At 41.8% G+C, this 144179-nt stretch overlaps 1 protein-coding gene across 2 annotated transcripts; it reads right to left on the bottom strand.

The window, feature by feature from the left end:
* Nucleotides 1-27586: 27586 nt before the first annotated feature.
* On the bottom strand, nt 27587-103407 carry LOC126236000 (uncharacterized). 2 transcript variants are annotated; one of them, XM_049945009.1, is made up of 4 exons: nt 103197-103407; nt 86081-86245; nt 30314-31795; nt 27587-30265 (listed from the first exon to the last, which is right to left on the bottom strand). In XM_049945009.1, exons 1-4 carry the CDS (start codon nt 103329-103331, stop codon nt 28322-28324), a joined length of 3726 nt encoding a protein of 1241 aa, XP_049800966.1. In that variant the 5' UTR covers nt 103332-103407; the 3' UTR covers nt 27587-28321. The 2 variants fall into 2 exon arrangements, with proteins under 2 accessions (XP_049800966.1, XP_049800965.1); XM_049945008.1 differs by having other exon boundaries at nt 27587-31795.
* Nucleotides 103408-144179: the final 40772 nt, after the last annotated feature.

The raw sequence follows: 144179 nt of genomic DNA, 5'->3' as shown, positions 1-144179 counted from the left end.
AAATCCTACAGACGACGCCGATGTCCACCTGGAGAGCATTATGAAACTCTGTATCGTTTCAACGAAGAAAATGTTAAGTGGATTGCAAAGCATTTTCTGACAGAGACAGGGGAAAGAAGAGGTGGAGCACTGTCGTCGGAACAGAAGATGAAGATGTTCCTTCGGTATGTAGCTGATCCAGGATTTCAGTCTAGAATAGCAGAAGAAATGGGAATTCATCAAACTATAGTGAGTAGTGTTTCTAAAAAGATAATGGAAGAAGCTGATTTGTGGATCAAGTTTCCGTTATCAACACATGATATTACTGTGGCTAAAAATGAGTGGCTACAAAAATGTAAATTTCCAAGTCCTATTGGTGTAATTGACTGTACACATGTGCGAATTCGAAAATCTGTGCAATTTGGCGACGAATATATCAACAGAAAGGGTTTTGCTAGTATAAATGTGCAGGCTACATGCAATGTGAAAAAAATGGTTCAAATGGCTCTGAGCACTACGGGACTTAACTTCTGAGGTCATCAGTCCCCTAGAACTTAGAACTACTTAAACCTAACTAACCTAAGGACATCACACACACCCATGTCCGAGGCAGGATTCGAACCCGCGACCATAGCGGTCGCGCAGTTCCAGACTGTAGCCCCTAGACCGCTCGGTCATCCCGGCCGGCTGCAATGTGAAGGACCAGTTCACTAGTGTTGATGCTAGCTGGCCCAGGTCAGTACATGACAATCGAATATGGAGCAATTCAAGTGTCTGGAAAGTGCTGAGTGAATGTAAGAACACTGTTCTTTTGGGTGATGAAGGGTATGGCCTAGAGCCCTGGCTGATGACCCCCTTTCGTAATCCAATTGAGGACAGTCACAAGTTATTCAATAACCTTTTAAAAAAAAGAAAGAGCTGTGATAGAGCGTTGCTTAGGTCAGCTGAAGAGGCGTTTTCCCGTTTTGCAGTATATGTCTAGAGTTGCCTTACCAAATGTTCCAACAATAATAGCTTGCTGCTTTATACTGCATAATGTTGCGAAACATCTACAAGATGAAGATTTTGAAGACACGGCACAGGATTTACATGAAGACGGTGATAATGAGCAGGAGGAGCCTTTAACTGAAGCGGATATTTTTCGGAGAGAACGTCAAAGAAAACAAGAAATTGCAGCTCTAATACAAAATGAAGGATTTGGAATTTTTTATTTATGAAAAGATACAAAACTACTGATCGTCTACAACAAAAGGAATAACACAGTCTACAGAACGGTATATACATTAAAACTATTTTCATTTTCTTCCTGTTGCAAATTGTTTACATTATTCATCTTTATATTAAGAAAGTTCATTAACATAGCTTCTTTTTCCATTTGCAGTCGAGTGAGCTTCAGTTGCTCCAGCAGCACCAGCCTATGTAATTCTGTGGTACTGAGCATCTTTGTCTCATCTGTTTTTGGTAATGCTCCTTTCTTCAAGGGTGGTGGCCTGGCATAAGGACTTGCTCTACACGAAGAGGACAGTGGGCCAGCACAAGGTGTAACATCTGTTCCTAGAAATACATATGTATGCCAGAGATGTAAACAACGGTAGAACTTCCAAGTTAACTCTAGCCATGGCACTTAATGAAACTGAATAGCAAACATGGGTCTTACATATCATATTACTGCTAGCACCACTAATAATAATAACAGTAGTAGTAGTACTTACGATACAGTATTAAGAACATTTCGCTACTCTCGCGAAAAACAAATTTCCGTTAGTATCTTTATAAGTAGCAGTAATTAATTTTGTTTGACAAACAAAAACTAGAACTGAATCTTACCAGATGACTTCGAGTGCTCTACTGGCTCTACTGGCGATAGTGTAGATATGGACGGTGCAACCCCTAGTGTCACTGCCAATGAAAGTTAACGATTTGAAAAAAAAAAAAACTCATTTTAACATTTACAGACTGTGTGTAATTTGTAATTTTATCAACCGAATGAAAATAAATAAATATTAATATAACACGAGCTTATAATTTATCTTACCTGATAGCTGGTTCATTGTAGGATTCCCGTCTCCTTGTAGCAAGCCGTAAAACATTTTCTCCCAAACATATAAAACAATCGGTTTATTTCCCGTTCTGTACATATCCGTATTCCTTTTTAGTCTCGTTTTCATGTTACTAACTTTCTTTAGCAATTGTTTCCTGTCAATTTTAATGCCGATATTAGTTTCAAATGAATGTATAACATTTAAGATTGCTTCTTCTTTCTTTCTTTTTGCTTCTGGAAGTTGTGACTTCTCTAATAACTCAGGATGATTTTCTAAAGCCGTAACTAAAAACAACATCGTACTTTCTGCACATACCGAGCTTTCATCTGAATCGGACGAGGCCATCTTCCGGACGAGTCCATCTTCAGTCAATAAGTGACAGTACTCACTGAAAATAAATGAAGCGCAATGCAGTCGCATGGCAAAGGAAACAGTGATGAAGCCTGCTCTTGCTCAATAGTGGTTTGCTGACAATGCGTACCAAGCAGGCAGCTGGGAGCTTTTCAAATGGTTCAAATGGCTCTGAGCACTATGGGACTCAACTGCTGAGGTCATAAGTCCCCTAGAACTTAGAACTACTTAAACCTAACTAACCTAAGGACAACACACACATCCATGCCCGAGGCAGGATTCGAACCTGCGACCGTAGCGGTTGCGCGGTTCCAGACTGTAGCGCCAGAACCGCTCGGCCACCAGCGGCCGGCTGGGAGCTTTTGCTACTGTGTTAGAAGTAAACGGTAGAGAAGAAAAGCAAAAGGTTATTCTTACATTCAGAAGCTAATGCTTCTGCTTTTACCTTTTGCTTCCAAGTGAATGCTCTTACGTCTACCTTTTGCTCCAAGCTTGTGCTTCAGTTTTATTCATATGACCCAATATCAACTTATTATGTGTATTATTCTTTGTTCTATGTTAAAAATGTTAATGGATATGAAACAGTCGATTGATTTTATGTAATTAACCACTCGGGTCTTGAGCTTGGATGAGGACAGACATGAGAGCCATTATAAGTGTACCTACGTTGCATTTTGGTTAAATATTTTTGCGTTTATAAGCTCTTAAAACCTTTGTTTATGTATCTTTAGCAGCCCTACGTGTTAGGATACTAATGACTTATTTTTCAGAGTATCAGAACGCGCAATACAACGCGAGCCTATGGATGATTAATGTCGGCCGTTTGCACGGCCGCAACGTCTTATTCCAATACTGCTAATGTTAAATGGCACAGAGCCGAGGCAATAACATACAAAGTTTGCATTTTAAATATATTGTTTAAGTTTAGTGGCATTTTTATTTATTACGAAAGATTAATACTAGTTTTCATTACACTATCGTGGTTGCCACATAACGGCTATCCTTTATCTCAGCTACGTAAATTCACATAAATTAACTTACTCCGAAATGATCAGTGATAAATATGCCACACAATAATATTCGTCTACGCGAACCCGTGACATCAAAGCAGTATTCGTTTCAATGAAACTGCAATGCAAAAAGAACCTGAAATATTTTGTCAACATACGAGCTAGTACGGTGCTTCACACTGGTCTTTAAGTTTTTCCCATTGCGGGCATTAATACTTCGAATAATATTTCGGTAAAAACAGGGACTGTGTAATTCGCCCGTGATAAGTTGTGTTGTCACTTTAGTGTGTGTGGCGTCATTTGATGTATAACTATCCGTATATGTGCCTACAAATCATACAGTTTAATGAACTGCACATGAATACACAATTAAAGCACACCACTTGACGTGCAGAACAGCACACAACAACATACATACTAAAAACAACACAACGTTCACTCACCAAACTTTAGAAGTATGAAATAACGAAACAGCACCGTTTGGAATTTTGTGCGACCTATTTATGGCATTTGACAGTGTGAACCACAATATTCTTCTATATAAATTGACGTTCTTTGGAGTTTATGTTATAGCCAACCAATGGATGTCATATCTAACCAAAAGACTGAAGAAAGTTGTACCTAATAATTCAACCGATATAGTCAGGGGAGATTCTGCACAATGGGGAGAAATCACGTATGAGGTCCGCCATGGCTCAATTTTAGGTCTGCTATTATTACTCATTACCGCTCCCTGGCAAGAACAGTGACACAACTAAAACATGCAGTAGTTCAGGAAACTCGACTTCGAGAATTAATTCTTAGAACTTGTACTGAAACTGTATAAGCTTCCTTCAAATTTTAAGTAAGCACTGTTGCCAGTAAATTCCATTGTATTTTTCGTGCACGTGGCGCCACTTCACACCAGTTTTTCAGCGACAAACTGAAAATGGCATTTTTCGGTTTGTATAACTTTTCTTGCCGGGGTGCGATTATGTAAACTAGCAGTCGTCAAACGGTTTTGCTCAGGAACCAGTACTGACATTATGGGACAGCGCCGCGGGCCGCATGTTTACCGATTTTATTATTAATTGGAAACCTACGTAAGTTAATTGATGAATAGAGAAAATATAAAAATGCAGTAAATGAAGCAGGCAAAAAGGAACACAAACGTCTCAAAAATGAGATTGACAGGAAGTGCAAAATGGCTAAGCAGGGATGGCTAGAGGACAAATGTAAGGATGTAGAGGCTTATTTCACTAGGGGTAAGATAGATACTGCCTACAGGAAAATTAAAGAGACCTTTGGAGAGAAGAGAACCACTTGTATGAATATCAAGAGCTCAGATGGAAACCCAGTTCTAAGCAAAGAAGGGAAGGCAGAAAGGTGGAAAGAGTATATAGAGGGTTTATACAAGGGCGATGTACTTGAGGACAATATTATGGAAATGAAAGAGGATGTAGATGAAGACGAAATGGGAAATAAGATACTGCGTGAAGAGTTTGACAGAGCACTGAAAGACCTGAGTCGAAACAAGGCCCTGGGAGTAGACAACATTCCATTAGAACTACTGATGGCCTAGGGAGAGCCAGTCCTGACAAAACTCTACCATCTGGTGAGCAAGATGTATGAGACAGGCGAAATACCCTCAGACTTCAAGAAGAATATAATAATTCCAATCCCAAAGAAAGCAGGTGTTGACAGATGAGAAATTACCGAACTATCAGTTTAATAAGTCACAGCTGCAAAATACTAACGCGAATTCTTTACAGACGAATGGAAAAACTGGTAGAAGCGGACCTCGGGGAAGATCAGTTTGGATTCCGTAGAAATGTTGGAACACGTGAGGCAATACTAACCTTACGACTTATCTTAGAAGAAAGATTAAGAAAAGGCAAACCTACGTTTCTAGCATTTGTAGACTTAGAGAAAGCTTTTGACAATGTTAACTGGAATACTCTCTTTCAAATTCTGAAGGTGGCAGGGGTAAAATACAGGGAGCGAAAGGCTATTTACAATTTGTACAGAAACCAGGTGGCAGTTATAAGAGTCGAGGAGCATGAAAGGGAAGCAGTGGTTGGGAAAGGAGTGAGACAGGGTTGTAGCCTCTCCCCGATGTTATTCAATCTGCATATTGAGCAAGCAGTAAAGCAAACAAAAGAAAAATTCGGAGTAGGTATTAAAATTCATGGAGAAGAAATAAAAACTTTGAGGTTCGCCGATGACATTGTAATTCTGTCAGAGACAGCAAAGGACTTGGAGGAGCAGTTGAACGGAATGGACAGTGTCTTGAAAGGAGGATATAAGATGAACATCAACAAAAGCAAAACGAGGATAATGGAATGTAGTCAAATTAAATCGGGTGATGCTGAGGGAATTAAGTTAGGAAATGAGACACTTAAAGTAGTAAAGGAGTTTTGCTATTTAGGGAGTAAAATAACTGATGAGGGTCGAAGTAGAGAGGATATAAAATGTAGACTGGCAATGGCAAGGAAATCGTTTCTGAAGAAGAGAAATTTGTTAACGTCGAGTATAGATTTAAGTGTCAGGAAGTCGTTTCTGAAAGTATTTGTATGGAGTGTAGCCATGTATGGAAGTGAAACATGGACGATAACTAGTTTGGACAAGAAGAGAATAGAAGCTTTCGAAATGTGGTGCTACAGAAGAATGCTGAAGATAAGGTGGGTAGATCACGTAACTAATGAGGAGGTATTGAATAGGATTGGGGAGAAGAGAAGTTTGTGGCACAACTTGACTGGAAGAAGGGATCGGTTGGTAGGACATGTTTTGAGGCATCAAGGGATCACAAATTTAGCATTGGAGGGCAGCGTGGAGGGTAAAAATCGTAGAGGGAGACCAAGAGATGTATACACTAAGCAGATTCAGAAGGATGTAGGTTGCAGTAGGTACTGGGAGATGAAGAAGCTTGCACAGGATAGAGTAGCATGGAGAGCTGCATCAAACCAGTCTCAGGACTGAAGACCACAACAACAACAACGTAAGTTGGTATGTTATGAGCCCCCAGTGTACTTAAGGGCACGGTAATTTGGCCGTAGGCCCCGATCGTTAAAAGTCGGCAATATTTGGAAGACTTCGTATCGACTGTTCTCTGTTTCGTACTGCTGCCAACACCAGTGACACTGTGGATGCCTGATGAATAGTAGTTGTGTTTTCTGTGTGAGCAAATGACTAACAGATTAATAACAGTAATTCTATTTATATTTAAATGATTATGCTGAGACAAGAAAAAAAATTTTTCGAATTCAATTTTTCTTCTACTCACTGTATTGTATTACAACAGGTTACTGAATTTCACATGCCTTGCTACAAGGATGTACCGACTTGAGGTGACAGTCCCTAATACGCGCATTCATGAACACATGTTACTTCCGCTTTAAATTTATACCACATTAGTTGATCAGTGCTATGCACGCAAGCCCGCGAGTTGTCAACACTGGAAGACAAACAAGAAAGCATCCCCACCCTGCAACGACGAACCTCTCCGCCCCTGCACCCAGCTTGGCATCGGAGGTGACAGGCCAATTTTATTCGCACCCTATCACATACATAATTCCTCCAGTATATTTATGATTCGACGAAAGAGCCAGGTACAGCCAACAGTTGCTAATGCTAAGCATTTATTCTTTATCGGTTATCGAACATCCATAAGCTGCTACTAAACATTAACACCTATTTCAAATGGAAATGTATATTCGAAACTGTAAAACAATAAATACTTACCATTCGAAACTATTGGCGGTACCTGAATACTTCCCGCATAAAATTACTGTGTAGTTTCTAACAAGCATCAGCCATGTTTATGATATTAAAATCCTCCAATATATGGGATAGCACTTTCAAATTGCCATGCGCCATTTTGACTACAATTAGATTTCGAGGGATGTACTCACAGGAGCCTAGTGTCGACGTGCGCCGGTTTGACAACATTTAGATTTTTAGTGATGTGTAGATTCCAAAATCTTCTTCAGAAGTTAATGTGAAAATAATATTAGTATGTCTGTATTCTTTTATGCCTGAGAAGGTTGTTGTCAAAAGTAGGATCAAGTTAAATGTGGGACTGGATTAAGAACTTTCCGGTGGAAAGGAGCAGCATGTTATCTTGCATAGTGTGTCATCATTAGATGTAGGAGGAGATTCAGGAGTGCCCCAGGGACGCTTACTGTTCATGTTCTATATTAGTGACCTCCAGACAATATTAATAGTAACACAAGGCTTTTTGCAGATGAAGCAGTTATCTGTAATGAAATACTATCTGAAAGAGGCTGCATAAATATTCAGTCAGATCTTGAGAAAATTCAAAGTGCTGCCAAGATCGGCAACTTGCTCTCAGTATTCAGAAATGTAAAATTGTGCATGTCACAAAACGGAAAAAAACATAGTACCCTAAGACTATAATATCAGCGCGTCACTGTTGGAATCAGCCAACTCATACAAATACCTGATGAAATGTCAATGGACGCCTCAGGATAAAGGAGCAACTAAACCGGCATGGGAAGGTGCAGGTCATTCATCACAAGCCATTTGTTACTTCACAAAAGTTCAACAGTATTTTATTGCACAGACATATCACATAATTCAACTGGCTGACAATACACATTCCCATTGAATCTTACCACTATAAATATAGGGCATTGTTCAAATATACATTAAAAAGGCAACTCTTCAGTTCAGATCTACAGATAAACAGGAGAATTGATTCAATATCAATAAATGAAAAAAATATTTGTAACACTGGCCAAAGCTAAGTCACAATTCTGAAAACATTTGATCAATCAGAGAAGGCTTCCTGGCAAAACACGTTCCTTCTGAATTTTTTTACTCCATCTTACCACCATAAATATAGAGCATTTCTGAAACATACATTAAAAATGGAAACTGCTCAATTCAGATTTACAGATAAACACACAATGTGTTCAATATAAATAAATAAAAAACATAAATTTCTTACAACCCTGGCCAAAATGAATCACTTAATTTGAAAACATTCAGTGAATCAGGGAAGGCTCCTTGGAATATTCAAGGTACTGGCGTGGAATAATAATAAAATAACATTTAACAACTGAGCATAACATCAACATTAAAACTATTACTTTAAAAGAACAAACTTCAGACAGGGAAATCACGGAAGGGGCAGGTGCGGCAGGCCAGTTCTGAACGAGGAAAAAAAAAAAATAAAAAAAAATAACGGGCACAGCTGGGCAAATTAACGCCCGATTGCTACAATACAGAAGCTCAACTTATGAAGGATGCCGTAGCAAAACCAGGAGGCCGCAACGTCTCAAGAGGCTACGGTGAGACGTGAAGCGGCGCGCCGCCCGCGCGCACGCGCACAACCGACGCGGACAGGCTACGCCCGGTGGACGGGCGGGGAATAAACACCCCGGAGCAACGCGGAACGCCTCCAAACGCTAAGGACAGCTCAGAAGGCTGAAGAAAACATGCAGACATGTAAATCATACATAATAATCGAAGAACATATGAAAATGCACAGAATAAGACTTCAAAAATGGCTCTGAGCACTATGGGACTTAACTTCCGAGGTCATGAGTCCCCTAGAACTTAGAACTACTTAAACCTAACTAACATAAGGACACCACACACGTCCATGCCCGAGGCAGGATTCGAACCTGCGACCGTAGCGGTCGCGCGGTTCCAGACTGTAGAGTCTAGAACCGCTCGGCCACTCAGGCCAGCACAGCTTAAGACCAAAGCTCAACGCGAGCGTGGCTCCAAGCCCCGGACGAACCTTACGTGTAACAACTAGAATTTTACAAAAGAGTTATTAATGACTTACCCTTTTATCTCGCAATAAAATATAACATCTTAAAGTAATAATCACACATAACCCTCAGACAAATTAACTGAACTGGTTTAGAAGGCAACAGGCAAATCTTGAGGACTAACACTCAAACAACTACAATCGTAATCATATTTGAAACAAATATTAATTTTCCTGAAAGGTCGAATCTCACCAGAGAAAAGGAAACCAATTACGCAAAGAACCCAGATTCACCGGCCGCTAGCGTTTGCTTACCACAGCTATAGGAAATTTTGTACTCGCTACATCAGTCAGGGGAGCAATAATTTCCATTAAAAATCGGAATCCATTTCGACCTCAGTGGTCACTAACACACGTGGCGGCCTAAAACGTATGACACTTTCAGACACAGATGACCAATAAGCATACATTGAGCAAATTGTAATTAAAGGAAATTTTAAAAAATACAAATGTGGCACTCAAATAAAGTCAAACAGAGGAATCAAAAGGTAAATTCAGACGTTGAAACAGGGTGGTGGAGAAACACCGGCAATCCAGTGTAGCGGGAGCAACTTCAACACGGGAGCTCTCGCGGCAACCAGGTCATGAGTACCTTACCGCAAGGGCAGACCAGACGGCATTAGAAAATGAACAGCACTCCAACGCCTGTATCAGCAACTACGCCTGCTTAATGCAGGGTAGATCGGCTGCGTCGACATTAGGCCCAAGTATTACCGACCAGCAGACTTCGGTGAAGACCGGCCGCTTAGACAACCGTGCGCCCGTCTCTCTCTCTCTCAGTCTCTCCCCTGACAACTATCGACTGACCGCCAAGGTGATCAAAAAGCTGCCCAAGACGCTACTAAGGGGCCACCAGACACAGGCGGACCGCGCCAGTAGGTAAGGATGTAAAACACAGAACGAGCCAACACGGCTCAGGTGAGTGTAACACTTTGTACGGTATGAATTGGAATGATCACATAGGCTCAGTCGTGGGTAAAGCAGATGGTAGACTTCGCTTTATTGGTAGAAAACCGACGAAGTAAAATCAGTCTACAAAAGAGATTGCTTACAAATCACTGGTGCGACCCATCCTACAATATCGCTCAAGTGTGTGGGACCCGTACCATATCGGACTAACAGAGAGTATTGAAAGTCTACAGAGTAGGGCACCACGAATGGTCACAGGTTTGTTTAATCCATGGGAGAGTGTTACAGAGGTACTGAACTGGCAGACTCTTGAAGACAGACTTAAACTATCCCGAGAAAGTCTATTAACAAAGTTTCAAAAACCGGCTTTAAATGTTGATTCTAGGAATATACATACATAAAAAAAAGTTTTGCATCACGTAGTCTCCGGGAGTTCCGGAAACGATACAGTAAATTGGAATAGTGATCAACATAAACATCATTTCCGCCCTTCTTATTACTCATGAAAAGCACACACTGCACGTTGTACCACCGTACAGCGAGACCTTCAGAGGTGATGGTCCAGAATGCTGTACACACCGGTACCTCTAATACCCAGTAGCACGTCCTCTTGCACTGATGAATGCCTGTATTCGTCGTGGCATACTATCCACAATTTTATAAAGGCACTGTTGTTCCAGTTTGTCCCACTCCTCAAGGGCGATTATGCTTAGATCCCTCAGAGTGGTTGGTGGGTCACATCGTTCATAAACAGACCCTTTCAATCAATGGTCCAAATGGCTCTAAGCACTATGGAACTTAACATCTGAGGTCATCAGTCCCCTAGACTTAGAACTACTTAAACCTAACTAACCTAAGGGCATCACACACATCCATGCCCGAGGCACGATTCGAGCCTGCGACCGTAGCAGCAGCGCGGTTCCGCACTGAAACGCCTAGAACCGCTCGATCACAACGGCCGGCTGCCCTTTTCAATCTATCTCAGGCGTGTTCGATAGGGTTCATGTCTAGAGAACATGCTGGCCCCTCTAGTCGAGCCATTACGGCGCCTTCCATAACCACCAGCGGCGTACGTCGGCCTCATACACATAGGTCTAATGCCAACCCAAAACAGCAAGGAACCTCCACCTTGCTGCACTCGCTGGACAGTGTGTCTAAGCCGTTCAGCCTGACCGGGTTGCCTCCAAAATAGGTTCCGCCGATTGTCTGGTTGAAGGCATATGCGACACTCATCGGTGAAGGGAACGTGATACAAATCCCGAGCGGTCCATTCGACATGTTGTTGGGCCCATCTGTACCGCGCTGCATGGTGTCGTGGTTGCAAAGATGGAACCCGCCATGAACGTCAGGAGTGAAGTTGCGCGTCATGCACCCTATTGCGCACAGTTGGAGTCGTAACACGACGTCCTGTGGCTGCACGAAAAGCATTATTCAACATGGTGGCGTTGCTGTCAGAGTTCCTCCGAGCCATAATCGGCAGTTACCGGTCATCCACTGCAGTAGTAGCCCTTGGGCGGCCTGAGCGAGGCATGTCATCGACAGTTCCTGTCTCTCTGTATTTCCTCCATGTCCGAACAACATCGCTTTGGTTCACTCTGAGACGCCTGGACACTTCCCTTGTAGAGAGCACTTCCTGGCACAAAGTAACAATTCAGACGCGATCGAACCGCGGTATTGACCGTCTTGAACTGCAGACAACGCGATCAGTGTACCTACTTCCCAGTGGAATGACGGGAACTGATCGGCTGTTGGACCCTTCCGTCTAATAGGCGCTGCTCATTCATGGTTGTTTACGTCTTTGGGCGGGTTTAGTGACATCTCTGAAGAGTCAAAGGGACTGTGTCTGTGATAGAATATCCACAGTCAACGTCTATCTTCAGGAGTTCTGGGAACTGGAGTGATTCAAAACTTTTTTCGATGTGTGTACAATAATCCCCCTACGTATTGCTCACATAAGGCTCGTGAGGATGAGATTAGAGTAATTATTGCACGCACAGAGGCATTCAAACAATCATTCTTCCCGCGCTCCATACGTGAATGGAACAGGAAGAAACCCTAACGAGTGGTACAATGGGACGTACCCTCTGCCATGCACCTCACAGTAGTTTGCAAATGGTTCAAATGGCTCTGAGCACTATGGGACTTAACTGCTGTGGTCATCAGTCCCCTAGAACTTAGAACCACTTAAACCTAACTAACCTAAGGACATCACACACATCCATACCCGAGGCAGGATTCGAACCTGCGACCGTAGCGGTCGCGCGGTTCCAGACCGTAGCGCCTAGAACCGCTCGGCCACTCCGGCCGGCAGTAGTTTGCAGAGTATAGACATAAGAATATAGTTTTAAGAAGCTTTAAAAGTTGGTTGACGTTTTTCGATTCGGCTGTTAATCGGTAGATGCATATTACTATAAAACACGGCACAGAACTGTGGGTCGCACTAATAGTTACTTCGTGTTTCAGTTTGACGACCACTGGATTGTAAACGATCTTCCGTTTAATATACAACAAGCAGCGTTAACTCCTTTTGCAGATGACACTCGCAGTGTAATCATTCCAAGCATACATACAGAAGCAGCACAAATGGTAAACAATGTCCTTAGTCTCACTGACCGGTTTCCAGCGAATGGTCACACACTCAATTTATAACATATTTACCTCTGTACAGCCAGAGGTACTACACCAAAGATAGGTGTAACACATGGCGATGAAATAAAAGATAGACTGAATACTTCAAAATTCTTAGCTATCTATATTGATGAGAATGTCAACTGCAAAGGCACATTTTAGATCTCCGAAAACAACTTAGTTCAGCCCGATTTGCACTTAACAATCATTGCAAATCTAGGGCAGATATAAATCAGTAAGTTGACATAGTTTGCATGTTTTCATTCAATAATGTCTTATGAAATAATGTTCTAAGGTAACTCATCTTAAAGAAAGTAAGTCTTCATCGCTCAAAACGTGCTGTAAGAGTAATATAATATGTGGTGCTCACCCACGATCATGTTTTAGACATTTTTATTAAAGAGTTGGGCATTCTGTCTACCATTTCAGAGTATATTCATTCCCCCAAGAAGCTCGTTGTAAATAATCCACTGCAGTTCAAAAGGAATAATGATGTAAATAATTACAATACAGAAATAAAAAAAGACATTCATCACGCCACACTAAGGTTGTGTTTAGCAGGAAAATACACTGCACAATGCTGTAACCAAAAACTTTGAACACTTATTCAGTGACATAAAATGTCTGACACAGAGCAAAGTAAAAACTGAAAACAAACTGAAAACGTTTCTCCTCAACAACTCCTTCTACTCCATAGAAAAATTTCTGCTTTTGCAATGTGTAAAAGGTGGTGGGTAGGTATTACTAAATATAGGAGCGACACGTAGCCATAGGGACAAAATAATTTGTCATGTTAACATAAAACCACTCGTTCCACGTAACTATCATGCCAATGATAAAATTAAATAATTAACCAACAAACTAGCTGCCTATTAAGATACTGGATGTTGTTTTTAAATGAAAATATACAATGTTTTTCATTGTTTCGACTACTCCAAATAACTTTCTGTCCAGAGGCAAAGTAAGTTATATTCAAGCAAAGTTGTTTAGCGAACAGGGAAAATAAACCAGCATGACTGCCTTCCTTGTAACTTTGTTCGTTATGAAGACAAGAAGAACAGTGCTTCTTATAAACTGAATCTTATGATGTTTCATCGAATGGTTCGCACGCTGACACTTGTTGATAGCCCAGCACTGATATCTGCAGCAATTTGCGGAAGGGCTGCACTTCTGTCACGTTAAACGATTCTCTTCAGTCGTCGTTGGTCCCATTCGTGCAGGATCTTTTTCCGGCTGTAGCGATGTCGGAGACTCGATGTTTTATCGGATTCCTGATATTCAGGGTGCACTCGTGAAATGGTCGTACGGGAAAATCCCCACTCTATCGCTACCTCGGAGATGCTGTGTCCTACGCTCGTGCGCCGACTCTAACACCACGATCAAACTCTCACATCTTGATAACCTGCAGTAGCCGATCTAACAACCGCGCCAGACAGTTGTCTTATGTAGTGGTTGCCGACCGCAGCGCCATATTCTGCCTGTTTACTTATCTCTGTATTTGAATACAAATGCCTATACCAGTTTCCAATGGTTCTAATGGCTCTGAGCACTATGGGACTTAACAGCTGAGGTCATTAGTCCCCTAGAACTTAGAACTACTTAAACCTAACAAACCTAAGGACATCACACACATCCATGCCCGAGGCAGGATTCGAACCTGCGGCCGTAGCGGTCACGCGGTTCCAACTGAAGTGCCTAGAACCGCACAGCCACACTAGCCGGCTATACCAGTTTCCTTGGCGGTTGAGTGTAGTAGGTACGCATATAGCTTCAGCATCATTTTTCAGGGAAACTAGGGGCAGTCGCGAGATACTCGGGACAGCTCCCACTACAACGTACCAAAGATACATCGAAATCCATGATTAACAGGTCTGATGGTCACTTCATAAATATTACTCTGCAACTGTCAGTTGACGGTGTTCGACCCAATTTCCCGTTTCGTGTTTGTGCCGGCAGTGTCCCTGTGTACGCTGGGCCTTTGGCCGGCGCCACATCGCTCTTCCTACCCGCCACGGCTATGGTGACCACTCCTAGCAACTACTGCACAGTTGTGAGAAGTTGCACCGCTGGAATTTGGTACTGGGAGACCACAACATCAATTCATACAACCGTTTATACGAAATAGAGAATCGGGAAAGATGGAAAAGGTATGGAGTGTGCGGTAATTCGTGACTGCCAGTCGCACAGCGCATTGTGGTAATGCAATGGTGGAAGTTGAAAATCTGTGCCGGAGTGTTACTGTAACCTGGATTTAGCGCTCCTCGTGGGCGACTGTCTTGGCCGCTTCTGCCATCCGGACACGGTCCCAGGCCGCCGACTCAAATTTCCAACGTATCGCACGCTGCAATGCAGCGTCCCTCGTCCACTAACCCTCTACTCGGAAATTACTGATTCCCCTTGGAGTTAGGACGAAGTTAGCGCGTTCGCACTTAAACAATCGGCAAAGACCCCTAGCACTCTTAACAGACATGTGTATATTTGAGTGGTGTCCTGTCGGACATTGCATGGTGCGATAAGTTGGAAATTTTAGTCGGTCAGGGACTGCGTTCGGATGGACGAAGCAGTTTAAGGCAAACACTCACGACAAGCGGTAAATCCGGGTTCCAGTCCCGTTCTGGCACAAATTTTCCACTTTCGTCATTGCATTACCACAATTACCGGTGGGACTGGAAGTCACGAATTCCCACCCATCCCTTTCTTTCCCTTTCTCTATTTCCACACACACACACACACACACACACACACACATACAAGGGCGTACCCCGGATCTGAACCGGGCGGGGGGGGGGGGGGGGGCAGTTCATACTAGTCTCAGGAAACAAGGACTTGAGACAACATACAGCACTTCTTATTAAATAAAACAGTAAACCAGTGAAAAACTGCTTTTAATAAACATTTTAAATACAAGAATGCACCTCTACAATCCGAGCAAACGTGCAGCATTTCTTATTAAATAAAACAGTAAACTAGTGAAAAACTGCGAATATCTTCCCCTCGCTGGGCACGCCCATGCATGCATACATACATACATAAATTTCATACCACCGTGTCATGCTGTGGCTTACCCTATTCTGGCACTTAAAATTAATACAGGGCTATTCACAAAGAAGGAACAGATTTCAAACATTCATTGCTTCCAAACTATAAAAGACAGAAACAAAATTCCAACGTTCCTGGAAAGACAAAGGCTCAAATTTTTAGACATTCAATGTGACCACCATGTGTTACACAACAAATATCAAAACTGTGACCCATTTCCTGCCACACACGAAGCAGCTAGTCTTTCATTATCGAATGCACAGCTTCAACAATGCATAGTGGAGATAAAAACGTGGTATTTTGCGCTACCCCACAGACAAAGGTCACAAAATGTCAGATCTGGGGCGTTGGTTTGGAAAAGGAGAAGCAGAAAATTAACTTCGTCGCCGGTGGCCTCCCAGGTCTCCAGACCTCACACCTTATGACTTTCATCTGTGAGGTTACATAAAAGACCGCGTTTTATCCCCACTATGCATTGTTGAAGCTGTGGATTCGATAACTAAAGACTAGCTGCTTCGTGTGTGGCAGGATTGTCGTGTAACACATGGTGCTCACATTGAATGAATAAAAATTTGAACTTTTGCCTTTCTGGGAACGTTGGAATTGTGTTTATCTTCTGTATTTTGGAAGCAATGAGTGTTTGAAATCTGTTCGTTCTCTTTGAATATCTCTGTGCTTGGGTTCTAACCTTGGTAACACTTAAACTGCCGTCATCAGTTAACAGAAGTTATGTCAAAATACTGGGTGATCAAAAAAGTCAGTATAAATTTGAAAACTTAATAAATCACGTTAGAATGTAGATAGAGAGGTAAAAATTGACACACATGCTTGGAATGACACGGGGTTTTATTAAAAAAAAATAAAAAAAATAAAGTTCACAAAATGTCAGACAGCTGGCGCTGGACAGTAAAACGTCAGTGACTGCGCATGGCAATCGCGTGTAAAAGGAGCTGTAATGAGAGAGAGAATCAGAAGCGCTAGCAGTCGCAGCATGTTGACGTTACCTGAAAAGGTGCTTTTAGTGAAGCTGTATTATCAGAATGGGGAATGTACTAGTTCAGCGTTACGATCCTATCGCCATAGGAAGGGGGATTCGAACGGGTGAAGGTCCGTTGACAAATGCAGCTGTGGCGAGAATGATTTCGAAGTTCGAAGCCACGGGTCGTTCAAACGGGTTGGCACTTACGCGTACCCTCCGATGCTATCAATACAAAATCCATCGGCATCATGAACTGTTACTGGCGATTTAGTGAAGCAGAGGGCATTTGCGGTGTGGGCGTTTCAAAAGATGGCGGAAGATGACGATTGGTTGAGTAACGTGTTCTGGACCGACAAAGCTCATTTCACGCTCCGAGAATCTGTCAACGCCAACAACTGCATTATTTGGGCTACCGAAAATCCTAGAACTGTCGTGGAAACTCCATTGCACGACGAGAAAGTCACAGTATGGGTTGGACTTACCACATCTACCGTTATCGGGCCTTTTTTCTTCGAGGAATGCGTGATTCTGGTTTTGTAACTGCTACTGTGACGGGTGAGAGGTACGCCGATATGTTACTGAATCACATCATCCCCAGCCTGGCTAATAAACACCTGCTGGAACGTACGATGTTTATGCAGGTTGGCGCTCCACTCCATATTGCTAGACGCGTGAAAGATCTCTTGCGCGCGTCGTTTGGTGATGATCGTGTGCTCAGTCGCCACTTTCGTCATGCTTGGCCTCCCAGGTCCCCAGACCTCAGTCCATGCGATTATTGGCTTAGGGGTTACCTGAAGCCGCAAGTGTATCGTGATCGACCGACATCTCTAGGGATGCTGAAAGACAACATCCGACGCCAATGCCTCACCGTAACTCCGGACATACTTTACAGTGCTGTTCACAACATTATTCCTGGACTACAGCTATTGTTGAGGAATGATGGTGGACATATTGAGCATTTCCTGTAAAGAACATCATCTTTGCTTTGTCTTACTTTGTTATGTTAATTATTGCTATTCTGATCAGATGAAGCGCCATCTGTCGGATATTTTTTGAACTTTTGTATTTTTTTGGGTCTAATAAAACCCCATGTCATTCCAAGCATGTGTGTCAATTTGTATCTCTCTATCTACATTATTCCGTGATTTATTCAGTTTTCAAATTTATACTGACTTTTTGATCATCCCGTATATCTTGCGCATCTGCGATTTACGTCATTAAGTCAACGGCATTTAAATCAACTTCTTATGGCCCCTATCGTCTAAAAATCAATTTTACGTCAATCATTTAAAACATTCGATGCTATTTTTATTCTTTAGACATTTTTTTATAGAGTGACTTTAAGAAGAAAAACAAACTGTGTACACAGGGGGCACTAGATCACTACTGGCCGCAATTTGTGTGTATTTTAAGTTTGTGCACCGATGTTTACTCTTCGTATCTGACGTATCTTCTTGGGAAGCAACCGTGACTGGGTGCGAGTGGTATATTTTAAGGTTGCACTCTGTACCATGCGTTGGCTGCTATAAATACGAAATATTTTGTTAATGTTTCTTAAATTGCTATATTAACAGTGTATAGTGATTTTTTTTTATCAGAAGATGGCGTGAGGACAGTACTATGTACCGAAATCGGCAGCCAATATGTAATATAAAAAGTTGACTATAGACTGAAAGAAATTTTTTTTTCATGCAGTGAAGTTTAACTACTTTTGGTCTTCGAAATAAACGAAAAACCTTTTGACATATATTTCCAGTCAATAATGTCTAACACAACAATTTTCTGGGGTACATCACTTAGAAAGAAAGTACCGATTGCCAACAGGAGAGCAGTAAGAACAATATGTGGTGTTCGCCCGCAGTCGTCAATTATGTACCTCTTCAAGCATTATGCATTTTAACTGCCCCATCACAATACATATATTCACTAATGTAATTGGCCATAAATAATCCATTACAATTTGCCAAGAATAGTGATGTCCACAGCTACAACAGTAGAGGGAAAAATGACCATTATTATCTATTACTGAAGCTGTCGAAGGCTCACAAAGGAGCAACAAAATTTTTGGATCATATGCCCAAAAGATGGAAAAGCAAGTTTTAAATCTAACCTAAAATCATTTCTTCTCGACAAATGTGTTTCCAAGAACTAATTTTTAGTTGACGTTGTGGCCCTGATGGGCCAAATGGGACCGATTGACTGCCGTGTCATCCTCTGCCCTGTTTCGTTTGGTTGCGATGAGGAGGGATGTAGGGTCAGCACACCGCTCTCCCGGGCGTTGTCGACTTTCTTGATGTGGGAGCCACTGCTTCTCACTAAGGAAGAATCCCCAGCAGTTCCAGGAATCGAACACAGGCCGCCGCTTACTAGCCAAACACACAGACCATTGAACTACGGAGGCGGACAGTCACGTGACCAACCATCCAACCAACTCCTCAAGACCTGTTCAAAAACAAGAGTACCGTTCACCTAAACATGAGATTATTAACTTAACATAAAATTGCCTATCCTGTACTAATACACAGTGGGCTAACCTGAAAGTGTCAGTAAACAATTAGAAACACAGGGAGAATTCACACTACTCATTTAGTCAGCAACTGATATGTGTAGTAAGCAAGAATTTTACTTCATGTGCACTTATCCTGGCTGTCTCATAATGGTGGTGTATGTAACTGAGGTAGACACGAGCACTGAGGCTTCACATAATTTTACTGATGACTACTGTTGTATTTACAGCGTCTGTTACCCACCTGAAAATGACCAAAAGTTTGAAATTGCAATAAATGTAGAGTCAAGGGTGAAAATGAAGTATTTCAAAGTTTATGATACACTGAAGGCATAAAACATTTCTTCAAACTCGGGACAACACACCGTACAATAATTAATCATTCCTGACGAAAAGTTTATGATACACTGAAGGCATAAAACATTTCTTCAAACTCGGGACAACACACCGTACAATAATTAATCATTCCTGACGAAATTTTTTTGTGTGCCCTATATTACTTCATGATTCATTAATCCATGCTCCATCTTTACTTCGAACAGACAAAACTCAGGCTACAATAGGCGCAGAATACAGCCTATCAGTGTATGAAATGGGTAACATACCATGTTACTGTAGAAATCTGGCTTATTTTTTGATCAAAAGTGGGGTCTTATATGCATTACGTGACAGCTATATCACTATAAACACTGTGGGCTTCGACTCTGCCCCTGCTTACTAAATGGCTTACCATACTGTGGATTATGAAGATACTGAACACGAGCACACTTGCCGGGTCACCTAAGGATGTCCTGTTCAATCCACACCAGTGAAACATATTTAGACTGAAACCACGTTACAGCTGTATGCATATGGCATTCCTTTTAGTGACTTATATACCTATCATCATCATCATCATCATCATCATCAATAATAATTATTATTATTATTATCAACATTCTCTTGATTACAGCAACAGTACACAGGGCGAAAACAATTTTTCGATAACTGTAAATAAACACTTCAAATTACAATGAGAGTAACTGGTATATTTTTCCTTATGCCATCAGTAATTAACAAAGAATAAAAAAACATGACGTCATTCCATAGCACTGATTGTCGACGAAGTCTAAGCATAATATTGTATGGATGGCCATCTTCTGCAGCAGCTGCTATAATTAATTTGTTATTGGTGTTTCTGTCTTAAGCTTCTTGCAAATAAAAGAATGTTTTGATATCAGACACGTTTCGCTTCTTATTTATAATGCAACTTCTGTGGTCATTTTGGAAATACAGATACATAATATGTCTTATCATTTTCGTATTAATACTGTATACCTGTATGAAATTTGTATTCAATTTATTCACAGTGTTTTTATCTTTTATTTATATATTCCGCCAACCACTGCTTTTTCCTTCGCGTTAAGAGGAGATTAACGTCGATAGCAACTTTGTTTCACATTAAATTTTGTCAGTTTTTCGCAGTTTTTCTTTAAATCACCTTTCGCTATAGTGGTGGTTTTACTACTTCACCTGACTTTTGAAAACCACACAAGAGAAAAGTGCGCCAAACTGACAAAATTTAATAGGACATCAACTTGCTTTAGACTTCAACCTCCGCTAACAAGAAAGGAAATACAATTGTTTGCAGAATATATAAACATAAGGTAAAAACATCGCGAGTAAATTTTACATCCATTTCATAAAGAAATACTAATTTTAAAGTATTAATACGAAAATCTGAAGACATTATACATCCATATTTACAGAATGACCACAGAATATGCTTCATAAATAAAAGCGAAAAGCTTCTGGTGAAAAATACTATTTTCCGAGAGCTTCAGACGGAAAACGACAATAATAATTAATCTAATGGTTGCGACCAGACAATCACGTTACTACCATAAAAATTATGCCTACTTCATTAGCTTCCCATTGTGAAGCCCTCGATAAATACCCTCGTATAACAATTGTCTGTCATAATTGCAATACAAAATCTCACTTCTGTATGCCAACTGCTCCCATCCTTAAAACAACACTCTTGAACTCCTCGAGTTCTGAACAAGTTACCCTGCAGGCTCCTCTCTACACAAAATTCAATTTCCTGTTGCATTTTATCTTAAAGTAAAGCACTTCCTCTTGTTATCTTTTCTTCTAAAACATTTGAGATATCAAAATTTTTCTTTTTCTGGCAGGAAAGCAAACGTTCGCGTCATCCCCGTGGTTTTCTGTTTCAGTCACTCGATTCACATAGTATTTCTTCTCGTTTATTCGTAACTTATTACACCCCTTCACCAAGTTTAATTATTCCTCTACCTACATATATCTGCCTGTGAAGAGCTTAGCTCTACTTTTCTACGCTTTATACACTGTACGCTTACAAATGTGAATGTTGTTCTTTTCTCCATAATCTTTTTACTCTTTCGCTCATCACTGTTTCTAAATTTTAGATTATATATGTGTCATAATGAACGTAATGGTAAAATATGAAGAATACATAGGAAGATATCACACACAGCCCTAAACTTGAAAGGAGAAGTAAATAATCTTACTTTATGATACATGAGGGTTAAACTAGCAGTACCGAACAGCAAATAGGTTTTATGTGATAGGACCGATATGTCACTTAACTAGAAAACCTTGCTAGTACACTTGTATGAACTACTGACGATAAATGCTAACAGAACTTCCTCGAACGTGTTTCCTTAACTCCGTATACCACTTTCACAAGTACATTTTCATAAACTTTTCGGTTTTCCATCTTATCTACGGTAAAACCACTGAAAATAAGCTAACAAATTATGAAAGAAGAAACAGCGCACTAGATGGGATTAAGCACGAGTGTCAGAACAATCAGGAGGACCCATGTCATTCGAATTCGTTTAAGGGGAGGTTTACTATTTTTTGGTTCAAAAAATCGATTTTAAAATTGCATTTTTGGATCCATAAAAATGTTTAGAATCCACCCCTGAAACGGTTTTTCCGAATACGGAACGGAAATGTTTGTTATTCGCTGTTGAACAAAAAAATGCACTTGCCTGAAATCGGCCTTTTTTCACGCACCAGTTTTTTCGGGAATTTCGACTTTGCAGCCGCGAAAAATTATTCTATGTGCTTGCCCATGACTAAAACTGATAAAGTGATCAAGGAGCTTACGACGTACTACGGCTTAGCAATCCGACGGCATTCCAATTCGGTGGAACAGATGAAGAAGGCAATTTGGGCAACGTATTTCCACAAGTGTTCGACGGATGACCACTCACAACACCAAAATTGTCCGGCTGGGGAAACAAGTTGGTGGAAATGGAGCATTACAGAGGCTACCGGACATCTGGATGAATATCAACATGACCAGCCGCTCTCCAAAGAAGTTCAAAAGTGATTCATCCTATCTACGAGGCCCTTTCGGGGGACGAGTTATTGTACCGGTGCTTGGGAAGGAAACACACAAAATTCAAAAGCATTCTGGTGCGAAGACTGTGGAGATTGCGACTTTAGTGAACAGCTTCAAAGAAGAGTATTCAGCAATACTGAAGACCATGAAAACGACGGACGTCACCCTGGGACTCTATTCCACGCCGTTCGCCAAGCATTCGGACGACCACCGGATTCAAGCGGCCGAAATCCGCTTGTCATCGGCCGTACGATCGGTTCTGGAGCAGCGCGGGATGGCCCTGAACGAGCAGAACGAACTCTATGAGGAAGTACTAGTTTATGGACACCCGGAACAGCAGATAGAACGTAAGTTGCATAATATCGCATTTATATGCAGTCAAAACTTCAAACGAGTTTTTCTCGAAATGACTTTTTATCGCACGGTATGGTAACTTCAAATCTACTGAACCGATTCGCATGATTCTTTGTTTCCGACGAAGCTAACTAAACTGTCTAGGAGTTGTACCACTTTTATTCCGATCCATCAACTATAAATACTTTTACTTGGACGATGAAGTCGAAAAATCGATGAAAAAACCCTATTTTGTTTAAAATGGCCGCCATTTTGTTTCCTATAGTCCAAATAACTTAAGCGACGAACAACTCCTAAAGATTCTTATATACTTCGCTAACGCGCGTGGAGGTCTACATCGAAATTTTGATCCGTTCCGACGTTACTTCCGCCTTTGCTCTTCGACATCTCCGGTCGAAAAATTCCAGTTTGTAGAGGAAATATCAAACCTCTTGAGCAAATTTGACATTGATTTCTATAACACATCCCGAGAAAAAAAATTCTCAAAGAACATGCTTTATTAGAAGAGCATAAGATGTACATGACTTAGTGGTTATATATTTCATTGTTGTATTTTTTATTGAGTGTCATAAAATGTACAGATGAAACTGTTTATTTGTTTAAGGAGCCTTGCTGACCACAACTTAAAAGCAGGGGCTATGACAAAAGTTCATGCCGTCTGTGCTGCTCAAATTCATCAAGCAATTAGATAGGGTAGAGAACAGTCTCAACATAATTATGTCTAAATTAAGAGAGAAAAAGTGTGTGCTTTGAAATGAGTCTAAATAATATCCTATGAGTCCAGAACGTTTCGAGACTGGATTAATAACAATAAAAAAAACATGAAAGTTAAGATGGTTTTAAAACTATCAGAAAAGTCCGTCTTTGTGATGTTTAACTTGAGCGTAAACTAGCTTGAATGTTGCTTTTGTCATCAAAGCAAGTCAAGTGAATTTCTGCACTTGTTTTGTTGTAGGTTTGTGTTAATAACTCGAAGCCTCGTTACTCTTTATGACTTTTCCCCAGAAATAACTGTCCATGTTTTGCATTCCAATTACATAGTAGTAGACGTCCATTTGTAGTCGTTTTAATTCGGGAGTCAAGGTGTGTGGGACATATTTTGCACACAATTCTCTCTTCTTCAAACATTCTGAAGAATGTCTTGAACACTTAATTTTGGGATGTCGCTCCATTGCAATTTGTGACAACGTTCACACATTAACGGCCACACATCCACTACTTCACACTTACCGCCCATAACTGACTGTTCGATTGCAGATCTTATTTACAATTCTTAGTTCAAGCTGCCACTGTAGTTACACACCACAACTAAAATGTCTCGGAACTTCTGGAACGGATAGTGTACTTGAGGTGACCATCCAAGTGGAACATGTTTTGGAATGTACAAGGGTAAGCAGAAAAGTAATGTCCCCGAACGTTTCATGTGAAAACTCATAGGTTTTTAAATAAAACGAATGTTATTAACATTCTACATCGCTATTCTTCATGTCTACATTTTTGCTGGCCTCCACCGCTACAAGTCTTCCAATTTTAGCGTGTAACATGGCGGTGTGTAATGTAATTATGTCAGTGCTTAAGAAACAGAGTGCTGTAATCTAGTTTCGAATTCGAAAAGATCGTCCACACATGGAGCACCCTCTCCTTCAATATGACAATGCCAGACCACACACGAGTGCTGCATCAGCAATAATTCGATGGCTTGGGTTCACTGTCATATACACTGAGGCGCCAAAGAAACTAGTATATACATGTGTATTCAAATACAGATATATGTAAACAGGTAGAATACGGCGCTGCGCTCGCCAACGCCTACATAAGACAACAAGTGTCTGGCGCAGTTAGATCGGTTACGGCTGCTACAATGGCAGGTTATCAAAATTTAAGTGTTGTTATAGTCGGCTCACGAGCGATGGGACACCGCATCTCCGAGGTAGCGATGAAGTGGGGATTTTCCCGTACGACCATTTCACGAGTGTAGCGTGAATATCACGAATCTGGCAAATCTCCGACGTAGCTCGACTGTAAGCAGATCCTGCAAGAACGGGACCAACAACAACTGGAGAGAATCTTTCAACGTGACAGCACTGCAACCCTTCCGCAAACTACTGCAGATTTCAATACTGGGCTATCAACAAGTGTCAGCGTCCAAACCATTCAACGAAACATCATCCATACGGGCTTTCGGAGTGGAAGGCCCACTCGTGTACCCTTGATAACAGCACTACACAAAGCTTTAAGCCTCGCCTATGCCCGTCAACACTAATATTGGTCTGTTAATGACTAGAAACATGTTGCCTGGTCAGATGTCTGCATCGAGCGAATGGACGTGTAAGGGTGTGGAGACAACCTCATAAATCCATGGACCCTGCATGTCAGGAAGGGACTGTTCAAGCTGGAGGCGGCTCTGTAATGGTGTGGGGCGTATGCACTTGGAGTGATATGGGACCCCTCATACGCCTGGATGCGACTCTGATAGGTGACAAGTATGCACGCATCCTGCCTGATCACCTGCAGCCATCTGTGTCCATTATGAATTCAGACGGACTTTGGCAGTTCCAGGAAGATAATGCGACAACTCACACGTCCAGAATTGCTACACAGTGGATCCAGAAACACTCTTCTGAGTTTAAACACTTACGCTGGCCACAAAACTCTCCAGACATGAACATTATTGAGCATATCTGGGATGCCTTGCAACAAGCTGTTCAGGAGAGAGTGCCACCCTCTCTTACTCTTACAGATTTATGGACAGCTCTACAGGACTGATTTCCTCCAGCTCTACTACAGGCAGTCGAGTCCATGACACATAATGTTGTAGCTCTTCTACATTCTCGTAGGGGCCCTACACGATATTAGGCAGGTGTATCAGTTTCTTTGGCTCCTCAGCGTATAAACCACCACACGGTCCAGAGTGGATTCCAGCCGATTTTCATCAGTTTCTGAAACCTAAAGAACTCCATAGAGGACTTTAGTTTAATAGTGATGAAGCAGTGCAAGCAGAGGTGAGGTTGTGGCTCCCTCAACACATTCAAACATTCTGCAGCGATGGTATTAAGAAACTGGCCTCTCGTTGGGAGAAACGTGGTCATCACCAGGGAGACTGTTGACAAACATCAAGAATAAAGATGTACATTTTTAATAAGATTTGTCTGATTTAAAAAGGGAAATTTGGAGGAATTTACTTTTCAGCAAACCCTCATAGAAAACTTTTGACAATTTACATGACTGTCAACTGTTAACGCAGTCCTTTAACTTCATCTATAGTTACGCTAGAGAGTGTAATGTGCTTTTGCCCATCTCATCAGCCAGACTTCTGTGAGGCATGTCAGGAAGTGATCACGCAGTTGGAGCAGAGGAATTTATTCGGAGCAATTGCAATCAAGACATGTTGGTTCTTAGGTGTATCTAGAGGATCCAGGTTCAATGTATTGACAACATGCACAACTAGCAGCAGCACACCAGTGGGATTTAGTATACTGAAACAGTTAAATTTGCAGCACACTTAAGAATCAGAAATCCATGAAAGTCTCTCAACAAAATTTTTAAGACCTAATATTATATGAGGAATCTAGAAATATACTGTAGCCCTTAAATACTGCAGCCATGGGAACTGCAAAGACAAGGCTAATTACAACATGCACGTAGTATTTAAGCAGTCATTCTTTCCATGCACCAATACAAATGGAAAGGGAAGGAACTGTAATATGTCTTACAATAGGGAGGCTTTGTGTCATTCAATTCACAGTGGCTTGCAGAATATGGATATGACTGGAAGTGTAAGGGGGCAGAATCATAGAAATGAGCAGATACTATGGAGTTAATTACAGTGTCATGGAAAAATAGTAAATGATGTTGATACTTTTTGACTCATCACATTGTATGAGATTTTATCTCACTGGAAAAAAAAAGAAGACATGGTTACAAATGCGATACTGACAAGACTTTTTCGACAAGGTCGTTAAAATGGAATGTAGGTCCAAAAGTTTTTGGCTAGGCTTTTAATCTGCGTTATCAAACTTTCTTTAGGCATATGCTCAAAATACACAAAATGGCAAAAAAACAGAAATCAACAAAAATATCTTCAGCCATGTTCCCACTGCTCCTGCTATATGCATTTTCAGTGTGTCCACACACACAAATCTTTCTGTAATCTGAGATTGGAACTCCAGTGTATTTGACCAGCTCATGCCCAATTACCCACACTGGCAACACATTCCCATACTGGATGAAAGGAGGAGCCTTACAAATAGTTCATAAAAATAATATGCACAAAATGGTTGAAGGTAGATCCCAATTTGGACAAGAAAGGCCCATGTGATCCCAGCCACCCATTTTTAAATTTTTAATAAAAAGGCTTGTTTACTTACTTTTTTCTGTTCTCTGGGCTATTGCAGTGTCAATATAGAACACTACATTGTCCCTTATAAATTAACAGAAGTAGGTTCAACATTAAAATACGCAATATAGGTAAGATACACTATTACATTATAGCATATAGTTTTTTAACTCTTATAAAGAAATTAGTGTTCCATTCATCCTATAACCAACAGAGATTCACTCTGTACATATTTCTCCATGTATAAGAGGCCATATAAAAAAACTTGAATCATTTATTATATGATTTCAAAAAAAGCGTTACAAAAATTATGGTATTTCTACATACATTACAGAACAAAACAGGGATATTGACAATATTTCATGGATCATCATCCCCTCCATACATCAACAATTGACAAGCACAAACACTTTTCAGATAATTATAGTGACATTCCTGCATGTCTGTGAACTAGGGGAAAAAAACACATTCTTTCACAGCCATTTTCAGCCCAGTATATCAACAAATTAAAAATAAAAAGTATCCAGAGAAGGTGTAAGATGAGTGACTGCTTTCCAAAATCGACAGAAATGTTAGGACACAGCATTAGCTGTTGACTAGTTGAAAAGCTGTGCAGTTGACAATTGAACAGGACAAGTTTAGGTCCTTCCTCTGCTGGTGCTTGTCAGGAATCATGACACCCAAAAGAGCAAAAAACGCAAGGCCACACAAGGGTGAGACAGCGGGGGGGTAGGAGAGATATTTTTCTACCACTGCATCTGCACTTACACCACCCGTACAACAGCCTTCGATAATACTGAAGCAGAAGTGGCTTATGATGGCAAAATATAAGGAACAGTGGCTGCACTTCCATTCTGTGACTAACAGTCCAGACCATTACACAAACCCTATGGAAGGTTGCCTCCTTGTCCCTGTAACACTGGATGGTATTGCGGCTCCTCGTAATCTTTGGTCACTGCTTCTTGTGTGCTGTTTCCTCCCTGCCATGCTCTTCACTGCACTTCTGGTCACTCTGCCTATTGTTTGGACCCTCCGGTCACTGTTGTTGCAGCAAATGAGCCAGATTTGGCATTTTGTTCTGCAATTGCCATTTGTCGTCATCGGAGATACATTCCTGATGCTGCGGATGAACTATTTCTCTTTGGCTCTCCTGTTCTAGTCCACTGTTGGTGGAAGGAACCTTTTTACCGGGGTCATCTTTAAGATGTTCTTGCTTACAATCACTATTATTTTTGACCAGTATCTGAAGTACTGATTTGTTACTCAGTCCTCGTTCACCATTCGCACTCTCCAAATGCTGCCTTTCCAGGTGCTGGAAATCAATCTCTTCTTTTTTTATCTCCAGCTTCTGATCGCTATCCTCTGAATAGACCTGTTTCAATTGCTGGCAATCACCATCCAAAAGAACTTCCCGCGGGAGACAGTTTTTATTTGATTCTCGCCTGCTGTCTGCATCCTCCAGTTTATCAGTTGCTGCAACTGCCTGATAATTTGCCGTCAGCTGCTCCACCCTGCAATTGGATTCTTGCTGTCCTCTACCTTCCAGATGCAGACCCAACTCACGCGTCGCCTCTGCGAGTTTTATCCTCTTCTGCACGTGGGTGGCCTCAAGGTCTCCCGAAGACTGATCTCGAGCCTCTGTCGACGTCTGGCCATGCCTCTGTCTCTCGGCCATCTCGTGGTCTGACAGTTCCTGCCGGTCCCCGAAGATACGGCCGCAGCACGAGCAGAGCAGCAGTCGCTGCAGCTCGACTCTGGCCATGCGCATCAGTGTGGACTCGTCGACACTGGGTGACTCACACTGGGCGTAGGCATGGTCATTGCGGATGCGCTGGTAGACACATTCGTTTAGTGTGTGCAGCTCTAGCAGCACCCTTGAGCAGAAATCCTTGTGGCAGAGCTTGCAGCTGAGCCCGGACGAGTCTGCCACACCGGTGACACTGTCGTCGTCGGTAAGGGAGTCCTCAACTGTCTGGGAGTAGCCGCTGGGCCAGCCGCGCCACTCCACGGGGTCTTCACCCGGAGAGGACTTTGTGCCAAATGGCGCCTTTACTCCTCCACCTCCACCACTTCCCTCTAGTCGCTCAGGTACGGCCCGTGTCGATTTCGCTTCCCCGTTCAGTTCAGCCGCTTCAGCTACGACAGAAGTGCGTGCCCTGCAGACTTTCCAGTGATTGTGGAGCTTTCTGCGGAACTTGAAGGCCTTGCGGCAGAGAGGGCACGTGAAGAAGGTGGGTGAACGGTGGGGCGGGGTGCTATACTGGTAGGCAGCAATTGCACCACATTTCACTTCGTGGGTACGCAGGCACTCGCGGTACTTGAAAGCCTTGTCGCAATACCGGCACATGCAGACGTCCATTTCTTTGGCATTAGCAGCTGACGGTAGACACGACGGACTGTCCACATTCTTCCTCTTCCGCTCTGACTGTGACAGCCCTGGAAATATTACTTCCCGTTCGTCTGTCGATCCGCCACGTAACTGTGCACCGTCACAGGCAGTCGATCCTAACTGCTGCTCTCGTCTTTCTGGCACAACAGACACAGCTGCACGACTGACTGTACCAGAGTCGCACGTACGGTCTGTCGCCTGGGGACAGTGACGCTCGTGCATGACACAAGAACAACGTCTGAGGAAGACTCGAGAGCAATACGAACACTTGTACCACCTTCCTGCGATAGTCATATGAAAATTGCGCGAGCAATATGCTTCGTGCAACTTCCGGCCGTGCTTGGTCTTACACCACTTGTGGCAACGACTGCAACGATTGAGTGGGCCCTGCCTCTTGTCTCCAGACGCAGTGCTGCCTGAAGGACTGACGCTCTCGTCCTTTTCGTTGTCACCACTGCTGCCTGTATCACCAGGTGGTGCTGGTGCCTCCACCACCTCTGGTGCTGATGGCTCCACCACCTCCACAGCCGCCTCCGTAGCCTCCTGCGTGCCCACCTCCGCAACCACCTGCGTGTCCGCCTCCGCAGCCACCTGCGAGCCCGCCTCTGCAGCCACCTGCGAGCCCGCCTCTGCAGCCACCTGCGAGCCCGCCTCGCCACGCGGCGGCGCCTTACGTCGGCAGTGGAACTCGTGCGTGAGCAGCGACCGCCACTTGAGGTGGCCCTTGCCGCAGTAGCGGCACTTGACAGCATCCCTCCCACCGGCCTGCAACGCAGCGTCCGCCTTCGGCCCATCCAGCCATCCGGAGGCCTCGGCGCACGAGAGTTCGTGGGAGAGGCGCTGCGACCGCGAGAGGTAGCGCGCGTGGCAGTAGCGGCACTGGTTGGCGGTCAGGTTGTGACGCGTCGGGAGGGAGCGGCGCCGGCAATAGTACTCGTGCCCGTTGCGGCCCGCCAACGTCTTCAACCGCTTGCCACAGTAGGAGCACTGCCTCTCACCGGCGCCGGCGCCCTCACAGGAAGGGCTGGGGACCGTCTGTGGCGTCGTCGTCGTCGTCGTCGTCGTCGTCGGCGGCGGCGGCCGGTAGCCGAAACGGGGGCCGCACTGGGCCTCGTGGAGGCGGCGCAACGGCACACGCGGGAAGTACCTGCGGCAGAAGCGGCACTGGTTGCAGTACTTGGGCGTCGGCGGCAGCTTGCGCAGCGCTGCGCTCTGGGACTGCGGCTCTGCGGCACTGGGCGCGACCGGCGGCAGCTCGCCGCTCTGGATCTGTCGCTCGCGGCGGAAGCAGTGGTACTCGTGGATGCTGCGGCCAGCTTTAGACAGGAAGAGCGCCGAGCAGGAGCGGCAGCGTTTGCCGGAGCCGCGGCCGCTAACCAGCTCGGGCGCCGCGTAGCCGTGCAGAGGGCCACACTCCCTCTCATGGACGCGGCAGACGCTCGTCTTCTGGAACCACTTGGTGCAGAAGCGGCACTGGTTGGAGTACTTGCCCGGCGGCGGCGGCGGCCGCCGCGGCACCGCCGCCGCCGCTTCCTCCTCCTCCTCCTGCTGCTGCTGCTGCTGCTGCTGGTGGTCGTCGTCGTCTGCGCCGCTGCGGCGCGGGCAGCTGCGCTCGTGCTCCTGGCAGGTTTGCGGGTCGGGGTGCCACTTGGCGCAGTACCTGCAGATGCTGCCGCCGCCCTCCCTACTGAGGTCGGAGCAGCGACCCTCCGCCCTTTCCTCCCCCTCCTGCTGCTGCTCGGGCGAGTTCCTTTCTGTCGAGCTGCCCGACTCCGATGTAGAGTACGTCGCTTCAGACGCGACAGACGGCGACCGCGGCGGAGTCAGCTGCAGGCAGCTGCCGTTCCCCGAGACCACCTCCTCCCCCCTGCCCTTTTCCTTCTGCTGCTGTTGCTGCTGCTCCGTCGCCGTGGTGCCCTCTGCCGTCCTGTCCTGTGACACGGCCACCACCTCTATTTCCACTTCGGCATCCTCGAATTGCTCGTCGTCCACGCCCTCTACCGCCGCCTCATCGTCGTCGTCGTCTATAGGCTCTTCTTTGATGTCTATCGTCTCCACAGGACCCTGCGCGTCCTTTTGGCTATTTGAGACGGCGCAGTGCAGAGCCGTACCCGGAAGTGCCTGCCGAACAGAAAGAAGGAATTGCTTTCATTCTTCTTCAGTAAATCGGTACACATACTGGTTACGGATGTTGATGATAAATATAACGACGACGACTATTTCAGACATCGTGGTATTCATCGCCCCCACTCACTGCCAGGTTACAGATCCACTGGTCTGGGCTTCAATCCCCATTCAGTCCTAGAATTTTTATTCGTCACTTACCACTTCTTTCTCTTCTGGTAATGTTCGTAAACATGAAAAACACCGTGTGGCCACCAGTATTTTATTTCGCTAGAAGCTCGCCTTGATGCAGCTTGATACACGTGAAGTAGCATATGGTACAAAAGTGGAGTAAGGTACAAGCGACAGCTTGTACAGCACGTACAAGCTCATGGGAGAGTCTGCCTAATTGTACTGAACTTACTTCTGATTGGTCGGCACGTTTGGGTGCTAGGCGCCAAAACGCCTAACTTCTCTAATTAACTATCTATACCTTTTATTGTATTTAACCCAGCTTTTAGTACGACAATCTCTCATGGTCACTCTATGAATCCGTCGTTTCTTTTTATTAAATTTCACTAGTTTTGAGAAACATAAGAGAAACGATATTGTAACGAAAGTGCTTCAGACACCTTCGGGTCGCTTTGGTGTGCCTAGGAGACGATGTACTTTGGCTGCGCTAGTCACTCTGTTCCGGGTGTTCTGGAGGGTCGGACACGTATCTCAGTACCGTGCGTTACTTAGATGTGAACATGTAATAGTCACTCTGTTGCCGGTGTTCTTCAGAGCCGGACACGTGCTCTATATCGGGTGTAACTTAGTTGTGAATATGTAATACTCTGTCTAGTGCGTACCAGAGAGCCGGTCATGTGTATTATACTTTGGAAGTTGGATGGAAAAGTTACCATACAATTAAGAAAGCTATGTCGAGTATTGTAAAAGAATGTGTAAATGTGCGAATGTTTGAATAATAATGAGAGTGTCGCCAACCATCATTGTCAGTACCACAGATCTTGCCCTCTGTAGATACAGAGACTAATCTGGACAAGTGGCATCCCACAAAAGGCACAGTCACAGGTTCGAATTGACAGCATGTAGCGATGAAGATGATGTGACTCGTCGAAGTAGCATAAAATTTTCACTTCCCGAAACGTTAGGAAAAACAAAAGATGATGTGACGTGAGACATGGAATCAGATGTTTAGTAAATGCAGAGATATCATTTGCCTTCTATTCAGTGAGTAACTCTAAAGAACACACGTGATAAGAAACTACAGTAATATTACACTTCATCGGGTTTGAATGCGAATGAGAATCGCTCAATTACTTTTCCTCTGTGGACATTTAGCATTAATAACTCACATAACCTGTTTTTCACTCAATACAGAATACAACCAAAGTTTTACTCTTCCTGGAGCAGTGAAGCATAGTTGAATTGTGCATGCAGTATCAGGATAAACAAGAACTAGTACAGCCTTTGCCATAACTGGAAAAAAACTGTATGTTTACCAATAATATCAGTGATTGATAGACTTATAGATACTTGTGCTCTCGCACAAAAATGATACCACAGTTTTACTTCAGATAAGAAGTCACCAATATTATAATATTTTTTAGCAGATTTGGCTCAGGAAAAGCTTAGCTTTGCCAAGCTGTATGTTATCAGATACGTATGTCACAGCGTACTAAATTTCTTGCGTAGTTTCGGCAAGAGAAATACTGCTACCCATTCAGTGCACATCCAGACGTCAGGTACATGTTGAAAATTGTAGAGTGAACCTAAATTTAAGAAATCCTCTGAAACACAACTTACGAGTATAATATTGGTAGTTCCCTGTAAGTCTATACCTTCGTCCCACGAACCTAAATCGAGAATATCTTATGCCGATGTTTCCTGTGGTATAGGTATACATCCTTCTCTAAGTTCAAATCATTTACAAATGAGTTCAGCTGAAGACTTGTGACGAGTTGTTTACTGTTTAAAAGCATCAATCGCTGGCTCCCGACAGACCACGCCAGCTCTAAAAATGTGAAGGAGTATTGTAACCACAGGATTAGCCTCATTTCGAGTTTGAATTTCTGGACGTGGCACTAGCGTTCTCTTGTTAAATATACGAGGAGCGTTCGATAACCAATGCAACACTTTTTTACTCGGTCAGTTTCGGTTAAAAAAGAAAAAGAGGAATTTGTTGTGGAGAATTGTGGACCGCTTCAGCCCCTGTAGTTTCATAAAGTTCCGATAGGTGGCGGCGTCATATGTAGCTTTCAAAATGCCGTCTGTGACGGAGGTGCTTTCAGCAGAGCTGTCTTAATTTCTTTTGGAGAAAAACCACAGCATCGCAGATATTCAAAGACGCTTGCGGAATGTCTACGAAGACCTGTCTGAGAAACGCACGGTGAGTCGTTAAGCGAAGCGTCTGTCATCATCGCAACACGGTCGCGCAAACCTATCCGATCTCCCACGTGCTGGTCGGCCGCTCACAGCTGTGACTCCTGCAATGTGTTCGTAACCACAAAAATCCAAACGAACTTCTCCTTCTTCATGTCAACGCAAGGCCTCACCCAAGTCTGAGCACCCGACAGCAGCTCGCAAAACTTCATTGGACTGTTCTTCCTAATCCATCTTACAGCCCGCATGTTGCATCTTCGACTTCCAACTGTTTTGCCCACTGAAGGATGCACTCGGCAGGAAACTGTACGTGGACGATGGGGGGCGATTATTGTTGCAGCAAGAAGTGTCGACCAATAGTGGTACTGCGCGGGCATACAGGCCCTCCCAGAGAGGTGGCGAAAGGCCGTCGCACTGAACGGAGATGCTGTTGAAAATTGGGTCGGCTAGACTTATTTACAATCTCAATTATCAGAACAAACTGTATATCATTTCCAGTGTTGAGATGGCCGTACGGCCAAGTTCAGGACGCCAATAAATAAATAAATAAAACCGGCGGAAGACGATAAATTTGAAACTCCCTGGCAGATAAAGTTCCTGGGAAAGCGATGATTAAAGACACAGCGCAGTCGCACACGATACCGCACGTGACTTTTTGTGTACCCAAACAATGTTCCGCACGTGCTGTGTTTAGCTATTGTTGAGACTGCGACGGGAAAATTGATACCCCAAAAGCCTCGCAGCAACTTGACAACACAATTTCGCAGAAACCCATAAACGAAATCCCTTAGAAACAGGAAAACTTCTGGACTGGATGGTACATTTCTAGAGACCATTAAACAACTAGGAAAGAAAGCACGACAGTGGCTACTACAATTTTAGAATGCAATACTGGACAGCGGAAAAATTCCTCGGCAGTTTAAAACTGCAAAAACTACTAATTTCCAAGCCAGGAAAATCTAAAGAAGATCCAGTGACCTATTGTCCAATGGCACTACTAAGCATTTGTTATAATGCTACTGGAAAGATTTCTGTGTAATCGAATACGTCCAATAATTGCTGCCACAACCCTGCTCCCCTACATCAAGCATGATCTCGCGCTAATCGAGGCTGCTGAGAGCAAGTTCCCGACCTAACGCCACTTGCAGAAGCAGGCTTCCAAGAGAGAGAGAGAGAGAGAGAGAGAGAGAGAGAGAGAGAGAGAGAGAAAAGAATTCTCAGTTGCATTTATTGACCTCACAGCATCGTAGATACCTTGTGGCTGGACAGATCAATGTATACGCTAAATCAAACCGTGTCCAGCTCAAAGATCACAGAACTAGCAGAAAACATGCTTAAAACCGTTCTTTTAAAATTAACATTGGAGACACCGCAAGTAAATCCTATACATAAAGACTGGTGTCCCACAGGGCTCCGCTTTTATTTAAATTTTGCATCAGCGACATAGACACCACTGATTCTGTAAAGCTTAGCTACGCCGACGACCTAGCGATTGCAACTCAAAGCAACACATTCGAAGAAGGTAAAAAGACACTAACGAGCCAGAGAAGCTCGATCAGCATTACAAAAAGCGGAGGCTTTGCCCGAACCCTAATAAAACAAAACCCAGCTCATTCCACCAAGCCACCTGACTGGCAAACAGAGAATTGAGTGTAATCTCCGGCAACAAAAAAATTACGACATTGTCGACACTCCACGTTTCTGGGTGTGGCTCTCAACAGAGCCTCGACATGTAGGAGAAACCTAGAACTAACAGGACAGAAGCTAAAGTCGAGAAATAGTATCTTAGGGAACCTCGTTGGTGCTAGCTGAGGATCTAATGCAAACATGTTAAGAACTACAGCACAAGCACTTGTGTAACCTGTCGCCGAATAACGTTTTCCTGTTTGGAGAAGATGATGTCATGTCAACAAAATAGACTTCCATCTACAGGGTGACGGTTACTGAACTATAGGAAATTAAATCGTCATAACTTCTCAACGGTTTACGTTAGGGCGTTCAAACTGCACGTTTGGCCGCGGGGCAGGATGGGAAATAGCAAGCGCCTTGTTGCTGTCGGCCATTTGCACCTGAAAATGTCGCGGTACAGAGAACCTGCATCTCTTCCCATACAAAATTCAAACCCGTCAACCATACTACTGACCACAGAATTGACAAATAGGACTTTAATGTGAATATGGTTTGGTTTAGCGACGAAGCCCACTTTCATTTGGATGGGTTCGTCAATAAGCAAAATTGGCGCATTTGGGGGACTGAGAATCCGCATTTCGCGATCGAGAAGTCTTCTGACCCTCAACGGGTGACCGTGTGGTGTGCAATGTCCAGTCACGGAATAATCGGTGCGACATTCCTTGATGGCACAGTCACTACTGAATGGTATGTGAACGTTTTGGAGATGATTTCATCCCCATTATCCAAAGTGAGCCTGATTTCGACAACATGAGGTTTATGCAAGACGGAGCTCGACCCTATCGAAGAAGGAGAGTGTTTGATGTCCTGGAGGAGCACTTTGGGGAGTGAAGTCTGGCTCAGGGGTACCCATAGGCCACTGGCAAGGGCCTCGATTGCCGCCATATTCTCCGTATCTGAACACATGCGACTCCTTTTTGGTGGGGCTATATTAAAGGCAAGGTGTACACCAATTACCCCAAAACGAGTGCTGAGCTGAAAACAGCCATTCAGGAGGCCCTCGACAGTATCGATGTTCCGATACTTCAGCGGGTCATGCAGAATTTCGCTATTCATCTGCGACAGATCATCGCCAATGACAACAGCCATATCGAACATGTCACAACCTAAATCCGAATATCTATAGTGACGTTTATATGTTGAATTAAGTGTGTGCACGCCGTTTTACGTTTTTTTCCATATGGTTTAATAATAGTCAACCTGTAAATGATTAGTATCGTGACAGGACTCGTAAATCCACACCAACACCACGGCTGTCAAAACTAGCCAATACTGGCCCACCAAATCTCCGAAGACGACAACAAGCAGTAACACATGAATGGATGAAACTCAAAATGATCCACAATTTAAGAGATGAATGGAGAAATCAGTGGACGCCCTCCAGGGTCATTAAGACTACTAGACAACATAGATGCGATCATCCAACTCCCAGGTGCGAACCAACCAAGAAAAATATGGCGGCCCCTCAACCGTATCTGACCTGGCAACGCCGTGACGAAACAACGCTACAGAAGTGGGAAATTTCCGATTATGGCCAATGCGACTGTCACACATTGTCCACGACTGCCCAGTAAGAAAATTGATGGGTGCCTGAAAGAAAAAAATGGCTCTGAGCACTATGGGACTCAACATCTGTGGTCATAAGTCCCCTAGAACTTAGAACTACTTAAACCTAACTAACCTAAGGACATCACACACATCCATGCCCGAGGCAGGATTCGAACCTGCGACCGTAGGAGTCGCGCGGTTCCTGACTGAGCGCCTAGAACCGCTAGACCACCGCGGCCGGCGTGCCTGAAAGACTTTGTAGACGCAACACCTGCAACAATTAACCGGTTGGTGTCTTTGGATATCCAACTATGATGAAAAATGGAGCTCTCAAGTTCCTTTTATTTACTACCGGTTCTCCAGGTTTCTTTATTGGCTACACATCTGTATATATCGATCAACAGATGTATCTGCTTGCACTGATTCGTACCTTGATACCCTCAAGGAAGTATTCAAAAAACACGCCACACGACTACACAGGAACTCGAGACACTCGAACAATCCTTTCATCCTCACTCTGGGAAACTACGATCACAAACATAGGTGGAAGCACAAGCGGCCAAAGACACTGCTAGCTAGGGCATAGCCACCTATGGTAAACTAACATACGCAAACAAGCGACAAACGTCGGCAAGCCCCTGTATATCAGCAACACTGACTGGTAAATACCAGCTGCTATTAGAGCCGACTAACAGGCCACAGCAGGGACACCGACGAGCTCGCCCACAGACGCACAAACAATCCGCCAACATTACCTCACACTGTGCTTCCGATATATGACCTATCGGACACAAGAACGATAATAAACCTAACTGTTGCAGGTTGCTGACGCTGAACGAGGACTCTACCAGCACCCAGCGCCAGCCGCCGAGCAGCACAAACGCACAACGTCAAGGTATCGACATGCATGATACCCACTACTAACAAAGCCTATCCTTGCACGACCTATCGCAGGCAGCAAGACAACCGCTACTGCTCTTACCACCCGACCTAACCATCGCAGAGGTTTTTTTCCCTTGGCTCTTGCCTTGGCACTTTTTTTCCTCTGCCCTTCAAACCGCTACCCTTCGTTCGATTTCGACCCAATCTATGAGCGCGTATTAATGGGTAACCTTAACCAGACGTACGCAAACATCGCAGTACCCACATCCTGCGACACCTCACATTAGTGAATACTAACCCTTATGCAGAGATGGCAGTAGACCTATTGTGTTGGCCATCATGCCGGTGTGGGCGTGGAGGGGCTCCACCTCTTTTTTTTTTATAAAAGTACCATTTTATCTTATATCGACTTCACCGTATGTACTTTTAAAATATAATTCAAGCCACACAATAAATAAATAAATAATCGTACAGGAATTTCATGAACATTATTATAACGAACGGATACTTTTCGGTGACAGAATCCCTGATGTTCTTTATGCTGATTACGTTTTGTTAATGATGAGCGATGTCGCTCTGTTTTACTTGCGCGGTTTTGTAAATAAGCAAAACTGCGGCTATTGTGCAGCAAACACCCAAAACGAATTGCATAATAAATCACTAAGGCGTCCATGCGTGTGGAGTTTGCGAAGTGGGTATCGTTGGAAATAATAATAATAATAATAATAATAATAATAATAATAATAAACGGCAGAAATGTGGTTCCAACAAGATGGGAGCCACAGCTCACACCGCTAATGCATCCAGGGCAGTTAGTAGTTCGAGAAACGATTGCATAACACTTGCTCTCACGTTTCGGCTATCTCCACTGTGCTGCACGCTCGCCAGACATGTCGGTTTGTGACTTCGTCTTACTGGGTCATTTAAAATGTAAAATTTATTGCCGCAAACCTTGTTGTCACCGATCTGAATGCTGCAATACGACAAGAAATTACTCTTGTGTCACAGGACACTTTGACAAACAGGTATGCTAAAAAGGGACTTTTTATGTGTGTGCACGAAAAAGGGCGCCTGGTTTCCAATGTTATCTTTAAAAAATTGGAATTCTTAAATTGGGTAACTGACAGATTGTACTGGTGTAAATACTTCTGACATGTGATCAAAATCTAAGCACAGTAGTTTGAAATTAAGGCATTCTTTTTGCGCCACCCTCTACAAACCAGTTGCATCCCAAAAGCCTACTTACTAAGAGTGGCGAGCACCGGGGTAAGTGAAACGGAAGTACTAAGGAAATCGGCAATTGAGAGGACTGAACATAGAAGTAAATTTTTCATTTACTCGCGAAGTTAATTTATTAACTCCATAACTGGTAGAGGGCACCACCAAAGAGAGTTACAGGCCCTTTGCTGTTCTTTATTTATATAAACGATTTGGGAGACAATATGAGGAGCCGTCTTAGGTTGTTTGCAGATGACGCTGTCGTTTATCGACAGCGTCATCAGAAGATCAAAACAAGTTGCAAAGCGATTTAGAAAAGATATCTGAATGGTAAGAAAATTTGCAGTTGACCCTAAATAACAAAAAGTGTGAGGTCATCCACATGGGTGCTAAAAGGAATTCGTTGAACTTCGGTTACACGATAAATCAGCCCAATCTAAAGACAGTAAATGCAACCGAATACCTAAGAATTACAATTACGAACAACTTGAATTGGAAGGAACACACAGAAAATGTTGTGGGGAAGGCCAAGCAAAGACTGCGTTTCAATGGAAGGACACTTAAAAAATGTAACAGATCTAATAAGGAGACTTGTCCTTCCTCTTTTAGAATACTGCTGCGCGGTGTGGGACCCTTACCAGATAGGACTGACGGAGTACATCGAAAAAGTTCAAAGACGGGCAGCACGTTTTGTATTACCGCGAAATATGGGAGAGAGTGTTACTGAAATGATTCAGGATTTGGGCTGGACACCAATAAAAGAAAGGCGTTTTCGTTGCGACAGAATCTTCTCAAGAAATTCCAACCACCAACTTTCTCCTCCGAATGCGAAAATATTTTGTTGACGCCGACCTACATAGGGAGAAATGATCACCACGATGAAATAAGGGAAATCAGAGCTCGTACGGAAAGATATAGGTGTTCGTTCTTTCCGCGCGCTTTACGAGACTGGAATAATAGAGAACTGTGAAGGTGGTTCGATGAACCTTCTGCTCGGCAGTTAAATGTGATTTGTTGAGTATCCATGTAGATGTAGAAGGCCACCACGTCAGTAATTTAGGAATTCGTTTCTACGTATTAAATATCGAATTCTCTGGATTATATGTATGGAGATGGTGGAAGAGGGGTAGACATCCCAAGAATGAGGGTTTCAACGGGGAGAATTTTTTTTTTTTTGTGGTTTTAGGGCGCACAACGTCAACGGTCATTAGCGCCTAGACTACTTTAGGAATGCACCGCGAGTCACAAGTTTAAAACAGCAACAAAACGGAGAACACGATGAAAGACATACTGACAGGCATAGCATTAAAAAAGAAAACAGCATAATCAAATGTCCTTTGAGAGGGTTGTCAAATTGATAAAATGAAGAACGCGAGCAGCTGCTCGTGGGTCATCCGCTAAAATGGCTTCTACAGTACATGGCAGGCCAATATCGAGACGTAGGGTGTTAAAATTCGGACACGACGTTAAAATGTGGCGGACCGTCAGCAATTGCCCACATGGGCAGAACGGCGCCGGCGCAGCCGTCAGCAGATGGCGATGGCTGAACCGGCAGTGGCCAATTCGCAACCGGGCCAAAACTACCTCCTCCCGCCGAGAAGGGCGTGAGGAGGACGTCCAAGCCACGGGTAGAGCTTTCAAGGCCCGAAGCTTGTTGTCTGAAAGTGCAGCCCAATCGGCATGCCACAGCGAGACAATGCGCCGACAAATTACCCTGCTACAATCTGACGAAGGGACACCACAAGAAGCTGTCCGAGGCTGGAGGACCGCAGCCTTGGCCGCGGCATCTGCAGCTTCGTTCCCAGGGATACCGACATGGCCAGGAATCCACATAAAGCTAACCGGAGAACCGACGTCCACCAGCTGCTGAAGAGAGCGTTGGATCCGGTGCACGAAAGGGTGAACCGGGTACGGATCACCGAGGCTCTGGATAGCGCTCAGGGAATCGGAGCAGATGACATATGCAGAATGTCGGTGGCGGCAGATGTAAAGGACAGCCTGGTAGAGGGCAAAGAGCTCAGCTGTGAAGACCGAACAATGGCCATGGAGCCGATATTGGAAACTTTGTGCCCCGACAATAAAAGAACACCCGACCCCGTCATTGGTCTTAGAGCCATCTGTATAAATGAAGGTCGTATTAATGAACTTCGAACGAAGTTCGACAAAACGGGAGTGGTAGACTGAATCGGGGGTAACCTCCTTCGGGAGTGAGCAGAGGTCAAGGTGGACGCGAACCTGAGCCTGGAGCCAAGGTGGCGTGTGGCTCTCGCCCACTCGAATGGTGGCAGGGAGTGAAAAATGAAGGTGTTGAAGGAGGCGACGAAAGCGAACTCCAGGGGGTAGCAGGGCGGAGACATACAACCCGTATTGACTGTCGAGAGAGTCATCAAAAAAGGAACGATAAGATGGGTGGTCAGGCATTGCCAGTAGCCGACAGGCATACCGACAAAGCAGTATATCGCGCCGGTAGGTGAGTGGCAACTCACCAGCGTCAGCATGAAGACTCTCGACGGGACTAGTATAAAACGCTCCGATCGCAAGTCGTAAACCCCGATGTTGTATGGAGTTGAGGCGGCGTAAGATGGATGGCCGTGCAGAGGAGTATACGAAGCTCCCATAATCCAGCTTGGAGCGGACGATCGACCGATATAGGCGAAGGAGGACGGTTCGATCCGCTCCCCACGACATACCACTGAGAACACGGAGGACATTGAGAGAACGGGTACAACGGGCAGCCAAATAAGACACATGTGGAGACCAACTAAGTTTCCTGTCAAATGTAAGACCTAAAAATTTTGTTGTCTCCACGAATGGGAGAGCAACGGGACCAAGTCGTAAAGACGGTGGGAGAAATTCTTTGTAGCGCCAGAAGTTAATACAGACCGTCTTCTCGGCAGAAAAACGGAAGCCATTGGCGACACTCCACGAGTAAAGACGGTCAAGAGAACGCTGAAGACAGCGCTCCAGGAAACACGTACGCTGCGCGCTGCAATAGATGGTAAAATCGTCCACGAAAAGGGAGCCTGATACATCAGCTGGGAGGCAATCCATTATTGGATTGATCGCTATGGCGAAGAGAGCGACGCTCAAAACTGAGCCCTGTGGTACCCCATTCTCCTGGCGAAAGGTGTCTGACAGGACAGAACCCACACGTACCCTGAACTGTCGATCCATTAAAAAGGAACGAATAAAAAGAGGGAGGCGACCGCGAAGACCCCATGTATGCATGGTGCGGAGAATGCCCGCCCTCCAACAGGTGTCGTAAGCCTTCTCCAAATCAAAGAACACAGCCGCGGTCGGGCGCTTCCGCAAGAAGTTATTCATAATGAAGGTCGACAAGGTAACCAGATGGTCAACAGCAGACCGGCGCCTACGAAATCCACATTGTACATTGGTAAGTAGGCGTCGAGACTCGAGCAGCCAAACCAATCGAGAGTTAACCATTCGCTCCATCACTTTACAGACACAGCTGGTAAGCGAGATGGGTCGATAACTGGAGGGCAAGTGCTTGTCCTTCCCCGGCTTAGGAATCGGGACAACAATAGACTCGCGCCAGCATGCGGGAACATGTCCCTCAATCCAGATGCGATTGTAAGTACGAAGAAGAAAACCTTTACCCGCAGGAGAAAGGTTCTTCAGCATCTGAATATGAATAGTATCAGGCCCTGGAGCGGAGGACCGTGATCGGCCAAGTGCGGTTTCGAGTTCCCGCATGGTGAATGGGGCATTATAACTTTCACGATTCGAGGAGCGGAAGTTAGGTGGCCTAGCCTCCTCTGCCTGTTTGCGGGGGAGGAAGGCAGGGTGGTAATGAGCGGAGCTCGAAACCTCTGCGAAAAAGCGGCCGAAGGCATTGGAGACAGCCTCAGGGGCCACAAGGACGTCATTCGCGACCGTCAAGCCAGAAACTGGTGAGTGGACCTTAGTGCCAGATAGCCGGCGCAGGCTACCCCAGACAACAGAAGAAGGAGTAAAACTGTTGAAGGTGCTTGTGAAAGCAGCCCAGCTGGCTTTCTTGCTTTCTTTAATAATACGACGACACTGTGCACGTAATCGTTTATAATTGACACAATTCGCCACTGTAGGGTGGCGTTTAAAGGCGCGTAAAGCACGTCGACGAGCACGTAGAGCGTCTCTACATGCTGCGGTCCACCAGGGGACCGGTACGCGACGTGGAGAAGAAGTAGGGTGAGGGATGGAATATTCAGCAGCAGAGAGAATGACTTCCGTGAGGTGTGCGACCTGACTATCGCAGCTTGGGAATGTTTGATCCTGAAAGGTCGCCCTTGAAGAGAAGAGCCCCCAGTCTGCTTTGGAAATGTTCCAACTAGATGAGCACGGAGAGGGGGTATGCTGCAGGAGATGGATAACACACGGGAAGTGGTCGCTCGAATATGTATCAGAAAGAGCATACCACTCGAACCGGCGTGCAAGTTGGGGAGTACATATAGAGAGATCTAAATGGGAATAGGTGTGAGATGTATCCGAAAGAAAAGTAGGGGCGCCAGTATTGAGGCAGACGAGATTGAACTGGTTGAAAAGGTCTGCTAACAGGGAGCCCCTCGGGCAGGATGCTGGAGAGCCCCAAAGGGGATGGTGGGCATTGAAGTCTCCAGTTAACAAAAATGGTGCAGGTAGCTGAGCAATAAGTTGCATCATGTCTGCCCTGGTAACGGCAGACGACGATGGAGTGTAAACGGTACAAATGGAAAATGTAAAAGTGGGGAGAGTAATGCGGATGGCAACTGCCTGCAGGCCGGTGTGCAACGTGATGGGATCGTAGTAAATATCATCCCGGACCAGCAACATAACCCCTCCATGAGCTGGGATACCTACCACAGGGGGTAGGTCAAAACGCACAGAGGTGTAGTGTGCCAAGGCAATTTGATCGCATGGGCGTAGCTTCGTTTCCTGGAGGGCTACGACGAGCGGACAGTGCAAGCGAAGCAGCAACTTCAAGTCCTCTCGGTTGGAGCGAATGCTGCGAATATTCCAGTGAATAAGTGCCATCTTAAGAAAAAAGGAAGATGAAAGAAGGGGTCACCTCGAAGGCCGCTGAGGGCCTGGCTTCGAGCGAGCACTGCCGCCGCTATCAGTAGGCGGACAGTCATCGTCCATTGGGTCTATAGGTTCATCGGCCATCTTGGGAAGATGGCCGGGAGGGGGAGCTTCCTCCGCCGGTGAACGGCCAGATGTTCGGCTACCAGCGGTGCGGCCAGGCGAAAGGGATGACGGCCTGGGGCGGCAACCGCTGGGTGGCGCAGGAGAAGAAATGCGCCGTGGCGGAGAAGGAGAACTGTGCTTCCTATTAGCCTTCTTGGATGGTCGTTTGGTGGAAGTACCGGACGAAGGTTGGGAGGTCGAGGTACGTAGGAAGTCTGCACGGGACGGTTCCTTCTTGAAGGCCCGTGCATCTGACTTCTGGGTCTTCGTCTTAGCAGAAGCTGATGAAGGGGCTGGTGTCTGTGGGGTGATGGGACGAAGAGGAGACGTCGACCGCGCGATCTTAGCACTGGCCGAACGGACGACCGTGGTGCTGAAGGTCAGATCGCAGGTCTGGGTTGCCACCTCCCTGGTAGTCCGAGGAGAGGCGAGGACAGTACTGTATTTCCCCGCTGGGAGCAGCGTGGGCTTCCTACTAGCCAATAGCTTGCGAGCAGCCGAGGTGGACACTTTCTCTTTGACCCAAATTTCCTGGATACAGCGTTCTTCCTTATAGACAGGACAGTCGCGGGAGGATGCAGCATGGTCACCCTGACAGTTCACACAACGAGGAGACGGAGGTGGACAGTCACCCTCATGGGCATCCCTGCCACAAGTGACACATTTAGCCGCATTGGAACAAGATTGGCGAGTGTGATTGAAACGCTGACACTGGTAGCAGCGCGTAGGTGTCGGGACATAGGGGCGAACAGAAATAACCTCGTAGCCCGCTTTGATGCGCGATGGCAGCTGAACACTATCGAAGGTCAAAAAAAGTGTCCGGGTCGGTACAAGGTCATTGTTGACCTTTTTCATGACCCTATGGACAGCCGTCACGCCCTGCTCAGCGAGGAAAGATTGAATCTCCTCGTCAGTCAAACCGTCGAGGGATCTAGTGTAGACCACACCACGAGACGAATTCAAAGTTCGGTGAGCCTCCACCCGGACAGGGAATGTGTACAGGAGTGTGGCCCGAAGGAGTTTTTGTGCCTGAAAGGCGCTCTCAGTTTCGAGGAATAAGGTACCGTTACGCAACCTGGTACATGATTTGACAGATCCGGCTATGGCATCGACGCCCTTCTGGATAACGAAAGGGTTGACAGAGGAAAAATCCTTTCCGTCCTCAGATCGAGAAACGACGAGGAACTGTGGGGCAGGCGGTAGTACTTTTGTCACTGGTAGCTGGTCACGTTTCCGTTTTTGGGCAGAAGTCGAGAGAGATGGAGTGAAATCCATTGCGGAGAAATCCCCCATGATTGCCAGCGTCTCCGATGGCGCGCTCCGTCCTTGTGGGGACCCTCTCAGAGGGCACTCCCGCCTTAGGTGAATGTTTACACCTCAGGTCACACCTCCCGAGAAACAGACGGAGGGACCAATCGGCATGGTCAGAAGGTATCAGCTCAGGCAATCACCCCTCCCCGGGCCTGGCCTTTACCAGGGGGTACGCGCGTGCCTTACATGTCTACCCAGGGCGGGGAATTACGCGTTACCCCGTCACCGGCTACGCGTGCGAACGCGTGGGTCGGCCTTCAGGCGCGCACAGGGAGGAAGGAAGAAGAGGAAAAAGGAGAGAGAGAGAGAGAGAGAGAGAGAGAGAGAGAGAGGACAGTGTCTCAAACGCCGAGGCGGAGACCAGAGAAGGCAAGGAGAAGAAGGCAATGAGAAGGCAATGAGAAGGCAAGGAGAAGAAGGCAATGACAAGAAGGCAATGACAAGAAGGCAATGAGAAGAAGGCAATGAGAAGAAGGCAATGAGAAGGCAAGGAGAAGAAGGCAATGAGAAGAAGGCAATGAGAAGAAGGCAAGGAGAAGGCAAGGAGAAGAAGGCAATGAGAAGGCAAGGAGAAGAAGGCAATGAGAAGGCAAGGAGAAGAAGGCAATGAGAAGGCAAGGAGATTATGCAGGGGAAAGAGTAAGGAAGACAGTGAGGTGGAGAAGAGCAAAGAAAGGAACCAACCAAAGAAAGGAAGAAACGAGAAGTGAAAAAGCAAAATGACCGCAAATAGAGGTCGTGGAACCGTCCGTCTCCGGACGCAGGCGCTAACTACCCCCTTGAGGGGGAGGGACTCCTTTTAGTCGCCTCTTACGACAGGCAGGAATACCTCGGGCCTATTCTTACCCCGGACCCGCAGGGGGAAACGGGCAGAAGAGATCCATTTGCGATGTATCGCGAGACTGGTTTCAAGGTGCAGTTTGAGCTTCGTAAAGAATCTTTTCGGCAGCGTAATTTGTAACCGTCCTTTGTCTCCTAGTCTGGAACTTCTTTGTGCACCGCGAATCTTTCCCACTGGTACTTTAACAATCGTAGCAGAGGATCTAATGTTCATCGTACTACTTCTAGAAGAGCTTTTAAGAGTTTGATAAACGGATTAATTGGCTTAAAGCCACCATATATATCAAGGAACGAAAGGAATTTATCGAATTGGTGGATTCCCAAATGTCACAGTGGCCATTGATTGTGTACATATACTTTGGTTTTCTGGAGCACAACTATACAGAAATCTCAAGAATTTCTTTCCTATCACCTCACAAGTTATCTGTGAAGCCAATATGAAGATTTTGAACGTGGTAAGCCGCTGGCAGGATTCCAGGCATAATGCAAGCATTTAGGACAACAGTAGAGTTGATGCAGAATTTGATAACGGACAACGTGATGGGTTGCTTGTTGAACAGAGTGGATATGATCTCTCCAAACATCTGATGATTCTTGTGTTTCGAACCCACACAGGATCTGAAGGGAGCTACAACAGACCCCACATTGCTACCAGTTTCAGTGTTTGGAAGAAACGTTTCCAAATTCTCATAAAACAATGCGATATAAACAAAACAATACTGTGAAATGTTATTGTGGCTGATTCAGTTCTCCACAACTTTGGAATAGAAGTTATAGACGTGTTTCACCCTGATGTGGAGGTGAATGACATCGGTCAGTAGCCATTTCAGCCAGAAACAAATGCTGTCAGGTCTATGATACTTTTATTTTAATTATAATTTTACTTAATTTGCTATTAAAATAATACGTGTAAAGAATAAAATAAACAAAATAGAGAAAGTAGTAAGTGTAAAGAATAACAGGGTAAAGAATTTTCCTTCTTAAATGAATGGATAAGGCACTGGATGTTCACTACTGGAGTGAAATGTGACCCACTTTATTTATGTATAATTTTATACTGATGTTTCTCCCTGAACTTTTTGTTTTTATATGTTTTGGAAATTTTATATTCATTTACAGAAACCTGAATTTCTCGAGGACATTGCCTGAAGAACTGGAACCGGAAGTCTGCTCCTTTTCGTTCTTGAACTTATTCATAACTTCCATTTCAAGGTTATATTCTTCTTCCACGATTTCTATTTGTCATTATATTCCTCTCGTATTAAACGCATTTGAAACAAATGAAACTTGTCTGCTCTTTACAATTACCTGCTCTTCACTACAACCGCACGATCTCTGCCTTTTCTCATGGGCGCATCTTCTGATAAGCTCACACCAGAGAATGCAAGCCGAGCGTCATGTCTATGGGATAAGGTTTCACCTTCAGCAGTTGCACTGCCATCTTCAGAGAAGTTATCACTGATGTTGCTTGAAACGACCACATTATATTCAGTTGTTTCACGGTAGTTTTACTCCAGTTATTACCTCGGAAACTTTTGGGATCACGACAACCATTTTGCTTACATTATCTATCTTCGTCTGAGCTACTCCACAGCAGATTTGGAACTGTTGTCGTTTACATTTAGCTTTCATTCTCTTTGCTTTCGCTTTCATGTCTTTGAAAATTACTTTAAGCTGTTCTTGAGATTTGTGTGTGCGTGCTTCAGTTTTGTATTCAACGTCTATTTTTTCCCAAACAAAATCTTTACCTCTTTTGACGACGTACCTTTTTCATTCAATAGTAGTTACCTACTCTCATTATTTCAGCAAACCGCTCTTTTTCACTTTCTGGTATGTTTTTCGAACCTTTCATAATACTGAAATTGTCCTTGGTTACCTTCATGTTGCTGTCAGCTCGCATCTCAAGCTGCACACGAACTGTATATGGCGCCACTCAAATTAACGCGATTCAGGCACCTATGATGGACGGTGGTACCTGTAGACGGCGCGGTTAAAGGTTGAACAATAGGTTCATCCCTTGACTGCATTTCGCAATATACCGACAAATTACACTAATACAGTAGATCTTTACTGTCACAAGGTGTGCATTAATGTCTGCCGACACTCAATAGTTTGCAAGAGAAAACGCAATGCACGTGCCAGCACTGTGCACAAATGTCTTACTTCTTTAGAAAAATGGGGTGTTACAACTAGAAAGGTAAACAGAAATTGAGCACTACAACAGTTAATGAAAGTAATTTCCTAAAGTAGTCACGACTTAAGGAGAAAGAGTTACTACTGCGAGAGTAATTTATACTAGGTTGGTGCTCGCCACCCGAAGTGTCAACATATGTTCAGTGAAGAATCTAGAGATGTTCTTCAGCCAGCTGCATGTCGTTCTGGTAGGGATCTGCAAGACTAGGCTGGACCGGACTGGACTAGCGAGCGCACAGAAGCTTTTAAACGGTCATTATTGCTGCTGCATGCAGTTCATAGAGGTTTGCACAGTGATACATACGGTGATTACAACCACCTGTTTAGTTGCTCGATGGTCGTACTCGTAACAATTCAACTGCAGTGCTGTGTGGCAGGGATTATTCCCTTAAATTAAAATTACGGGCCGATGGTTTGTGGACGCGGAGCTGATTGCGACAGCATGTTCCATGTCAGGGGTTAGTGTTATTTTGTAGGGAAACACATCAAGCTTTTTCACCTTAAAGATGTTGTATGTGGCTTCCGTGGGTTATCCTGCACAAATCTCATCGGAAGTCAATTTCTTCCGAAACTCGCTGTAGCACTGCAGGCTAACATGCTCAGTGGCGGCGTAAACTCTTGCTCGAAGTTCAGGTATACAAGCCGTCACAGGAGGTACAAATACAATATCCTTGGGGGGGAAAAAAAAAAAGGAGTGGCGTCCGGTCTCGGGAACGTGAGGACCATGCAATTGGCACATCACGGCCAATCCATTGACCTGGAAGCGGTCAGCCAGGTAGTGGAATAGTGCACCATCTTGCATGAAGTAAACATTTCGTTCTTGGTCATCCTCATCGATCTGTGGTATCAAAAATTATTGTAACATATCCAGGTACACTATCCCATTGATGGTTTCCTCATGGGAAAAAGGGGCCGAACGCTTTGTTCTTCCTCAGAGCACAAAAAAAGTTCATTTTGGAGCTATCACAAACATTTTGCAATGTTTGATGTGGATTTTCACTGCTCGAAATCCTACAGTTATGCGCGTTAACCTTGCTACTTAAGTGAAAAGTCGGCTCGTAAGAAAATATGATTTTGTCCACGAAATGTTCATCCTCATGTAATCGATTTAACATATCCGCAAATAAGTTCTTGAGAGCAATTTTATCAGTGTCTTATTGCTTGTACAATCGTCAATCTGTACGGTTTCAAATGCAAACAGTTTCTCAAGAAACGTCAAATCGTCGCATGTTAGATACAGAGTGCGTTCCGTAAGTAATGCGACCATTTTTTTTCTGACGCAACGGTACACCAAAGCGGGTTGTAACCGGCTGGGCTAAGTGGAGGGGGATGTTAGCTTCAAAACGCTGTCTCATTCGGCTGCGAGCTGCCGGAGAGTCAGGACGTGAGTTTCCGTCAACTCCGTTTCGAGTTTATGTAACACGGCACAATGGATCATTCTGTAGAGCAACGGTACGCTATCAAATTTTGCGTTAAACTTGCGCTGTCCGCCACCGAAACGTTTCCATGACTTCAGCATGCCTTTGGGACTTATTGCTTGTCCAAATCACAAGTTTTCTGATGGCACAAGTCGTTCATGGAGGGCCGAGAGGAGATCACCGACGAACCTCGGAGTGGCCGGCCATCAACCGCACGAGTCGACGAAAATGTGACGCGTGTGCGCGATTGTCTGAACTCTGACAAACGGCTGAGTGTTGAATTGATAGCACAAACTCTAGACATGTCAACAACAACCGTTTTCCGCATTTTGACCAAAGATTTGAACATGCGAAACGTGTATGCCAAACTAGTCCCAAAAGAGTTGACCAACGAACACATGCACATGCGAGTGCTTTGGTGCCGATAAATGTTGGAAATGTGTGAAAATGATCATTTTTTAAAATCAGTTATCACTGCTGATGAGTCATGGATTTCTGAGTACGACCCTGAGAAAAAAAGGCAGAGTTCAGAGTGTCACACCCCATCGTCGCCCCATACCAAGAAGGCATACATGAACAAGTCCAGGATCAAAACCATGCTCATTGTCTTCTTTGACGTCAGACGCATTGTCCGTCACGAATTCGTACCTACTGGGACTACAGGGAACTCAGCTTTCTACTTGGAAGTGCTCAGAAGACTGAAAAGGATGGCCTCGCACTGCCAAAGCGACATCAAAGACACGTGAAAAGTTCACCACGACAATCCGCTGAGTCACAGCGCCTTCATGGTCAACGACTTCCTGGCCAGGATCAAGACCCCATTGGTTCCCCAGCCTCCCTACAGTTCTGACCTGCCTCCCGCTGACTTTTTTGTTTCCTCGGTTAAAAGGAGTCATGAATGAATAATATTTGGACACGATTGAAAGCATCCAGGCGCATGTTACATCAGCTCTGAAGGACATTCCGGAAAATGTATTCCAGGATGCTTTCCAGGCATGGAAACACCGCCTCCAGAAGTGTATCGGCGCAAAAGGGTGCTATTTTGAAAATTTTTGATTATTTGTACAAATATATTCGATAAATGATTTTTTATGAATTTGGTCGCATTACTTATGGAACGCACCTTGTATACAGTTCGCGAAATGCACGTCGGGTTGATTTCGTAGGGCTGTTGACAAAAGTTGTCTCACTCGCTCAACGACATCGTCATATGTGCTTGGACGATCTGACGATTTCCCATGTCTTACCGAGAACCCTATTTCTACAAAACATTTATGCCACTCAGAAATTTTAGGCCTGCTAGGACGATCTTTAGCGTACTTCGTACGGAAATAACGCTGAACTGTTGTCGCCGACTTCGATTCTTCAAGCCAAAATGCACAGCTAGCACGCGCTCGGTCCAGTGATGGCAGCCATCTTTAACGCAACTGCAGCTAGCGCTCCTTACGGTGCGATTCATCACTAGCGAACTACGCGAGACAAAACTTGATGTATTTCCCTACAAATTGACATTACAATCACCTCTGTAGGTACTATGAATTAATTTATACGAATTTACAAAGTTGTAAAATCCTTCTTGAAAACGCCCTGTATATCAGGGACCCAGGTGTGGCTCGGCCTTGAGGCGTGCCAAGAAAGTCCGCGCAGCTGCGATAACGAGTGGTTAACGCGCCTGCTTATTAAGCACGAGATCCCGGGTTCGAATCCCGGTCCGGTAAACATTTTCCCTCTTCGCTGCTAAATCCGCGTAATGCCCCGCAGCAGCTGACAGCAGTGATCCCCTTAAATTTATACATAAATAAATATTCAAGTAGCTGACAGCTGTCGTGGCGCCTTCGACTACCATCACAGATCCCATGAAATTCCAAGTCAAAAGCCTCGCCGGTGTGAGTCCTTTGGGTTAACACACTCGCACGAAGCCCGGGCGTAGAAGTCCAGCAGCTACTCGTGCGAGATGGCCGGCGCCCGCGCAGCAGCAGAAACAGGGTGTATACGCGGACAAGGAAAAAAATTCCCGGATTTTTTCCGGATTTCCCGGTTAAAGATACACTTTCTCTCGGGTGAAAACACAGTTTTTCCGTGTTAAGTGATAGCATATTTTCCCTTGGAACTGCAAAACTTATAAATCCTTTGAATGGTTATGGTTTTATACACGGGCGTAGAATTTCCCGGCACTTTAAAAAACGAAACTCGGGGGAAAAGAGATGTTTAGGAAATATCTTTGATGTGCGTACTTTCATATTACGAAAGTATACATTGGAATTTCACCAAACACCGCATGTTACTTTCCGAATCATTGAAATCGAGATTTCGATGCGCTTTTGTAAGCGTCATAGCCCTTGTCACGTGATCTTGCCAGCCGATGACAGCGGATACTCAAGAGCATAGGACATGTAATGTAGTCAGCCAACAGCAACGTCATTGTTAAGTAGCACGAACACACAAACAGGAAAAGTTAAGGGTTTAAATTAATATACATAGTGTTGCTACAAGAAAAGCTAATTTTTCACATATAATATTGGTCTCTACGGTTAATAAGCTGCCAGAGAAGCTAAGCTTTCGCATATAATGTTGATCTTTTTTGCACGTGATACACTTTAAGATATATCACACAAATGTGCCAGTCAAATTTTTAATAATGACATAAATGTCTGATCTTCAGGGTTCGAAATTCTTCTAAATGGCTCGTCATCGAAGAGTTGATTTTTAAATGAGAATCAAGCTCTCTGTGATTTAAGAAATTCATGGTACATTCTCGCACACAGTTCAACTTACGTAAAAGTATATTTACTTTGAAAGTAACGCTTTCTGAACCACCATTCGCAATATTTTCCCGCGACCTGTAAGAAATACACTCCTGGAAATGGAAAAAAGAACACATTGACACCGGTGTGTCAGACCCACCATACTTGCTCCGGACACTGCGAGAGGGCTGTACAAGCAATGATCACACGCACGGCACAGCGGACACACCAGGAACCGCGGTGTTGGCCGTCGAATGGCGCTAGCTGCGCAGCATTTGTGCACCGCCGCCGTCAGTGTCAGCCAGTTTGTCGTGGCATACGGAGCTCCATCGCAGTCTTTAACACTGGTAGCATGCCGCGACAGCGTGGACGTGAACCGTATGTGCAGTTGACGGACTTTGAGCGAGGGCGTATAGTGGGCATGCGGGAGGCCGGGTGGACGTACCGCCGAATTGCTCAACACGTGGGGCGTGAGGTCTCCACAGTACATCGATGTTGTCGCCAGTGGTCGGCGGAAGGTGCACGTGCCCGTCGACCTGGGACCGGACCGCAGCGACGCACGGATGCACGCCAAGACCGTAGGATCCTACGCAGTGCCGTAGGGGACCGCACCGCCACTTCCCAGCAAATTAGGGACACTGTTGCTCCTGGGGTATCGGCGAGGACCATTCGCAACCGTCTCCATGAAGCTGGGCTACGGTCCCGCACACCGTTAGGCCGTCTTCCGCTCACGCCCCAACATCGTGCAGCCCGCCTCCAGTGGTGTCGCGACAGGCGTGAATGGAGGGACGAATGGAGACGTGTCGTCTTCAGCGATGAGAGTCGCTTCTGCCTTGGTGCCAATGATGGTCGTATGCGTGTTTGGCGCCGTGCAGGTGAGCGCCACAATCAGGACTGCATACGACCGAGGCACACAGGGCCAACACCCGGCATCATGGTGTGGGGAGCGATCTCCTACACTGGCCGTACACCACTGGTGATCGTCGAGGGGACACTGAATAGTGCACGGTACATCCAAACCGTCATCGAACCCATCGTTCTACCATTCCTAGACCGGCAAGGGAACTTGCTGTTCCAACAGGACAATGCACGTCCGCATGTATCCCGTGCCACCCAACGTGCTCTAGAAGGTGTAAGTCAACTACCCTGGCCAGCAAGATCTCCGGATCTGTCCCCCATTGAGCATGTTTGGGACTGGATGAAGCGTCGTCTCACGCGGTCTGCACGTCCAGCACGAACGCTGGTCCAACTGAGGCGCCATGTGGAAATGGCATGGCAAGCCGTTTCACAGGACTACATCCAGCATCTCTACGATCGTCTCCATGGGAGAATAGCAGCCTGCATTGCTGCGAAAGGTGGATATACACTGTACTAGTGCCGACATTGTGCATGCTCTGTTGCCTGTGTCTATGTGCCTGTGGTTCTGTCAGTGTGATCATGCGATGTATCTGACCCCAGGAATTTGTCAATAAAGTTTCCCCTTCCTGGGACAATGAATTCACGGTGTTCTTATTTCAATTTCCAGGAGTGTATGTTCGTTTCAGCAGTTGCCGGAGCGCAGATAACAGGCGACACCGCGCTTGCGCAGCTACCATGGCGTAGGAAGCCCGTAGGTACGTACGTGTAAAACATTGAAAGATCATACATTATGTCATAAAATAAACAAATCAGAGGATACTCTAAGAGCATTGGAATTTCGTGAACCATACTAAAATGTGCACATTTAAAGTGCACATTCGTATGTCCACATTCCCAATGAAGTAGACCTGGACCTGATATTAAGATTTTCAGTATGGTTTCCGGGATGTAAATTTTCTTGGAGCACCAGTACTGTATTATATCATGTTTAGTTCTTTATTATGGCATAATGCCATACGTGCTAGGAGAAGAAAACGTGCTCTTGAAATGCAGCAAACAGTTTAAACTAGCCAGTACTGTAGAATTAAACATTTCGTTTCAAATACATTGACTGCCTCTGTGGAGAAAAGTTCAATAAAAGTCAAATTTCTTTAGCAAACAGAAAACAATAACTTTATTATTCTGCAAGGCGATTAATGTTTGAATGTCAGAAAGGTGGAAATAAAATAAAATCTGAAATTAATAACCTATTTTAGACTTCCGTAATTATGTTAATGTATTTTAATTCACTTGATAGTTCCCGGCCACAGATATCCGTTTTGTTTTCATTTGACGTGAGAGTAAACGAAGGGGAAACTGCAAAATCACTAAATGTAAACACGGGTCATGTAGAGACTACCCACTATAGCTCACGACTGCTCTGCGCATCAGCCCCGGATCTACGATATTTGCGAACCGGGTCAACACTAAAAAACGAATTTTCAAAAATATATTCATCTTGTATCGCACATCTTCCTGAAAAGTCTGAAACATAAAACATACGTGTTCGAGGAAATGTAAGACATGTTGTTTGGTCTTCAGTGTGCCAAAGTGCAGTACCACGCCTCTTCATACAGCATTCTTCTATAGCACGTCACTGTATTTCGCTCTGTGGAATTGAAACGTGTATATTTTGTAACGGATGCCATCAAATCTACACTGGGCAGTGGAAATTGAAATGTCCTGTGGTGGCTTTTCTGCCCCCAGTTGGCCTGTTTGACAGCCTGGCCCTCTTAGAAAAAAAACTCGCGATTAATAGCCAATGCGATTATTTGTAAACGGGAGAACAATAACTCTTCAGAAAATCTGCACTCTTTATTGTCTATTAGCTAATAACTTGCTGTTTTGTGTCAGATAAAATTAAATACAGGATACATAAAACCAAGGAAGACAAGAGACAAGCAAGAAAGTACAAATTTCTTCAATCCTTAGCTCCTAGCATTTTTTTTCTCTCTAATCTTGCCACAGCTTTACATGGCGTGCTTTCCTTTCCGCGAAAGAATCTAGTACCTCATCAAAATTTGTGTTTTGCTACATTAAAATCCGAAATGTCGTTATCTAATACTGAAAAAGCTGTTAATACAAATAATATCGAAGACTGGTGTGGCTTCTCGATCTGATTACGTATATTTTGTCACTGCCTGCTAGATAAAATAGGCCTTTCTAATACTGCAGCAATTTTGTAACACACACCAAATAAACGAGACTGTTTTGGCACAAATGGTCATTTTTATAACACGACAGAATATAATTCCCGAAGTACCAATATCAAATGCCTGTTAGGCCTACTAAAAGCATAAAGCTTTATGTTAGGAAATAGTTTCACATTTCATTCATACGCACCAGTTTCTCAAGCATGAGATCGAAAAGTAGTATTACGAAATTATTATATAAATTTGGAATCATCTTATTCTTCCATAATTTGTGTGATGTCCCAGTTTCTTCTCCCTCCCCGTTCTAACAAACTATCTTATCACCAATTCTGTAGCTGTAGCTATTCCTGCTATTGTCAAAATTTGTTCGCCGATTAACTTCACTAACCCAGTCCGAATCACAGGTTTAGTTATCCCGCGATTATTCTCCGGTTAGCCGTTATTGCGTGTTCGTATAACACGTTTTCCACGTTACTTCCAGAATACAACTAAGCGGCTGCTAGCCGTGGACTGTACAACTGGTTCTTACTAGTGTTGCGATCTGGCCAAAAACTTCGCCAAAATTTCATTTTCTTGGATGCACCGAGAAGATAATACGTAATCTTTCTAACCTGTTATTCCTGTCAGTCTGATTTCCATTCTGGTAGTCTACAACGCTGATCATTCGCAAACCCAGTCAACCTCATAATCAGAAAGCGATTGGCATTCATCCGTTCGGCTTTACTCCGCTCAGCTCGTACAGCCCCGTCCCCTTTTGTCTGCAGGAAAGTTTATTTCTAGGTACGACGAGGATTCCATGACATAGACATCACGTACACTATGCACGCATTCAAAAATCAGCTTATGATTCATTCAGAAATCAACTTAAAATGTGTTCAAAAACCTACAGGGATGCGTTTCAAAATCATGCGAATAATCGATAGAACAGCGTGCGCTGGATGCTAGGCGCTTTGTGAAACAAGTTTGTTTTCCTCAAGAATATGAATTTGGCGCCCCCTTTTCCCGGTAGCATCTAGCTGCTTGCTGCGACTGCTTTTACAGCCAACAGCCACATTCCTGTAGCCAGAAGCGGGAGAATCTACGACTCAACTGCTAAAACGAATCTAACGTAAACAGTTGTGACTTCACGCTCATCGTAGGCAATTTGTTATGAAGCTTTGCATAGTCTTCCTAAAGTCTTTGACACATTTTGCGGTTGATAGACTCTTGCATGAGCAGTGTGTGTGGTCGATGAATATGTCGCTTTTCCTTTCCAATTTATTTTCGTTTCTTCTCTTTTTCGTTTATGTTTCATTGTTGAAGTATTGTTCTGCAGCACCGGGATACAGTAACATCCTTTGGTAGAGCATCGGTTCTTACCAATTAAAATTAAAAAAAATTAACTGAAAACTAAAACGATGAGAAATTCCCGGAATGGGTCTTTCCTGGATCTCCCGGGACGTATACACCCTGAGAGAGCAACCGTGTATCGCTTCAGGGTGGCTCATTAACGCGTTTCGTGGCAAATGTATTTTTAAGACTGTTATATTAATGAGAAATCGCAGTGAAATTCAACACAATGAGAAATGGCACTGAAATTCAACATCTCTTTTAGTACTTGTATGATGCAATGAACGGGAGGAGTGGAAGCTGAGTAAGAAATAAAAGTATTTCTTACGACTATTGCAGCCTTATGACGACTGCTGTTTTAGGACGAAATTTAAATTGAAAACATATTTCATTACCACTTTCTTTAAACGTTAACAATAGAAACACAGAATGTCAATGAATATTGCTTATTTTACTTTACACAACAGGATCAACGTCTGGTATAATTGTTTTGAGTAATATTAATTCGAAGCCACGCTGTTACGTCTACCGGTGAGCTTCTGTGTGCTGATTCCGTTCTCTTCACTACGCAAAAAAGCATCATTTACATATAAGTCTAAATATCTACATAATCTTAACTGCAGACTTCTAAGATCGTGAAAATTTACACTGAGGAAACATGAGTAGACGATATCAATTTTGTTATGAAACTAAAATCACCTAAATGTCACATTGCAGGTGTATAAGTTCTAGCTGTAGCCGAGTTTCTGCACTGCCAGCATAACCTGAAAACCACTGAAAGTGTGCGACCCTCTGCAAGCTGAAAAGCAGTTATGGTAACCTGGATCTAACTGCAGATTCATTCGTTGAGTGTTCTCCACAAAAAACAAAAATGTATTTTTGTAGTGAAAATGATGGGAAAATTATTGAGATCTTTATTTTCAGCTCCCGTATGATGAATACTTTTTTCAGTCATGTCGCTTAAAAATTGTTTTCCTTCTTTTATTTTCCGCATCAGCTTCTCCCTGGTTCCACTTCCAACTATGCGTAATCTTTTGCATGGAGCTATTGTAATGTTGTTGTACACTGAATTTTTTTCGTTGTGTTCAAAGTTTTGAAGCACATAGGCATATCAAGATATCATCACAAATAAAAACAAAAAAAAATGGTTCAAATGGCTCTGAGCACTATGGGACTTAACATCTGTGGTCATCAGTCCCCTAGAACTTAGAACTACTTAAACCTAACAAACCTAAGGACATCACACACATCCATGCCCGAGGCAGGATTCGAACCTGCGACCGTAGCAGTCTCGCGGTTCCGGACTGGGCGCCTAGAACCGCTAGACCACCGCGGCCGGCATATCATTACATACAACAAACATGTAAATTTTTTTCCAAAAGAAATCTGATGACTACTATCCATATTTTTAGTGTTTAGTCGTAGATCCCAAAATGATTTGGCTGTATTTCAATTATAGGTATGTCCACGAAATGTTTGAAATACGGACTGCATAAGGAGGTGTGGCATACCGAGACATGCCAAAGATAATTTTTGATTTTTATCTCGATCAAAAAGAACCAGCTTAACAGCAAACTTGGCATAAACTCAAATTGAGAAAAACAAGTTGCAAGATATCCAGGAAAACTGAATAAAAAGAAGTGGCAGTCAGTGGTTGGAAATCAGTTCATTTGCCTGTTGACTGTGTAAACATAAATTTAAGGAATAGAATGAAGTCCTGTTCAGTACAATCAACAATCTCCAAGGAAATAGGCATTGGCTTACGATCGGACATCCCTACCACTGTGCCTCCTCAACAAGACTGAGTAGACTTTTATTCAGAAAATTCAAGAAAATGGCTACCTTGATCTTGAAATTACAAGCAGCCTCACATAACCAAGAAGGGAAAACGTTATGGTGCTGGTGAATGTTAATGGAAATGTGTCATTCATTTTCTGATAAAATATTAAAATTCATTTTACCACAAGTTTGTTGTTATACACTCAGTGCGAATTTTTATTTAGCACAAATATTAACCAATCTGAACGAAATTTTTGCAGGAAGTAGTCTTGATGTGTTTGCGTACTTCTTTATGCATTAATATTATCGAAAATGTAATTTGTTCATTTTATCATCACATTTATGTACCGATAATTAAAGAAAATTTAGGCTGAAATTAGCAATAAACACTGAAAACAAAATTATTAATATTTCTCATAAAATGAATGCACAGAACCGTTGAAATATGTCTTGAGAATGTACCTACAAAACCTGTCACGTGAAAATTCTGCTGTGAGTATCAAAGGTTGGTTTTCCAGAATACGATTAACATCATATTAAAAATTCAATATTCGAAAACCAATGAAGTTATGGACTTCTAAACTTAGGTACTTTTACACAGTGGACACGATTTTAAGATCTGGTTACTATCGGAAAGGTAGAAGAGAATTTAAATTTTTGTGTGGAATTACCCCTTAAGCACTGCGCCGTATATACGTATGTACGCCGAACCTGGTTGTGGTCACTGCTCTACTTCTCCCGCGCTACCAGTCGGCCGTACTGAGGCACGCAACGACGCCTCACCGCCCCATTTTACCGAGAGTGCTCACAAAACAGGCGACGAGCGAATGTGACCGCTATTGTTCGCCTAGCCGCATCCTCAACAAGCTTGCTGTAGTCTACGACGTGTTACTAGAAATTAGTTTTAACATATGAAGGGCTCGGAGAGATATAGTCATAAGCCACAACTTTCACGAAATTGAGTTTTTCATGCTGCGACATTCTTAACAATGTCTTCTTCACAATGTGTTGAAAAAGTTCCGTGTAACTGCAACAGACGACAGGCTATGATGGAGTGCAGTTCTATGCTGTGCTATCTGGTGGTAGTTTCAGAAGATACATAGTCACAAGCCACGGCAAAATGGCAGGTGCGTCAGGAACGTCTGTAGCGTCTTCGGATCTTCAACGCATATTTGACACAGACAGTAGTGGAAGTGAAGAGCTTTACCCTTTGGATCCTGAAAATGATGAATCTTGGCATCCATCGACCAGCAGTTCCAGCTCATTTGATGTTTCGGTAACTATATAAAACGGTTTATTTCTGGTGATTAATTTCCTGTGGCTTGTGACTTTGTTTCTCTCAACATTGCCAACGCATTTCACAGCCATCCTGTGTGTTAATGATGAAACTTGATGGGCACATTTATGTTACTGCATAAAGGTACAATAATGTAGTTTCAAAGGCAAAAGATGTGCAAAAAATATTTTCTCTTTAATGTGATTTTAGCGAAATTTAATGTTTTTTGTGGCTTATGACTATATCTCACGCAAATTCTTAGACTATTTTGTTCTTCATATTATAGCTTAAAATAAGTAGAATAAATGAAGAATCACCCGAAAAACCAAAGCCCTCACGGAAAAGAAAGTGAAATATTGATCAGTGGAAGAAAAAGTAAAACGTCGACGAAATGCTGGTCAGCAGTATAAGTTTTTAAACACCCACAAGACCGTTCAGGCTGATACTACAGGAAGTCCCTGTATTTGTTTAAATAAATGCTTCACAAAACTGCTTGGAGAGGAAGAAAACATTTTTCATTCATTTTGGGACATAGGAAACTTTAATGCCCAGAATACTTACCTGAAAATGGAATCGAAAAAGAGGAGATTTGTTCACTATTTAAATACAAATGGTTTAATATTTTGTATATTTATTTCATTTTGTTATATTTGTCATAATTTCTTTCAAAGCTATCCAAAAAAGACTTCCAAGAAAATATCATCCAGGGATGTTACATTTTCTTATAATGTGATGGTATGCAGAATAGAAGTCTTGATCTGCAAGGAAGCTTTCCTAAGAGTTCATAGCTTACAGATACATACATGAAGAGTGAGGAATTTGCAACATATAATGAAGCAGGGATTTGCAGTGCCAAAAGAAGATGGAAGAGGTTTGTATGTTACTCTGTGCTGTAAATTAGAGATGTACTCAAACTGAGTACTATACAAATATTTCTATTAGGAAGAGGATATAAGCTCATTTTTTTTCTTTCAGGAAAACATGGAAACTACCCACACAAATTTCAAGATGAAGCTGTACAAAGTGTGAGAGAATTTCTCAACGCCATACCGAAATATAACAGTCATTACAATAGGCAACAGAACGTCAATCAAGTGCATTTGGATTGTGATCTCACAATTGCTTCCTTATTTCGAGATAAATACTCAGAATACTGCAAGGAAAAGCAAGTTCCTGCATTATCTGAAAGTAAATTCAGAGAAATTTTCGTATCTGAATTTGACATAGGCTTCAAACTACCAAAAAGTGACACCTGTTCACAATGTGATGGATTTCTAATTGCAATAAATAACCCAGAATTATGTGCAGAAGATGTCACAGAAAAGAAATAACAATGTGAAGTGCATCTCAAAAAGGCTGACAGAGGACAAAATATGATTGCGTCTTTAACTGCTCTCGCTAAAGAACATTCGAAAGAGCATCATGTGATAGCAATGGACATGCAGCAAACGTTCCCCACACCTAAACTAACAGTTGGTCCAGCATTTTACAAGAGGAAAATATGGACATACAACTATGGTATCCATGACTGGATCAAATAAGGGTTATATGTTTCTGTGTAGCGAGAAAGATGGAGGACGGGGTTCAGATTAGGTTGGGAGCTGCTTATTGAAGTTCTTCGAGATAACTAATCCTCTGACAAAACGTCTCCACATAATCACAGACAAGTTCAAGGGTCAAGCAAAGAATCGGACTATTATTGCTTTGGAAAGGTCCCTTGTCGCTATCAAAAGATTTGATTGTCCAGCATTACTTCCCTGTGGTAGGTCACACCATGCTACCTTGCGATCGTGATTTTGGCCGCGATCGTGATTTTGGTCGCATTGACCGGTATGCAAGAAACAGACGTCCAATAGTGTACACTCCAGATGAATGGGCAGAAGTAGTAAAATCTGCGAGTCCAAAACATTTAACCGTAACTAAACTGGAAAGAGAAGACTTCAGAAATTTGGAAAGCCTTAAGACATTGATCTCTCAACATATAGAATCCACATCTGGAGATCCCCACCATTTCAGTGAAGCTACTCAATTTAAGTTTGAGTCTGAAGATCCCTTCAAGCTAAGTTTAAAGCACTCTTATTCAGACAGGAGCTTTCATGTTGACATTTGTATCAAAAAGAAAGGAAGGCTAGTTGAACCAAATCCATATCAGCTGCCAATAAAGTACAGAAAGCCACTACCAATTAACCAGAAAAAATTGATATACTGTCTCTTATACCATACATACCTCCAGCAAATCAAGATTTCTTTCGGTCATGTGCTGGAAATAACGTGTACAATGATGATGTAGAGGAACTTCCTTGATGTAACTGTATCAATGAAAAAGTAATCCATACATCTCAGATACCTGATATGTATATATTAATGTGTAAAAAATATATATTGTGCTTGCTGTGTGAGAGTAGTTAAAATAAATCCTTACAAATTCATACTTTATATTTTAAACAATTTTTTGGGAGATATAGTCATAAGCCACCATTGACTACATCTTAATTAGAATCATTCTAAAATTAATATTTTATAGCATGCAGAGAGTTGACTATTTAACAACATGCTTCACAAGTATTAAGCAAGTGTTTGCAGTAGAAATAAGGTTTCTATTTTGTATTAAACATTTTCAGACCTCCGTGGAACTTTAAACTCGCTGTATCTCAAAACTAGTTCGATGTGGCTTATGACTATATCTCTCCGACCCCTTCATATGTTAAAAGGTTGCAAATCTGCAAATTTGTCTTTGCTAGTTTCATGTTGGTTTTCTCATCTTCTAACGGAGCGAGAAAGTAGGGATTTCAACTGGACAACGCTCGTCCACGTATGGCAGGTGTGTCTATGAACTGTGTACGTGACTTTGTGGTACTTTCGTGGCCAACTACATGTCCAGATCTGCCCCCGACAGAACGTGCGTGGAACCAGCTCGGACGAGAATTCCCTCCCACTGCCAGTATGCAGGACATCAAGGATCAGTTGCAACAGCTGTGCGCTAGCTTGCCTCAGGAAAGGATGCAACAGCTCTGACGCGCTTCCCCAGTGTGTCAATGCATGTATCTTGGCAGAGCAGATGCAGTGCCGTACTCATAAGTGGGCTGATGTTGCCCTGTTCCTAAGACAGCTTAGTTTTCAGCGGCCTACCGACGATATAATATGGTTAGGCAGTCGGGCTGATTCGTTCAGGTCAGACTTGCTGTCGGTTCGTGTCTAGCTGTGTCGGCTGTCTTGTTTGGTCCCTGTCAGGTGGCATCAGCTATTAATTTTTCTGCAGTGCATCGCTGAACATCATTCATTTCTCGCGTCAGACCGTCTGTAGCGCTGTCATACGATGAAACTAGTGGTTTTTGGACTTCACGCGACAAGGTCGTGCGTACGTGCATCACAATCGTCACTCTTGCTTTTAAGCGACACGTCATTCTGGTGTCCTTAGAACACCATCAGTAATTTAAATGTTTGTGCAATATTTCTGCAACAGTGATGCCAGAAATCAGGCACTTCGAATGCCCGCAGAGAAACAAAAACCAGTTGCAGGTATCTAAAAAACACAGATAAAGGAAGCACACGACGTTATATGCAGAAAAAGGCGAGCTACAGATATGATAAAGCAGGGAAGTTTAGTCAAGACGGCACAGTCTTTACTTTCAGCTGAAAAAAGATTTCGGCGGGTTGTTGGCCTACGGCTGCGAGAAATGAATGATGTTCAGCGATGCACTGCAGAAAAATTAATAGCTGATGCTTGCTGTACAGCAATCTATAGCGAATTTAAGTGATACCGTCAGCATCCTGTGCCCTCGCCGACACAGTCATTGCCATCATCAAGCAAGTACAGATTCAGTCGTTCCAGCAGTACGTGCAGTTCTCCCAGTTATTTCAAACACACACAGTTCTGCTGCACAACATGCAGAACAACACGAATCCAAAACCAGTGCTTACACTGTCGACTTCGTTGTATTTGAGAATATTCGTACTCAGGAATAAAAGGCTTTTTCGCGTGAAATAATTTCTAAATATGTAATTTTAGTTCTGAGAAAGTATTTTCTTTACGTCTGCGCAGTTCCTCAGAACTCTGCATTTGATTAGCCACGTTTCGGGGATTGTTTCTGAACACGACAGTTGAAAAACTGCAGTACTATATTTATGTTCTGCAGCCTCTTTCAGTAGCGAAAAATCTTAAATGTGGCAACCAGTCTTTCTTCAGCATGACACTTCTGCTTCGAAACCAACGCTATCACCAAGCGCAACAATGCAATAAAACTGTCTTAGTCCGTTCTTAGATAATTGCCAAAATCCTGTCTATCCAGTTCTCTCAATAACGTCATATGAATAATGTTTTCTTTTCAGTAATCATTTTTGGCCCACTTTGTTCTGTTTCTCATGCGGTGAGTTTTTTGTGATGCACAGAGCAGTGCCTACTATCGTTTGTTTCGCTATAGCAAGAGGCATTCCGCGCGTAATGTATTCTCGACAGAAGAATTTGAGGTCGTCTGTAACCGCCTTTAGACACAGCCGTTTCCGCCTTCGGCGAAATTACATGTGCTGTACCCGTTCTACAGTTGACTTTTTCACGCGTTCTGGCGAAGTACCCTATCCACTAACTGGGTATTGGCTTGTTCGATTCCACTGTAAAAAGTATTTACACTACTGGACATTTAAATTGCTACACCACGAAGATGACGTGCTACAGGCGCGAAATTTAACCTACAGGAAGAAGATGATGTGATATGCAAATGATTAGCTATTCAGAGCATTCACACAAGGTTGGCGCCGGTGGCGACACCTACAACGTGCTGACGTGAGGAAAGTTTCCAACCGATTTCTCATACACAAACAGCAGTTGACCGGCGTTGCACGGTGAAACGTTGTTGTGATGCCTCGTGTAAGGAGGAGAAATGCGTACCATCACGTTTCCGACTTCGATAAAGGTCGGATAGTAGCCTATCGCGATTGTGGTTTATCGTATCGCGACATTGCTGCTCGCGTTGGTCGATATCCAATGACTGTTAGCAGAATATGAAATCGGTGGGTTCAGGAGGGTAATACGGAACGCCGTGCTGGATCCCAACGGCCTCGTATCACTAGCAGTCGAGATGACAGGCGTTTATCCGCATGGCTGTAACGGATCGTGCAGCCACGTCTCGATCCCCGAGTCAACAGATGGGGACGTTTGCAAGACAACAACCATCTGCACGAACAGTTCGACGACGTTTGCAGCAACATGGACTATCAGCTCGGAGACCGTGGATGCGGTTACCCTTGACGCTGCACCACAGACAGGAGCGTCTGCGATGGTGTACTCAATAACGAACCTGGGTGCACGAATGGCAAAACGTCATTTTTTCGGATGAATCCAGGTTCTGTTTACAGCATCATGATGGTCGCATCCCTGTTTGGCAACATCGCGGTGAACGTGCATTGGCAGCGTGTATTCGCCATCGCCATACTGGCGTATTACCCGGCGTGATGGTATGGGGTGCCACGTCTCTGTCAGCTCTTGTTCGCATTGACGGCACTTTGAACAGTGGACGTTACATTTCAGATGTGTTATGACCCTTGGGTCTACCCTTCATTCGATCCCTGCGAAACCCTACATTTCAGCAAGAAAATGTTCGAATGCTGCCCTGGCCAGTACATTCTCCAGATCTCTCACCAATCGAAAACGTCTGGTCAATGGTGGCCGAGCAACTGGCTCGTCACTACTCTTGATGAACTGTGGTATCGCGTTGAAGCTGCATGGACAGCTGTACATGTACAGGCCATCTGTTTGACTCAATGCCCAGGCGTATCAAGGCCGTTATTACGGCCAGAGGTGGTTGTTCTGGGTACTGATTTCTCAGGATCTATGCACCCAAATTGCGTGAAAATGTAATCACATGTCAGTTCCAGTATAATATATTTGTCCAATGAATACCCGTTTATCATCTGCACTTCTCCTTGGTGTAGCAATTTTAATGGCCAGTAGTGTATGTAAATGAGACTGTGCCATCTCAGAGGCTTTTTTAGTAAATGCATTACACTACTCACATTAAAAAATAAGACACACACTTTTAATTTCGCGCCGTTTTTTTAGGTTCTTACGTTCGTGACTAAGTTTTGAAATAAAGATTTCCTAAAAATGCATTTTTAACATCTATAGGCTGACATCTTACCTTCTTAACGAACACCTTATCGTATAATGGTTTATCATAGTCTTTGCAGTCAAATCTCGGCAACAGTCAACCACTAAATTAACATATTTTGTGGTACACAAGTGTGACTGCGTGTAACTTCGCTTTGACTACGCTTTACTCTACATACTGCACTGTATGAAACGTTCGAAACAATTTTTGCACTTGGAAACATATTGATGTCAATCTCCGCTGAAGAGTACGGATGGTGTGTGTGTGTGTGTGTGTGTGTGTGTGTGTGTGTGTGTGTGTGTATGTGTGTGTGTGTGTGACGTAAAAGTGTAGGCCGGTGGCGGGAAGCGCGAGCTGCAATCTAGATGTGAACTCGGTGCACTCTTTATCAACGGTAACAACGTCGGAGAATTCGCTGGATTCCTTCGATGAATCAAAAAGGAGAACCATTCGCTGCATTTTATCTCCAGTCTGAAGACTGGGAAGCAAGAAGAACAAGCTACTTAAAAAAAATCTACTGTCTCTCTCTTACATTTTTCGACGAGCTGCACTGTCGAATGAAGAACTACTAATTTTATGATGAATAGTGATACGTAACTTAGTTTGACGAACAGGTATGAATGTTTTTGCTTTCAGAAGACATACACTGAACGAAGAAAATGTGATAGTGCTTTTATTGTAAAATGAAGGTAGTTAGTAGACGATATTAACAAGTCTTCTTTTCCTTGTGGCTAGGGCGTCAAATCTCTGGTTAGGAACTTAATGTACTTCTCACTAGGCTTTCGCTCTGAAATATATGCTTGTGTTGGAAAGTCTTGTTCCACAGCACGGACTTTTCCAGTACCAAAGCGATTAATTCCTGTGTCGACTTCAACATTTTCCCACTTAACAACGATAAAAGCAATGCGGAACGCGAGTAGTAAGTAGCGTACTGTAAAAAGTGATGTCGTTGGAAGATCAGAGGGGGCAAGATCACCCATCCAACTGGAAAGCTTTCCCTATTCTTCACGCACGCTGGCACCTTTCCTTTCCGAAGTGTGAGATTTGTCTTGGTGTAACACACACACACACACACACACACACACACACACACACACACACACACACACACACGTCCTTGTTGGTGCTTCACATTTGACGTTTGTTCTGTGCGCCGGTGAAGTTTCGAACCGTTTTGGCAGATGGCAGAGCCGTAGTACAGCGTCAAAATGGCGTCTACATACGACTCCGTTACAAGCAGCGTGCTGTTACTGAACTCTTGTGTGCAGAAAAAGAAACCGTGGTGTACATCCGTAAACGTTTGTGTGCAATGTATGGCGAAGCTGCAGTTGATGGGAGTACAGTTGGGCGAAGGGTAAAGAAAGTTACAGCCTCAGGAAATGCAGACACTGAGCTCCATCAGCCACGCTCGGGACGTCCTTTCATAGCCACTGCTCCAGACATGCTGAATCGTGCGGGTGCCTTTATTCGTGTCGACAGGCGCATCACAATTCGACAATTGGCTCTACAGTTGTCGGTGTAATTGGAAGTGCGTCTGCAACGATCCAGACTCTCTGATATTCCAAGAGGTATTCACGATGGGTTCCACGAATGCTCACAGAGGACCCCAAGATTCAAAGAAAGTACATTTCATCTGAATTGTTGGAGCTTAGAGATTCTCTACGGGAACACACTTTAAAAATGACGAGTGTGTCAGTCTTGCAGTGAAAACATGGCCACGCTAACAGGACAAGAACTTTTACTGGCAGGGAATAGGCCTACATGCTCTTCCACAACGTTGGCGTATGGCCATAGAACGTGATGGAGACTACGTAGAAAAATAGGACATGGACAAGACATGTTGACGTATATTGTCACCAAATTCTGACTAACAACAAATATGTTCCGAGGAAAAAAAGTGGACCATTACTTATTGAACGACCCTCGCAGATGACTAATGTGTGTCATGTTTGCATTGATGATGATGAGAAAAGGTCGAGGTGGAAACCCGCTGCAAGCACATAAGCTATTCCTCTCGAGTTACACCAATGGAGGCCCGCCAGTCTTGGTGCCCCCATACGACGGACGCGCCACCACCAATCGTCTCGCGAGAGCGTTCTGATGTGAGAAGTTGATCTTTTGCATTTCAAAATGAGGCTTTGTTGTCTTGTCAGAGCCTCAATAACGGAATCGGCCACTCATTATGGTTAAATATATTTGAACTCCGATTATAGGCAACCATTATCTGTAGAATGGAATGATGAAAATGAAAATTTGTGCCGGGCCGGGACTCGAACCCACATTTCCTGCTAATCGCGAAACGAGGCCTAGCCATTTGGTTTGTGCACGACTCACGACCAGTGCCATAACTTCCATATGTCGTTAACCATGCGTTTACAACCTGTAATCTTACAGCCATTTTTGTATTCCCATACAGGGCGACATTTTACTTTAAAAGTCGGTTGCCCGGTGTCTGCGGATATAGACGATATTGCAGTCCCTATTCAGGACTGAAGACCACAACAACAACAACAATGTTATTCTGAATTACGATGCAAAGTTTCGTACAAGAAGAAAGGCACCCTAGGTCCGCACCAGAACCGTACTGTGGTGATCGGGCGCCTCTGATAAAACTGTCAAAACTACTCCCCGCGCCCTCAGAAAAACTAAGTTTACGTAATTTTTTTCTAAGCACATTTCAAAATTTCAATTTAATAATAAAAGAAGCGCAGAAAAACCGACTGTACAGCGAGATCTGACACACTTAATTACACGAGTTAAACGTTCAGTAAAGAACATTAACATGTTCGATGCTTTAGCAGTCAGTTTCATTCGCACCAGAACAGCAACAAAATAACATACAGGCTGAACAAGAGAGAACTGGCCCGGAAATATTTTTATAGTAAAACTGACGCAGGGCTGACCCTTGTTTATGATCACTACAGTAAATGGAAATGTCCATCGTTTCGCGCCATTCTGCCAAAAGTTTTGCATTGTACACTTTACTGGAGGTTTTGTCAAGTCGCTTCCTTGCGCAAACAGTTCCGCAAATGTTTTCTACGACTCGTGTTTCGCATAAAACTCGACAATGAATATGCGCCCTTCTATCCTGAGCAGTATTCAACCGTCACTATAATGAATTAGGCCTACCCGGGACAGAGCTGCCGGAAGATTGGCGAGGGCCGCCATTTGACAGCAACGGACTGGTCCATCATGGTTTACAGCATTTTGTGTGATGAGGCAGTTCTCCTGTTCATTAACAAGAGTAAATTCTGCGTAAGACTTAAAAATATATACTGGGCCAGCATCATTCTGCTTATTTAGTTTAGGAAAACATTTAAGATACGAAACAGCAACTTTTCCGTCTTGTGTAGTTCACGTCTCCTCCTAGGATTGTTCGTGTCACTGCTTATAGATTTATGAAAAGATGAAAGTAAATTATTTAATTATTTCTGAATCAGTGTCCAGTATTTTGATTAGTTAATAGCGAAATTGCAATCATACCTCAAATGCAAAAAACAAAGCGATGAGGCTTTCAGTGCTGCTGAATCTGTTCTTATTTTGTTGTGGGACCATACACAGGAACTTTCCTCTCCTACATGAAACGGACCTTTAACTACCCAACGTGAATTTGGAAGTTTAACGAATCAGTGGAGAATATTTCACAGACCTATTAATGTTGAGCAGAACTTTACTGTTAGCATTATCAAATGCTGCTTCGTCCGTCGTTCCAGAGATAGTTCTAACTTTGTAAACACTAAGTATACAGAGGCTCTGTAATCTGTACAATGAAATCCCACCAACCCACGGCAGAAGTTCACTTAACAAAAGTAGTAATGTTTTCACTGACTGCTTTACATACAATCCTGGCAAAGTACCATGACAAGACGAAAGTATCTAAATGTGGCTGGCAGCAATCTTAGTGAACACTGAATCAATTTATGGTCGAACGTGGACTATTTCATATCAGTATTGAAATATGAGTGATTATGTATTTTGTGGCTGTAATACAGTAAAGCATAGATTTCACTTAAGTTTTGAAAGGAATTTATTTTAATCTGTTATTATTACCTCAAGATCTGCTCATTCGGCTGAAAGGGCTTACGCCAGGGATCAAAGCATTTTCTGCTGAACACTATTTCAAGTTTTGAACGGCCACATTCGAGTTATGACGCTACCATTAGAGCAAAAACACCGAAACAGTGATACCCCAATCATTTTTCTCATGAACTGGTTTCACAGCAAAACCTTAACAAAACTGTTTACTCACACACTTCAAACCATGCGGCTCTGTTCTAATCCTATCTAGATATTCCTTGACAGATGTCTCCCACATTTAACGGTCTTCCTCCACCTCTTCAGTGAACACGTTCCACGTCCAAACCGACTGCATCCACGGTGTCTGACGCCGCAAACATATGTTCGCTTATGTCGATTGCTGCTTCGCGGCGAAAGGACTGCTGATGTTTTTAAAAATATCGGGAATCCTACATATTTATATTTAATAAGTATTGATATATTATTAGATATTCTGTAGATCAGCAAGCTAGCAGCCTGTTTATCCCCCTTAGGGCAAGAATTGAAAGGAAAACAAAGCACTTCCACGCTTGGCGATAACCACTTTGCTAACAATGGTAATTACATGTAAGTGGCACAATAAAAGATGTCCGACGGATCCGTCGTGCGGTTTCGACGTATATCGGCTTTGTCTGGAACACTTCATGTCGACTTCCCCTGTTCTGCCAACGTCAGCGACCTTGCAGTTGTAGTGTCAAAATGGCATGGTGAAGCTAAGCGTTGCAGTTTCTGCTGGAAGCGCCGACTAGTCAGCATTTCCTCTCACATGTCTCTGTCCACCGCAAACGAATCTTGTCATCGTTTAGATTTTAGTTTTTCATTTTCAGCAACTGTTTCTGAAGAATGCCATGTGAAGAAATGGCACACTAGTTGCGTCAAAGCTTTTTTTTTTTTTTTTTTTTTTTTTTTTTTAAGGCGAAACTGGTGCGCTATTTCTTCACGGCGGACATTTTGTTATTCCATTCGCACCTTCCCCCACTCCAGTGCAATGAGACTACTACTATGTGCCACCTAGACTTGTTTCATACAGTCAAAGAGAAGGGCTGGACGAGATGAAAAATATCGACATTCGGTACTGCCTTTTAGAAATCGATATATACGGGAAAATAAAGCTGATACATGTCGATATTTCTTGGAAATAATATCGATGTTTTACCAACAGCACTAGTTCGCGAACAAAGTAATTATCATGTCACCTTCTCACCGCAAATACGCAGCCTTGTCGCCGTTGTGTGGGCGGCTCAGTTGTTTCACACGCATTGCTGACGCGCGAGAAAATGACGCAGCGAGCTCGCGGTAATTAATTACCCGTGTGCATAGAGCCTTAGTGATACCCATCTGGTAGTGGCCTTATTGTGGCATGCAGCCAAAGTCTTGCTGAGGACGCTCAACAGAAGTCTATATGGAAAGCTGAATTGCGTAATAGGAAATGAACAATTTGGTTTCAGGCGAGGAGTGGGAACTACAGATGTCATTGGGCTACTGAGAGTGATAGGGGAGAGGTACATGGAGAAGAAAAGGAAGGTGTATGTTGTGTTCATTGATCTTGAGAAGGCTTTTGACTGTGTCAGATGGGACAAACTGATGGAAATTCCAAGGAAACATGGAGTTGACTGGAGGGCTAGACGGCTAATTAGAAATTTATATTTGAACCAGAGAGCAAGAGTGTAAGAATAGGAGGTGTGATGAGTGAAGAAACTGAACTAGGAAGAGGTGTAAGACTTTGTTGTTTAACACCAACGCTGTTCAATATATATGTGGAGGAAATTATTAGTGCAAGTTTTGATGGAAGGAGAGGAGTTTATATAGGGAGTCGAAGAGTTGAGTATATAAGATTTGCAGACGACATGGTTGTGATGGCAGAGTGTGCAAGAAAGTTGGAACAAATGTTATATGATATAAACACAAAATTAGAAGAATACGGAATGAAGATTAACAAGAAGAAAACGAAAAGCATGGTAATAGGAGGAAAAGGGGAGAAAATGCCATATGAAAATAGGGGGAGAGGAAATAGAGCATTTGAATAACTTTAATTACTTTGGAAGTGTAATAATGGATGATATGTATTGCTCAACAGGAATTAGGAAAACAATTGCAATGGCAAAAGAAGGACTCAAGAGGAAACAGAAATAACTTTGTGGACCACTAAACAAAGATCTGAGGAAAAGACTTGCCAAATGTTACATCTGGAGCGTTGCACTATATGGTGCAGAGACCTAGACATTGAGGAAGGAAGATGAAAGAAGATTGGAGGCACTAGAGATGTGGATATGGAGAAAAATGGAAAAAGTAGAATGGGAAGACCGAGTAAGGAATGGAGAAGTATTGAGAAGAATTGGAGAAGAAAGAAACATGCTGAAAGTCATCAGAAACAGAAAACGGAACTGGATTGGATATTGTTTGAGGAGGGACTGTTTATTGAAGGAAGGAATAGAAGTAGTGGTGGAGGGAAAAGGGGGAAGATGAAAAAGAAGATATCAAATTCTGGACAATATCAAAGGAGGCAAATATTCAGAAAAGAAAAGACTGGCTACGGACAGACAAAAGTGGAAGAGGCTTAACCCATGACAAGACCTGCCGTAAGGCAGAAGACCGTACATACATACATTTTTTTTTTACTCGAGTTAAAGGCTTTTCTCAATAGGTGAGAGGGTAAGAGAACTCACGCATCCCTCCAGGTTAATCGCAAACCTTCTTATGTTTCTTTCGGGCTGGTCTTGCACCCTTGGCGGCAGCCTAACTCGTCACGCCCTCCGTGCAGTCCTGGTGCACATCGTCTTGAAAGAAACAATGCTGTGTAACTGACTGTCAATCTATTGCCGCATTCACCATCAACTTTCGTGTCACACTAGGAGTACACCATGTTAATGCTTTACATGTTCGTTTCTTTTGTAAGCTATAAACTAGCTGTTCTGGGACAAAGAGGCTGGACTTCTCTCAGCAGCCAATGTGCTAGGAGCCGATCGCAAACTTCCGCTCCCTCCATCCATGAAGCACGAATCCAGTGTTGCGTGCTTTTTTTGGGAGGGGGGGGGGGCACAGGCAAGGAGGGAGTTTCAGTTTGTAATATACCACGCCTTCCCCTGCTGCGATATAATTCTTTCCGTCTAGTTTCATGGTTTTATGTCGGTTTTCTGTCGTTATTTTTCTCGTCAAGTATCCTTTATTATCGACTAGCGAACCCGTAATACTTCACACTTGCTAAATACGGTAACGTATGGGAGCGGGATATCTATAATAATAAACCGCTGTCGCTAAACCAGGTATTAGTTTCAGAATGAATCGCTAACGGCTTCCACGAGCAACAAAAATTTTGTTTTCAATATTTCGCGTAATTAATGAATGAATTTAAAAAAATTAAAATAGTCATAATCCTTTCATAATAGATATAACCTTACGTGAAGTTCAACACAATAAGACACGTGTTAGTGTTGGAAACTATGTGTGTGTTTAGAGACAGCGTAATTAATGGCGCGCAAATACCTGGACTGTACTCGTCCACTATTTCTGAATGAGAGCGCTTAGCAACTTTCAACAAACTCGCTTAGCGACTTTCAACAAACTTTGATTTCAAATCTTCCCTTAACTTTTTCTCGTTTACATTTTTGAAGTCAAATACAGGGTGTACATAAAGTCCCGGATCACTTTCAATTATTTATTGCGCAAGAACTAAACACTGCACAGATGTCATACACATTGCATTTTGAAGAGAATCTCCGAAAGTTTTTTTTACAAACATTCGATATGCGAACCATGGGTGATCCGTCAGACGTCAATACGGTATTCGAATTCTTGCATACCCGTCCCAGCATGGCATCGTCGACTGTGGCAGTCGCTTCCCATATGCTCTCCCGGAACTCTGCTACATCACTTGGTAGAGGCGGTACACAGACCAGATATTTAATGTGTCCCCAAAGAAAAATGTCACACGGAGTGATATCTGGTGACCGGGGAGGCCATTTCATGAAACAGCTGTCCCCTTCTGTAGACGGCCGTTCCATCGATGCGGCAGCTCCGTGTTCCGGTACCAACGAACATAACGATGAAAATAGGGTGGAACCCCTTCCTGCTGAAAAATGAACGGAGAGTCCGGTTGTATTTGAGGCATCAGCCATTGCTGCAATAGGTCCAAGTAGGAATATCCATTGACATTGCTCTCGGCGAAGAAGAATGGCCCGTAGTTTTCGACGTGACAAGGCACAAAAAATATTTACCTTTGGGGAATCACGCTCAAATTCAATGCATTCGTGTGGATGCTTTGTACCCCAGATTCGACAATTATGCCTGTTCACTTTCCCATTAGAGTGAAAAGTGGCTTCGTCGCTAAAAATTAAGCGATCAACAATGCCATTCCCATCCTCATTCAATTGTTGCAACTCGAACAAAGCTCAAAACGCTTGTCTTTTACGTCGTCATTTAGCTTCTGCACTAGCTCCAATTTGAATGGTTTCATAGACAGCTTCCGCCGCAGTACTTTCCACACTCACTGGAGCCATTTCGAGTTCACGGGATGCACGACGCACCGCTTTTATTCGACTCTTTATGAATTCGTCTCTTACGCGCTCCACATTCACTTCACTCACACTGGGAAGTCCGCTTCTCTTTGCCGGACACAAGCAACCCGTCGCAACGAATTTGTTGTGCCAGTGGTAAATGGCCTTCCTTGTTGGTGGCTTCTTACCGTACTTGCTTCTAAACACCCGTTGAACAGCTGTAGCACACTTGTTTTTGTCTAACTCCGACACACAGAAAGCTCGCTCCGCACATGTACTCGCCATGTTTGCGACTAGCGCTGACTATCGGCAAATTACCAAACTACGCTGTGGCGGTATACATGGAAAAACGTTCAAGGTTTCTCTTCAAAATGACGTATCTATGATATCTGTACAATGTTTGGTTCTTGTACAATATATAACTGAAAGTGTTCCCAGACTTTATGTACAGCCTATATTTAACACGCTAACACATACGTAATCAGATTTTTAAAGCTGTTTTACACATGGGAGACAAGATTGTTTAAATAATCAGGGATTTACTGGTACATCCTAATTTGGCGTATCCCTGGAAATAGTACCAGAACGCAAATTCCGGCTCCTCATTGAGACTTCGTCCACTAAAAGCATAAATTTCGAAATTCTAATAAACTATATGGAATATGAACTAAACAGACTCCTCTGTTTTCGCTTTGTTTTATGGTTTTCTAATTTTTTTAATACCGTGTGATATGAGTTTACTACCAGTTCGTGACAACATACAACCGACCACGACAAAATCACTCTGTTCGTAAATCGATTCCAATGTATTTGAATGTCCCACACCTTGAGCCGTCTATATTGTTACTGCACAGGAAACTGAATGGATAAATTGGCATCACTGGTACACAGAGTATGAGAGACGCTTCTCCGGCACCTGTAGTAGCTTCAGGACATTATTTCGCATAGTTTTAATCTGTGAACGGGTAGTACTGCAAAGTTCCGAACGACTTATGTAGTGTAGTATTCTAACAATAAGCTTTCACCACTTTTAACCACTGGATCCCATTTTCTTGTAGTACGGGCGCTTTTAGTGCCTTGCCTACTTAATGCTTGATTGTTTCGTTTACTCTTTCCCTTTCGTTTCTCGTGTGTCTGTTCTTGTCGTCTATTTTTATTACAGCTACATTTACTATGCGCTGATACGCAAGTAGTGGGTCGGACGCCTGCCCATAAGCCATAAATACAACTTTCCTAATATAAAGAAAGAATAGTTGCTACTCACCATATAGCGGAGTGCTGGGTCGCGCGCGGGACGAAAGTCTTGTTGGCCGAAAGCTCACTTTCTGACAGTGTTTTGTTGTGCCTATCTGCGGCCCAGTATATACGCTATATGGTGAGCAGCAACTATCCTTTTCACCATATTGTTATATGCCATCCTGGATTTCCCGTTCTATAATTTTTCCTAACATACAGATTGCTAAAACCGACTGCGTGGAAGAAAACTGCACATTTTCTTTCTCGTAGTCGGCTTTTACAGAAAACCTGGAGTGTTGTTTAAAAAAAAATATAGCCTATATCCTCCCGAATGTTTATTTGGGTATCGCATAAAAATCTGTCGAAAGTTGGTCAGGAAATATCGAGATTTTTACTAATAAATATCAGTACAGATCCGACCCTCACTTGAGCAATTTTATCTCTGCTGCCGTGTGATTTTCAGCTGTCTTGAAATAAAGGAAAAATGCGAGAGGCAGATGTTTGTGTTCTTCTGGGAGTTGTGAAGTGGGGCGGAGGCAAAGAGGCGCGCTCGCGTTTCTTTAATATATCGCCGGAATAAACGGTGAGTTAGCGTGGGCTATATTACTCACTAAACTTGTTAACGACTTCGTATTTATGTTGAAAAACAGACAGACAGAGTAAATATCGAACAAAGCAACTCAAAACGCGAAAGAAAGTTGAACTAACGTCAGTTGTGGTTGTGATGGGTTATGTATGTACCAGTCGGTTGTAAGGATTCAATGCAGCAAGATTAACCCGTTAGGAGGCATGGCAGAAAGGATCTACCATGCTGAACGTACCGATGAACACACCGCGAATGCAGCTGCCCGCTTTGTTGCTATATCAAGGCGGACGATCCAACGGTGTACCACTCGAAGCCACGCATCACTGCGTAAAAACACAGGTCGCAAAAAGATCGGAGATGTGTCTCGTGCAGTGTCTGCTACAGTCCGTTTCAAACCTGACAGCAATTGCTGCTGTTAGCGAATCCCCGTCCATCCCAGTCCCGCGCAAACACTGTGAATGGAGCTGCATGCCACGGACATTTGGAAACGGGTATCTCGCAAAAGACCATTGCTCACAGCGGCACGTAAAGGGTGGGCGAGAACTCCCCGTATCCCTAGTGTTAACTGATTTGATTTGTTTTAGCACAAACTTCATCGTAAATCGGTACGTTCCCCATCATGTTGTAAACACATTTCCATATCCTCCTTGTTCTTCTTGTCTTATTTTTGGGCATGTGCGGTGTTATACTGCGAAATACACCATCAACAGCAGTTCTTGTAGCATCACGTCGTCCGGATCCATGCGTCTTAATGAGTCGTCAGGTTTGGTGAGATCAGGTCATATTGGTGATCATTTCAAGGAAACTGGTGTTGCTGATGAACCACGACCTATACACCGTCCTGGAAAGTGTTCGTTTAGAAACTTGCGCATTGCAAAAGCGTGGTGAGATGGCGCTCTTTACTAACCATGTTTGTAACATTAGCGCCATTAACAGTTCTTAAAAAAAGTAAAAGGAAAAAGTACGGTCCAAGCAGATGTGCTGTCATCGCTGCCGGTATCATTACGTGAGGTAGGTTCATTTCTAACTCGACCGTATAATGTGGATTCTCTTCGGCCCAAACAGCAATATTTCTAACACGTGAGCTGCGATAAATGGAACCTTTATCTGGGAACATAATCTTGGCACGGTTCACTGCATTTGGAAACTGAGTTAACCAAGCCCGGCATCCCGAAACGCGCTCGTTTCCGGTACGTATCCGATAACTCTTTTAGGAACGTCAGTCGGAAAGGTCTGACCTTACGATCTTTTTTCGTGTGATCTCGCATTGTTTTCCTCCGTATACTAAGTTCAGAAGCACTTTTACGTGTAGACTTCAAAGAAGATCGTTCAATCGAAGCAACGACTCCGTCACATGTTTCTTCCCGCGTCTTATTCCTTCCACTCCACGGCCTGTCTTTAACATTGCCAAAAGCTACATAACGTCTTTCCCGATCCAGAAGTGTTGCCTTTCACGGCGGATCCTTATTGAATCTTTCTTATAATGTCTAATTTTCCGCTCTGAGTGTTGTTCGTGCACCGACACACTCGTTATCAAGCACTTCTCAATCGTGCATCTATGGCCGTCCACATCTGCCGAGGGTACATATTAAAACTCCAATGCGGAAACAAACATGAGTTCCGCAACTGATAAGAAGTAACATAGCTATCAATCTGCACAATAACATTTGATACCAAACAGGGGTTTACTGGGGTACGGGGACTTCTCGTCCACCCTGTATCATGAGGTCCGACGAGTAGTAATTTTGCTCTGCTTAAAATTATGCAAGGCACTGGGGGCAAGGACGGCCAAACGAGGCGTGTAAGCTGCAGCTTATCTTTCTCCCCTTTTCCACCTGGGTTTCATTTGCTGGTGGTGTGGGAAGAAAGGCTGCTGATAAGCCTGCGCGTGAGTTCACTTTTCTCTGATTTTGAAGTCATGGTCGTTTCGCGAGAGGTTTGGGGGAGGAAGTGACGTGTTGCTTGGCTGCCCTTGGAACGAACGCCTCGGACGTTCAAAAGTACACTTCTCCGAGTCGCCCCTCTTGCAGTCACTGTGCTTTGATGTTTATATCCGTGGCTTCTTACAAAACTAACCCGTGACGTTAACCGCTGCTCATCTTTGGATCCTCTCTGTATCCTTTGTTAATCCTACTTAGTACGGGCATTCGACTAACAAGCAAACTGCAAGCGTTTGTCGTACAAGGGTCGCGTAAGCTATCTCTTTCGTGGGTGCACTACCTTTTTTCAGTCTTTCCATGAATCGGAGTGGAGCACCTTATTTCCAACGATTTATTTTATGCGATCTATGCATTTCGCGTTCGTAGCGAATCATACACCTACGTATTTCACGGTTGCTGCTGTTTGTGGTGCTTGACGGTCAATCGTGTACTCAAGTAACAACTTGTCCTTCCGCTTGTTTATACGCAATATGATACCAAGCGATGGTCCTCCACTTGTTTCCTCGCATTTCGCTACAATTTTCCGGCGTATAATACCTGTAATGCAGCGGAATTTCCGGCATTGCGTTTAGGTAAACGCACCGAGAATTCGATAGCCGCCTCTTCCATTAACGGCACGCAAACGATGTAAGCAATACAACACGTTTTATTAAAGAGTTGAAGAAGCGGTCAATATCGAAAACACTGGACGGGTGATCTCAGCTTACAACATATCAGACGTTAAAATATCTACAACGCTGCAATTGAAACGTAAAATGGTAGGGTTATATGAATTCTATTTTTGGCGGATAAACCACACGTTCTCACTTTGCAACAATCGTGCGAACATGCGTAGTACACCCCCCCCCCCTCCTTCCCCCCACGGTCTCTCTCTCTCTCTCTCTCTCTCTAGACGAAACAAAACGCAGAATTCGTGAGCGAGTACAGCCTTCAAAGAGATGTCAATATTTCTCCTCTGGAAACTATTAGGTGACAGGAAAATTGTCCTGTATCTAAATACAAACACTGATGTGATTCTCGTGCTTCGAAGCTTTGTTAAACAGAAAATTTCATGTTCAGAGTTGTTCCCTACTTCGAACTAAAATAATTGTCGAAAAATTTAGCAAAATTACGAATTCCCCTGCCAATAAACGTAAAAACGATAATGAACCTGAAAAATATCGAAATTAATGCTAGAATAGCACTTTTCCTGAAATACACCGATATAAACATAAAGCATCAAATTTTGTAATGTGTAGATTTACACATGTATAAAACAATTGCATACAGCTATTGTTATTATCGTGTAACCACTCCGCCATAGGCCGTGCGTTCTGAACAGGTGCTCGATCATGTTGAAAGATCCAATCGCCATCCCCGAATTTCTCTTCAACAGTGGGAAGCATGAAGGTGCTTAAAACATCAATGTAGGCCTGTGATGTGATAGTACCATGCAAAACAAGGGGTGCAAGCCCCATCCATGAAAAACACGACCACACCATAACACCACCGCCTCCGAATTTTACTGTTGGCACTAAACGCGCTCGCAGATGACGTACACCGGGCATTCGCCATACCCACAACCTGCCATCGGATCGCCACATCGTGTACCGTGATTCGTCACTCCACACAACATTTTTCCACTGTCCAATCGTCCAATGTTTACGCTCCTTACACCAAGCGAGGCGTCGTTTGGCATTTACCGGCGTGATGTGGGGCTTATGAGCAGCCGCTCGACCATGAAATAAAGTTTTCTCACCTCCCGCCTAACTGTGATCGTACTAGCAGTGGATCCTGATGCAGTTTGGAATTCCTGTGTGATGGTCTGGATAGATATCTGCCTATCACACATTACTACCCTCTTCAACTGTCTGTCAGTCAACAGACGAGGTCGGCCTGTAGGCTGTTGTGCTGTACGTGTCCCTTCACGTTTCCATTTCACTATCACATCGGAAACAGTGGACCTAGGGATGTTTAGGAGTGTGGAAATCTCCGGTACAGACGTATGACACAACTGACACCCAACCACCTGACCACGTTCGCAGACCGTGAGTTCTGCGGAGCACCCCACTCTGCTCTCTCACGATGTTTAGTGACTACTGAGGTCGCTGATATAGAGTACCTGCCAGTAGGTGGCAGCACAATGCATCTAATATGAAAAACGTACGTTTTTGGTGGTGTCCGGATACTTTTGATCACATAGTGTATGTGAGAAAGTGGTAAACGACAATGAATTTCTTGAAAGAAGTCATGCTCCTTCGGTGTGTTACTCCTTATTTGAGACAAATATTGTTTCACTGGCAGTTGGCTCATTTTCCTCTCTTAGGCACGCCAAGCAGCCTAGTGGTATAAAATCTAACAAATGTATTTTCCATCATTTTTGAACGTCTATCCGCAACAGAACTATTTCTTCTTCCGAAATTTCGATTGATAACCATAAAGTCACCTTGAAGGTGAGTCGGTGAAATATCGGAAGAAGAAATAATTTTGTCCAGCATACACGCCCGAAAGATAATGGAGTATTGTATCTGCTTGGACAATTTCAAGAATTAACGCCGATACGACAAGGGTCGCCATCAACTACCGCGTTTACGGGCTGCAGAGCAACCAACCGCTGTTGTGTACAACTCGAAAGAATAACAGCCGGGGACAATGGATAGCGTACAGAACCAACCCCATGTTACGCGGTACAAAAGCCACCGCCCCCATAAGTTTCCCTCTAACGCTGCACGTCAGAGGTAAGGTGGGTGCTATATCACCATATTCCAATACAGATACATGGAAGCAAGTCGCATGGACTGATGAACTGAGGCACACGTCGATGGCTCTGATATGTCCACAATCGCGGAAGGGGATGTATCCCGATGGTTACTGCAGCACTTTTCACGTAGGGTGAAGATATTCTTTTCTGACGGGACGAAATTGGCCCCGAGATGTCTGCCACAGATCCTCGACAATGAGGGAGGCAGGAGCCTGCCACACAATGACGTAAATTTCTTTGTCCGCCTACAGCAGCCCTACACAAGAACTGTACCGTCACTGAGACATTGAACGAGCCATCGCTGTCCAACTGCGTCACACTTCGCGGTATGCTCTGCGATCGTGCTGTGCTTGTGCGGTCGTCCATGCCACCTCACTTCAATTTCTTCATCAGTCTTCTGCCCGCAAAGTCTTGCTCTTCCACGGACATTTTCATCCTCTTATTATTTGCTTCATTTATTCCAGTCTCTGCCTTCCTTTACAGTTTTCTACTCTCTGCGCTTCCTTTAGTGACACAGATTCCTTTCCTAGCCGATACTCTGAACGACATCATTTCTTAGCGTATGCATTAATTTATGAATTTATTTTCAGCATCCTTCTGTAACAACTCTTGTTATACACTTCGACTGTCTTCTTTTTTCCCACACTTCATGATTCATTTTCCTACAATGCTGTGCTTCTAAACGTACATTCTCAACAACTTCTCCTTGCAGTTCGAGATTCTATATTAGTCGACTTCTATTGGCCAGGAATGTCCTGTTTGCCTATGCTTGGCTGCTTTTTTTATGTCCCCCTTCCTTCATCTGTTCAAATGGCTCTGAGCACTATGAGGGCATCAGTCCCCTAGAACTTAGAACTACTTAAACGTAACCAACCTAAGGACATCATGCACATCCATGCCCAAGGCAGGATTCGCGCGGTTACAGCCTGTAGCGCCTTGAACCGCTCGGCCACAGCGGCCGCCCTCCATCTGAGATGGATTATTTTGCTTTCAAAGCAGCAGAATTTCTGCACTTCATCTATTATATGGTCCCCAATTCTGAGGCTAACAAGTAAGTTCATTACTAATTCATCCCTGGCACTTCTCATTACTTCAGCATTTCTTTGGTTTACTTTAAATTCATGATGTGTGCACAGAAAACTTTCCATTCTATTCAGCAAGTTCTGTAATCCTTCCCCCATTTTCACTGACGATAGCTACGCCATAAGCGAATTCTGTCACTGATATCCTTTCACCATGAATTTTATTCCCACTCCCGAACTGTTCTTTTATTTCCGTCATTGTTTCCTCGATGTACAAAACTAACAAGTAGGGGGCAAAGACAGCATCCTTGTCTTAATTCCTCTTTAATCTGGGCATTTTCCTCTTGCTATTCTATTTTTGGGGCCCTCTTAGCTCAAATATTTGTTATATATTGTCCTTCTTTCCCTATAGCTTATTCTTATTTTCTGAGTATTTGAAATGTCTTTAATGATTTTATATTGCTGAAAGCTTTTTCTATGTAGGCAAGTCCAACCAATGAACGTGTCTTGATGTGGTTGGTTGGTTGGTTGAGACGGGGGGTGCTAAGGGATCAAACAGCGATGTCGTCAAACCCTCTGTCAAGAGAGACACTAAGTAGAGTTGGCGGCGTAAGCCAGAAACTTGATCGATCTGTGAAGGCACCGAAAGCAATATAGATGCAAGGGATCACAATTTAACGAGAGGTAAAAGTATAAAGATCAGGGCGGTATGCAGATCAGAGCCCCTCCGGTACCCTCCCCACACCCCAGGATCATCTGTGGCGACAGAATCATCATCCCGCCAGCCACACGGAGGGCCAAGACAGTGACGGAATAAATAATGCCTTTCAGCCGGGAAATTCGTAATCGTGAAAATGAGAAGACTAAAAACATATCAGTCGTAACGACAATAGCAAAATAAGGTGATATAAATGATCATGTCCTGTGCCTTTATTTTTCTTAAGTCTTGCCTGTATTATTACGGAATATCTGAGCATCTATGTGAGGACTGAAGAGTTTGTGGCAAACAGAACACTGTATATAAGTCTCCGAGTTTTCTGCCGGATCCTAAAATCAGCTTAATTCCGTATTTCGGCGATCCAACTGTCCGCCATCTGCAGGAGAACGCAGCTTCTGCTGCTGAGTTCCCCTGAAAACTCAGGACTCAGCAGCAACGTTCTCCTGAAGATGACGGACAGTTGGATCGACATAATTTGAATCAAGCAGATTTTAGGTAATGGCAGCAAACTTGAGAAGACTTTCAAGTCTTATCACGACGGCAAAGCCTACGAAGTCGCAGAAAGCAGCAAGCCGTTCTCAACGGAGAGAAATCTCCAGACATAAAACTAACTTCCGAAGCACCACAAAGGAGTGTTATAGGAACATTACTTTTCACAATAAATGACCTATTGGATAACGTCTGAAGTTCCAGGAGGCTTTTCGGGGATGATGCTGTTACATACAGAGAAGTCGTAGGACTAGAAAATTGTAGCGAAATGCAGGAAGACATTTAAGGGTTTGACGCTTGGTGCAACGGTCGGCAGTTGACGCTAAACACAAACAAATGTTACGTATTGTGCATAACTAAGCAGAGAGACGATTACCGTAGGCCCTTCGATTATACTATTGCAGAACGATCACTGGAAGCATTCATATCCGTAACATATTTGGCAATAAGCATCTGGTGCGGAATGGCAACAGCAAACAAATTGCAGGTAAGGCAGACGCCACACAGATTCATTGGAAGAATCCTCGGGAAGTTTAGTCCATCCACAAGTGAGGTAGCTTACGAAAATCTCGTTCCACGAATCTAATACTGATCGTCTGGGATTTGTACCAGATAGGATTGATACAGGAAGCAGGAAAGAGCCAAGGACGAGTAGCACGGTTCTTTACAGGTCCATTAAGCAAGTGCGAAAGCGTCACGGAGATGCTCGGCGAACTAGTGGCAGACGATACAAGAGAGGCGTCTGCATCAAGTTGTGATTTACTGTTAGCATAACGTTCCTACAAGGGCCTACCAATATAGTGGTCCCTCTTAGGCACATCTCGCGAAAAACCCATGAAGGACAATTACAGATACTCGAGCTCAGACGGAGGCTTACCAACAATCGTTCTTCCCGCGAACCATTCGGGACTGGAACAGGCAAAGGGGGAAATGTACACAAAGTACCCTCCGCCACATACCATAAGGTGACTTGCGGAGTACAGTTGTAGCGGAGTACAGATGTAGAGTGTCAAGCGCAAGTTCACCACTGCCTCTCTGGATCTTTTCCTTTCCTAAAGCCAAACCTCTCGCCATTTAACGAATCTGCAGTGTTATCAGGAACAACAGGGACGCCATCGACGTAAACGTGCGTGCCTTGGAACCAAATGCGACCATCGTCAGTGAGTTGTTAGAGGATGTTGTGCAAGCTTGTATTCGGATGGATACCCTACGTTTTCTGTTGATGTTCTACTTTTGGTTTACTATGGGTTGTAAGAGAGATTTCAAAAATAACGGATGTTTTCCGCTCGAATAACTGTGGTTGCACTATATTACGTTGCCGAGTGGAATTTATGAACAGATCGTATAAGCTCTAGACGTGCTACGCTAACTAGTTGGCAACTAAACTGACCCGGTCAAGCGAACTTAAAACAACCGTCTACAAGCTCGTGTTCGCTTACTACGCAAATTACATGTTGCGGATCTTGATACTCATCAACAGATATTGATATGACATCTGACGACTACGGCGAAAAAGAAATGATCAGAATAAATGTGCACAATTTGTAAGCTCTTGTAATCCTGCAGAAAGTGCTGAAGCATCCATCGTAAGTTCTAAGCACATTAAAGTCAGAGCCAGGATCAGCTGCGTCTGTATATTTTGAGAATTATGTAACTTTGTTTTTATAACGTATAGACAGACCAGCACGAACTACGCCACTTGACGCGGCATTTCAGGTGATATCTGCTGTCGACTGAAAAAGTCGTTAAAGCTATGTTTTTCACAGAAGGAGATTTAAATTTTAATTTTACTCGCCCAATCGATGGAACAACCTCAAATTGGTCCAGTTTAATACTCAGTAATATTTATCGATGGCGGCGGCAAAACGCAATGGAACACAGCAAAATCGGTCTAATTTAAGCTTGATCTCGCGAATGGGCGCCTAAAATTATGATTTAGGTTTATTGTTAATGAAAACCAAATCGGCTGTTTTCTTTTGACATCGAGCATCGCACGGAACATCACATGAGCAGATATAGCAGACTCCGCCTATAAATACATAAAAAAATCTTCAAAGACAGTACCTGATTTATATCTGTACACCTACTTACATCTTCCGCAGCATCACGATCTCCACAACCAGCGTCCTCTACTCCATTGTAGCGCTTCTGTAAGTCGTCAGACCTCTTGCAACTTGTTTGGAAGTCATAGAATAACTCAATTTTGTATATGCAGTTGGGGCAGATAAGCGACGACAAACCATCATCCTTTGACACCTGCAACAACAGCATGCACTTACTGGCCGTATCTCCAGCTATTAAGAAAATTTTAATTTTCCGGCTAGCTCTCTCGCATTTGTAAACAGCTTGAAATCTGAAACGAAACAATGGGGTAGGCTTTCGGTATCTTTTTGAACTGTTAATGATAGAACAGGTTATAACTGAGCAACTGTTACATAAAAATTTAACATCATAGAAGAAATAGCACAACAGTTTGAGGAAGGAAATCTGCTGTGAATACGTACATGTCTGCAGCAAAAGAGATGAAATAATTAGCTGGTAACAGGAATAAAGTCCCTTAATATGTCCATTTTTTAAATTATAATCCTGATATTGAATGATGAAAGCTGCCATACCAGTTTTCTCTTTTGAAAGTAACCTATACTGTATCAATTTCTATACTAATGCAGAAGAAATGAATATCATTGTATTCATATAGCCTAAAAGGAAGGAAGATGCCTATGGTTTTCCTAGATGTAGGAAAGCAACTGCTGGGTGAATAGTATTTATCCCTTCATATACTTTATAGTGCCTTACTGAGAATCTACGTGTATTTCTCTAGAGAAGAGCTGAGAGACAGTGATTATGTTATTACGCACCATTTCTCATTCTCTACCAATCACATAATTATATCTGACACTATTACTAGTGACAGACATTCCTTCTGACAGGGAAAGATCTCTTAAGGGAGATGTTTGACACAGACATTATTGTGAAAGGCATCATGAACATGGCCATAGTTACTGGTAACTTACATTCTCAACAACACTACACATTATAATATAAACATACCTATCATACAGTTAACTGGATTACAGTAACAATGTAATGAGTAGAAATGTTTGAAGTTTATGTTGTTTTGACCCATAGTGGCAAATTATTATATATTGTTGTTCTGTACTACCATAACAATAATCCTTTTTAGTCAATAGAACTTTTAACTGGCCCATACGTTTACCTAAAAAACACAGCCGCGATGAATTTGTAAAATTGTTCTAAAAAACCAACACTGTGAATATCCACCAAGGCTGATCAAACAGTTTACCCTAGGTCCAGATAATACACTTATAACAAGGGAGTCTCACCAGTTGACTTCCTAGTGAAAAACACTACAGTTATTTACATCTGGAGATTTTCTAGTTATTTTAATTTACATTGTCTTAAGTACAGAAAGCTCACTCTCAAGCATCCCCCCCCACTGTTTGTTTTTCTAGTAGTAATCTTGTTTTGAAAGACACAATAATTCCTTTTTAGTAATTGTTAACTTTAATGACTCAAAGCTACACTATTAAGATTTCATTACATCAGTGTTATTTTTACAAGACTGGCCCCAGTAATGCACTTACAATGTATAACAAAACTGCATTTAAAATGATATGAATGTTTATTACCCAAGAAAGACTAATAAAAAAGGATATTAGCACAGAATTAGTAAGGATTTATCATTTGCAAACCTAAAATATGATCCAATATGAGAGTCGTAAATGAGGGCAGTATAGAAGCATAAATTTGATATTTTTAGAAAACACCACTTCAAATACATGAAGCATATTAACGGTGACAATAAATTACACAACAAACACAATGGATACCTGAGGAATGTTACAACTAACAACTACTAAAAAATATGGAACTTTCACAAACTGACACATATACTATACTTGTGTTTATTATGCATCAATGAACATACTGCCTACCAATGAGCAAGTGAAATTTAAGTCAAGTCATTACCTGGAACTCCACATGTAAACGGTTGTCGTAACTTTTTTCTTTGTTATTTCTTGCATAAGAGCTATTGTAAATCAAAATAAAGCAAATCTGGTGTCCAGTTTGAGAAGTATTTCATAAATCTTGTCTTTCTCTATTTCAAATATATGACTTAATTAAAAGCAGCAAACGCCAAGAAATTATCCGTACACAAAATGTGTCAGAATAAATGATACAAAACCATGATAGGTAGCAAAAATCTATTTTGCTAATTTCCATGAAACATAATATTACTATTTCTACTAACCAAGGTATATGTAACACTTTAATCTGTATGTCTGTATGTGAGCAGAACTAGTATATCAAACGAATAATCAAACAGTGCTATATTCAGTTTTCTTATTTATGGTAGTAATATAACAAACAAGTTCATTTGTGCAGCTTGCATGACAAGGTAGTGAGAAAGTAATTTTCATACATCATGGTGTCAATAACTATTAAAGCTTATTTCCATTGCCCCAATATATACCCAAAATATTGACAACCTAATACATATATTAAACATTTTTGGAAGGTGACTATTAATAATCATCAAGTAATGTATAGAAAGTACTGCTGTGTTTAGGCATATTAATAGTATGTTTGCCTTTAAAATCCTGTGTGGTATACTGGAATTCATGACAGGCTCTGCATATGAGATGTGGCCATTATTTAAGTAATGGCACATGTGATTTTGTGGCTTAAACTGTTTTAACCCTATAAGTATTCACGTATATTCTGCACTTCCATGAGAAAGAAAATGTAACATTTCCTGTATACTATTTGTATTTCTTGTATCTTTGGACTGATTCCATGAAGATGGTCTGTGACTGAAACTGGTCATTATCTGCATTTTAAATAAAAAAGCAGCTGATGGTCAAACATTCATTTTATACATATATTATCGTTTACCAAGAGCTTACAGATTTGTGTAGAAGACTGTTATATATGAATGTCAGCTTAACATGATCCCTAACCTTTGACTTTCTCACAATACTTCCATTATCCAATTTAAATACACACACTGTGTACTACAGAAACAATCAAAGCAAATTATTTTGGTCAGTACAAAAAAGCTGTATACCTAAATCAAAAATCATACTATCCTATTTTATCTACATTCCAGTCTGTATATCACAAGTGTAAAATTCTCACTTTATTTTTGTAGAGTCATAATTGTACAACACTTATTGTAGGTGGCAGTAGATTATTATACCCAAAATAGTCTTACATTACAGGGATCTGCACTGAAAAGTCATCTGTCACATTTTTTAATGACTTACTCTATACCTCTTCAATGAGAATTTAAGAAAAAATGTATCACATCAAACAATTTTAATCCCTGTTTATTTCTATGATTACTTTCTACAGTGATCTTTAACATAAGATGCAAATTACTTACACATAATTTTTGCACCAAGTGTTTATTTTACCCTGGAAATTTAATTGGGGTTCACGTATGTATTATTGACAACAAAGTTTGGCCTAGGGCAAAACTGCTGATTTTTTATTTTATGCAACTGGTGTTTGCCTATCTACATATGAATATGTATGTAAAGTATTATTGTTTCCCCATCCTAAGTATAATACAAATTTAGAAAGTCAGAAAAATGGCAATATTATGGAAAGTATAGATTGCTACCCACCATGTAGTGGAGAAGTTGAATTCCAGAAACGGAAAACAATAAGCCTGCTAAACAAGTCTGCAACTCATCTCCACTACATGGTGAGTAGCAATCTACACTTTTCGTAATATTGTCATTATTCCATCCTGAATTTTCCAGTGTTTAAAAGTTAGAAAACTTAACCAGATTCTTTTTCCAAAAAAAGTTTTACTCTTTGTGTTCCACAGTTTTGAAATAACTAATTAATAACATTTCTATATCACTAAAGGTTGCTACTGCACAAGATAAAATACTTATAGCAGAAAGAGCAACTACTGGTGGAGTCCATGTTCTCCATTAACTATATGTGTGTTGGAATTTTGTTATGGAATTTTATTTTGTAACAAACAGTATTCTTTAACGCAGTAAGTTTCTCCCCACCAGGCTCAAGATAATTTGTTGGAGAGTTTTGTAATAGATAGTTTTATTACTTACATTTCTGAGGTTTCTAGTTGTGCCTTCTGTTTGCTGGGAGCTTTTCAGCGGAAGACTTAACTCCAGCATTAACCCTATTTAAGGATGTCAAGCGAGAGTTCAAACAATTATGCATTTTTATAACCAATAATGTTATTGAAAAGCAAATGCAGTGGAAAGGTAGTGTAAGACAGTTCTGTAGGATGTTCTGTTATTAACTTTCCCGAACATTCGTAACCCTCAGTTTTGCGGAATCAATGCTTTACATGATTTTGGTGACAGAAGCTGTGGAATTACATGTATACCACTAACAAAAATTTCCAACATTTGATCCTATATGTATGTGCCTTAGAACTTCATGGTAGTTCACATGACTTCCACACTGGCAATGTTTTGAGTGTTCAAAAATAGGAAAAGAGCGAAAGACCCTGCATAAGTGGCAGTGTGTGTGGGTTCTTGACCAGAGCAAAAAAAGAGCATTCTATCAGAAACAGGAGCATGGCTATTTTTCTCAGCTAAGCCTTTGGGCCAACTACAAATTTTGCTTGCTTCCTCAATACAGTACGAAAAAAAAAAATGTAAACTATACAATCATTTGCCTCTATAGGTTAAAACAAGATGGACTTCATAAATGTAAAGAAAGCCAAACTGTGTTCTTAATCAGATAATCATTCCACTTTCATTCTACTTGCCCATATGGACAGATACAAATATTACACAAGGATTTATCTTTCACTTATGATATCTACCTGACAGCCGCATAAATACACCATAGTTAAGCTAGAAATGTACACTGTTTACAATAAATTAATAAATGGACAAGAGAGCACAGTATGTCAAATGATGTCACATATTTGGAGCTAACAAGAAATTTAAATGGATGCCACTAGTTTCACACAGTCTGTGTTTATTCAAATAGAGTATTATGTCATATACACTGGTTTACATGAGAAGCAGGCATGCAGTGTAGACTTGCAAAGAATACTCTTGATATTGGATATAAAAATAAAATGAACATTACTTATTGGCATATAACTAATGTATGTTTTCAGCAATGGAAAATCCAGGATGGAATGTAACAATATCATGAAAAGGATGGTTGCTACTCACCACATAGCGGAGATGATGAGTTGTGGATAGGCACACCAAAAAAGACTGCCAGAAAATTAGCTTTTGGCCATTAAGGTCTTCTTCGGAGACAGAAGAGAGAGACACACACACACACACACACACACACACACACACACACACACACGCTCGAGATCGCGGTCTCTGCCTGCTGAGGCTGCATGTATGTGTTCCATGTTACAGAATACTTAATGCTTCTGACGTTCAGGTTCGTTTTAAAATTTGTTATTAACCGTTATCAAATTTTAAAATTACTACTCAAATTATTTTTATTACAGCATGTACAGCAAAATGTTACATTACTTGAGAAATATTATATACTTACACTCCTGTTCAGCATATAACTAGAGATAATTCACAGAAACCACATTTATGTTTCATTTTCCTGGTGATATTGTACTTTTTCAATACCGTAGTCAATTTGAGAATACTACCTTTAACTTACAGCTACTTTTTTGGCATCAGTTCTTAAATGTATCATAAAATGAGTGTCCACTGCTTTTGCTTACATTTTCCTACTTACTGCTTTTTTAATTTTTACTGGAGAATATACTGCATGTCACACTACAAATTAATTTAGAAATTAACTTAGTTATTGCTAAATTTATCAGTTACTGTGTCATTTCAGTATCATAACTTTTGTTACAAGTACTAGTGTTTAATATCTCTGTAAATACTTTAGACTTTTCTACAAAGATTTAGAGCAACATGTTACACCCTCCAAACTGTGCATCCCAATCAACAGATTGTTTCAATACTGTCTTCTGCCAGCCCACATGCACTGCTGACAATGGTAATGCATGTTTTATTCATCAGGTTAATGGGTATTATATTCCAAGGATATTTTACCTTCTACCAAAATTACCTCTGAGACTCACCTTCTTAAGCTTGATGTTACTGGTAGAAACAAAAATGTGTAACACAGCTCTACACATGTATACAAATTATGAACTATAACCATAGCTGATAAACCATCTTCAACTCTTCCTCCTAAATAATGTCTTTCTTCCTCCTAAACAGTGTCCCTCTTCCTAGAGATCACAAATAACCATTTTACCTTTTTTTAGTGTTAGTTTGTGCTTACCAATGCAGGTTATTTTTCCATGGGGTCAGCTAATGTTTCCCAGCTCAAAGAATATATTCCTTGCCAATCCTATAAGGTAACTAACCGCAGATGAAGAATTCTAGCTAGTATTTGTTATCCTACATAAGCATCACAGAGCTTCATTGGAAACCAAAGTTGTCTATATCCTTCACCAGGAAGGATCAATGTATTTTATTAGAACAATAGGTATATGACTAATTTTAGTTTTATCCTGTGTGCGAACAATTTTCAGTTTTCATCATTGCAATTTCCATTTTCAATGAAGGAATGCATGAGCAGTACGTTCTGTTTTCTGGAAAGTGGCACTGTTGTTACTATAAATATACCAGTCCTGTGCTGTCCAAGTTGATCTACTATGTATATGTAGCACCTGTGTACCTTCTGCAATTTTGTCATGATTATCAAAGATATATACAATGTGCAAATTTTTGAGTAAACTTCTTGACAGAGGTGTACAGCAAGATTGAAAATTTTAATACCTTCAAGAACTGGGTGAAACATCATAAAATGATAAGTGTGCAGATTTTTCCTTCAGCTCTTCTGTATACAACTATTATATTTTGGTACTGTGTTGCTACAGGGCCTATCAAAGGTAAGTGAATGAGCAAATATCACACCATTTCATAAGTTTTCCCTTATGATAATCTGAATTTATGAGCCACTTTGGACTAAAATAATTATACTATTATGATAAGAGACATTACATAATCTAAGACTCAGGACCATGTGAATTAGTACAGAGCTTTCCATATGAGATAAGCACTGGGTATGAAAATACTTTTACAATCACCTTTCCTCTGTTTTCTTTGGTTTCCCTTGTAAACTTCAAGCAAATGGTAGGAAGGGGCAATAGTTTCACAATTAATGTCCACATACATGCTCTTCCAACTAGCCTCATGATGTATATTGCTAAAGGAGTTACTATCCTGGAATCAACTACCAGTTGCAAGGTGCCTATCTAATACTTCCAGGGGCAACAAAAATTTGATTTTCAATATTTCGTGTAAAGAAATTAAAATGCTGTCATAAGATATTCAATAAGAGGTATAATCTGATGATAAAAGTTTAACACAACAAATAAATATTACCATTAGAAAATGTGTGTTTCTCTGGAACCAGTGTAATTGAAAGCATGCAAATACCCAGACTTTATTCATCCAGTAATTGAGAAAGAGAGCACTTAGCAAATTCAAACTTTAAGCTTAATTTCAAACCTTTCTTAAACTTCCTCTCACTCTCGCGCTTAAAGTGAAACATTTGACACATTAACTCACTTGTAATGAGATGTTTGAAGCTGTTTTGTACAAGGGAGTCTGATTCTTTACAGAATCGGTGATTTAAGGGTTTGTCTCAAATGCCCACAACAACAACTGATAACCTAAATTAAAGCTTGAATAACTCATACACTACTTTATGGGCACATTAGATCAAATTTTATCTACATGCAACTCCTACTCTGACTGAAAGTACCCTTTATCATTCTATCTGTTGAATTCTCGTTGAATTTGTTTGACATCATGAAGGGGTCCACTATCACAGATTTATGAATGGAAGTCCAAAGGCTCAATGTCAGTAGTTCATTTCACTATTTGTCATCTTCCAATGTACATAAGCATTGATTTATTATTCACAGATTACACCGAAGAATCAACTCAGTATCATCTGCATCCAAAAATCTACTCACAATTATGCCTGAAATTGAAAACACGTGGATAAGCCATTATTTATTACTTCCTCAAGAAATGTTACATTATTATGTCTTTAAATAAATAATTGAAGTACAGGCAATATAATTTCACAACAGCAGCCATTTATTTACAATTATTTTGTACAATAACACTTTGCCCAGATAACGACATGAAAGGAGGACAAAAGCAGGAGTTGAGACAAAATCATGAGTTCCGTGAATAAACTACTGGTTAAAAAAGCAGAAAAGAGCAAGGACCACACTTTTAAAAAACATCAGTCACCTCACTTTGGATTAAGATAATAGTTTTCGAAGAAATAGTGATGAATCTACTGCCAAGTCTTGCCCTCAATTAACAATACAATAGGAAAGAAATCCCCAAACAAATGTACTACTAGTTTACCAATTAATTAGTGGGGAACTTGTAATAAGTAATGATTTAATAAATTTTTATGGCATTATAACTTATTCAGTCACATAATGACAGATTTCACTGGTAATCAACAAAATTTATTACATGAATTATTTCATTTGAGTACATGCCGACAAAATTGTTACTATTAATATAGCAATTTACTTCAAATCTTAGTTTTTCTTCTTTTATGGACCTGATCATTGTCTTCACTTGGTTGTCATCCTTGTTCAGTATTATTTTCATCCTCACACTTTTCGATTTTCTTCACACATCTTTGTATTCATTCTGCATCTAATTCTGCTGTGCAAAACCAGTAGAAATCTCAATTTTACATTTCAAAGTTAACCTTTTACCACTGCTTCTAAAGGCCTCTGTACTTTTTGGCTTTTAGATAATTTTGGTTTTCTTGCTCACTAGAAAGTGCAAGTTTCTGATGTGTCAATCCTACCAATTTTATTTTTTTTTCTCCAAGAGATGGGACTAAAGAATATATCCTTTATTTTCCTGCCAATGTTTGATATCTTTTGCATTCCTGATATACGGTTATTGCTTTGTTCATCTTCTATGAACTGTCTTGTTCTTTCAGGTCTGAATATATTTCTATGATTTTTTTTCCACAAGTTCTAGACTCCTGGGTAACCATATTCTTCATACCACCATAGTTCATGGCAGATGGTACATCATTACAAGGTTCACATTTCCTGCTGCACACAAGACAGGCCATATTGCTTTCTGGTATTGTGTTATTTTTGCATGATCAAATGAAAAATCTTACTTTATTTATTATAACCTAATCTATATAGCACCATTAAATATTCTGTTCAACACTGGTACATATGATGGGAAAATGAAGTTAAACATCTCATGCTAAAAGAATTTACACACTTATTATATTAGTTCTTTAATATTACTGATTAGTATTTTGAACAGTTTTCTATAACTCGGTACTTTTTTTTACTTACTTCATAATCCAACAAAGAAAATAGTGGAACTGGTCCCACTATCTACGGGGATCATAATATTTTAATGTTTCACAGATTGAAAACAAGCCTTTAACTGCATAAGCAATAGCTACATGTATTAAACAACAAATATAAAGGCTACACGGAAAAACGAAAGGATTGTAAGATATCACCAAGCAAGGAAAGACAGCATGCCTCATGGTTTGTAGAAAGGTTCGACAGAAATATCGATACTGCAAGCATTGAAGCCTCCAGTGATGATGCTTTAACACTGCAGTGAAGAGGTCAGTTCCATCAGGTCTTTGAAAAACAAAAACCATCTCCAGAATGTGGCACCTACAATTAAAACCTCAACAATGCACTCCAATAATTAACAGGAAATGACTGGGGTGCCACTGAAAGAGTAGTCAGATGATCCTTTAGCTGTTTCATGATCAGTCACATAGTACTGCGGTTCCACCTGTATAAATTGTGCTCACATTAAAATAATCAACACACAGCTCAGTCAAGTAATGCACCTCAGCACAAGGGGGGTAATCATCCCACAAACATGCACTGTTCTTAGATGATCACAGTCACTGCTACATATGTAGACAAGAATAAGAAACAACCCATAATTCCAAATTCATTCAGAAATTTCATCATCAGAACTCTAGCAAAAGTCTAGAAAACCATTGTGGCACATAGCAATCCAGCCATTGCAGTCTTCTTACAGCAGGGCTTTGATTTCAACATACAAGATGTCTGGAACAATCAATGGCAGGAACAAATTTCCTTGAAGCATTACAAACTAATTAAAACTCCCAGGAAGAGACCAGTAAGTATTCACCTAACTGACAATACTGGTGCACACTGAACTGGATCAGAACTGACCAGGGCAGATGTGGAGCATTCCTACACCAACGTGTTATACTGACAAATAATACAACTTACGCAGAATAATGCTTAAATCAGCTCCACTGTCACATTCTAGGTATGTTACAATCAAACCACATACTGTGTACACTTTCCACAGTTCACACTGACTGCAACTGTGGAGGAGACACAAAGTTATGTAAATGTTACAGAATGATGTTTTCAATGGGGAAGCCACAAATTATTTCTCATCAAGATGTACTGCAGCTGTTTGTCTTATTGGAAAACGATGAAGAACAAAGCCAGGCTTTTTCCTCAACAGTAAGCCACAAGACAACAATCCAGCTTTGAAGTATGAAAATGCTTATTGTAAAGCTAATCTACTGGTGAACTGATAGAAGAGAGTCTACTGTGTGGGTTGTCTGAAACTGAAGGAAGAAGACTATGGTTAAAATGAAGCACACTTCTCATAGTGGTAATTTTAAAAAACCAAAATGTAGAAGGCCAAATAAGGATTTAAAATGCCATCATCCCAAACCAAGGGCACTGTCTTAACCCATGTACCACCTTATTCTGTCATAGGAGTGCAAGTCTTGCCCTAATTTATTTCTTTTCTAATTTCGTGTAAAGAACAATACTTACCATTTGAAGCTTTATGCATTAAATAACAATGGAAGGTCTAGAGCAGTCATTCCACACCCAGTAAATATTTTTACCACACTGTTTTGATGGCTTGTTGATTTTGGAGGCACACTTTCACATCTATGTAATAAGTGAAGTAAAGAATATGACATCAAGTTGCACACTGTTCTTCGAATGTATGCAAGAATACATATGAAAAGAAGTTGCTGATTAAGCAAGGCAATGACTGTGGAAAATGCACCAATGAGGGCTATGGTCTAAACTTTATGTGCAAATCATCTGAATTTTATTAAACGAGATAACAAAAGTCCATAACTGCATGAAGCTATACTACACAGGAAAAATCTTAATTACTTAAAATCTTTCTAACTTTTATGCTTCTGTGCATCATTTATTTCAGTAAAATAACAAGATTAGTAAGACTTGTTTTCAGGATTGATAGTAGCTAGACTAGTATGGCACCAACCAGCTTTTATAAACAACTATTCACAAAATGCAGAAAGGAAAATAAAAACCCTCTTAAGTATATTCCTCAATGAACTCTGACAAATTTCATAGGTGATAGTATAGACCACAACCAGAGAAAAAAGTCTAGCATATTTGAGCTCTAAAATATGTACCTTAAGAGCTATGAGCACTTGTTCAGTAGGACAGCTGTGTTTTACAGCAATAAAGAACAGTAAGTGATCTTAGCTCTTAAGGTGTACATTTCAGTCCATGTTTATTGGACAGTCTTTTGTTTTGTTTTGGCATGCGCGCACGCACCTGACTTTTCTGTATCACATTAAGGCTGAATGAAGTATAGTGTAAATAACTTCTTTTCTAGTACTATATTTGTCAATGTAACTGGCCAATTCGAGTATTTGAAAACAATATTTTGAGGAAAATTTTCGGAGCAAAAAGGGATGACATTAGCGGAGAGTGACAAAAACTGCATAACGAAGAGGTTCACGAACTCTATTCAAGCCCTGACAATCAGTATTATTAAATCATGTAGGCTGCAATGGGTGGGTCACGTAGCTCGAATGGATGAGGGCAGGGCAGCGCGCTAAGTACTGGTAGGGCACCTAGAAGGAAAATGTCCTGTGGGGAGACTGAGGTGTAGATGCGAGGACAATGTGAAGGCTGATTTGAGGAGCCTAGGTATTGAAGGTGAATGGAAGGAAATAGCCCAAGACAGGGAGAGATGGCGAAAATATGTTGATGCGGTAATGGACTCTAGTCCGGTATGAGCAGTAAGTAATGTAACTGTATTTTTCAAATTATGGTCAATTGTTGACATGAAATTGTATAATGGAGTTAATGTACTGTGAGTACATGAACTAGGACAAGTCAATTACTCAACATTTTCACCTCCAAAATACATGTAATGTGAAAGTTATAGAGCTTGGGTGTTTAAGAAGTTCTCTAACCTGTGACCTCTTCTGGTTCATACTTGTATTGGAACAAAAACCTATGCATTTTTAATGTTCTTTCACAATTATTGATGTTCTTTCATGCATTATTTCTAGTGGTGTGTCATGGCCTGTGTAGTACAGGACTGCATATACTGAATTTTATCTAAGTTCGGTGACAAACCATTTGCACAGAATATTCTCAAGGAAGAACTTTCCCCACGCAGTCTCCCCTATACACACACACACACACACACACACACACTTGATGATTGTTTCAGAACTCATTGCATTTCCTGGACCTCTTTTGTTCTCAGCTTCCTACACTTTCAGCAAGTGATGAGTAGAAACTTTTTCCCAGAAGCCATGTGAGCTTTTTGTGCTATATATGTGTTTGCTTATGACCTTTTCCTAAAGATTTTTAAACAAATTAAGATTGTAGTACACAAAGCAGTTATTCTGGCTGCAAACAAAAACAGTTTGTTGCTGCCATCAGTTGTATACTGACTAAGTATTTTACAGAAACCACAAAACGGCATGTGATGCATTAGGAATTACCATCAGGAAACAACATGCAAAACTTTTAATCCAAGAGAACACAATCTACTTCATGGAAAAGACATGATAGGTTGTTGGGTGTAAATGGACACTAAATACACATATGACTATCAAAGTAGTATACTTCTGGTGTGCCAAGAATTAGCAGTCTTATTGTCTTTCATATTGTCTTCCCAGGAATTCGTTTCTTGTTCTTGGCATAGCTGAAAATAAGTATTAGTTTAACAGCTACACATAGCCCCATTCTTCTTTGTGATTGTCCACTAGTCATTGCTTTTTCCTCCCAGTGCACAGATTTATCAACTAATTGCAAAATGTTATACTAATCAAGCTTGTGACATATTTCAGCTTTATTAAACTATGCAAAAAAGGAACAATTCCAATATCATCACTGCATACTAATGATAGCATCTGTAACAGTGACATTCACTGACATATCAAAAGTAAATGAAAAATAGCAACAGTATCAGAAAATAACTGTTCCTACTTACATCCTTTACTGCAAGAATGTTGCAAAGCATTTTATATATTAGCTAGGAAGGCTAGTGAAGGTGACAGAAAGATGTGAGCTGGAGGGAAAGATAGTGTAAACAGGGAGGAATGAGGGGCACTGATAGGGGTGGTAAATTAGGCAAGAGAGCAGCAAATGTGAATGTGAGGGGAGACACCAACAGTAGAGGCAAGAGATGCGATTTAGAGGGTGCAAGGTCAAGAGAGCATTAGAAGAGACTAGTTGCGGAGGGGTGGGTGGGAGGAGGGGAAGCACAATAGACTTGGAGAAAGGGACAAGTAAGATCAAGGGTAAGCAAACTTGAACAAGCAAACACGTAAGTGGGGGAACAGAAACTTCAGAAAAAAAATCATCATGTAGTGTGAGAATGGACTCTGGTATCTGTGGAGAAAGTGCAAGCACAGGGCAATAGCTGAAAGTTATGAGGGCATAGGAAGCAGAAGGCCATTTTCCAGTTCAGTGACGAGGGGAGTGGGGATGAATGACATATTTAGATGGAAGAGAGGAGTGGATTTTGATCTTTTTCATTGGGGGGGGGGGGAGAGGCAGTGGAATGACATTTTCAGGGGTTGTGGGAGACATCTACTTTTCAGCCAGTAAGAGGGGGGGGGGGAGATGAACATTATCTGCAGGACACATGACATCTTTAGAAGACAGGATGAGCCACTGGTTTTTGGGTAGGTGGGAGTGAAGATGACTGTACTTCTTGAGGGAGGGAAAAAAGAAACTTGAGAGGAGACTGAATCTAATGCATCACAGTTCACTGAAAAAGGATAGACTTGTTTACCCAGGCAGTATAGGGTGGTATGGGATGAAGTTCTGGGATAAAATTGAGAGAGCAAAACAATGGAACAAAGAGGAATAGAGGGGTCTAGTGTAGCAGGAGATACAACCCGTCGGCTTTGGACAATGACGTCACAAGTCGCCAGAGAGCAGTTTACCATTTTCGCTTTTGCTGTTATGTTTCAGTTTCGTTTTTATTTTTTACTGATTGCTTAATAAAGTGGATCTGTTTATTCTATCTCGTGAAATTTTTTTTAAAAAAGCCAAAAAACACTTATCAGCTACTGAAGGGAGCTACAACACTAAGAAGAATCACTTCTCGTTTGGCGACTTGTGACGTCATTGTCCAAAGCCGATGGGTTGTATCCCCTGCTACACTAGTCCCGGAATAGAGTTAGATGAAATAAGTGTGTCGGTGTGCTGAAGCTAAGAATGGTTCATTTACGTATTTGTAATGTTTTATGTGTATATGTAAAGGATTTCAATCAGAATCACACAAATATCTACTTGGTTCTTATCCACTACATATTTGAAAGTGATTATAACTAACATGCTATATTTGCACCCTATTACAAATTACTCTGTGATAAGAACTCCATCTTTCAACATAATATATTCAACACTAAAAATCTGAAATCATCTTACATACTCACAAAACAGAAACTGCCAGCAGATAATGTAAATGACATGACGATAATGAAAAGTAAGTTCTTTCCACACATTTCAATGTATGTGCAGAATTCAATACAAGCCCCCATGTAGCTTTTACTGTGTACTTTATGCAATGGGCACATCAGCACTAAAATAATTGTGCAGAACCAAGAGATATGTTATTTAATGACTATATATAAACTGTTATTAAAAGTTACCACTAGTAGCTTCACATAACACATATACTTTAACTTCTAATTCATCATTTTTCTCCTTTCCAAAATCAAATGAGCTTTAAGATGGATTATATACTTATAAACATAAAATTATATACATAAAACACTATTAGACTTGCTTAATTATTACTTTTAATGTCATCACTGATAGTACAACATTACTATTAAATAAGCAGAATGTGTGTGAAATCTTATGGGACTTAACTGCTAAGGTCATAAGTCTACGCAGAATGTGCAAATCCTCTTAGCCCCTTCTAAATTACTAGGTTTAACTATTTATTGTAAATATGGTGTTTATTACTTAAGTGTTTATTCCAGACTAATATTCATTTTGTATTTCTGACTTGCCAAACATACTTATTTTATGACTGATATACATTATAATAAGTTTCATTTTAGTTTAAGAACACCATTTATTTGATAAATTATCTACCAATTTAAAATGAGAGATATTAAGAAAACAGTATATTATTACTGTTATTATTATATTTCTTGTGACCAAAAACATTATTGATGATCGTAACGAGAACGACAAATACATTCTGAAATAATATTCCCAAAGAGCTAAAAACCTATTGTCATACTAAGTTTCAAACACACTACCTCTCCCTGCTATATACTCTTCTGACACAACTCTGTATTGCTATGATCTCAACAATGTAAGATGAAAATAAGCAAATATTACTCAAGGGTGATAAAGATGTTTGCAGCCATATAAATTTAGGGAAAGCATGGAAACTGCTAAATTTGGGAACCTGATTTCAATGGAGACGAAATGTTTTCATTACTCGTCAGTTGTTTTGAACTAACAGAATCAGTTATTCTTTGTAGTGTATTTGTGCTACATCCAAATATCACATATGAAAAAATGTTAACATAGATAACTGTTAATGGCAAACCTCCAAAGATTAGAATTCCAATGCTTTGAAACAATGGACCCTCTTCATAATGATAATAATATTAATAATAATAATAAAGCCTACTAAAAAACCAAATTATGCGGCTAAATCAACACTGCTGTGACTTGAGTAAATACGACACTGCATTCATAGCAGAAACTGTTTAATATGCTCTGAATATAGTGTCAATTATTTGTATGCTCCATCATAAGAGAAAATTACTTTCATAGGTTGGTGCTGTTCAGTTTACGGTGAATCTACTATTGTCGGAAGTAGGTAAATATACGCAACTGCAATTACATGTTGTTTAACAAACATTACAAACTTAACAACCTAATGACGAAATCGTTTGCCCCTGAAACGCGTAGTTTCAACCAATAAAGCACTATTAGTAAATAGTTTCAACCAATAAAGCACTGTTAGTAAAGTGATCATAATCACAGACGAATAACCGTAAATTTGCTTGTTAAAATTTTTGGTTAACCTAGTAAGGTGGCAAAGAAAGAAAGAAAGAGACATCATCTTGTGATTGTTGACAATTATCTATACAAATATTTACTTAAATAATCATACACACATCAAATATAATAACAAATGGCTTAAATATTTTCAATCGTGGTAGGGCTACTACCATTACTCAAAAGCATATCTAAAAATTAAAAAAAAAAAAAAAAAAAAAATACGTTTTTAACATCAGCGTAATCTCAACGATCATCAAGCAATAAGGAGAGATTAACATCTCAAAGTAATCATCACACTGAACTGTAAATTTGACTAATAAGAATTTCAGACTTTTACAGTAGCGGGGTAATATAAACTTCGCAACAATAAACTCTGCTACTGATACTAAATAGCTTGACTATTTACCGTTAGGCCCCCCAATTTGATAACAATAACTACACTAATTATTTACAATTTACCAAGTTCATCCGTGTTACAAACTCTCGACAACGTCAATGAAAGTGAAGTACCACTTTAGCTGTAGAACCGGCTTGTACTGTAAACCATCACCCACAACGAAAACAAATCCCAATTTACATGAGAACTGTAACGAATTAGATACAGGAACTAAACGTTTACAGCGAACGTTTATGATTCTGAAGTTATATCCTAAATAACATTTACCCACATGCATGACAATGTAAATAAATACTGTTCACAGAAGAAATGTCAATGTAAAAACATAACCTTACCACTGCCAAAAAAAAACAGAATGGATAAGTACAAGAAAATATAAAATTGGAAGCAAAACACCCACAAATTATCTACTGTAAACTTTATTTTACATTGATACTCACAATTATGTTTACGCATGCTTCGATTTTCCGAGCGAAATTTCGTCTTTCTGCCAATTCTCCAAATATATCCCACAAACTGTTGGATTCCCATAAACAGAGTCGGCACGATCCTTGTCTGAAACGTGGCCCCATCATTTTAAACAACACATTCAATGTTACGACTCCACTTACTGCTCTCGAAAAGCGCGCAATTTACTAACACCTCTCCCCAGTCACGGGCACTCTGAGACTGAGAGAATAAGCAGTAATCACATAGGGGCAGAGAAGGAGAAATATCTTCCCATTATGTTGCATTATCTCTGCAATTTATTTTTATGGTTTATGTAATTTGTTTATGCGAAGAATAAAAACTTACTTCAGAAACAATACTCTCAAATATGGAAAGTTAGAAATGTAACTGATTTGTAAACTGAATTTACAAAATTTGTTTTGCGGAATTCAAGCAGCTAGAAGTAAAGTAGAGACACAATACCAGACACTTTTAGTGCTGTGGATATAAAAAAGTCTCAAAAAATGTAAAAGGCAAATTATTGTTAATAGATATGAAAATAATGAATGAAACGTAAAACATATGTATAAACTGATGGAAAATGGCATAGTAATCAAATTAACACATTTTCAGCTTTGTCATCGTGTATTACAGTAAATAACAGTAAAATGGCTTCCAGTTTCTTACTTATTTGCTTTAATGAAGAGAAGTTCCTCCACGAAAAATTAATACCGGTTTTGAGATACCAGAACTGCTCTAGAAAGTTGTATGGAAACAAACGTAACTAATTCTATTCGAACACGAAAATTACGAGAAATATCTGTATTTGTTAAACTATTTTGTCTTATGCAACACATCCTCTTCAAATACAAATGAAGGTGCTCACTATCAACTCGAGTATTCCTAAGCATTGAGATAAGAAATCGTTTATGATGGACTGAGGAAATTGATAAGTTGCTCAAGAAACTCAACTCAGCAATGTTTGCACTGAGCGCTATTTCTCAATTTGTTGACAGAGAAAGAATGCTGTTGTTATAGTTCGCGCATTTCCAGTCTATAATACTGTTTGGAATAAACTTCTGACCAAACGCTATAGGGACTCAAAAAGTTTCTAAACTTCAAAAATGAGCAGTGACATTAACGCATGAAGTCTTTAACAGAATATCCTGTTGGGGTCTCTTCAAGTCTCTGATGATATTTACGATTACGGATTAGTATATAGGCTCATTGATATCTTTGTAGCGAATAACAGGTAAGTCCTCCAGACACGCAGTGACATTCACAACTGTGACATAAGACAGACCAGAAATTTCCAGCAAGGCTCTTGAAATCTCCTGAAAGAACAAGCCACAAAGGAGTTTCTGAGTAAGGTAATAAAACTATACAATAAGCTCTCAATGACATAACAAAGTAAAGTAATAAAGTACAGATATATAGAAGAAAACTTTAAACATTCCTCATAGATCAAACTTTTATAAAATGGATGAATTCTTAGAGTTATAAAGCATCCTGCAGCATGTGACCAGAGGAAATCACATACATAAAACAACAATATTAAAAGAAAAAAATATGATACTATTACTTATGAAGATAAAAATGTTCTACTTTAATTTAAATTGTGATGACAAAAATGAAAAATATTTAGTTATTTATGTCGTTAGGATAAAAAAGTGTACTTTCATTTATTCAACATTTAAAGCATTCACTTAAACTTATGCCAGTTAACTGTAGCTTCAGATATTATAAGAAACCAATTGTAATTAGAATATATATATATATATATATATATATATATATATATATATATAAAATGGAAAATCCAGGATGGAATGTAACAATATATATGTGTGGCTACAGTTGCCTTAGACTGCAGTCATATATATCTATGTGTGTGTGTGTGTGTGTGTGGGGGGGGGGGCTATTTTTGATGAAGGCCTTATGGGCCCAAACCTTGATTTGTAACAGTCTTCTTGTTGTGCCTATCTGTGACTCAGCATCTTTGTATGTGTATATGTATGTATGTATGTATGCATGATGTTTAAAATGTTCATGCAGTAGTTCACTATTCTAAAACACATAATCTGCAGGACCAAAAAGAAATCAAATACAACTTTTCTGGATCTGATTTTATTGTAGCCAGCATAAATACATAACAAACATCACACAAAAACTATAAAGTATGAGAATTGGTTGGTTGATTTGGGCGAGGGGAGCAAGCAAGGTCATCAGTCCCATCAGATTAGGGAAGGATGAGGAAGGAAGTCGGCCATGCCCTTTCAAAGGAACCATCCTGGCACTTGCCTGGAGTAATTTACGAAAATCACAGAAAACCTAAACTAGGATGTCCCAACCAAAGTTTGAACCGTTGACGGCCTGGATGCGGGTCCAGAGTGCTAGCCACTGCACCACCTCGCTCGGTAAGTGTGAGAATTCATAGAATTTTTAAAGATTTCACACAAATCTTAGCAGTTTGAAACAGTCCAGTTACTTGCTTGTTCATCCATAAATTATTCACAAAAATATGAGACATGTAAAACGAATTTATTTTTTAAAAAAAAGAAAATTTTGCAACTGCAATATTATCTCACTTAGGTCTAGATTAATGGGTACTGTTGCTATTTTTTATATATTGTGTACAGACCTTTTTTACACTGGTTTGCAAACAAATTACACAATTAATCTATACAAAATATTTTTACACTATTCTTTGTATCATATCACAGGTCACTCCAAACACAAGAATCAACATACAAAAGTTTGGTGTAATTGATTTTCAGAAATTTGGATTTTAATTGTTGCCTTAACCTACTTGGACAATTTTTGTACAGTTTGATTCCCTTGTGGAGAATGTTCTTTCACGGTTTAATGTTTGTTTGCTTTAGGTAAATATAAATATGATCTGGCTGTTGTTCCATGACTTATTTATTTACTTTTTCTTTGCATGGATCTTTCAGAATGATGACTTTCGAAGATATCAGAAATAATATGATAATAATTACAGATACAGAATAAGTTACATATCACAGATGGTGCAGCTTACATCTATTTTATATACACTCCTGGAAATTGAAATAAGAACACCGTGAATTCATTGTCCCAGGAAGGGGAAACTTTATTGACACATTCCTGGTGTCAGATACATCACATGATCACACTGATAGAACCACAGGCACATAGACACAGGCAACAGAGCATGCACAATGTCGGCACTAGTACAGTGTATATCCACCTTTCGCAGCAATGCAGGCTGCTGTTCTCCCACGGAGACGATCGTAGAGATGCTGGATGTAGTCCTGTGGAACGGCTTGCCATGCCATTTCCACCTGGCGCCTCAGTTGGACCAGCGTTCGTGCTGGACGTGCAGACCGCGTGAGACGACGCTTCATCCAGTCCCAAACATGCTCAATGGGGGACAGATCCGGAGATCTTGCTGGCCAGGGTAGTTGACTTACACCTTCTAGAGCACGTTGGGTGGCACGGGATACATGCGGACGTGCATTGTCCTGTTGGAACAGCAAGTTCCCTTGCCGGTCTAGGAATGGTAGAACGATGGGTTCGATGACGGTTTGGATGTACTGTGCACTATTCAGTGTCCCCTCGACGATCACCAGTGGTGTACGGCCAGTGTAGGAGATCGCTCCCCACACCATGATGCCGGGTGTTGGCCCTGTGTGCCTCGGTCGTATGCAGTCCTGATTGTGGCGCTCACCTGCACGGCGCCAAACACGCATACGACCATCATTGGCACCAAGGCAGAAGCGACTCTCATCGCTGAAGACGACACGTCTCCATTCGTCCCTCCATTCACGCCTGTCGCGACACCACTGGAGGCGGGCTGCACGATGTTGGGGCGTGAGCGGAAGACGGCCTAACGGTGTGCGGGACGTAGCCCAGCTTCATGGAGACGGTTGCGAATGGTCCTCGCCGATACCCCAGGAGCAACAGTGTCCCTAATTTGCTGGGAAGTGGCGGTGCGGTCCCCTACGGCACTGCGTAGGATCCTACGGTCTTGGCGTGCATCCGTGTGTCTCTGCGGTCCGGTCCCAGGTCGACGGGAACGTGCACCTTCCGCCGACCACTGGCGACAACATCGATGTACTGTGGAGACCTCACGCCCCACGTGTTGAGCAATTCGGCGGTACGTCCACCCGGCCTCCCGCATGCCCACTATACGCCCTCGCTCAAAGTCCGTCAACTGCACATACGGTTCACGTCCACACTGTCGCGGCATGCTACCAGTGTTAAAGACTGCGATGGAGCTCCGTATGCCACGGCAAACTGGCTGACACTGACGGCGGCGGTGCACAAATGCTGCGCAGCTAGCGCCATTCGACGGCCAACACCGCGGTTCCTGGTGTGTCCGCTGTGCCGTGCGTGTGATCATTGCTTGCACAGCCCTCTCGCAGTGTCCGGAGCAAGTATGGTGGGTCTGACACACCGGTGTCAATGTGTTCTTTTTTCCATTTCCAGGAGTGTATTTATTACCTTACAGCTTGTATGCCAGACATTTACATCACAGGTATTGACTTAGAACTCATTGAATGAATATAAACATTTTTCTGCCTGAAAAAGGTTTTAATTTTGTATTCAATTCAAACCTCCTACATGTTCTCAGGTATTTTGGTGGTTTGTAAAACTAAATGAAAAGATTGATTTATTAGCTCCAAAGGGTTATTTTGAATTTTTTCCTTTGCAGAAGCAGTTATATTTTGTTGTTGTGTTCTGATCATATGCATCACTGCACTAGATACTTTCAGGTGGTTGACTCTTATAAAATGTAATTTAAGTGTACATAAAGAGTATACTGTTAAGTGTTTGTACTGTACAAACAGTTTCAAACAAGACTCTCTATGACCTGTTCCACGGATAAGTCTAATTGCTGACTTCTTTAACAGCAATATTATTTTTAAGTGCATATCATCTGCACAACTCCATAATCCAAATCCATGATCCAGAAAGTGGTAAATGTTTTTACAGGAAACTGTTTTTAACATTGTGAGCGTGTGGAGTTGATCTGCTATTCTGTTATTCTGCGCAACGGATTAATCTGAGATGTACCCTTTACCCTGTGGCTCCTGCAAGATGCAATTTCCACCACTACACTACTACAGAAGTCAGACAGACGCTCCTAACGTTCTAAAGAGAAATGCCTGATAAACTTTCAGCAATAAATAGCTTCTGGAGTCGTCTGCTGTAAGGAAATGACACAAAAATTCACAAAATTTCTTACGTAACTAGTGGGATGCTTGGGTACTGGAATAGTGCTAGCTAGTGTAAGAAAAACATGAAACTAACGAAAATTATTATTTATTTTGCAAAAATTCTGAGAAATCACAATGGCACTCTTAGTTATGAATTGAACAAATTATATCCTGGTTCTTTTCGGAATGTGAAGTTACCTCTCAAGGATAGGATTCGCTAATGAAATTTCTATACAAAGTTTAAGATTGTTATTGACTTGGCAGAATGGCTGAGAGGTGTGCCTACTCAACTTGAATAATTATCCTTTAGAATGTTGCTAGGTACTGTTGAGGCTGTCGCGTGTGAAATGCAGTGAAGTGTACTGTTGTGGAGGAAATATGGGGGTCGCAATAGCTGTAGCGCACAATACCATAAGCTGCGATGACTGCTGTCTGCGCTCCTCACTGCTGACAAATAACATAACTCTCGTTCTATCTGGATTGACCTTCGCCAATCAAACTCTCCCTACCGCCTTGAATAAGTCAAGGATTCCTATTCGCCCCTAGTCTAACTATTGGCGTGGTACACCGGTCAGATAACCAGTCCACTGCGATGCCACTCAAAAATTCGCTTGCTGATATTTAACTATAACTCTGTCCGTTCACATCGCACAATAAGTGTGTCGGCCAACACAGTGAACAACGCTTAATCACGCAGACTCAATATAGAGTCGCACTTCAATTCGCTCTCAACAGCGGTGCTCTCCCAGTGAAGTACTGAGCAGAGACTTGTTCCTTACTCCAAGAGTGACAACTCAACACTGCCTCTCCACACCAGATCTGAAGGGGTATATCTTTCAGTCTCTTCCATTACTCCTTCAGCTCAAGGCGTCAGAAATATCATCTGCCAATCAGCATTGCTCTTCTAAAACAGGAGAATGACATTTCGTTTAAGGTAACCAATCCGGAAATCTGTAGTATCGGCGTTTCGCGTTTGCTGTCTTCCTGTGAAAATCTCTGAAACTGCGTGCTATGTGTAAAGAATGTGTAGGTTGGATGTTCCCACCCAATGTAGCGGAATTTGCTTTTAAGCTGAACACGGGGTCGTTCCCCCTTTCACTCGGGCACAAGCTGTCTGCTCTGCCAAGGTCGACTCGTCCTCTGAACGGACCGACCTCCCGCTGTGTGGTCTGCCTCTCTCGAACTAAAAGCTCCTGTGACCATCATGTCTGGAATGTATGTGTGTACACCAGCCTCGAGTATTTCAAGTCCGGTGCGCACTTTTTATTTGCATATCGTTTACATGAATTCATACAACATTGACTTTATCTTATCGAGTTCGGGTTCGAATGAAGTGTCTTGATGTGCGGAATATGATTGTGAGGGCGGAATATGTAAGCAATGAAGGTCAGGAGACCACGATGTCTTACAACGTTTGGCTAGGAAATACCTTTGTCAGCTGGCTAAGGAGATTTAAGGCAATACTGACTTTCCCACAAAAACGTTAATGTGGTTTGTCCACTGCAATTTTCATTGACATTGTTGTTGTTGTCTTCAGTCCTGAGACTGGTTTGATGCAGCTCTCCATGCTACTCTATCCTGTGCAAGCTTCTTCATCTCCCAGTACTTACTGCAACCTACATCCTTCTGAATCTGCTTAGGGTATTCATCTCTTAGTCTCCCTCTACGATTTTTACCCTCCACGCTGCCCTCCAATGCTAACTTTGTGATCCCTTGATGCCTCAGAACATGTCCTACCAACTGGTCCCTTCTTCTTGTCAAGTTGTGCCACAAACTCCTCTTCTCCCTAATTCTATTCAATACCTCCTCATTAGTTATGTGATCTACCCATCTAATCTTCAGCATTCTTCTGTAGCACCACATTTCGAAAGCTTCTATTCTCTTCTTGTCCAAACTATTTATTGTCCATGTTTAACTTCCATACGTGGCTACACTCCATACAAATACTTTCAGAAACTACTTCCTAACACTTAAATCTATACTTGATGTTAACAAATTTCCCTTCTTCAGAAACGCTTTCCTTGCCTTTGCCAGTCTACATTTGATATCCTCTCTACTTCGACCATCATCAGTTATTTTGATCCGCAAATAGCAAAACGCCTTTAAGTGTCTAATTTCCTAATCTAATTCCCTCAGCATCACCCGACTTAATTCGACTACATTCCATTATCCTCGTTTTGCTTTTGTTGATGTTCATCTTATATCCTCCTTTCAAGACACTGTCCATTCCGTTCAGCTACTCTTCCAAGTCCTTTGCTGTCTCTGGCAGAATTACAATGTCATCGGTGAACCTCAAAGTTTTTATTTCTTCTCCATGGACTTTATTACCTAATCCGAATTTTTCTTTTGTTACCTTTAGTGCTTGTACAAATTGTACAAATTGTAAATAGCCTTTTGCACCCTGTATTTTACCACTGCCACCTTTAGAATTTGAAAGAGAGTATTCCAGTCAACATTGTCAAAAGCTTTCTCTAAGTCTACAAATGCTAGAAATGTAGGTCTGCCTTTCCTTAATGTATTTCCTAAGATAAGTCGTAGGATCAGTATTGCCTACGTGTTCCAACATTTCTGCGGAATCCAAACTGATCTTCACCGAGGTTGGCTTCTACCAGTTTTTCCATTCGTCTGTAAAGAATTCGCGTTAGTATTTGCAGCTGTGACTTACTAAACTGATAGTTCGGTAATTTTCACATCTGTCAACACCTGCTTTCTTTGGGATTGGAATTATATTCTTCTTGAAGTCTGAGGGTATTTCGCCTGTCTCATAAATCTTGCTCACCAGATGGTAGAGTTTTGTCAGGACTGGCTCTCCCAAGGCCGTCAGTAGTTCCAGTGGAGTGTTGTCTACTACCGGGGTCTTGTTTCTACTCAGGTCTTTCAGTGCTCTGTCAAACTCTTCACGCAGTATCGTATCTCCCATTTCATCTTCATCTACATCGTCTTCCATTTCCATAATATTGTCCTCAAGTACATCGCCCTTGTATAGACCCTCTATATACTCCTTCCACCTTTCTGCTTTCCCTTCTTTGCTTAGAACTGGGTTTCCATCTGAGCTCTTGATATTTATACAAGAGGATCTCTTTTCTCCAAAGGTCTCTTTAATTTTCCTGTAGGCAGTATCTGTCTTACGCCTGGTGAGATAGCATCTTGTGGTCGTGCGGTAGCGTTCTCGCTTCCCACACCCGGGTTCCCGGGTTCGATTCCCGGCGGGGTCAGGGATTTTCTCTGCCTCGTGATGGCTGGGTGTTGTGTGCTGTCCTTAGGTTAGTTAGGTTTAAGTAGTTCTACGTTCTAGGGGACTTATGACCACAGCAGTTGAGTCCCATAGCGCTCAGAGCCATTTGAACCATTTGAACCTAGTGAGATAAGCCTCTACATCCTTACATTTGTCCTCTAGCTATCCCTGCTTAGCCATTTTGCACTTCCTGTCGATCTTATTTTTGAGACGGTTGTATTCCCTTTTGCCCACTTCATTTACTGCGTTTTTATATTTTCTCTTTTCATCAATTAAATTCAATATTTCTTCTGTTACCCAAGGATTTCTACTAGCCCTCCTCTTTTTACCTACTTGATCCTCTGCTGCCTTCACTATTTCATCCCTCAGAGCTACCCATTCTTCTTCTACTGTATTTCTTTCCCCCATTCCTGTCAGTTATTCCCTTATACTCTCCCTGAAACTCTGTACAACCTCTGGTTCATTCAGTTTATCCAGGTCCCATCTCCTTAAATTCCCAGGTGGGAATTCGTTGACATATACAGACAAAAATTTACAGTGGCCCCTTTCTGTTGCCGAGATATTACATACATTATTTACATTAGTAAGGTCGAAACTGCATGTTTTAAGTGCCAGTAATTGTGATTTAGTGACATTCACCTTGAGGCAGTGATTGGTGAATTATTTTGTTAATTCTGTTGCCCCATTAGTAGCAGAAGATTCTAGCTCCTTGTATTCTCCACCTTAGAATGAGATCTATATGTCATCCATATAACTTATAAAATGGGAGTCAATGAGTTGTGCAGTGTCATTAATGTATGTGAGGAAGAGGAAAGGTCCAAAGATTGAACCCTGAGATACACATTGTACTACTGTTTCACTGAGGGATTTAAAATTTACATTTTTTCATCTATGTTGTATGTCAATTGAGTGTACTGCTTACAATGTAATTGATATGTTGCTATAAGACATAGATGGTGACCTGGAAAAGATAGCCACTCAGACTGGCAACACGAACGTGCATTTTATGGGACTGTTTCAGCATCACAATTGGACTCATCTTAATACAGCCGTCAGGCATAATAACATGAGACTTGGGGGTGCGCTGATGACAGAAGGCATGGGTCACATTTCAGTGGTGTTGGTGGAGTCTATCAGCAGGACAGTTTTCACTAGACATGACATGCACCTGAACAGGTATGGGAAGGTTAGGTTGGCAAAGCTTATGGGTGACAGCATAGGTGGGGATGGTGGGATCACTCATGGGAAAATTCCGGTAGTAGTGGGTGTTAGAGCTGCACCTTTTTTTAGACTGAAATCAGTTGATAGGTATTCCTGCTTAAGGGAAGTCTCTCTAACAAAGTAACCACTTTCGACAAAGCTTAGGTATCCGAGTAATGAAGGAATTAGTATATTTCATCATAATATACAAGGTATTAGAGATAAAGTTAGTGAACTGCTTATAGATGTTGACTCTGAAATTATTGGTATATCTGAACACTTCTTAAATAAGGTGATAATTCAGAGGCTTCCTTTACCAGGATACAGGTTGGCTGGCAACTTTTCAAGGAGCTCTTTGCGGTGTGGGGGAGTAGCCATGTATGTGAAAAACGGCATCCCATTTGAGTCAATTGATGTTTCAAAGTACTGCACTGAAAAGGTGTTTGAATGTTGTGCAGGTGGAGCTAAAATTCTAACTGTTGTTATTTATAGATCCCCAGACTCTGATTTCACAACATGTTCGCTAAAGCTAGAGGAGGTTCTGGTTCACTTTATAGGAAATACAAAAAGTTAGTTATATGTGGTGACTTCAATATTAATTGTATAAGTGATTGTGCAAGGAAAAGGATGCAGGTAGACCTCCTTAATTCATATAAACTTAAGCAAACCGTATTCTTTCCAACGAGAGTGCAAGGGTACAGTAGAACAACCTAGACAACAATTTTTCTCATTCCTCATTACTAGAAGGGCATTCTGTTAGCAAAAAGGTGAATGGCCTTTCAGATCATGATGCACAAATTTTAACTCTAAAAGATTTTTGTGCTGCAACACATGTTAAATATAGTTATCAACTGTTTAGGAAAGCTGATCCAGTTGCTGTAGAGACCTTTGTAAACCTTAGCAAGGAACAAGAGTGGCAAGATGTTTATAGTGCTGATACAGTAGACGATAAATATAATGCTTTTCTCAAGATATTTCTCGTGCTCTTTGAAAGTTGCTTTCTGTTAGAACGTTCAAAACAGGGTACTAGCACAAACAGCAGCCTGGGTGGCTGACTAGAGGGATAAGAATATCTTGTAGAACAAAGTGGCAATTATATCAAAATGTTAGAAACAGTCAAAATCTAAATGCAGCAGCCCATTAAAAACAGTATTGTAAGGAGCTTAAAAATGTTATTAGGAAGGCAAAAAGTATGCGGTATGCAGATAGAATAGCTAAGTCTCAGGCTAACATTAAAACCATATGATCAGTCGCAAATGAAGTGGCTGGTCTGCAGAGAAAGGTCGAAGATGTAGAATCAGTGCATAGGACGAATGTCGGTGTTATTGATAAGTCGCATATATGTACAGTATTTAATAATCACTTTCTGAATATAGCGGGTGAACTACATAGAAACCTAGTCCCAACAGGGAATCATATAGCGCTCTTAGAAAAAAGTGTTCCGAGACTGTTACCTGAAACGCTCCTCCATGATACTAAAAAATGGCTCTGAGCACTATGGGACTCAACATCTTTGGTAATAAGTCCCCTAGAACTTAGAACTACTTAAACCTAACTAACCTAAGGACATCACACACATCCATGCACGAGGCATGATTCGAACCTGCGACCGTAGCAGTCGCGCGGTTCCTGACTGAGCGCCTAGAACTGCTAGACCACCGCAGCCGGCCTCCATGATACTGACAAGAGGGAGATTGAGTTAATAATTAAATCACTAGAGACCAAGAACTCTCATGGATATGATGGGGTATCTAGCAGAATACTGAAGTATTGTTCTCTGTATGTTACCCCAGTCCTTTAGGAGTGGTCGATTTCCTGACCGATTAAAGTACTCAGTAGTGAAGCCACTTTATAAAAAGGGAGACAGGTGTAATGTTGACAATTTTAGACCTCTTTCTTTGCCATCGGTGTTTGCTAAAGTTATCGAGAAGGTTGTATATACAAGGTTACTGTAGCATTTAAATTCACATAATTTGCTGCAAATGTACAGTTTGGTTTTAGAAATGGTTTAACAACTGAAAATGCTATATTCTCTTTTCTCTGTGAGGTTTTGGATGGATTAAATAAAAGGTTGCGAACGCTAGGTGTTTTCTTTGATTTAATGAAGGCTTTTGACTGTGTTGACCACAAAATATTACTGCAGAAGTTGGACCATTCTGGGGTAAGGGGAGTAGCTTACAATTGGTTCGGCTCTTACTGTAAGAACAGAAAGCAGACGGTAATTCTCCACAATATTGCGAGTGGTAGTGATGTTCAGTCCCAATGGGGCACTGTTAAGTGGGGCGTTCCCCAAGGGTCAGTGCTGGGGCCACCGCTGTTTCTTATTTATATAAATGATATGTCTTCTAGTATTACAGGTGATCAAAAATATTTCTGTTTGCTGATGACACCAGTTTGGTAGTGAAGGACCTTGTGTGTAATATTGAAACAGTATCAAATAATGTAGTTCATGAAATAAGTTCGTGGCTTGTGGAAAATAGCCGCGTGGGATTAGTCGTGCGGTCTGAGGCATTGCAGTCATGGACTGTGCGGCTGGTTCCGGCGGAGGTTCGAGTACTCCCTCGGGCATGGGTGTGTGTGTTGGTGCTTAGGATAATTTAGCTTAAGTAGTGTGTAGGCTTAGGGACTGATGACCTTAGCAGTTAAGTCCCATAAGATTACACACACATTTGAACATTTTTGTGGAAAATAATTTGGTGCTAAATCACAGTAAGACTCAGTTTTTACAGTTTCTAACTCACAATTCAACAAGAACCGATATTTTGATCAGACAGAACGGGCATATTATAAGCGAGACGAAACAGTTTAAGTTCCTAGGCATTTGGATAGATAATCAGCTGTTGTGGAAAGCCCATGTTCAGGATCTTGTTCAGAAACTAAATACTGATTAATTTACCATTAGAAGAGTAGCTGAAATAAGTGACAGTTCAACACGAAAAGCAGTCTATTTCGCATATTTTCATATGCTTATGTTGTATGGTATTATTTTTTGGGGTAATTCTTCTGATTCAAAAAGGGTATTTTTGGCTCGAAAACGGGCTGTTCGAGCTATATGTGGGGTAAGTTCGAGAACCTCTTGTCGACCCCTATTCAATAGTCTGGGAAGTCTGACATTGCCCTCACAGGATATATTTTCTTTAATGTCGTTTGTTGTTAGCAATATTAGCTTATTCCCAAGTGTTAGCAGCTTTCACGCAGTTAATACTAGGCAGAAATCAAATCTGCATGTGGAATGCACTTCTGTGACTCTTGTGCAGAAAGGAGTGCAGTATCCTGCTGCATCTATTTTCAATAAGCTACCACAAGAACTCAAAAATCTTAGCAGTAGCTCAAACACTCTTAAGTCTAAACTGAAGAGTTTCCTCATGGCTCACTCCTTTTATTCTGTCGAGGAGTTCCTGGAAGAGCTGAAAAATTAAGCAAATTCCAGTGTTACATTGTTGATTTTCTTTATTTAAACTTACGACTTGTCGCCTACATATGTTTCTTATATTTCATTTTATCTGTTTCTACAATCGTGTTATAATTTCATGTATTGAATCGTTCCATGACCATGGAGATTTCTCCTTAATTTGGTCCCATGGAACAATAAATAAATAAATAAAAATAGGACGCAGGGGAGGATCTGAAATACATTATTACTTCAGTTTTCCTAGAAGAACTCTGTGGTTTACTGTTTTGAATGTTTTTGTCAAGTTTAAAAATATACTTGCAGTTTGCATGCCCTTATCCAAAAGACTGGAAGAACTGTGTAACTGTGGTGGTTGTGCTTAGCCCATTTCTAAAGCTGTGCTGAGAATCTATAATCATTTTTTTCTTTTTTTCAAAAAGGCACTAAGATGGGACAGCACAATATCTTCGAATAACTTAATAATGGTGGGAATTGTAAATGTTGGCCTATAGTTAGACACATCTTCCTTATTTCCCTTTTTACTCACTGGTTTCACAACATTAATTTTTAGAACGGTTGGATTCATGTTTTCTGTTATGCTCCAACTAATCACATAGGTAAGAGGTTTTGCGATTTATTTTAAGCACATCTTACAAGGGAACCTCCCCGTCGCACCCCCCTCAGATTTAGATATAAGTTGGCACACTGGATAGGCCTTGAAAAACTGAACACAGATCAATCGAGAAAACAGGAAGAAGTTGTGTGGAACTATGAAAAAATAAGCAAAATATACAAACTGAGTAGTCCATGCGCAAGATAGGCAACATCAAGGCCAACGTGTGCTAAGGAGAGAGGTGGTCCCGTGGTTAGCGTGAGCAACTGCTCAACGAGAGGTCCTTGGTTCAAGTCTTCCCTCCAGTGAAAAGTTAAATTTCTTTATTTTCGCGAAGTTATGATCTGTACATTCGTTCATTGACGTCTCTGTTCACTGTAATAAGTTTAGTGTCTGTGTTTTGCGACCGCACCGGTAAACCGTGCGATTAGTAGACGAAAGGACGTGCCTCTCCAATGGGAAACGAAAACATGTGATCGCAAGGTCATAGGTCAACCGATTCCTCCACAGTAAAACGCGTCTGATATATTCTATACGACACTGGTGACGGCATGTGCGTCACATGACGGGAATATGTTGTCGACCCGCCTAACTTGTACACTTGGCAAATGGGTTAAAAGATTCTTCTACCTTACCCGATTTCGGTTTTCTTGTGGACGTGATAATCACTCCCAAAAAAGTGATGAAACCATAAGAGTTTGTCATGTAAACTGAAAATAAATAATTAAACTTGTCACTGGAGGGAAGACTTGAACCAAGTATCTCTCGTCCCGCAGCCGATCACGCTAACCATGGGACCACGGCGCTCCTGAACTCATATTAGCCTTGATGTTGCCAATCTTGCGCATGTACTACTCAGTTTGTATATTTTGCTTATTTTTTGGTAGTTCCACACAACTTCTTCCTGTTTTCTCGATTGATCTGTGTTCAGTTTTTCAAGGCCTATCCACTGTGCCAACTTATAACTAAATCTGAGGGGGGTGCGATGGGGAGGTTCCCTTGTTAGTAATTCCACAGGATTTACCATCCCATCTGGTTGAAAAGTTTTTATTAAGCGTGCTTATTAATTTGAATATGTCCTGCTCCTTCACTTCCTTCAATTGAAACTCAGTATATTGAGTGAGGTGAAATGACTTCTTAGCTTGTGTCTTCATAATATGGATTGTCTGATCAGTTGGTTAGTTGTGAAATAGTTATTAAAACATTACATGTAGTCTTTGGTCATGAATGTAGCTGTTTATGAGGTAATAGCTAATGTGCTCCACAATGTACATAAGAAATGTTCCAGTTGTTCTGACACATCATAGCAAAAATCCTTAGCTATTTAAAGAGATCTTTATAGGGAGCTCATTTACAATTTTTGGATTTTATTGTAAAAGACCTTTTCTGTAATTTGAAGACTGTGCCAATGTTTTATGTGTGGGACTCCCAAAAATGATCTCATAGCAAAGAATGGAGTGCATCTAAACTAGTACATGACTATAATGCTGTGTCTGTTACAAACTGATGACAGGAATCTAAAGGCATGCCATGCTGATGACATTTTCTTTGCTAATTTATTTTTTGTGGAAATTCCCCTTCAGGTCAAAGTCAATATTAATTCCGACACAATTAAGAGTTTCCTATAGAATCCTCGAGATTTTCATACACCCTTAAATTTACAGAATTAACTTACCCCTTAAGCAGAAATTCATACTTATTGTAATAGGATGACCGGAGCGAGTGACGTGGTCGGGGTTGTAAGGTGTGGCTGGGTAGAAGAAGGTGGCTGTTTTTGGCAATCTTCTTCTTTATTGTTGGTTCTTCCAATACATTTTCCAATAGCTCAGTCCCACCGCTCGTATCGTGGTGGAGATGTGCTGATGCGCACAGCCCGGGGAACGCGATGCCATGCTCGGTCAGCGGCTACGCAGGCAGTAGGAGGTTAGCAGCACGAGGCCCGGCCTGACACGCCTCCTCCAGATGCTGTGGCTCGTGATGACTCCAGGAGTCGCCGGTGCAGCAGTGGGCAACGCCCTCCGCCGGCCGCTCCTCAGGGACAGCATCACTGATGACGACGACGTAACAGCGACCGAACGCCCAATCGGTCGAACTGATGCCGACACCCACCTCTGATACCCTTAAATAGTGCAGACCGCTGCTGAATCCGCCGGTTACGCGGTGCCATGTTTATTAGAATGTTGCCGATGAGCTGGCTAACGCAACCGCCCCACACGTGGTCCACGCCTGCATAATTCTGCTAATGCTGCGTTCTGGCTGTTGATGGCTGCCGCGCACGTACACACTTACTGACGCTCGTTGCAAAACTGTGTCACCTGCATAACGCGCCAACCAGCCTTCGTCCGCCGCCTGCCGTGAGGCTGGCGCATCACACCCTGAAACACTCTAAATCACAGTTTCGCCCCATATTTCCTAAAAATAACCCCTTGTCCTCTACATTATGGTTTTTTTTCTATTCAGTGCAAGTTTATTGAATAATGACAGTCGTGAACCTTCTTTAGTATATGATTTTCTTTCTCAAGTAAGACTTCTGGTTGTTGGGTTGTATGGCGTGTGACTATCAGGTTGTACATCAATATCTACATCGATACTCTGTAGTCCACCTTATGGAGCATAGCGGAGGGTACTCCACACTACCACTAGCTATTTCCTTTCCTGTTTCATTCACAAATAGAATGAGGGTTAAACAACTGTCGGTATGCCTCAGTATGAGCCCTAACTTCTCTTATCTTATATTCATGGTCCTTACGTGCAATGTATAGTAGGAGGCAACAGAATTGTTCTGCAGTCTGCTTCAAATGACAATTATCTAAATTTCCTCAATATTGTTCCTCGAAAAAAAGTCTCCTTCCCTCCAAGGATTCCCATCTGAGTTCCCAAAGCATCTCTGTAACACTTGTGTGTGTTTGTTGAATCTAGCAGCCTGCCTCTGAACTGCTTTGATGTCTTTGTTTAATATGACTTGGTACAGATCCCACATGACTTGAGCAGTATTCAAGAAAGGGTTGCACTAGTGTTCTATATGTGATCTCCTTTATGGATGAACTACACTTTCCTAGGGTTCTGCTAATAAACTGAAGTAGACGATTCACCCTTTTTATCACAATCCTCTCATGCTCGTTCAATTTCATATTGCTTTGTGACATTATGCCCAGATAATTAAACAAGCAGGACACTACGAATACTGAATCTGAATATTACAGGTTTGTTTCTCCTACTCAACCACATTAACTTAAATTTTTCTACATTTAGAATTAGCTACTATTCATCACACCAACTAGAATTTTGTCTACGCCATCTTGTATCTTTCTACAGTCACTCACCTTCAACCACTTTACTGTACACCATAGTATCATCAGCAGCAACTGCAGATTTGTGCCCACCCTGTCTGCCAAATCATTTATGTATATTGATAATAATAGAGGTCCTATCCAGGAGCACTTCTGGCGATATTTTTGTCTCTGATAAACACTCGCCGTCGAATACAACATACTGGGTTATATTATTTAACAAGTCTTCAGGCCTCTCACATATCTGTGAACCTATTTCATATGCTCGTACCTTCTTTAACAACTTGCAAAGGGGCTCCATGTCAAACGGTTTCTGGAAATCCTGAAATATGGTATCAGCCTGCTGCCCTTCATCCATAGTTAGCTCTATATGATGGGAGAAAAGGGCAAGCTGAGTTTTGCACAAGTGATGCTTTCTAAAACCATGCTGATTCGTGGACATAAGTTTCTCAGTCTCAAGAAAATTTATTATATGTGAACTGAGAAGATACTCAAGGATTCTGCTGCAAACCGATGTTAGGAATATTGGTCTGTAATTTTTCAGGTCCGTTCTTTTACCATTCTTTCACCAAGGACTCACTCTGTTTTTTTTTTTTTTCAGTTGCTTGGGACTTTGGGATGGGTGAGAGATTCGCGATAAATGCAAGCTAAATAAGGGGCCAATTTATTAGAGCACTCTTTGAAAAACCGGATTGGGATTCAAATGTGTGTGAATTCCTAAGGGACCAAAGTGCTGAAGTCATCGGTTCCTAGACTTACACACTACTTATACTAACTTATGCTAAGAACAACACATACACCCTTGCTCGAGGGAGGACTCGAACTTCCGGCGGGAGGGCCCGCGCAATCCGTGACATGGCGCCTCTAACCGTGTGTCCACTCTGTGAGGCCAATTGAGATTTCAACCCGAACTTGTGACTTACGTGTTTTCAACTACTTCAGTTGTTTCTCTACGTCAGGGATGCTTATTACTATGCTGTCCATGGGGGAACCTGTTCTATGGTCAGTCTGTGGTACGTTTGTATGATTCTCCAGTGTGAAAGATTTCTTGAACCTAAAATTTAATACTTCGGCTCTCGATTTTCTATCTTTAACTGCATCACTAGACTAGTCAACAAATGACTGGATGGAAGCCTTAGACCCACTTAGTGATTTTACATAGGACCAGAATTTTCTTGGGTTCTCTGCCAGATATTTTGCAAGGGATGATGGTGCTAAGGTATGACGGTGGTAATAGTTGTGTGTTTCAAGCATAGATCTTTTCCCAGACAAACGAATCTCTCCTGACCCTAGCTTATCGTCATTTGCACGTTCTTTTTGAACCGAGATTGCAACAGCCTCTGTTTCCTCAGAATTTTCCTAATTTCGTTATTAAACCATGGTGGGTCTTTTCCATCCTTAATCTACCTCCTAGGCACACAACTCTCCAGATGATCGCTAGTCTATATTGACGTTGTCGATAAGATCCGGCCTATTTGTAGGTAAAAGATCAAAGATATTTCCATTGCACGTGGGCTGCCGAGGTAGCTGCTCATGACAGTTTTCAGAAAATGCGTTCAAAAATGTTTCACATGACTGTCTGTCTGTACATTCCGCAATGAACCCATAGATATTCCAATCTATACTCGATAGGTTAAAGTCGCCTCCATCTAGTATTGCATGATCTGGGTATTTAAGCTCTACTGTCTGTAGACTTTCTTTGAATGATTCTAGAAATGAATGATCCTAGAAATGTAACAGCAGAATTGGGTGGCTGGTAAAAACATCCAATAATTAACATGGTTTCACCTACACCTGTTATATATGACTAGATTTCACTGTTACACTCAACTTTGACCTTAATAGAGCCAATAATTTTGCCAACTGCAATAAACACTGCCTCTCCTATGGCGTGTAATCTGTCTTTCTGATATGTGTTTCAAGACTCACTAAATTTCTCAGGGCTTTCGATTTCAGGGTGCAGCCAGCTCTTGGTTCCAAGAATAATTTGGGTGCGAGAACTTTGCCGGAAAGCAGGAAATTCGATTACTTTGTTATGAATATTTCGACAGTTAAATGATAAAATTTCGACAGTCAAAGTGTCTTCACTCTGAACGCAGTCTGACTTGCCTTGGTGTCCCACCACTGGAGCGTCTCCAGACATATCCTAATCCTGGTATCTCATTGAATGAAGCAGAATTGTCTCCAGTGATGAATCCTGCTTCGAAATGAACCCCAATGTGCAATGAAGATGTGTCTGGAGACGCTCTTTATAATGGTGGAGTACCAAATGGACTGTTTCCCTCCATATGGACTGACAATCAAGAGTGACGACCTGAAGTGGGACCCAGTTAGTTGACACCCTCGGCATCCTTGCAGCAGAGCAGTAAGGATGCCCCATTTTGTTGCCCTTCATGGCAAGCCATCCTTGTCTCACATTTCATTACGATAATGTCTGCCTGCAGAGGTCTAGAGTTTTTACTACTACTACTTACCTCCACCCTTTGTACCCTGGTTGCCAGAAATGATCAAAACCAGTCTTTGCCACTTCTCCTAGTTTTTAGTACAATTTTGTGGTCATTAATATCAAACATATTCGAAAAATCTAAAAACTTACCTGTGACATATTCTGTGATTCGTTGTTTTTGGAAAGAAAGACATTTATGTCGAGCTGTAGAGCACAGTGATTTATTGTTTTGAGAATACTTTTATTATCTGGCAGTCATATTTCTTTTTAATGAACTCACTGGTTTGGCTAATAACAAGCTCTAAAAAGAGAAAAGAGAAATTGTGCAGGTTACATAAATATAACAATTAGTAAAATACATAAACTAATGTAATGTCATACCATAAGATATATGTCATGTTTCAGCATCACACTGCAGAAACAATGTTGTCACTGATTATACACGAGGGGGGTTCTTCATATAAAGGCTAAGCCCCTAGTGTGCTAATGACTAATTACTCATTTGCTGTTTCAAAAAAATGATTCAAATGGCTCTGAGCACTATGGGACTTAACATCTGTGGTCATCAGTCCCCTAGAACTTAGAACTACTTAAACCTAACTAACCTAAGGACATCACACACATCCAGGCCCGAGGCAGGATTCGAACCTGCGACCATAGCAGTCGCGCGGTTCCAGACTGAGCGCCTAGAACCGCTAGACCACCGCGGCCGGCTTTGCTGTTTCAATCAAAAATTTTTCAGTAGAATTTGAACGGATCGTACATGAACACTTTAGCCAATAAAATGTATAAAACTGCATTACAGAGACTGCAGTTACCACATTATGACACAGATGTGGTACACATGTAACAAGAAGGTACATTACATAAAATGACATGAAAGTACAGTCTGAAACTTCCTGGCAGATTAAAACTGTGTGCCCGACCGAGACTCGAACTCGGGACCTTTGCCTTTCGCAGGCAGGTGGTAGAGCACTTGCCCGCGAAAGGCAAAGGTCCCGAGTTCGAGTCTTGGTCGGGCACACAGTTTTAATCTGCCAGGAAGTTTCATATCAGCGCACATTCCGATGCAGAGTGAAAATCTCATTCTGGAAAGTACAGTCTGCCCACCACGTGCATATTCATTTCCTTGATGAAAGTGCTCTCGCTTAGACTCCACAGGCAGACATCAGGCAAACTTGAACTTTCATCCTCTTGCAGCATTTACATGTAGCTCCAGATGATGGTTATAATGATATCTGTTTATAAATGCCATCAAATATATTAAAATATACATCCCTTTGAAGTCCCTGTGGTCATTTGACAGTTTCTCTGGGTCTTTCCATTTGGTAACTTATATTTCAAATTCGTCCAGATTGTCCAAGTGTAGTATGGGAATGGGATTGTGTTTCACTGAGGGGACTGTATTTATTCAAGTAATCCATTAGTCTCTCTTTCATAATGAATTCTATTAATTTTGAGAATGAAGACTGCAGAGAAATATGTCTGCAGAGAAATAGGTATGTAGTTTTCTAGATAATCTGCTCCACCTTTTTGACTCTTGCCTATTTCAAATACTTTGGAACAGTACCTGAGATGAAAGACTCATTGAATGTGTCAGTTATTGGGGCTCTTATACTCCCAACACATTCATTAAGTACAAAGCCGGCCGCAGTGGTCTAGCGGTTCAGGCGTTCAGTCTGGAACCGTGCGACTGCTACGGTCGCAGGTTCAAATCCTGCCTCGGGCATGGATGTGTGTGATGTCCTTAGGTTAGTTAGGTTTAAGTAGTTCTAAGTTCTAGGGGATTGATGACCACAGATGTTAAGTCCCATAGTGCTCAGAGCCATTTGAACCAATAAGTACAAAGGCTGGTACTTCATCTATGTCTGATGACTTTTTACTTTTTAGTTATTGTACTATTTCCCTGTACTATTGTAATGTCATATGTACCAACATCATTCTATTTGCCACATGATTTTTTTAAATTGAATGACATGTAAGTTTGGAAATTCACACTACTTGTAAGGTTCTGTTTGTCATTGGTCAGCCTACCGGTTTTTATATGTAAATTATTGTGATCTGTTCTGTTTTCATATTTCTTATTTAAGAGCTTTTCAGACTGCTATGATTTCAGTTTCAGCTATTGTTATTATTTTGGCAATCGCTGATTTTTTGCAGCCTTCATGTAAATCTTTTTGTATCTTTGACAATATTTCAGAAAATCTAGCTCACTGTGGGTTCTTCTTATGCAACTGAGGCATTTCATAGTATTGAAGGACTTTATAACAGCCACTCATATCCAAATTTTTAACTTGAGCTTGCTATTGATATGGATACTTTCGAAAATGATTGCACAAATATTGGTTCAAATATTGTACAGAATTTAGAGTATTTATATCTACATTGTTCATTTTATTACTTTGCCCCATCTTCTGTTTCACAATACCCTTAAAATACTTTGAATTTTTTATTTTGAAAGAGGTCTTTTGTAGTTCTGCTGTCTAGTGGGCTTTACTTTTGTAGCAAATTCTGTGTAGTTGAACATGCACAATTACACTCTCATACTCTTACAACAAAGTTGATCAATCTTATTTTCATAAAACGAAAGACACAGAGATACACTTATATTAGAATTGTGGGGACACTGTGAAAGAGGAACCTCTCAGATCACTTCCTCGTGAAGCATACCTTTGCAAGGTGAACTCAGTTCAATTCCATTATAGTGCTCAACTTAAACTGCCACTGTTTCGCCCGGATCGACTCACTACATGGTTCACAATTATTGACAGCATTGTCACTGCATGTGATACATCAGGTGACAGTGCCAGATTCGTGACGATACTCAGTCACCTCTGTGAACACGCACACGTGATTGGTGATATTAGTCTTCCCCTCCCCCCACCCCCAGCTGAATACAAATACAACACTGTGAAATCTGCTCTTCGCCAATGCCTCTCCCAGGTGCTGGAGCAATAGTTGAAATAAGTTATTTATAAAGAACAACTGGGGGACAGGATACCTTCATGGCTCTGGCGCCAGTTACGCGCAATATCATGTTTCTAACTGATTATGGATCATGCACTCTGGAACCTCTGGGTTGTCAAACTCCTACCTCAAGTTCAACTTGCACTGATTTTGTATGAACATGAATCGCTGGATTGCAAGTTAAACTTGGCAGACAGAATCATTATGATTTTACAACACCGACAGTGTGTAAATACTTAAGGAAAGTATGTCTGCTGAAGTAGATCACAGCTGCCTCGCCACACCCACCACCTAATCACGGCTGAGCAGAGTTGAGTTGAACTGATGTCATGTCAGCTCTGCCACAGGCGATGGTGGCCTTCAAACAACCATAACAAACATTCCCACAAGTTGCAATGACGCCCTATAGAAGGCAGATTTCAGACTACCTAACAGATCAAAACGAAAATTTCTGTTCCGACACTGACAATGTTGAGTGTTAATGGAAAAAGTTCAAGGCAATCGTAAAATGCGTTTTAGACAGGTACGTGCCGAGTAAAACTGTGAGGGACGGGAAAAACCCGCCGTGGTTCAACAACAAAGTTAGGAAACTACTGTGAAAGCAAAGAGAGCTTCACTCCAAGTTTAAACGCAGCCAAAACCTCTCAGACAAACAGAACCTAAACGATGTCAAAGTTACTGTAAGGAGGGCTATGCGTGAAGCGTTCAGTGAATTCGAAAGTAAAATTCTATGTACCGACTTAACAGAAAATCCTAGGAAGTTCTGGTCTTACATTAAATCAGTAAGTGGCTCGAAACAGCATATCCAGACACTCCAGAATGATGATGGCATTGAAACAGAGGATGACACGCGTAAAGCTGAAATACTAAACACCTTTTTCCAAAGCTGTTTCACAGAGGAAGACCGCACTGCAGTTCCTTCTCTAAATCCTCGCACAAACGAAAAAATGGCTGACATCGAAATAAGTGTCCAAGGAATAGAAAAGAAACTGGAATCACTCAACAGAGGAAAGTCCACTGGACCTTACGGGGTACCAATTCGATTCTACACAGAGTACGTGAAAGAACTGGCCCCCCTTCTAACAGTCATGTACCGCAAGTCTCTAGAGGAACGGAAGGTTCCAAATGATTGGAAAAGAGCACAGGTAGTCCCAGTCTTCAAGAAGGGTCGTCGAGCAGATGCGCAAAACTATAGACCTATATCTCTGACGTCGATCTGTTGTAGAATTTTAGAACATGTTTTCTGCTCGCGTATCGTCGTTTTTGGAAAATCAGAATCTACTCGCTTTATTTGTTCATGAGACCCAGAAAATATTACATACAGGCTCCCAGGTAGATGCCATTTTCCTTGACTTCCGGAAGGCGTTCGATACAGTTCCGCACTGTCGCCTGATAAACAAAGTAAGAGCCTACGGAATATCAGACCAGCTGTGTGGCTGGATTGAAGAGTTTTTAGCAAACAGAACACAGCATGTTGTTCTCAATGGAGAGACGTCTACAGACGTTAAAGTAACCTCTGGCGTGCCACAGGGGAGTGTTATGGGACCCTTGATTTTCACTATATATATATATATATATATATATATATATATATATATATATATATATATATATACTACAGCATCATCCGCGAAAAGCCGCATGGAACTTTCGACACTTTCTACTAGGTCATATATATATATATATATATATATATATATATATATATATATGACCTAGTAGAAAGTGTCATATATATATATATATATATGACCTAGTAGAAAGTGTCGAAAGTTCCATGCGGCTTTTCGCGGATGATGCTGTAGTATACAGAGAAGTTTCAGCATTAGAAAATTGTAGCGAAATGCAGGGAGATCTGCAGCGGGTAGGCACTTGGTGCAGGGAGTGGCAACTGACCCTTAACATAGACAAATGTAATTTATTGCGAATACATAGAAAAAGGATCCTTTATTGAGTGATTATATGATAGCAGAACAAACACTGGTAGCAGTTCCTTCTGTAAAATATCTGGGAGTATGCGTGCGAAATGATTTGAACTGGAATGATCATATAAAATTAATTGTTGGTAAGGCGAGTACCAGGTTGAGATTCATTGGGAGAGTCCTTAGAAAATGTAGTCCATCAACAAAGGAGGTGGCTTACAAAACACTCGTTCGACCTATACTTGAGTATTGCTCATCAGTGTGGGATCTGTACCAGATCGGGTTGACGGAGGAGATAGAGAAGATCCAAAGAAGAGCGGCGCGTTTCGTCACAGGGTTATTTGGTAACCGTGATAGCGTTACGGAGATGTTTAGCAAACTCAAGTGGCAGACTCTGCAAGAGAGGCGCTCTGCATCGCGGTGTAGCTTGCTCGCCAGGTTTCGAGAGGGTGCGTTTCTGGATGAGGTATCGAATATATTGCTTCCCCCTACTTATACCTCCCGAGGAGATCACGAATGTAAAATTAGAGAGATTCGAGCGCGCACGGAGGCTTTCAGACAGTCGTTCTTCCCGCGAATCATACGCGACTGGAACAGAAAAGGGAGGTAATGACTGTGGCACGTAAAGTGCCCTCCGCCACACATCGTTGGGTGGCTTTCGGAGTATAAATGTAGATGTAGATGTACACGCTGACATGTCCATATGGGTACAATTTTGCTGGTTTCACGTGCATTGGGGTGACACAGCAGTGAAGTGCTGCCCACCATGTGACTCTCAGAAAGTGGCGTGCAGCTCGAAATAAGTGCACCAGATCATGAAGGCCATTCAAATTGCCTTACATGATTTTGCATCAGTGAAACATCTTCCACACTGCAGTCACCATATGGCTGCAGACTCTACATGTTGACCCTATCAATCAACAATACAGAATGTCTGCAAATTTTTACCCTGATAACGAAACAAATGGTTACAGTAAATGAAACATGCATTATACCACATGTGCCTCTAATCATTAAATTTTGAACCTTATTTAAACATTTAATATAGGTATACACTTCAGCATTTACGTCACTTGAACATGCAGCCCTTGTAACGTGCAAATTATGAAGCCGGTATTCAGTCTCTTGCCACAAATTCTACTATATGTTTGATGTGATTGTGCCAATGGCATCTCTGAAGCCTTGTTGCAATGTCACAATATCAGAAACTCCTGTTTTGTACACAATATCTTTCACATACCAGCAAAGAAAGAAACTGAAATGGATAACGTCAGGTGATCTAGGGGCCATCTCTGCCAATCTACCAGTTGGGGAAGGTTTCGTTAAGAAAACTGCAGACTTCTAGAGCTCGATGAAGGGAAGAGAGATCTTACCGAAAGAACATAGTGTCGTGCATGTCCTGTAGCTGTGGAATGGCGTAATTCACCAACATATGTAGGTAAACAAACGCAGTTACACTGCTTTCAAGGAAAACAAATGGGCCAGTCATTCGATCATACATTACCCCATACCACACATTAACCTTTGGACAGCCCAAAATGTGTTCTCGTATAACATGAGGATTTTCTGATCACCAGATCTAGGCATTGTGGCAATTACCTGAGCCACAAACATGAAATGTAATCTCATCAGAAAAATATACATGCTTCAAGAAATCATTGTCCCCATCCAAATGGCATTTCCACTGTGAATTGTTCGCATTTTGGGCGATCACTTTATGCACTGTACTCTTTGGCACTTGAAGCTCCTGTGAATCTTGTCTAATCAATCTCTGTGGCTACCTCCTGAATGAGGTTCGAGCTGCCTGCACAAGCTCTTCCAAAACAAATGATTTGCTATTGCTTGTCGATTTCTGAGCCAACACCATTGCTAAACAAGTTTCCAGCAAGTTCAGATTACCTTGACACCAGATGCTTTCTTTCCATAATGGGACACAAACTTTCGTTGCACAGTAATCAGTGATTTGGTTTCTACACATCGAGCTTTCTCCTGGAGGGAAGCAATTTTTGCTATATAGATCACACAGCGACGCTTGTGGCGAAAGTGTTGAACGAGGCACAGCTCTACAGAAACTTCATAGGTTCCTTACTTGACCTGCAACAAAACATAATTAATATTTAATCTTGAAATCAGGGTAAACATTTATGTACACCCTATATTTCCTCATCGACAGGGGTCGACAGGCCTCCTTGTCTACCTGCAGTGTCAAGTGCTGTTCCTGTGTAACTGCTCTGCGTGGCAAATGACTCTTCTATCATTATCTAGAGGACCAAGTCCCACACATTGTATCTTAGTCTCAGTGAACTGTTTACAGGCAATTCCTTAACGCAGATGTCAGTGACCCAGTGCTCAGAGCCGATTTCCTTTGTCATTTTCGACTGTTACCAGACCTGGCCCAGGTATTCCGATCCATCAGAGCAGCAGCCGTTCCATTAACAGCGTCATCGATTACACCCCCTCCCCTCTCTGCCACAGCATGCCACTGCCACATCTCTATTGCATGACATTTAGCGTCACAGCTCAACTGACAAACAACGATACCTGTAAGAATGCATCACATTCCGCGATGAACTACAACAACTTCAAGTGCATTATTTCGAAATTACATGTGTGGGATAAAAACGACGACGTGCTTTGTGCAGTTCACCAAGTGTTGGAAGAACTCAACACCACACGATGTTACCTGAATGGTGCTCAGAAGCGACATTCTCTCGCACCCATTCCAGATGACTCCGCCACACCATGTATGCTCAATCTCAGCATGACACTGGCGTCCTCCCCAACATAATCTGACCCCATACAGCCTCCACCCATGAGCAAGGACAGTAGTGCACTTCCTGCTTTTGTGTACCCCACTGAAATTTCGAGTGTTTCTATGCACTCTGTGCAACTGTGGGTGTTATTTATGCAAAGTGCTATTTGCAACAGAACATTCCTCAAGGTTAACACTACCCTAGGCCCTCCTGTCAACCACATGCCATTCTGATTACTACTGGACAAGCTTTGCACCACCAAAGCAGCATTTGACGAACTTTTGCAGGCTGGGGTCATGAGAAATTCTGACAGTTCATCGGCTTCTCCCATTAAGTTAATGCCCAAGAAAGACGGGACAGTGAGACTGTAGGGAGACTATAGGGCTCTCGATGCCCATATAATCTTTAACAGTTATCCTATGCTGAATACAAAGAACTTCACCTAGTACTTCGCTGGAACTTCAGTTTTCAGCATCTTAGACTCTAACAAGGCATACCTCCAGATGCCGATGAGTGCAGAGGACATTCATAAAACTGTGATTATCACGCCTTTCGGTTTAAACGAATTCCTATATATGCTATATGGCCTCAAGGATTCAGCTCAATCCTGGCAGCATTTTATTGACAGTGTTCTGATGAAACTCTCTTTACGTTATGCCTACCTGGATGATGTTCTCATCTTCTCCCCTACCCAGGAACTACACGAACTCTTAAACAAGTTTTCCATGCAATCGCTGGCAAGCATTGATTAATGATGATAAATGCCAGCTTCAGCAGCCAGAAGCAGTCTTTCTCAGGTATGTCATCAACACAGCTGGTATTCGCTCTACACCACAGTGAACTGACCTCGTCCATCAACTATCACCAGTACAGGACTTTCATGAGCTACATCATTCTCTTGGGAGGATTAGGATTATTACGGACATACATGCCATAGAGGGGACCCTCGCATGCAGCATGTCTTAGAGCAACTAAAAGACTGACTTGCGCAGGCCACAATGTTGTCATACCCACTTCTGTACACTCAACTCAAGATTACTACTGACGCAAATTACTTTGTTATTGAATTGGTTCTGCAACAGGAGGCGGCAGCAATAGAGCGGCATCATTTTTTTCGCATAGAGTGACTGCTTCACAATGCAAGTGGTCAAACTACAACCAACAATTACTAGCAGTGTACGAAAAAGTTCTTCAGTCCAAAGATGTTATGGAAGGCAGACCGCTCATAACCTACACCAATCGGGATACGTGCCCTCGACAATTCTGCCACCTTGATTGTATAGCACAGTTCATTACCAATGTTAAACATTACATGGAATGGAAAACATTGGACTACCTGTCGTGCACCAGCACCCTTTCTTTAAAGATCGACTGTGGCAAATTCATAGACGCACTGCTGCAACTTTTGGCTGAAACTCTGCACAGTTCCAGACACAGATAAACGCCTCTTGTGTGACGTTTCATAAAATTGCACTTGTCCCCGGCAAGACAATGTGACTCCCTCACAGAAAGCTTTGTGTGACCTAATGCAAAAAAGAATTATGGAGAGTGGATGCCATGTATATGTAGCCTGTCACCACAGAGCCGAATACACGGGAAGTGGTCCAGTTGCTATGTGCCAGGGATAACCTGGCCCCTGTAGTGTCCCTTTTGCAATATTCACCATTATCGAGGTGAAACATAAATAAAAATGACTGTATGTGACTCAAAATGAATTACAAACACTGATTTATCTGTGAAAGATAATAACACTAACTGTAAAAATATACAATATAGATCGATAAATGCAGAAAGGACATTATTTTTATTGTATGTGACTATAATGTGATTATCTTTGTAAGAGTATAAAATACAATGCAATGCTCATTCTTCTGTCTAGTCTGTTTTGCTCTGTTCGTTTTGGTGTTAGCTGGAATAAGGTACGCAAGCTATTGTGCTGCGCTAGCATTTGTTTCTGTCGTAACGTAATTGCAAATATTTAACGGCGTAAACTATGTCCTAGTAAGAATATATTAGTATAAAGTGATCTCCGTGTGTTATTTCAAGAACCTACGCCACATTTATCTTATGAAAAGAATATTTAATGAAAATTATTTAGCATGTTTCCAGCTGCTGCGGAGCGAGTAACAGTGATCTCTGATTGTTAACAATTAGCCGCCATTACGCGGTACATTTAAAAATATTTTTTCACAGCACCATGTCTGATAGCCGGAGCGGAAGAAATTATGTAAAAATATTCAGTGAGATTAATTGAACTAATCCAGTGAAATAATTTTAGTAAAACTTGTCTATTTTCCGTGATAGTGAACTGGAGCTGAGTAATACTACGCTATTGCATTTACAGTAATTTGTAGGGAGCCTGGCGCTCGATAAAACCAGATATAATACGTAATTGGCAACCTACGAAATTCATTATTTTGCTTATAATATCTCTTTTGTATTTTTTGAAAGCTAAAAGTAAAAACTAACTCCACTAAAAATCAGTAACAGATCACGATAAATCAAAGGACAAACAAATTTACTAGGAGAGTGTTTCCTCAAAATAAATAGTTACATTATTTTTTTAAAGAGATATAATACCCCATAACAACAGGTCACAAGCAGATGGTGGAGGAACAGTCCAGCTGTGCTCAGTGTGGAGATCTGCCAGAATGCTGTTGGCCACGCCAGAACAACTGATTCAGGAGTGGCACTACTACCACCAGATCTGCATCCCAGCGCTCCACGCTGGATGTATGGAGAGGGGAGAGGGGCTATGTGAGGTCTTCACACACAAATGGTATTGATAGTGCATAAGTACCTCAGAGTGACTAGTTTATTTGTGTTGCATTTTATCTATGCAGTGTAACTTACGAGTTAGTGGAGTCTTTGTATGCTTCTCTGTACATTTGCTTGGCGAATTATACAATGAAATTCCGTAATTTCGACCTTCTACATCCGAGTGTTATTTGGATACCTATTCATCGAGATTTCCTGCATAACCATACCTGTGTCGTAATGAAACAAGCAGATGCTGCTGATCACATTAATGTACTTCGTCTCAACAGTTATTTGCAAAGAAAATATGTCAGATGTGTGTTGGACCTCAACATGAGAGGCAGGCTTCAACTGTGCAAAAGTCTTGTTTCCTCAGCTAGATGCAACTTGAACACGATAGCACCAGTAAAGGTAGCTTACTCCTCAGGAAGAAGTGGTTTTGGCTATCTCCTACGCAGCTCAGATTTGATACCGAGTGTTTAGAGCATACAGAGAAATGTAAACATTGTAGAAGCTACTTCTCCTCACGTCAGTGCAGAAGTGTGTTATCTGCAAATGTAAACATGTTAACCTCCCATGTAACTGTATACTGACATCTCCAGTCTATGCAGAGATGTTAAATACAAGGAATCAGTATGTGTCTGACACAGAAAAGCTATAGTACAGATTCTATCAACAAGCAATAAAGCACCAGAGAGGCACAGTGATGAAATTAAAAAATCTGTTGTGCATGTGTCTAGAAGAACAAATGAGCCAGCAAGGAGCAACGTTAAATTATGGGTCACAACAGGGAAATGTCTTCACCACCTGTCTTTGAATCAAACAAGAACAAGAAGTTAACCGTAGATTCAAGCAAACTTTACAATGCCTCATGTAACTTGAAAACAAGAACAGTAGACTCGCAACCACAACATGATGTAACAAGTTTCAAACGGCAAATATAGGTGAACATTTCTCAGTGCTTCATCAAAATGTGCAGTCACTGACAAATAAAGTGAAAGAATTTACATTCTTTCAACGATGAACCGCAACTTGTTTCTACACTGTCACTAACAGAACACTGGTCTGAGGAGAAGAAACCGAGCATGTTGAGTGTCCAAAATTTTGTGTTACGTGGTCATTTCTGCACAATACAGCATTAGCAGGATTCTGTACATATGTAAAAACCGGCATAAAATTTGCAGTTATCTACTTCCCAAATAAATAACCAAAGAAAGAGTTCTAGTGATATCTGGAGCTTAATTAGTAACTGAAGAAGTACCTATTTTATAGCATTAACAAACAATGTGTCTATCATGCCAACAAAAAAAATGCAAAAACTTAATTTTGGGATTTTGATATTAAGATCCTAAGAGGATCAAAACAGTAAATCGATGTTTTAAACCTCTTTTTAAGACTTTATTTTGAAAGCTGCAGTAGAGGCACCAAAAGGAATAATAGTAACATCACTGCCAAAATTCACAAATAACTTCTCCAGAACTAAAGAATAATCTTAAATTTCAAACAAACCTGTATTGGCTGTTGTGCTAGGAGCTACAATGAACAAAATATAAATTCGTTTCTCTACTTTCTGGCTAGAGAAACCTGGGAAGAAAATTATAGCATCAGGGACACAAATGAGAAGTTTTATACATTCTTTAAGATGCGAAGTGTTCTATACAAAGTGAAAGAGATATGTGACATTTTGAGAAATGAAACAGGAAAACATGTGAAGAATACCACGATATTAAAGTATGGGAAGCCTCATCCAAAATATCAGGTCCAAATAAAGTTGCAAATAAATTTAATTCTTATTTTATAGTAAATCTTTTAAAATGCATTCAGCAAAAGCTACAAAAGAGGAAGATGGAAATACTTTAACTAAGAGCTTGTTTTCATCTCCAGCAGATGAGAAAGAAATATAAAAAGTATCAAATGCAACTCGAGGAATAGAATGAAAATTTTTATCTCCTAGTAATAACGTCCCTGATTTAATTTTAAGGAAATACGCAAAAGTAATAGCAAAGCGAGTTGCAGATGTTTGTAATTCCTCAATGGCTGCTAGAGTATCTCCTGAAAAATTAAAAATAGCAAAAGTGAGGCTGTTGTTTAAAAAGGGACAAAGGACAGAAGTAAACAATTTCAGACCAATCTCTATGTTGCCTGGCCTATCCAAAATATTCTAAAAATATTTTATATGGGACTGGTTCATTTGATAGATGTAAACAGTGTTTCTCAAACTCACAGCACGGTTTCTGGAAATGCAGTGCACAGAAACTGCTGTATTTAGATTTTGTAAATGAACTGCTGATTTAAACAGTGTATAAACAGTATATATCTGATATATCTTTAGATGTCACAAAGGCTTTTTAAGATACAAACCACAAATACTCCTACACACGAACAGGCCTTAGGAGATCCAACAGTACTGTCTTGTCAACCTCAGCCATCTGGCATCAACAGATGCAAACACAGAGAGATATGAGGTCAGCACTATGTTCGCCCAGCCATCGTCAGTTTTCATGAGACGAGTCGGAGCCGCTACTAAGTGGTCAAGTAGCTCCTCATCTGGCATAATAGTAGGTTAACAGTTAATGCCAGCCCAGATCTACATCTATGTCATACTCTGTAAGCCACCTAATGGTGTCTGGCGGGAAGTATAATTTGTACCACTAACTGATTCCTACAACTCTGTTCCACTCGCAAATAATGAGTGGGAAGAATTATTGTCGGTAGGCATCTGTACTGGTTCTAATTTCTCGAATTTTTTCCTCGTGGTCATTACACGGGACGTATGTGGAGGGAAGTAATAAGTTGTCAGACTCTCCCTGGAAAGCGCTATCTCGAAACTTAGATACTAAATCTCTCAGTGATGCACAACGCCTCTCTTGTAATGTCTGCCAATGGAGTTTGTTGAGCATCTCCGTAACGCTTTCTCGCCGGCTAAACGATCCCGCTCCTCTTGGATCTTCTCTATCTCTTCTATCAGTCCTACCTGGTAGGGATCCCAGATAGATGAACAATACTCAAGAATCGGCCGAAAAAGCGCATTGGAGGCCACTTACTTCGTGGGTGAATTACATTGCCTTAAAATTCTTCCTACGCATTTGAGTCTGGTATCTGCTTTTCCTATTATTTGTTTTGTGCGGTCATTCCAATTAAAGTCGCTCTGGATAGCTGCTCCAAGATATTTTATGGTAGAATCTGTTTACAGCGGTTTTTTATCAATAGTGTAGCTGTACAGTAGTGGAGTTCTTTTCATGTGTATGCACAATATGTTAAATTTATTTACGTTCAGGGTCACGTCAGAGCCTGAATTATTCATCAGTTCTCTGGAGATCATTCTACAGATCGTTACTACCTTCAGATGTTGCTACTTTGTTATAGACAATCGCATCACGGGCGAACAGCCTTAAAGAGCATCCGTCACTTTCTACTAGATCATTTATATATTTATAAATGATAGAACGCAGCAATCAGTCGTCCTTTTTTTTTGTAGTTTTATTACGCAACTCCAGATTTCGGCTAGTGCCTAGCCATTATCAATGCACTATTTTTTTAATCTCGATTCATGTTAGTTCCCTGTTGTTCGGGCGGCAGTCACAGTTCTTTGAATACTACTCCTGAACAACAGGGAACTAACATGCATCGAGATTAAAAAATAGTGCATTGATAATGGCTAGTCACTAGCGAAAATCTCGATTTGCGTAATAAAATCTGCAAAAAAATAAAAATAAAAAAAAAATTATGACTGATGCCTGCGCTCTATCATTTATAAAGCACATAACAGCCACTGAGTGCATCCACTTTCCTAATGGAAGGTAACCTGATGAAGATCGTTTATAGCTACATATATTGTAAAAAGTAACGGTCCTATCACACTTCCTTGGAGTACTCCGGAAATTTACATCTGTCGATTTTGTTCCGTTAAGAGCGACGTGTTGAGCTGTATCTGCAAGAAAGTCTTAAATCCAGTCCTAAATCTGCTCCAATACTCGATAAGCTCGTATTGTTTTCATTAAACGGCAGTGCGGGACGGTGTCTAATGCCTTCCTGGAGCCAAGGATCACAGCATCAACGTGAGCGCTGTGGATTTCAGGGAGGAACAGAGCGAGTTGAGTTTCGCAGGATCTCTCTTTCAGGAATCTATCTTGATTTTTATAGAGGAAATTTTCATTCTTCAGAAACTTCATAATTCTTGAGCGTAAAACATGTTCCATAATTCTACATGAGACTGAAGTCAATGATATAGGTCTATAATTGCGTGCATCTGTCCTCTGGCCCTTCTTAAAAACGGAAATGACCTGTGCTTTCATCCAGTCGCTGGGTACCCTTCGTTGCTTAAGCGATCTACGATAAATTACTGCTAGAAGAGGAGCAAGATCTACATCTACACCTACACAAATATTCTGCAAGCATCCGTACGGTGCGTGGCGGATGGTAACCCTGTACCACTATTAGTCATTTCCTTTCCTGGTCCACTCGCAAACAGAGCGAGGGATAAACGACTGTCTATATGCCTCCATATGAGCCCTTATTTCTCGTACATTATCTTTGTGGTCCTTGCGGGCAATGTATGTTGGCATCAGTAGAATAGTTTAGCAGTCAGCTTCAAATGCCGGCTCGCTACATTTTCTCAGTAATGATTCTCGTAAAGAACGTCGCCTTCTGTCCAGAGCCTCCCATTTGAGCTCCAGAAGCATCTCCATAACACTTACGTATTGTTCAAACATACCAGTAACAAATCTAGCAGCCTACCTCTGAATTGCTTCGTTGTCTCCCTTCAATCCGACCTGGTACGAATCCCAAACACTCGAGCAGTACTGAAGAATAGGTAGTACCAGAGTCTTATATGCGGTCTCCTTTACAGGTGAATCACTCTTTCCTAAAATTCTCCCAATAAACCGAAGTTGACCATTCACCTTCCCTACCACAGTTCTCAAATGCTCGTTCCAGTTCCATATCGATATGTAACGGCACCACATTTTTTAAGCGACTTGACCGTGTCAAGCAGGACTCTAGTAATACTGTATCTGAAGATTACAGGTTTCTTCTTCCTGTTGTTGTTGTTGTAGTAGCTTCAGTCCAGAGACTGACTTGATGCAGCTCTCCATGTAACTCTATCCTGTGCAAGCCTCCTTATCTCTGAATAACTACTGCAACCCACATCTTTCTGAATCTGCTTAGCGTGTTCATTTCTTGGTCTCCCTCTACGATTATTACCCTCCACGCTTCCCTCCAACACTAAATTGGTGATTCGTTGATGCCTCAGAGCGCGTCCTACCAACTGATCCCTTCTCCTAGTCAAGTTGTGCCACAAATTCCTCTTCTCCCCAATTCTATTCAGTACCTCTCCTTTAGTTATTTGATCTATCCATATAATCTTCAGCATTCTTCTGTAGCACCATATTTCGAAAGCTTCTATTCTCTTCTTGTTAAACTATGTATTGTCCATGTTTCACTTCCATACATGACTACACTCCATACAAATACTTTCAGAAGAGACTTCCTGACACTTAAATCTATACTTCATTTTATCAAATTTATCTTCTTCAGAAACGCTTTCCTTGCTGTAGCCAGTATAGATTTTATATCCTTCCTACTTCGACACTCAGTTACTTTGCTTCCAAAGTAGCAAAACTCAATTACTTCTTTAAGTGCCTCATTTCCTAAACTAATTCCCTCAACATCATCTGATTTAATTCGACTACGTTCCATGGTCTTCGTTTTGCTTTTGTTGATGTTCATCTTATGAGCTCATTTCAAGACACTGTCCATTCCGTTCAGGTGCCTTTCCAGGTCCTTTGCTGTCTCTGACAGAATTACAATGTCGACGGCAAACATCAAGGTTTTAATTTCTTCACCCTGGATTTCAATTCCTCCTCCATATTTTTCTTTTGTTTCATTTACTGCTTGCTCAATATACAGATTGAATAGCATCGGAGATAGGCTATAACCCTGTCTCACTCCCTTCTCAACCACTGCTTCCCTCCTGTGCCCCTCGACTCTTATAACTGCCATTCGGTTTCTGTACAAATTGTAAATAGCTTTTCGCTCCCTGAATTTGCCCTTACAACCTTCAGAATGAAAGAGAGTATTCCAGTCAATATTGTCAAAAGCTTTCTCTAAGTCTACAAATGCTATAAACGTAGATAAGTCGTAGGGTCAGTATTGCCTCGCGTGTTCCAATATTTCTACAGAATCCAAACTGATCTTCTCCGAGGTCTACTTCTACGAGTTTTTCCATTCATCTGTAAAGATTTCGTGTTAGTATTTTGCAACCTTGATTTATTAAACTGATAGTTCGGTAACTTTCCCACATGTCCGCACCTGCTTTCTTTGGGATTGGAATTAGTATATTCTTCGAATTCTGAGGGTATTTCGCCTGTCTCGTACATCTTGCTCACCAGATGGAACAGTTTTGTCATGGCTGCCTCTCCCAAGGCTATGAGGCTAATGGAATGTTGTCTATTCTTGGTGACTTGCTTCGACTTAGGTCTTTCAGTGCTCTGTCAAATTCTTCATGCAGTATCATATCTCCCATTTAATCTTCATCTAAGTCCCCTTCCATTTCCATAATATCGTCCTCAAGTATGTCGCCCTTGTATAGACCCTCTACATACTCCTTCCACCTTTCTGCTTTCCCTTCTTTGCTTAGGACTGGTTTTCCTTCTGAGCTCTTGATATTCATAACGGTGGTTCTCTTTTCTTCAAAGGTCTCTTTAATTTTGCTGTAGGCAGTCTCTATCTTACCCCTAGTGATGCGTGCTTCTGCATCCTTACATTTGTCCTCTAGCCATCCCTGCTTAGACATTTAGCACTTCCTGTCGATCTCATTTTTGAGACGTTTGTATTCCTTTTTGCCTGCTTCATTTACTGCATTTTTATATTTTCTCCTTTCATCAATTAAATTCAATATATCTTCTGTTACCGATGGATTTCTACTATCCTTCGTCCTTTTACCTACTTGATCCTCTGCTGCCTTCACTATTTCATTTCTCAAAGCCACCCATTATAGCTCTACTGCATCTCTTTCTCCTGTTCTTGTCAGTCGTTCCTTAATGCTCTCTCTGAAACTGTCTACAGCCACTGGTTCTTTCAGTTTATCCAGGTCCCATGTCCTTGAATTCCTACCTTTTTGCAGTTTCTTCAGTTTTAATCTGCAGTTCATAACCAATAAATTGTGGTCAGAGTCCACATCTGCCCCTGGAAATGTCTTACATCTTGAAACCTGGTTCTTAAATCTCTGTCTCACCATTATATAATCAATCCGAAACCTTCCAGTGTCCCCAGGCCTCTTCCACATATACAGACTTCTTTCATGATTCCTAAACCAAGTGTTAGCTATGATTAAGTTATGCTCTGTGCAAAATTCTACCAGGTGGCTTCCTCTTTCATTCCTTACCCCCAGTCCATATTCACCTACTACTTTTCCTTCTCTTCCATTTTCTACTATCAAATTCCAGTCCCCTATGACTATTAAATTTTCGTCTCCCTTAACTATCTGATTAATTTCTTTTATTGCATCATACATTTTTTTAATCTCTTCATCATCTGCGGAGCTAGTTGGCATGTAAACTTGTACTATTGTGTTAGGTGTGGTCTTCGTGTCTATCTTGGCTACAATAATGCCTTGACTTTCCTGTTCATAGTAGCTTATCCGCGTTCCTTTTTTTATTTATTCATTATTAAATCTACTCCTGCATTACCCTTATTTGATTTTGTATTTATAATCCTGTATTTACCTGATCAAAGGTCTTGTTCCTCCTGCAACTGAACTTCACTAATTCCCACTATATCTAACATTAAGCTATCCATTTTCCTTTTTAAATTTTCTACCCTACCTGCTCGATTAAGGGATCTGACATCTGATCTGTAAAAAGGCAGTTATGTTCCTGTTGATAACGATGTCCTCCTGGAGATCCGAATGGGGGACTATTTTACCTCCAGAACATTTTATCCAAGAGGACACCATCATCATTTATCCGTATAGTAAAGCTTCAGGTCCTCAGTAAAAATTACGGCTGTAGTTTCCCCTTGCTTTCATCCATTTGCAGTATCGGCACAGCAAGGCCGTTTTGGTTGATGTTACAAGGCCTGATCAGTCAGTCATCCAGGTTGTTGCCCCTGCATCTACTGAAAAGGCTGCTGCCCCTCTTCAGAAACAACATGTTTGTTTGGCCTCTCAACAGATATCCCTCCGTTGTGGTTGGACCTACAGTACGGCTATCTGTACCGCTGAGGTACACAAGCCTCCCAACCAATGGTAAGGTCCATCGTTCCTACTCATCCATATTAACTGACATTTTTTCCACATTTAGGGCTAGTTGCTGTTCATCACACCAATAAGAAATTTTGTCTAAGTCGTCTCGTATCTTCCTACAGTTACTAAACTTCGACACCTTACTGTACACCACAACATCATCAGCAAACAACCGCACATTGCTGCCCACCCCATCTGCCAAATCATTTATGTTTATAAGAAACAACAGCGGTCCTAACACACTTCTCTGGGCTCTCCTGATGATACACTTGTCTCTGATGAATATCCGCCGTCGAGGACAACGTACTGGGTTCTATTACTTAAGAAGCCTTTCAGCCACTGTGAACTTATTGCATATGCTTGTACTCTCGTTAACAGCCTACAGTGCGGGACCGTGTCAAATGCTTTCCAGAAATCTAGAGATATGGACTTTACTTGTTGCCCTTCATCCATAGTTTGCAGTACATCATGTGTGAAAAGGACAAGCTGAGTTTCGCACGGGTGATGCTTTCTAGAACCATGCTGATTCGTGGACATAAGCTTCTCAGTCTCAATAAAATTTATTATATTTGAACTGAGAATATGTTCAAGGATTCTGCAGCAAACGGAAGTTAGGGATATTGGTATGTAATTTTGGAGATCCGTTCTTTCAGCTTTCCTATATACTGGAGTCACACGCTTTTTTCCAGTCACTTGGACTTCGTGCTGGGCGAGAGATTCACGATAATTGCAGGCTAGATAAGGGGCTAATGCCGTAGAGTATTCTTTGTAAAACTGAATTGGGGTTCCATCCAGACCTGGTGATTAATTTTCTTCGAAATATTTCAGTTTTTCTCTACGCCAGGGATGCTTATTATTATGCCGTCTAGAGAGTCTGTCCGATGGTCAAATGACGGTATGTTTGCAAGATTTTCCATGTGAACGATTTCTTGAATGTGAAATTTAGAACTTCGCCTTTCGTTTTGCTATCTTCAAGTGCCACACCAGACTGGTTAACAAGAGACTGAATGGAAGCCTTAGACCCACGCAACGATTTTACATAGGACCAATATTTTCTCGGGTTCCCTGCCAGATGTTTTGCTAAGGTACGACGGCGGTAGTTGTTGCATGCTTCGCGCATTCACAGACGCACAAATCTATACACAGCTTTACTTGTCATCATTTGTGCATTGCTTTTGAACCGAGAGTGCAGCAGCCTCTGCTTTCTCAACATCCTCCGAATCTCGTTATTAAACCAAGGTGGGTCTTTTCAATCCTTTATCCACTTGCTAGGCACATAATTCTCCAGATCACGGTTTACAATCTGCTTAAACTTTGGCCACAATTCCTCTACATCCCCCTTACTGAAACGAAGTGATGTAAGTTCAAAGTCTAAGTGAGATGCTAACACCTGCTTATCTGCTCTGTTTAGCAGAAACACTCTCCTAGCCTTCTTTGCTGATTTATTAACTTTCGTAACCATTGCTACAATGACACCGTGATCGCTACTCCCTGTTTCTATACTGACGTTATCGATAAGGTCTGGGCTATTTGTAGCTAAAAGGTCTAAGATATTTCCATCGCATGTGGGCTGCCGGGCTAGCTGCTCAAGACAGTTTTCAGAAAACGTGTACAAAAGTATTTCGCATGACTGTATGTCTGTATCTGCCACAATGAATCCATAGACATCCCAATCTATACTCGGTAGGTTAAAGTCGCCTCCAATTAATATTGCATGATCTGGGTATTTACGAGCTGCTGACTGTAAACTTTTTTTGAATGACGATGGAATTGTCACAGCAAGATCGGGTGGCCAGTAAAAACATACAACAATAACTTGGTTTCACGTACACCTGTTATATGCGACCAGGTAACTTCATTGTCAAACTCAACTTCGACCTCAACAGACACAATATTTTTGTCAACTGCAATGAGCACTCCCCCTCCTATGGCCTCTAATCTGTCTTTCCGACATACATTCCATAAGTCGCTAAATATCTCAGAGCTTCCCACCTCGGGTTTCAGCCAGCTTTCGATCCCAAAAATAAATTGAGCACGAGAACTTTCCAGGAGAGCAGTAAATTCGGGAACTTTATCACGAATACTTCGACAGTTTACTGATAAAATTTTGACAGTCGAAGTGTCTTTATTCGGAATGCTGTCTGACTTCCCTTTCCGCGCATCGACTTTCGAGTGCCCCTCCGCTCAGCTCCAAACCAAGGGATCCTGATCAACGCTGGGAACAATGCTACATATTGGCGACTCTGCTAGCACCCCATACGTGAAGCCAGCAGTCTCCACCACCTGTGCCAGCTGCCTGTATGAAATGAGGATGGCTTCAGAACCTGTGCAACAGGCATCAGTGGTGCCGACATAAGCCACTACTTGCAGACGACTGCGCCCTGCATGCTCGATAGCTGCAGGCAAAAGCGCATCCACATCGTCGATGAGGCTCCCTGGCAGACATACTGAGTGCACACAGGCTTTCTTTCCATCCCTGAACGCTATCTGCATAAGGGGCTCCACAATGCGCCTAACATTGGAGTTCCCATCGTGTGCCTGCTCGGATCTTGCTGAAGGACCAGACACGTGTACACTCACAGGGTGAATGGGTGAGGCCAGTCTCCACATTGACCCTCCGTCTCGAGCGATGCGAACGCGTTACCACTCGCCACTCACCCTGCTGTGAAGGTGGATCCACCACGTCAAGGGCGCTATGAGGTACCCCGGAAGCAGAGCCTGTGGGCAAAACTAACGACACTTGAGGTGTCCCACGTGATGCACTAGATTCTCCACCACCATTTCACCCCAAAGCAGCAGCTTGAATGTGACTGATCATAGTCAAAAGTACATTCAACTGTGGCCAGCTCCTCATGCATCTGCACACAGCACACACACATCCTAACAATCCCAGCAAGACTAACTGAAGAAGTGAACTATAAAAGCAGACAGAATCCTAGATATACAACTTGCTACCCTCAAGATGTGTCACCAATAG

This window comes from Schistocerca nitens, chromosome 2 (genome assembly GCF_023898315.1).
Source record: "Schistocerca nitens isolate TAMUIC-IGC-003100 chromosome 2, iqSchNite1.1, whole genome shotgun sequence".
Taxonomy (NCBI): Eukaryota; Metazoa; Arthropoda; class Insecta; order Orthoptera; family Acrididae; genus Schistocerca; species Schistocerca nitens.
The sequence above is the reverse complement of the archived record's forward strand: the minus strand, read 5'-3'. Positions and strand labels throughout refer to the sequence as shown.

Bases quoted from the DNA above. Each gene is read 5' to 3' on its own strand.
- LOC126236000 (XM_049945008.1), bottom strand. From the start codon at position 103,331: ATGATGGGGCCACGTTTCAGACAAGGATCGTGCCGACTCTGTTTATGG. The intron at 86,246-103,196 runs GTGAGTATCAAT...CTGTTGTTGCAG, and splicing joins AAGCATGCGTAAACATAATT to GTGTCAAAGGATGATGGTTT. The intron at 31,796-86,080 runs GTAAGTAGGTGT...TCTGTTCGGCAG, and splicing joins ATCGTGATGCTGCGGAAGAT to GCACTTCCGGGTACGGCTCT.